At 37.2% G+C, this 144,179-nt stretch overlaps 4 protein-coding genes and 2 pseudogenes across 5 annotated transcripts; 3 read left to right on the top strand and 3 right to left on the bottom strand.

Moving 5' to 3' along the window:
- Window positions 1–32,162: 32,162 nt before the first annotated feature.
- Window positions 32,163–76,762, bottom strand: LOC141508590 (heterogeneous nuclear ribonucleoprotein F-like). 2 transcript variants are annotated; one of them, XM_074217373.1, is made up of 3 exons: window positions 76,633–76,762; window positions 71,197–71,324; window positions 32,163–33,790 (listed from the first exon to the last, which is right to left on the bottom strand). In XM_074217373.1, the coding sequence occupies exon 3, from the start codon at window positions 33,719–33,721 to the stop codon at window positions 32,330–32,332; it is 1,392 nt and encodes a 463-aa protein (XP_074073474.1). In that variant the 5' UTR covers window positions 33,722–33,790; window positions 71,197–71,324; window positions 76,633–76,762; the 3' UTR covers window positions 32,163–32,329. The 2 variants fall into 2 exon arrangements, with proteins under 2 accessions (XP_074073474.1, XP_074073475.1); XM_074217374.1 differs by lacking the exon at window positions 71,197–71,324.
- On the top strand, window positions 48,637–49,730 carry LOC141507498 (olfactory receptor 52M1-like). The gene has a single exon (XM_074215196.1). It carries the CDS (start codon window positions 48,768–48,770, stop codon window positions 49,728–49,730), a length of 963 nt encoding a protein of 320 aa, XP_074071297.1. The 5' UTR covers window positions 48,637–48,767.
- LOC141508591 (olfactory receptor 52M1-like) lies at window positions 67,462–68,415 on the top strand. The gene has a single exon (XM_074217375.1). It carries the CDS (start codon window positions 67,462–67,464, stop codon window positions 68,413–68,415), a length of 954 nt encoding a protein of 317 aa, XP_074073476.1.
- A 15,950-nt stretch (window positions 76,763–92,712) lies between the features above and the next one.
- On the bottom strand, window positions 92,713–93,659 carry LOC141507495 (small ribosomal subunit protein uS2 pseudogene; annotated as a pseudogene).
- A 23,833-nt stretch (window positions 93,660–117,492) lies between these two features.
- On the bottom strand, window positions 117,493–118,543 carry LOC141507485 (olfactory receptor 9G19-like). Its single transcript, XM_074215171.1, has one exon. The coding sequence runs from the start codon at window positions 118,423–118,425 to the stop codon at window positions 117,493–117,495; it is 933 nt and encodes a 310-aa protein (XP_074071272.1). The 5' UTR covers window positions 118,426–118,543.
- Window positions 118,544–142,339: 23,796 nt separating this feature from the next.
- Window positions 142,340–144,179, top strand: part of LOC141507478 (cyclic AMP-dependent transcription factor ATF-4-like) — a 4,145-nt pseudogene continuing 2,305 nt past the window's right edge.

Here is a 144,179-nt window from a genome sequence, read left to right as displayed (position 1 = left end):
ATGAAAATCAATACAGATTTCACTACAGAAGTGAATTCAGTAAAGATTGCCAAATATAGTCATATAAATAAGGACTGTTCATGTGTGTGGGGAAAACTTACAATTCTAGGACCAGAAGTATTGATGTATTTGTTTCTTCATGAATATTCATTGCAACAAAAGTTACTTTTCTGCTAATGACTTTTCATTATTGTCCCTGCTGTTTTCTGATTGACAAATCAGTATTTTTTCTGCTCTCAAATTGATGAAACAGTGACAATTTCTTTTAACCTCACAATCACCCTTATACCAGTATTCAGTGTTTCACTATTAAAGTGAGAAGTGTTTCTCTTAAATCAAAGAACTGCCAGGTTCCTCAGGCTGCATCTCCATCTCCTGTTATCTCCTCTCTGGATTAGGTTCTGCCTCATCCATTTAGATCTTATCATCTTATTATTTGAAAAAGAGTTGATTGAATTTCTATATCTACTTCATTATCTTAGACCCACCATCTCAATTTTTAATTTTTAAATTAAATTTTAATTTAAAGTTTCACTTTATATGATATATGTAAAAGGAAATTCCAACATAATGAAAGGTTTAAATCAATGTCTCACAATTTAACATACACACCAAAACCAAAGTCCAACAATATCCATATTGTTTCTCAAAACTCTCTTCATTGGGGCAGACCTGAGTATAAATCCAATGTTAGTCACCTAAAACTTACTTTGCTGAAGTTGTGTTTGAGTGGAATTAGGAGGCAAGTCACTTAACTCTATTGCTTTACCCTGCCCTGCCTCTCACTCAAATTGTTCCATTGACCTAAAAAAATACAAAAGTAACTTCAATGTATCTTATAAGATGGCAAATGAAATAAGCTAGAACATGTCAAATTTTTTTTTGATTCACACAGTTCTTTTTTTTTTAATTCATGTCAACACTTGGAGGGAATTTGGAAATAGTGGAACTCTATTGCACTGTTGATAGACTTGTGCACTGATTCAAACATTCTGGGAGAAAATTTGGAATTATGCACAAAGAGCTATAAAACAGCACATCCTTTGCCCCAGCAATACTACTACTACTAGGTCTGTATTTCAAAGAGATCAAAGGAAAAGGAAGTCTCTTATCTTAATATTTGTTGTTGCTATTGCAAGGCTGACTAGATAGTGTTGATTCAGGTTGGACTTTGGTCAGATCTTTAATGGTTAAGGTCAGGTGTTAGTGGAAAGAGAGTCTGGCACTACTAATCACCAGCTCCAGAGCTGACAGGGTCTTAGACTAATCATTTAACTGTACAATGAGACAAATAGCATTACCAGAGTTGATAAGGAGGGAATTGAGTCTCAAAGGGCTTAAAACACTATCAACATCATAGAGTTGTTGTAAATTCATTTGTATGGCATCTTCAAATTGATTTGAATGCTTGAAAATAATGAATGAAGCTTAGAGTAAAGGCAGCTTCCTGGATCACTACATAGAATGATAGACCTGAAGTCAGGGAAACTAATCTTCCTGAATACAAATTCAGTCTAAGACACTTGATAATTTTTTAATTCTGAGCAGGTCATTTGATCCTGTTTGACTCAATTCTTCATCTGTAAAATGAGATGGGAAAGGAAATGGCAACTACACCATTATCTTTGCCAAGAAAACCCTAATGGGATCACAAAGAGTCAATCAGGACTAAAAATGACTAAGCACTGACAAAAAGATTAGGGTCATTAAGCATACATTCATGAGTAAGGGCATTGATCTCCAAATTTCTGTTTCATTCTATTATTAGAGTAATCACCTGTTATGAGCTCTTGCCTTCAGAAACTGGAGAAGCCTTTAATGTATTTCCTTAGAGAAGACATTATAAATAATGGGGTTTTGAGTGGAATGAGGAGATAGAAACTGGTCAGCAGGATATGAATATGGGAAGTAGGGATTAGATAAAGACCAAAGAGATGGATGAGGGAAGACACTATAATGGGAATGTTGATTAGTTCTTGTCCTCCATTATTGAAAAAGACCAAAATGACTTCACTATGACATCACTATGTTTGAAACAAATTATAGTGTGTCCTACTGTGGCTGATTTGACCAATACGAGCTCCAAAATAGTCCACATTTATACCTGGGGTGGGTACTCTAAACTCATGTTTCCATTGCGCTGTTTCAATTCTGTCTTCCTCAAAGAGTGCAGGACCTGAGGACACGCCATGTTGGGCAGTTCTGTGCCAATGTCTCTCATGGTGTACGAACAATTCTAAAATTTTTCAGTGAGACCTTTAGGGTGTTTTGATATTACTTCTTCTGACCCCCTTGTGAGCACTTGACTTATATGAGTTCTCCATAAAACAGTTTTTTTGGAAAGCATGAGTCTGGCATTCTAATGACACTAGCTGCCCTCTCTGTAGTAATGTTGGAATATTAGGCAGTTTGGCTTGAGAAAGGACCTCAGTGCTTGGTATCTTCTCCTTCCAGGTGATCTTCAGAATCTTCCAAAGACAATTTAAATGGAAGTGATTTAGTTTCCTAGCGTGACACTGGTAGACTGTATAGGTTTCATAGGTATATGGTAATGATGTCAGCAGAACAGCTCTGTAAGATCTTCAAGTTTGAAACTTATTTGCTTTAATTGATGGTTCCATATTGCCTGCAACAACTCAGGTGTGCATCTGAACACTGACTTGAGAGCCAGGTTGAAGAGATATCCCACAAACACTTAGATGTCATGAAGGCACCAACACTTAATGCCATGAAAACAATCTCTTGACTTTATTGTTGAATACCCAGTCTTTTATAACAAAGCTTATCTCAGACATGACAAGTCAGATGGAAACCAGATGCATAGCTTCCCTGATTAAATTTATGATATTTATCCTTCAAAATCTATAGACTTCCTTATCAAAAAGATTCCCATACACCTCTAGTGCCACAGATGTTTTAGGTCAGTTTACTAGTGAGCCAACAAACCCATTTAATGAGCAAGAATACATGCATATCTCTGGTGACAAAAGTCACCAAAGACATGTGTAAATCACTCTTAGGGACTGGCCCTAGACAGTTCCACCTATGGATGATGTAGTACTGACTGATGGATTTGTGTTTTCTTGGTGTTAATTATTAGACCAAAATTAGCACAAGCAGCAGAAAATCCATCCATGCTTTGTTGCATCTCACTTCAGAGGCTGCATTGAGTGCATAACATTTGCAAACAGAAGATCATGCACCAACACTCCCTCCATTTTGGTCTTAGCTTGTAGCTTTTTCAAGTTGAAGAATTTATCATCAGTGTAGTAGCTGACCTTGAGACCATATTCATCCTCAGTGAAAGTATTTGATAGCATGGTTGATAACATCATGTTAAAAAGTATAGGAGCAAGGAGACATCCTGTTTCACTCCACTGGTGACTGGGAAATCTCAAGAGCATTGTCCACTATCCAGACCCCAGGCAAGAATGCCATTATGAGACTGATGTACAATCCTGATGAACTTCTCTGGACAAACAAATTTAGACATAATTTTCCATAAACACTCATGAATAATTGTATCAAAGTCCTTGATCAGATCTACAAATATTGTATACAGACTTCTGTTCTGCTCCTGGCATTTTTCCTGGTGCTGTCAGTCAGCAAATATCATATTGACTGTTCCTCAACCCTCTCTGAAGTCACACTGACTCTCAGGGAAGGGACCATCTTCCAGGTGAAGGATCAGCCTATTAACAAGGACTTTGGCAAGATTCTTACCAGCAATAACTAAAAGAGAAACCCAGCCTCCGTGGGGTTCTTGGAACCTGACAGGAGGGATAGAGTTGGAGAAATGAGTTGAGTCAACAAGTGGGTATAGGCAGGAGCAGGTTGACTTGCTACTGTCTGCAAAATCATATGAAACAAGCAAACTAAAATCATTTCCTCGGTTACAAAAGTATACAATTTTCATCATTAATCATATAGTTCATATGGTTACAAGTTTGATCATGTAGTGGTTACAAATCTGATTATCAATCATGTAGTTAATTTTCTTGTTGCTGCTCAGACCGTGATGACCTCAACCTGCCTGTTGCCTAGTTTGTTGCTGTATAGTAAAGTTATTAATTAAACAGAACTTTCCTTATAATAATCTTTGATATAATTTGTTTAATGGAATGCTTTTATGTTTTTATGCTGCATATGTAATGTTTTTCGATATGCTCCCTTGACAACCTATATTGAGGGTAGTTATGTTTGTCTACCTGTCCGTTGACTCCTTCAATAACTAATTTTCCTTTCAGCCGTTGTTGGTAGATGCTACAGTTTCTATGACCTTTTATTCTTTCCCAATAAACTAAGGCTGTTAGAGTTCACATATTGGTTACCTATACTAACTATTCTCTCACCATCTTTATCATATATTCCTGTGTATAATAAGGGGGCCAAAACTGTTAATTTTCCTGGAATTCTATCTGACCCATCTTGTATCTGGTTTCCCTGTATATATTCTGACATCTCCCTGGAACTCCCAGTGCTGTATCTTCCAAAGATTTCATAATGTTGAAGCCTTTTGTATGTCTCAGGGAGAGGCAGTCCTGTTAAATTTGGACAGAGTTCACAATCTGTTTTATTCAAGGAATTTCTCTGAAATCCTTCCTTTATAGTCATTCCACTATTAGGATGAGTAAGTTTTGCAATCAATAATAGACCTATAAATATGGGTATACATGGAATCCCTATATATATATCGAAGAAGGAAATATTGTTCCATAAGGCAGTATGACTGCCCTGAGTCTTCTTGCCGCGACTGTGTCAAACAGCTTAGAGACCCTGGCTCCCAACACACCTATGATTGTCACAGGACAATCTGTTCCTTTACCTTTATAGAGATGGGCAATGGAGGCATCCTTGAATTCTTGAGGAATAACCTCTTCATTTTGTATAACCTGGAAAATTTCAGTCAGTTTTTGGATGAGCCATGGACCCCCCACCTTGTAGATCTCAGCTTTAATAGAATTAGCACCAGGTGCTTTGCCACTTGAAAGGAGACTAATGGCTTTCAAAATCTTTTCTTCACTTGGAACTTCAGCTCGGGACTGACTTACTTCAACTTGAGATAAATAGTCAGTGGTTTCTACATTGATTCAGGATCATCTGTTAAAAATACCATGGAAATGTTCAGTCCATTTCTCTAGGATCATGTCACTATCATTAATCAATGTGACTCCATCAATGATGAGTAGTTGAGTTATACCATATGTCTTTGGCCCATAAATAGCCTTCAGAGCATCATAAAAGCATTCTGGCTTGCTACTGTCTGCATAAAATTGAATTTCATCTTCCTTCTTACTAATCCAAGAATGCTGCATCTCTCTAAGCTTCCCCTGGACTTTACTTTTGATTGAATTAAAAGCTGCCTTCTTGGAAATAAATGAACTACCCTGCTGGTAAACCCTTTGGAGTTCTTATTTTTCATTTAGTAGCTTATGTATTTCCCCATCATTTTCATCAAACTAGTCTTGGTGTTTGTGAGTGTTCTGGTTCAGATGAGCAAATGAAGTCCTGTACACCAGATCTCTGAAAGTTGCCCACTCCTTTTTGGCTCCACTCTTGCTAACTGTGTGTTGGCTCAGTTTTCCTTCCAAATTAGCAACAAACTGTTGCTGATCAGAGAGACATTCTAATCTCTTGACATTAATTCTTCTAGAAGTCATTTTGCCTTGGGACCACTATTTTGGTTGAATGTGAATATTTAGCTTAGAAAATATGAATCTGTGATCAGTCTAGCACTCTGTACCACATATGGTCTTTGTCTCTCTCACAATCTCTCTCTTCTCCTTACAATCACATAGTCTAATAGATGCCAATATTTGCTATGAGAGTGCATCCAGGAAGTTTTATTACATTTAGGTAAATGGAAGACATTGTTTGTGATAAGATCATGAGATGCGCAAGTCCTCAGTAGAAGGTGAGCACTGATTTTGCTGTTTCCAATTTCATTTCTCCTACAGACTTCCTGCCACAGCTAGAAATCTGAGCCTATTCTACCCTTAAGGTTACCCAGAATTATAAATTTATCCTCTTTTGGTACATTGATGACAAGGGTCTCTAGGTCTTCATAAAATTTTCCTTTAACAGGGTGGCTAGATGGCTTAGTGGATAAAGCACCAGTCCTGGAGTCAGGAGTACCTGGGTTCAAATCCGGTCTGAGACACTTAATAATTACCTAGCTGTATGGCCTTGGGCGAGCCACTTAACCCCGTTTGCCTTGCAAAAACCTAAAAAAAAATTTCCTTTAACTTCCATCAGTGTTTGTCGTGGTGGGAGCACAGGCACTGATGATGGTGGCATGGCATTTTTCTGGAAGTGGAAATTTCATTGTCATGAGCCTGGCATCCACTCCTTTTGATAGGCCTTTAAGAATGTTGACTAGATTAGTTTGGGGTGGTTTTTTTTTTTAGGTTTTTTGCAAGGCAAACGGGCTTAAGTGGCTCGCCCAAGGCCACACAGCTAGGTAATTATTAAGTGTCTGAGACCGGATTTGAACCCAGGTACTCCTGACTCCAGGGCCCGTGCTTTATCCAATGCGTCACCTAGCCACCCCTACCTACTAGATTAGTTCTGATTGCAAAATCTACCCCAGCTTCATAGCATTCCATAAGTATCCAACTCTGATGTCAGTAAACTGGCCTTCATTTGCCAGCCTTGTTTCATTCAGGACTGCTATTTGAGTATTATATCCGCTGGGGTCTCTTGCAACAAGAGCTCTTCATCTTCCAGGTCTATTGGATTTTGTGTTGTCTATAAGTGTGTACACTTTCCATTGAATCTTCTTTGAAGAAGTTTTTATAGAATTTTTTATGTCTTGACCACATTGTAGGATTCCCCATCTGCTGTAATAATCAAGCCAGGGTTGAGTAAGTAGATAATTTTTAGGGCACCTTTTCTTGCCCTTTCCTCAGGTCAGGAGGTGAGCAGTGCAATCCTTAAAAGGGCTGCTCAGTCATCCAGGGGACTGATGAATCCCACTGCTGCTTTCAGTGGAGAAACAACTCTATGGTCTGGGCTGCCTATGTGTAGGATTGTGACTACAGCTCCCAGTGTATCCATACCTGCTGCTTCAACACTTGCCAGTTGCTAAAGGATTTGAGGAATAGTTATCAGTGATTTATTTTTTTGTGGGGTGCATGAATTTGATTTAAGTGAGGTAGAGCTGCATGAAATCAACCACTTCCCTCTCTCTTCCAAAAGCATCATGATCTGGCATAGCAAAACATGTGGTGATGGCTCTAGGTACAGTGGATGACCTTGATGTCTTCAATGTCTAACTAAGCTGTAAGCACTCCAACAGCACCTACTTCAGCTGGGTTCATGGCGTTTGGAATAAATTATTTCCACCACCAGTGGAAGACTTCACATGCTTGAGGTAGAAACCTCCCACTACTTATCAAGGAACTTAAGACTCTTTTTGTTATCCTCAAACTTGTTTAACCTGACTGCTATAATGGTTTATTGGGGTGTGGTCTCTATGCATGCAACAGTTTCTTGGAGCCACAGGTGAGTTAGGTGGCTCAGGTGGACATTAAAGGTGGAAAGCAGCCCTGCAGAGGGTTCTCACACCAAGGTAATAGACTTCCCTGAACACACACTACATCGAACATTCATAGGTATGTGACCCACATGTCTTCAGGGTCTTGAGCTTGCCCTCTGTGGGGGGCCAGGCCTAGCACAGTCTAGAAGATCACCACATGGAGGCTGCAATGACCAGAGAGTATAAGATGCAAGCAAGGAAGTCAATGCTCAACCATAAAGGGTGTTGACTTTTTTGTCACCACATTCCAGGGTCACTGTTGCCATAAGCTCACAGTAGAAATGGACAATGTTCAGGAACAAGTGAGTTTCAATGGATCATTAGAGGCAAGGTGGCTCACCATGACATGGGTGATCACTGTGGTATGGCACAACTGACCACATAGCAGTCAAAAAGTATGACCAGAATGATGCCTGACAAAATGGTAGCAAAGCAGTGAATTACAAATATCTGGGTCAGGTAAGCATCCAGTTCAATATCATAGGCATCAAATGAGAAGATACTTAGGAGCTTAGATGTAGTGGAGGTGAATAGGACCAGGTCAATGACAACCGACATGCACAGGAAGAGGTACATGGGTTGGTGTAGGTTGTGTTCAATTTTCAGCACTGTTAGGATGCTTATATTCTCCCCACAGCTAATACATGGAGCCAAAGGGGATGAAAGGTCAGAGATACAAGGACTTCAGCCTAGGAATGCCAGTCTGAAAGAAAGAAGGGGGGGGGTGAGGTAGGCATTTTGAGAGGGGAATATGAGGTATTGGGAGGGATCCACTCATCTGTGTCTCCCACCCCATTGAAATTTTGCTACTTGGAAACTACATATTGTTGAGTCTTACTTTCATACAGTGTAAGCTGACAGATGCTATAATAAAGAACAGGATGAAATCTTCTAACACAGAGAAAAAGTATGTATCTTTTCCTTACATAGAGACAAATATAAGGCAGAAATGATTTTCTTTTTTTCTGTAGCAATTTTAATTTACTTTTAATTACTTCCCTATATATCAATACTTCCAGGATTCAAAATTTAATCCATGTGCACTTTTGCTAATGCAAATGCCACCTGAAATACTTGTGTATTAGGCAACAGCCTTTGTGTCTCTCTTCCCTTTTCACCTTCCTTTTACATGTTAGTTTCTTCCTCTATAAGTTCCTTGAGTGCATCAGTCATCTTTCTTCTTATTTCTAATTTTATTCCTATATCCAGACCCATACTAAGTACTTAATACATTCTTCTTGTCTATTGACTGACTAGCTGTGTCTGGAAATATTCAATATCTGATGACCAAACTACTGATAAAAGTTTTTTCCAAACTCACATTTTTTAATAGACAAATGGAATACAGTCCCTCACCACACACCTACTTCATTCTCTGTAGGCATAACCTACAAGAGACCAATAGCCAAGAGGAGGCATCAAAAGAGACTTTTAAGGAAGGACTCTTCCTAAGTAAGTATGTGACAAAGGGAGAACCATGGGATTCAAAACCCTAGACAGATGCCAATAAAAGTTACCAACTCTCTTAATTTACATTTTGATTTCTGTGGAAACTTTTCTGAGCAATTGAGTTTCTTCTTGGCTTAAAGCCTGGATGTTGATCCTGAAAGATGTGTCTGAAACAAAGAAACAAATGAGTGATTTGGAGTCAATCTCTTCCTGTCAATTGCTGTTCTATAGCTTACTTCTTAGATGTTCCTCTCTAATTGATCAGTCTTCTAATTGATCTTCATTCTGATTATCCTGACTCCATTAAAAATGACCTTTCCTTTATTACCTATAAGCAAATGTGAATGATGAACCAATAAAAATAAAAGCAAAAGTGATGTGGTCATGAGAGTAAATCTAGAAATAATAACAGAAGGAAACAGAGAATTTACAAAACATCACAAATATGATGTGCAAATCAATGACATTATGAAGGATCTTGGTCCTCAATCTCACCTTTCATAGAATCATAGACCAGATAGGATGATCCTATATACACTAAAATATTTATAGTAACACTTTTTGTTGTAATAAAGAATTGGAAATAAAGTAGATGTCCATTGATTCCACAATAACTGAAAATGTGATGTAATGAGAATGAGAATATGATGGAACATCAATTTCTATACAATAAGAAATCTATCCATGGTTAGTGAAAACATTTATTACCAGATCAGGTAGGGAAAGGATCACGGAGAATAAAATGGATGATTTTTAGGATAGCTTGGTGGCAGAGTGGATAGAGTTCCAGTTCTGCAACCAGAAGATCTACATTGAAATCTGACCTCAAATAATTGTAAGCTACTATATTTCCCCCAAACAATACCAAGTGTTATATTAATATTAACTCCAACAGATGCATTATGGCTTATTTCCAATGTCAATAATATTTATTTATGTTTAATTATATATTGATATTATTTTTTATAATTCAGCATGTCTGTCATGTGTTGCAAGGCATATACTAAATGCTAATGTCTGGCTGAAGCTTATATTAAGAGCATCCTGAAAAAAATCATGCTAGAGCTTCTTTTCCAGTTTGATCTTTTTGGGGGAGGAGGGGAATACAGTGTGTGACCTGGGCAATTTACTAAACCTCTGTCTCAGTTTTTGCATCTGTGAAATGAAGATAATAATAATAACCTTCCAGAGTTCTTGCGAGGATCAAAGGACATAAGTGTAAAATGCTTAGCCCAATATAAAATGCTCAGCACAATAGTAAACACTGAATATATGTTGGGTTATTTTCATTATTAGATTCCATAAATTATATTTTAAAAGTTTCAAATAAAGAAATCCAATAGATCTAAGATTAAATTGGAAATAATCAATTGGAGGGAAAAAATTTTGCAGCAAGTTTCTCAGGTAAAGATTTCTTCCTAGACAAATAAGAACCTCTAGGGAGCGGAGACAAGATAGTAGTGTGGAGACAGGAATTCCTAGAAGCTCTTCCCCAGAACATCCCAAATGCTTTAAAATTATAACTTTATCCAAATTCTAGAGGTATAAAACCCAAAGAAAGAGTGAGTAAAACAATTTTCTTCCCAAGACAACTTAAAAGACCTGAAGGAAGGGTCTGTTCCACCACGGTCAAAAAGGACTGCAGCTCAGCCCAGACTGGGTCTCAATAGAGTGAAACAGCTCCAGCTCCAGCTCCAGCCTTTCAATGACGGTCTGTGGGGTGCTTGGGTCAGTGGCAGTAGAAGCAGTGTCCAACCTCTCAGCCCAGGGATTATCAAAGACAACTTGGAATGTCAGCACCAGAGTGAATGCAGAGCCCAGTGCAACTCAAGCCTCAGCTCAAACTTGACCCTGGAAACTAGAAGAAGGTCTGCAGGAACCACTCAGCAGCTGATTTCAGAGCACTCAGTCTATGACAGTGAAGAGATAGGGGTAGACTATAGAGATCTTTCCACTATCCCTGGGGCAGGACTCTGTTGCTTTGCCCATATTCAGATATAGGTCTGAGACCTAAAGTCTGGGGCCCCATAAAGCCATAGTTGAGCAGGGCCCCTCTTCACCAGCTCCAAGGCAGAGGGGAATGCTTGTGATCATCCACAGACCAGAGCACAGGCAGGAGAGCAGTCAGAGTCAGGAATTATTAGACCTATGAAGAAATCATAGGCTGGGGAAATGAGTAAACAAAAGAAGAAAAAGAATCTGACCACAGACAATTACTTTGGACCCTTGGAGGATCAAAATAAACACTCAGAAGATGACAAAGTCAAAATTTCTTTGTTCAAAGCCTCCAAAAAAAAGAGTAAGAATTGGTCTCAGGCTTTGAAAGAACTCAAAAAAAGATTTAGAAAATCAAGTAAAGGAGTTAGGAAAAAAAGTGGGAAGAGAAATAGAGCCATACAGGAAAATCATGAAAACAAAGACAACAGCTTGGTGAAGGAGCTACAAAAAAATATTGAAAAAAATAACATGTTGAAAACAAGTTTATGTCAAATGGAAAAAGAAATCCAGAAGGTCAATGAGAAGAATAGCTTAAAAAGCAGAATTGGTCAGATGGAAAAGGATCATCTTCTGAACAAAATAATACCTTCAAATGTAGAATGGAGCTAAGGGAAGCTCAAAATTTGTGAGAAATCAAGAAACAATAAGACAAAATTAAAAGAATGAAAAAATAGAAGAAAATGTGAAATATCTCATTGTAAAAACAACTGTCTAGAAAACAGATCCAGAGAGATAATTTAAAAAGTATTGGACTCCTTGAAAATCATGACCAGGAAAACAGTTTAGACTTCTTTTTTAAAGAAATTCCTGGGGTGGAGCTAAGATGGCGACAGGAGAAGAATGTCTCTTAGGTGCTCTCTCTCTCTCTAATATTTCAAAACCCATAAAATAAGGACTCTAACTAAATTTTCAAGAGATAGAACCCACAGAGGGATCCAGTGAGACAGTTCTCCAGCCCAAGGTAACCTGGAAAATAGTGGAAAGACTCCATTCCAGGGAGTTAGAGGGGTGGTCCACTAGAGTGAAGGAACTTCAGCCTCCTGGAGGCAACCCCAGGGTGCATGGAGATGCAGCTCAGGGCAGCGGGGGCAGTTTCCTGACCTACACCCCAGGAAGCACAGGGCACAACTTGGAAGATCAGTGGGGGAACTCTGCCAGAGCTAGTGGTGAAGCCCAGTCCTCAGGGCACTCAGCAAGCAGCGTAGCCCCAGCAGCCCAGATCAAGGAACTGGAAGCAGGCAGAGCCAGTAAGCAGGAGCCCCCAGGCAACAGAGCCTTGAGTATTTAGCCTAGGTAGAGGAGTGGAGTGAGACTTCTGAGGTCCTTCCTCTGTACCTGGAACAGAACTCTGGGACACTGACCACATTCAGATCTGGATCACAGTCTAGGCCTCCCATGGAACAGCAGGGCCCCCCACCACCTCAGCTCAATGGCAGAGGGGTGCGCTTGTGGTCATACACAGACCAGGAGGATAGTCAGAGCTTCACACACTGAGATCCTTGTGGGGGGGAGTGTCTCAATAATACTCAAAAGCTCAGGAAGCACCCCAAGACCAAGCATAGGCTGGGGAAATGAGTAAACAGGAAAAAAAAAAGGGGAACGCCATTGAGAAATACATTGTCTATGATCCCAAGAAGGATCAAAAAACTCAATCTGAAGATGAGGAAGTACAAGCTTATGTATCTAACGACTGCAAGAAAAATGGAAATTGGGCTCAGGCTATGACAGAGCTCAAAAAATATTTTGAAAATCAAGTAAGGATGGGAGTGGCTTTGGATTTTTCATCTTTTCTACATCTTCCCCCTTCCCCCAACTTCCAGTTTCCAGCTACCTGACCTTACTCACTGATGCTGGAAATGACACATTGAATTTAGAGGTCATGCATCTTGGGACAAGGACTAGTACATAGCTTGCCTATTGGAAGAATACCTGAGCTAGGTGCCAGACCATTCCCCAAGCACCACTTTTTGTCCAACCTACTACAGAAGTGCATTTAAGAAGTGCCACCCCTCATCTGGCTCTCTCCTTTGGACTCTACCTGCAAGTATGACTAACTCTCTTTCTTAGGCCATATGCTCCCAACTTAGACCTCTATGCTATGTGGTCAGACTAAACTAGCCCTAATGGCTGTTTGTCATTTTTTCTCTCTCTCTTTCTCTTTCTTTCTCTTTCTCATTGTCATTTTCACTCAAACTTCACCCAGCCTGTCCTCAAAGTGCTCACTGCTTTTCCAGGAGTTTTCACCTGTATACTTTGCAGCACTCCATAATAAATCCTGGGCAGTTTTTTTTAAATTCCAGGGCTTATGTGAATTCATTCACTATTCAAAGAAACTCTCAATCTTCATCTCTCATCTTTAATTGGCGAATCCAATTGTCATTCATTACAATATGGTTTCCATAGGGATTGAGAGTCATTTGGGATCTCCATGAAGTTTGAGAGTTGTTTAGAGTCCTAGATATTAATAGGACAGGACAACGGGTCAAATATTTAAAAAAAGTGAAATTTAGGAAATAAGGAATATAAAAGTTTTAAATTTTTATTACCTAATCATGCCTTCTACATCCTGTATACATGTATTAATATTTTTAAAAATATTTTAAGAGAGGGGCCACTTGGTGGCATAGCAGATAAAGCACTGCCTGGGAGTCAGGAGTAGCTGGGTTCAAATCCAGTCTCAGACACTTATTAATTACCTAGCTGTGTGGCCTTGGGCAAGCCACTTAACCCCATTTGCCTTGCAAAAACCTAATTATATATATATATATATATACACACACACACAAACACACATATTTTAGGAGAGAAAGATTCAGAGAATTTTGGTGAATGGAAAGGTCAGACATCACAGGAGAGGATAGAATCAATTGGGCTCAAAATCTGACTATGTATGACAGGGCAAATGCAAGTTTAAATTGCATTTGAAAGGTAAAATGTCTAGAATACAAAAAGTGAAAAATCTTTCTAAGTTGTGTCTGTGTCAGATCATATACTTGGGTGAAAAGGAGGATTTGAACCCAAGTTCTTCAACTTCCAAAGCAGTGATCTTTTAACTAAAGCACCCTGTTTTTATTAATTAGGCTTATCCTAATACATATTTTTATGAATATAAATATATTTTAATATAATATAAATATAATTTAATGTAATTTAAATACAATATAAAATATTTTATGAATTCTCAGAAAAGTCAGACAAGACTGAACAACAACAACAAATTCTTATTTTTAACTCACCATCCCAATGACTCAGGACCCCAGGTCAGAGTTATATAGCTAGCAATTATCTGAAGTCTTGGTTGGGAGGATTCTTTCTCCTTCTGAGGTTGATACTGCAAATTAATTATGTGACTGCAACTGTCAATCAATTGTACAGGTACATTCAAAACAGGTTTATAAAAATCACAATTTAAATGCTCTTTCTTTCTAGACATAGCTTCACTTTATTCCTAATTTTACCCTAGCATTCAGTTCAGCAGAACTGGCATAGATTTGAATGACCACTCAAATTTTAAAATATAATCTGTCATTTACAGAGAAAATGAAAAAAATATTTACAACAATAGTACTCTCTTCAAAGCAAATTTTATTGATTATTGATGTCCTTTGGGGAGGGGAGAAGAAGGAAGAAAAAATGTGGAACTCAAACTCTTATAATAAATGATTGTTGAAAATCTTCTACATTTAATACATTTAATAGTGTCTTCTTATATTTCTTCTTTGCATCTATGTTTGTTTAAATGAAATTGGCAATGGTATCTTTTTTTTTTAAGATTTTATTTATTTTGAGTTTTACAGGGGCAGTTAGGTGGCATAGTGGATAGAGCACCAGCCTTGGAGTCAGGAGTCCCTAAGTTCAAATCTGGCCTCAGACACTTAATAATTACCTAGCTGTGTGACCTTGGGCAAGCCACTTAACCCCATTGCCTTGCCAAAAAAAAAAAGAGTTTTACAATTTTTCCTCTAATCTTATTCCCTCCCCCTATCACCAACAGAAGGCAATTTGCCAGTCTTTACATTATTTCCATGGTATACATTGATACAACTTGAATGTGATGAAAGAGGAAATCATATCCTTAAGGAAAAAACATAAAGTATAAGAGATAGCAAGATCAGACAATAAGATATCAGGTTTTTTTTCCCCCTAAATTAAAGTTAACAGTCCTTGGTCTTTGTTCAAACTCCACAGTTCTTTCTCTGGATACAGATGGTATTCTCCATTGAAGACAGCCCCAAATTGTCCCTGATTGATGCACTGATGGAATGAGCAAATTCATCAAGATCGATCATCACCCCCATATTGTTGTTAGGGTATACAATGCTTTTCTGGTTCTGCTCATCTAGCTCAGCATCAGTTTATGCAAATCCCTCCAGGTTTCTCTGAATTCCCATCCCTCCTGGTTTCTAATAGAATAATAGTGTTCCATGACATACATATACCACAGTTTTGGCAATGGTATCTTGAAAAATTTCTCTTCCAGGAAGAGGACAGTGAAGATAGTAATAGATAGGAGGAGCTGCTTCAGGTTTCTCCAGACTTGACAGAAAAATAGATCTGGAGATATTCTTTACAAGTCACAGTCAAAACTTCTCAAAGCCTTGGTAAATCTGAGTTGATCATGCAGGAAATTGTTATTGGAAAATGAAACCATGTACCTTGCAGCAGGTGGGAAACATGGCAGCACAGTGAGTGATTGGAGCTACTCTAGTTGCTGGTAGCATTAGTAGTTAGAAGTAGGAACAGAGTGCAGAAGGCATTCATCAGTCTATAATTTGTACAAATTTTTGGATAAATGTATGGATTTTGTGGGGGTGTTTATGCTATTAAGTAAATGCTTTGAGGAGTAGCCATTGAATCACGAAAATGAGATGCACCAAGAGAACCAAGATAGCACAGGGGAAGAACAGAGATGCAAAAAAATGAGGTGGCAATGTCTGGGTTGCGTTTCTGGTAGTGACGGGGTTAAATTCATGATCACAGAGGAGGCCAATGGTTGTTTTCTTCATATGTCAATGCCAGAGTCCAAAAGTCTTCTGTTTATGACTGAAGGGTATCCATTGTAATGAAGTAAGTTTGTATTTTTCTTGTAAAAATCCCCAAATTGATGTGCCTGGTACTGAGGAAATGATTTCTATTTTACTTGCTATTCCTGTAGAAAGAAGGGTTAATGTCAAAGAAGTTTTGATCGGTCAAAATAGCAATATGAGCAAGTTGTTGCTCATCCCAGAGAGTTATTTTGACTGTGGAATTAACTTTCCTGTCCTAACAAGGGGTTCCACATTAATGAGTTCCTAAAATGAGTTCCAGACTCTTTGCTTTACCTCTATCTTTGATGTCAATCACAGAGAGGATTATTTTTCCCTTGGTTTTTCTAATCCAGGTTTTTCCTGTGGATTAGCTTAAAAAATAGACTATAGGTAAGAAAAGAAGACAATCACTATATGTTTCTTTTTCTGGGAATGGACTGTGAAAGAGAAGAAATCAAGCATGTAGCATTACAAGAGAGGGTAGAATAAATTGGTCTCAAAATGTGAACAAAGTAAACGTGAAAAGGAACAAAAATCATTATCATCAGTTTTTTTTACATTAAGAAAACCTATCATAATATTTTCCTTGTGCTTTGCTCTGGAACCCCTCTCGTATAGCCCATAGGTCTGGGTCTCATTTTATTGATGGAGATGAATGTTCTGCTGTATGTGCAGGTCTCTGTGAGGTTGGCAAGATTAAAAAGAATTTCAGATTCTTTTGAACTCTTTTGAAACTTTTGAGTCACTTTGGGAACATCTAGCTTCCAGCTTCAAGAGGAAACAAGGATGAAACCAACCCCATTTCAAATTTCTGAAGGACAAGATTGAAAAAGCAGAGATGAATTCATAGGGTTACTAGTGGTGCAGTGGAAAGATCTTGGGACCTGGAGTCAGTACTATGCTCAAATTCAGCCTCAGATACTTACTAGCTCTAGGATCCTGGGAAAATTACTTAATCTTGTTTGCCTCAGCTTTCTCATATTTAAAATAAGTTGTAGAAGGAAAGAAGAAACCACTCCTGAACAACCACACTAGTCTCAGTCATGTCCCTATCCCCATCTTGCCATACTAGAGACTTCATGAACTTCCCCTTGGGTAAGATCTAAGATTGTCTTAACTGAGTTGATACCTCACTGCCATTTGGAAGAGATTTTCTACTTTGTATGATCTGTTATCTATAAACGCCTACATTAACTTTCCTGGATTTCCATTTGGATAATTATCTGAATAAATGAATTTTCTTGTGCTATGTATGTCCATTTTGGAATGGGGGGTGGGGAAAGAGTCAAATGTTGTCTGTAATACTTGGAGTCCTTCCCCTGATTCTAATGAGAAGTTAGAAGGAATCTTTGTATCCCCAGCACTTTTAACTCACTGCCTAGCAGATAGGAAGTATTTAATAGATGCTTCCTGACTATATTGCCTGTTGAATATATAGTAGAACCTCCTTAGGAAAGCAAGAGTATTAAGACCAATATATCACTGAATCAGAATCAGGACATCTCCACTTCTCAGTGGGTCTGATCTGACTTTATTTGTTTATTTATTTTAGTTTTTGCAAGACAATGGGGGTTAAGTGACTTCCCTAAGATCACACAGCTAGTAAGTGTCAAGTGTCTGAGCTGCCCCTGTCTCATCTGAGTTTAACATCAGGCCAACCTAATGACCTATTCCCAGTCTCCATATATGATCACATATGATCTTGATAGCCTGCCTAAGTTAGGATCTTACAGGTATTAAGATGCTTGAAATTTACAAATGAGAAAATTGAAATTTAGGCAGAGTAAGAAATTTGATCATGGTCAGGAAGGTATGACCACATCACAGGCACTGATGCAAACCCTACTTGTGAAGTGACTCAAAGTCACTGGTCTCAAAAGACCAGCTCTCAATTTTCACAGATCTGTAAGAAAAGGGGCATTTCCCCAGGAGAAAAACCTACCTAGGTGTCCTACTAGTAGACTTTTAGTTTAGGAACATAGGTTCAGCTGGAGTCTTGTCTGAGCAGAGACTTCTCAAACTTAGTCAATACTTGCCTTTGATATTCCTTTTCCTCTCAGGGTTCTCCTCCCTTTTATTTATATAAAGATGATGTGAATTCCAATCTCAGTTTGTGTGGTATTACAGTAAAAAATATCCTTTAGTTTCCCCTCACCAATCTCTATTTCTCAATACTTAGTTATCTTCTCAGCTCTCCATTTAATACACATTTAATTCCAATTTTATGGCTTTATCATTCCACATTACTCCATAGAAACAAAGTAAGAGGGAGTTTACATTTTTGGTGAATTAACCAAATCAGTTTTCTAAGCACCTTCTAAGTATATGTTACTTAAACAAAAAGAGGCTTCAGTCTTCTTGGCAGTGAAGAGAGTTTAGTAGCAGTGGCTCTGGTCAAGTCACTTAGCTGTTGTTTTCTTCAGATTCCTCAAATTCCTTTTTCTTTTTAAAAATTTTCTATTGGGGTAGTTAGGTGGTACAGTGGATAGAGCACCAGCCCTGGAGTCAGGAGTACTTGAGTTGAAATCTGGCCTCAGACATTTAATAATTACCTAGCTGTGTGAGTTTGGGCAAGCCACTTAACCTCATTGCCTTGTAAAAACCTAAAAAAAGAAAAATTCTATTTATTTATTTTTTTAATTACATACAAAGATAGTTTTCAACAATTCATAATTTTTTTTTAGGTTTTTGTGAGGCAAATGGGGTTAAGTGGCTTGCCCAAGGTCACACAGTTAGGTAATTATTAAGTGTCTGAGGTCAGATTTGAACTCAGTTTCTCCTGACTGCTGGAGCTCTATTCACTGCTCCACTCAGCTGCCCCCACAATAAGGTTTTGAGTTTCATATTTTTCTCCTTTCCCTTCCTCCTCCCCCTGATATAAAGCAATCTAATATAAGTTACACATTTTCTTTTTCAAAGATATCCACCTTAACCATGCTATGAAAAAGAAAATGAAAAAATAAAAAAAAACCACCATGGGGGGGGAAACCCATAATATGGAAAACAAATTTTAAAAAATTGAAAATAGTAAACTTTGGTCAGCATTTATCCATATTTCCTTCTCTGGATGTGACTAGTAGTTTCCATTACATGGTCTACTGAATTGTCTTTGAGTTTATAGCTAGGGGAATGCAATGGATAAAACCTCATCCCTGGAGTCAGAAGGACCTGAATTTAAATCTGGTCTTGATACTTAACAGCTGTGTGATTTTGGACAAGTCACTTAGCCTCATTACCTCACAAAAATAAAAAAAAAGGAAAAGAAAAAAAGAATTGTCTTTTTTTTACTGCTGAGAGCAAGTCCATGATGTTGATCATAACACAATGTTGCTGTTAGTGTGTATAATGTTCATCTGGTTCTGTTCACTTCACTCAGCATCAGTTCATGCAAGACTTTCCAAGCTTATCTGAAGTTCTGCTTCTTGTGATTTCTTTTTTTTTAAATTTAATTTAAATTATCCAAATGAAAGCAAACATAATTTTCAATATTCATCCATTTACAAGTCTATGAGTTCCACATTTTTCTACTACCCTTCCTTTCTTCCTTTTTCCTACATTGGTGAACAAACTGGAAAGAGGTATACATAGGCATTCATATTTAACATATTTCCATATTAGTCATGTTGTAAAAAAGGAATTAGAACCATGGAGGGGGAAAGATGAGAATGAAAGGAAAAAAACATCCCATTCACATTTACAGTTATGGTTACTAACTCTGTATTTCCCTCTATTTATACTTTTCCCCCTTTCCTTTTTCCTTATCCCTCCACACCAATGTTTTGATTCTGATCACTGCCTTTTGATCAGCCTTTCTTTCTCTGTCATTTTCCTTTCCTTTCTCCCTTTTTTCCTTTTCCTTTTCCTTTTTATCTTTGACTTTAACTTCAGCTTTACTTTTACTTTCCCTCTTCCTTTTATCAGTCCCTTCTATCCTTTTCTTCTTTCTTCCCTCTCCCTCTCCATTTCCCTGTAGGGTGGGATACATTTTTAAATGCAATTAGGAATTTATGGTATTCCCTTTTAAAGTCAAATTTGTTGAAAGATTTTCACAGCACTCACACCTTCTCTTTTTATTCCTCTACTTTAATAGTTCATTGTATCTCTTCATGTGTTGCTATTTATCCCCTAATGCCTCACCTCCTAGTATAATCCTTCTTTTCATATCTTGATTGTTTTAAACCTCTCTTGTACCCGTCAACTCTAACAAGATATATTCCTTTTATCTGTCCTGATTGGTAGAAGTACAATTGTCAAAGATTGATTCACTTATTTATTTGGAACAGTACCTTATGGTCACTTCATACTCACAACCTCTGTCTAAGTATACTGTCTTCAACTATCCCATTAGAAATACAATTCTTTAGAGCCAAAAATATCATTAAATTATAATCAGTTTATACCATACCATCTTTCTAAGTACCCTCTATAGAAATGCAGTCCTTATGAGCCAAAGTATCATGTAAAACAAAATCACTCAAGAGCTAAAAATTTGATTCCATCACAGTCAATTTATACCCATACCCTTTGTCTAAATGTGTTCCTTTCAATTGTCTGAAGAGAAATACAGTTCTCAAGAGTTAACTAATATTTTCTATTCTTCCATTTATTTACCTTTTTAGGCACCTCTTAAGTATTTTATTTGAAGATACAATTTTCTGTTTATTTCTGTTCTTTTTTTTTAAAGTCCTCTATTTTATTGAAAATTCATCTTTTCCTCTGAAGGAATATGCTGAATTTTGTAGGGTAGTTAACTCTACAGGGTAGTAATTTAAACTCCATTGCCCTCCAGAATATCATTTTCCAGGCCCTCTGATCCTGTAATGTTGAAGTTGACAAGCCCTGTCTAATGCTAACTGTAGTTCCCTGGTATTTGAGTTGCTTCTTTTTGGTTCCTTGCAGTATTTTTTCCTTTAGCTGACAATTCTGAAATTTGGCTATAATATTTCTTGCAGTTTTTATTTCAAGATCCCTTTTCTGGGAGTATGATTGATACTCTTTCAAAGACTATGTTATCTTCTTGTTCTAGGATATTCAGACAGTTTTCCAGTTATTCTAATAACTTCCAATTATTAGGATAATTTTCTGCATGAAATTTTCCAGGTTGCTTTCTGATTGTGTCTTTCAGGTAGAGGGAATAAGTTGTAAATTATCTCTCCTGCATCTATTTTTCTGGTCAGGTATTTTACATTTTTTTCCTATTTTTTCAACCTTTTACTTTTGTTTGATGGAATATTGGTGTCTCACAGTCACTTATGTCCATTTATTCAATTCTACTTTTTTAAGATTTTATTTTCTTCAGCTAGTATTTTTGTTTCCTTTTCCCATTGGTTAATTTTCAATTGGTTAATTTTTCATAATTCTTCTGAATGACTCATTTTTCTCTCCATCCTCTCTTCTTTGGCTTTAAAAATCATTTTTGCTCTCTTCCAAGAGGTCTTTTTGGAATTGAGACCAGTTCATAAACCCTGAAAACTCACATAAAGGCATTTATCACCCCTTTCAGAATAGCAGCTGTCAGTGGTTAGTACTTGTTTTGTTTTTCTGGTCATTTTGTCAGTTGAGCTCTGTTTCTGGCTAAAGGGTGTATACTCCCTGGCTGGGCCCTGGGGTTCTGGTTCCTGGATTTCCTTACTGGCATTTCTGATATTCTCAGTTGCTGTTTGCACTAGGGTAGCCCAACACCCAACACTGCACCAGCTTCCCAGGACTGGAATCCTTGCTCTTCAAGATGGCAGAACTATGAGGAATCTGAACTATTCTGTGACTAAAAGCCTCTGCTGGGCTTCCCAGCTATCCTGCCTATACTGGGTTATAATTCCCTTTTTTCTCACACAACACATATCTTCCTGAAGTTCCTCCAGGTTATCTCACTGTAAAGTTGCTTCATTGTCTTTTCTTTTTTGATCAGTTCTCTCATTTTAAGATCTGTTTAGAGGTTTCATTCAAAGTTGCTTCAGGAAAAGCTCCAGGAGCTTCCTAGCTTCATGCCAGCATTTTGGTTCAACTAGTTTTGACTCTACCACAGAACCCCCCCCCTCAATTTTTAAGTGGGAATAATAATAGAACCTCTTTTTAGCAGAGTTCTTATGAAAATCAAATAGGGTCATTATTTTAAAGTACATTATTTTAAATGCACAGTGCCTGACATGTGTGTAATAGATGCCAAATAAATGCTTATTTCCTTCTCTTTCTTCCATTCTCTAGAGAAGACAGAAGGTAGATGTTGGACTTCCTCTCTTATTTCCTAGAAGATGTACATACCAGGAAATTTAGTCTCAGCTTTGATCAATGACTCATGATCTAAGGGAGGCATTGCAGCATGGTCTGACCTGGTTTATTCCCAGCCCCACCTCCACCAGGTGGGTCAGCAACCACAGTAGGGATGGAAAAAAGCAGTCTTATTGAATGAACCTTGAAAGTGGGAGGGAGGTCAGGTAGTTGAATCCTTTAAGATTATGTGCATTTGGGGAAAGTGAGTTGGTCTTCAAGTGTAACTGATCATAGAAATTTAATGTCTCACCCAAGATCAAAGCATGTTGAATGGAGTCAGGTCATGATTTCAAACTTCCTTCTGTTTTGGTAGATAATTGTTCATAAGAAGAGCAACTCAATCCTGAAAGGTGCATATTTCCAAAAGGAGATGTCCTTGTGTAAGCTCAGGGATGAGTTTAAAGTCACATTTATAAAGGTGGATCAAACCATATGCTGCTTCCCTTTCCTACACTCTGGTTGGTATGTACAAAGGCTTCCAAGTATTGGATTTGAAATTTTTTCTTGGCTGCTTCTTATTAGCAGGATGTCACATACAACTAGAAAAAGGAATCTGAAGTCTTGGGTTCATTCAATGTAACTTGGAAATAGGGACAGATCCTTTACACTAGTACATTATTTATTGCAGGATTCTGTCCTATGATTAGGATTGCCCCATGGAACTTATCACTTGTCTATATCCTCCCTTATTTACCAATTTTTCCCTCATGTGCCTCAAAGTCTTCTCCCTTTGTTCATGATTTCCCACTCTTTCAGATGCTACTTTCACCTGGTACTCCAACTTTCCCCTCCAAATATAGACTAAGTAGATTTTTTCAACCATTAAATCTCCCAGTGTAAGGGATTGTCTTTTGCCCAATGTAAAACCCTCATTAGAACAGTTAGGTGGTGTAATAATTAAAGCTTTGTATCTGGAGTCAAGAAGACAACTTCTTGAGTTCAAATTTGGACTCAGACCTTATGAGCTAAGTGACCCAGGAGAAGTTCCTTAACCCTGTTTATCTCAATTTCTTCACCTGTAAAATTTGCCGAGGAAGGAAATGACAAAATCCTTCAGTATCCAAATGAGATCATGAAGAATCATATTGCAAAAACAAAAACAACTCCTAAAAAGAGAAAAGAAATGAGGACAAGGAGGGTGGGCTGAGAGCTGTCAATTCCTGTTTTTCCATCATTGGTTGGTTGGGGGTCGAGGGAAGTGAAGGAATGAAAAAGGACAGAAAAATGATTCAACAAGATTTTTATCTCTAGCTATACCTTTCCTCTAATCTTATTCTTCTCTTAGTATCAGTTAAGTCAAATATTTTTGGTCTCTTCAGGAAGGAAGAATAAATAATAGCAACAATATCCTACTATTCAAATAAGCAGAATTGGCAAAAATTTACAAGAACATACTTTCCATATTATCTGATATATACAGAAAAATATTAAATAGTGCTATGTATAGATAGTTTTCTTTTTTAAAATAAAATTTCATATATATATAGCTTTTATTTTTTCCATCATTAGAATTTCTTGGGACAACTAGGTGCAGTGGATAGAGCATTGACCCTGGAGTCAAGAGGACCTGAGTTCAAATGTGTCCTTAGACACTCAATGCCTCACAATTTAATAAATACCAACATCAAAGTCCTATAATATCTATATTATTTCTCAAAATTGTCCTTATTGACTTAAAAACAAGCAAACAGATTGTTTTTATTGGATGGTAAATTAAATAAGTTAGAACATGTCATATGTTTACTTTTTGAATCATGCAGTTAGTTCTTGAAGGGGATGTGGAAAAATTGGGACTCTAATGTACTGTTGGTAGAGCTGTAAACAGATTCAAATATTCTTGAGAAAAATTTGGAATTATGCTTAAAGGGCAATAAAACTGCTTATCTTTTGTAATACCATTAATAGTAATGGTAGTTTTGATCTCAAAGAGATCAAAGAAACAGGAAAAGGACCTAAATGTACAAAAATATACCAGCATTTTTTATGGTGGCAAAGAGTTAGAAAATTTAAGGGATGCCCATTAATTGGAAAATGGTTGAACACGGCATTTGACTTTGATGGAATATTTTTGTGTTTTAAGAAATGAGAAGCAGAATGATTTAAAAAGGAAAACCTGGGAAGACATATGAAGTGAAGCAGAGTGAAAGGAGAAGAACCAAGGAAACATTCCACATAGTTATAGCAATATTATATGCTGATTTTCCAAAGATTTTATCAGTAAGCCAATGAGTGCAGACAGTTCTAAACATCTTATGATGAAAATTGCTATTCACCTCCAGAGAATGAACTGATGATCCCAAATGCAGATCAAAGCATGATTGTTTACTTTATTTTGCTTTTTTGGTTCTATTTTGTTGTTATTGTTGTTTAGTCAGTCATGTCTGACTTTTCATTACCCCATTTTCTTTTACAGCTAGCTAATATATTCTCCATGACATCGTGTGAATAATCTCTAGGAAATTAGTTGTCTTTTCAGTGAGGGAAGTCATAGGCTCAAAAAATGAACAAACAACAGAAAAAATATCTGACCATTGAAAGCTACAAGGAAGATCAAAACACACACTCAGAAGAAGACAATAAAGTTAAAACTCCTACATTCAAAGTCTCCAAGAAAAAAAATGAATTTGTCTCAGACCATGGAATACCTCAAAAAGGATTCTGAAAATCAAGCTAGAGTAGTAGAGGGAAAATTGGGAAGAGAACTGAGAGTGACACAAGTCAACAGCTTGGTAAAGAACACACACACACACACACACACACACACACACACACACACAGACACATACACATACAACTGAAGAAAATAACACAAAAAACAAATTAGGGAAGGACTTCAAGGGCAGAGCCAAGATGGCAGCATGAAGCTAACACGCTACTGGAGCTTTTCCCTACCAAAGATAAATGAAGCCTCTATTCGGACATTCAAACAATACATCCCACCAAGAAAAAGAGAAGATACAAAGAAGTTTTCAATAGTAGACATCATGGAGGATCTTCAGTGAAGGTCTGCCTCTTTGGGGGAAAAGGGGAAGTAAAATCCAGGAGGTGGGAAAGAGAGAAAGCCAGCAGGAGGCTTTTAGCCACAGTGCAATCCACATGCTGACAGCTTAACACTAGCAGAGGACCAAGCATCTACATCACAAGCCAGCAGGATGGATCCTAACCCCAACAAAGTCTGAACACTTAGAACACTGGGGCAAAAGACAGGCCTGGGGTGGGAACAAACCACTGCTAAGTCAGAATCTGGACATAAAAGAGTAAACAAACCTCTGCAAAGGCAAGGCTTGGACTGCATAGTCAACATCATGGCCAACAAAAAGCCAGGGATCAGACCCCCATCTGAGCAAAAAAAAAAAAAAAAAAAAAAAAAAGCTTGAATCTATACTCCCTATATCCTAGGAACAGAGCTAAAATAACAAAGATGAGTAAAAACAAAAGCTAAAAGAGCTCTCACTATAGACAACTGTACAGACAAAAATGATAACAATGCCATGTATGAAGAAGAAATCAGTGGAAGTATCAAAATAGCCCATAAATTAGACTCAAATACAAAAGTTCATAAAAGAACTCAAAAGAATTTAAAAAGCAAAGAAGAGAGGAAGAAGAAAAACAGAAAAATGAAATGAGTCATGCAGGAAAATTATGAAAAAATTGACCAGAGAATTCAACGCCTTTAAAAAATGAAACACAAGAGGAGTGAAAAAAATAAAACCTTAAAAATTAGAATTGAACAAATAGAAACCTATACATCTACAAGACTACAAGATTCCATCAAAGTAAAAAGGCTGAAAAAATTGAAGAAAATATCAAGTAACTTTTAGGGAAAACAAATGACATGGAAAATAGATCCAGGAGAGATAATCTAGGAATCATTGGATAGAAAGCACAGATCAAAAAAAGAACCTGGAAAAAATCATGCAGGAAATTATAAGGGGAAACTGTCCAAACTGCTAGAACCAGAAAACTATAACCATACACACAGAATCCCTCTAGAAAGAGACTCCAGGAGAAAAACTCCAAGGGCTGTTACAGCCAAATTCCATAATTTTCAAATGAAGGAGAGAATATTGCAAGCAGCAAAAAGAAAACAATTAAATACAAAGGAAACACAATCAGACTCACACAGGAGCTATCACCCTAAACAATGAAGGATCTGAAGACCTGGAATACCATATATTGGAGAGCAAAGGACCTGGGATTAATTAAATAATTGCAAATTGTCAAATGCTCATGGTTGGGTTGAGCTAATATATAAAAAAATGACAATTCTACCCAAACTAAATTACTTATTCAGTAATATAGTAATTTAGTAATTCAGCAATTTAGTGCCATACCAATCAAACTACCAAACAATTATTTTACTGAGCTAAAAAATTAGTAACAAAATTCATCTAGAGCAACAAAAGGACAAGAATATCAAGGGAACTGATAAAAAAAAAAAAGGTGATTTGTCTCTACCAAATCTAAAACCATACTAAAAATACTATTAAATTATACTATAACACAAAACTGGCTGGTATTGATTAAGAAATAGTATAATGGATCAGTGAATTTGCGGGTGTCCAGCCTCCGCCAGGTTCTTGGAACCTGACAGGAGAGACAGAGTGGGCGAAATGAGTTGAGTCAACAAGTGGGTATAGGCAGGAGCAGGTTGACTGACTGTCAGCTTCTTGGATTTATTTTTATAGTTTCAGAATCATGTATGTTTCAAGAAAGCAAACAAGCTGAGATCAATTCCTTGGTTACAAAAGTGTATAATTTTCATCAACAATCATATGGTTACAAGTTTTAATCATGTGATTACAAGTTTAAGTAATACTCATATAATTAATTGATTTCTTATCCCTACTCAGACCACGATGACCATAACCTGTCTGTTACCCTATTTATTACTACATTGTATAATTGTTAATTCATTTAAAGTTATTAATTAAGCAATTCTTTTAATGGAAAGTTTTTTATTTTTTTTGTCTAAGTAATGTTTTTCAATACACTCCCTTAACAATCTATAGTGAGGGTCTTTGTGCTTGTCCACCCATCCATTAACTCTTACAATAACCAATTTTTCTTTCAGGCTTTGTTGGTAGAAACCATGGTTTCTGTGACTTTTTTATTCTTTCCTACGAAACTAAGGCTGTTAGAATTCACATATTGGTCACCTACACTAACTATTTTCTCACCATCTTTTTCATATATTCCTGTGTATGGTAAGGGGGGCAAAACTATTAATTTCCCTGGAATTCTATCTGACCCATCTTGTATCTGTTTTCCCTGTATATATTCTGACATCTCCTTGGAATTCCCAATGTTGGATTTTCCAGAGATTTCATAATGTTGAAGCCTTTTGTATGCCTCAGGGAGAGGCAGTCCTGTTAAATTTGGACAGAGTTTACAATCTGTTTTATTCAAGGAATTTTTCTGAAATCCTTCCTTTATAGTCATTCCAGTATTAGGGTGAGTAAATATTGCAATCAATAATAAGGTCAAAATGGGTATAGAATTTAAATAGAGAATGTGAAACCATAGAACAATTAGAAATAGACCAAGAAATATTCTACCTGACAGATCTATGGACATGGGAGGAATTTATGACCAAGCAAGAAATAGAATATGTTATAAATAGCAAAATGGATGATTTTTGACTGTTAAATTAAAAATGTTTTGCACTAATAAAAATCAATGCTGCCAAAATTAGAAGGAAAACAGAAAGATGGGAAACAATTTTCACATCACAGTGTTCTACTAAAGGTCTCATTTCTTTTTTTTTTAGGTTTTTGCAAGGCAAACAGGGTTAAGTGGCTTGCCCAAGGCCACACAGCTAGGTAATTATTAAGTGTCTGAGACTGGATTTGAACCCAGGTACTCCTGACTCCAGGGCCGGTGCTTTATCCACTATGCCACCTAGCCACCCCCATAAAGGGCTCATTTCTAAAACACATGGAATATTGTAACAAAATTATAAAGTTATAAATCATTCCCCAATTGATAACTGGTCAACAAATATGAATAAATTTTTCAAATGAAGAAAAATGCTCCAAATCATTATTGATTAGAGAAATGCAAATTAAAACAACTATAAAGTATCACCTCACACCTATCAGATTGTCTAAGATGACAAAAAATTAAAGATGATAAAAGTTAGAGAGGTTATGGGAGAATTGGGACCTTAATGTGTTGTTGGTGGAGCTGTGAACTGATCCAACCATCCTGGAGAGCAATATGGAACTATGTCCAAAGAGCAATAAAACTGATCATACTTTGACCCAGCAATTCCATTGCTAGGCCTATATTCAGAAAATATCATACAAAATGGAAAAAAGTCCCACATGTTTCAAAATATTCATAGCACTTCTTTTTTGTAGTGGCAAAGAATTGGAAATTGAGGGGATGCCCATCATTTGGGGAATGGTTGAATAAGATATGGTATTTGAATGTGATGGAATACTATTGTTTTATAAGAAACCATGAATCATCAGATTCTAGAGAAGCATGGAATGAATTACAGAATCTGATGCTGAGAGAAGGGAGCAGAACCAAGAGAATATTCTACATATTAACAACATTATGAGTTGATAAACCTTGATGGATATAGTTCCTCTCAGTAGTGCAAAGAGCTAGGACAACTTTATTAGACTGACTGTGGACAATGCTATCCCCAAAGGAAGAAAAATGAAGGAAAACATAGCCAAACAAGCAAACAAAAAAACCCTTCAGATTCTGATGAACACTATATTCACTTTTTAAAAAATTTTCTCTTATTCATTTCTTTCCTATTCCGTGTTTAACAGAAATGTGTATGTACAACATTCACATTAATGTTCATTGTTTGGGGTGGGTGGGAAGGGAGAGTGAAAGAAAATTCTGAAACTTAAAAATATGCATATGGATGAATGTTGAAAAACTTTCATAATATATCTGGAAAAATAAAATACCAATGAAAAAACCAGATTAGGCCAAATGGTAGAAGAGATACAAAAAGCCAGTGAGTAGAATGCCTTAAAAAGTAAAATTGGACAACTGGAAAAAAGAGACACAAAAATTCACTGAAGGGGAAAAAAAGTTCCTTAAAAAGTAGAATTGGGGGGTGGCTAGGTGACGTAGTGGGTAAAGCATGGGCCCTGGAGTCAGGAGTACCTGGGTTCAAATCCAGTCTCAGACACTTAATAATTACCTAGCTGTGTGGCCTTGGGCAAGCCACTTAACCCCTTTTGCCTTGCAAAAAACCTAAAAGAAAAAAAAAGTAGAATTGGCAAAAATGGGAAAGGAGATTTCAAAGTTCGCTGAAGAATACAATTTCTTTAAAATTACAGTTGAAGAAATGAAAGTTAATGACTTCATGAGAAATCAAGAAACAACCAAACAAGGGGGGGGGGGCTGTGGATAGAGCACCCGCCCTGAAGTCAAGAGTACCTGAGTTCAAATGCAGCCTCAGACACTTAATAATTACCTAGGTGTGTGGCCTTGGGCAAGTCACTTAATCCCATTTGCCTTGCAAAAAAACCTAAAAGATTAAAAAGAAAAAAATAAACAACCAAACAAAACCAAAAGACTGAAATGAAAAATTAAAAGACTGTGAAATAATTCATTGGAAAATAGATCCTAGGAGAGCTAATTTAAAATATTACTGGACTGCTTTAAAGTCATGATCAAGAAAAGGGCTTAGATATCATCATTCAAGAAATTCTCAAGGAAAACTGCCCTGATAGTCTAGAACCACAAGGTAAAATAGAACTTGGAAAAATTCACTGAACACCTTCTGAAAGCAATTCCAAAAGTAAAACTCCCAGGAATATAGCCAAACTCCAGAGCTCCCAGGTCAAGGAAACAATATTGCAAACAGCTCCAAAAGAAACAATTCAAGTTTGTGGAGCCAAAGTCAAGATAACACAAGATTTAGCAACTTCCACAATAAAATATTAAAGGGCTTGAAACAGGATATTCTAGAGGGTAAAAGAACTTAGATTACTCCAAGAATCAACTACACAGCAAAATTGAACATACTCATTTGGGGGAAAAAATGGGCATTCAATGTAATATCGGCCTTTCAAAGTTTTCTAATGAAAAGACTAGAGCTGAATAGAAAATTTGATCTTCAAATACAAGACAAGAGAAGTTTAAAGGCAAACAGGAAAGGAAATCATAAAGGATTTAATAATGTTGAGTTGTTTATATTCCTACATGGGAAGATATTGATAACTCATATGAACTTTCTCATTATTTAGGGCAGTTAAAAGATATATATATATAGACAAGGAATTGGTATGAGTTGAAAATGAAGGGCTGAAATCTAAAAAAAAATAAAATTAAAGGGTGAGAAAGGAATATAGTGGGGAAAAAGGGAAAGAGGAAGGCAGAATGGAATAAATTATATCACAGAAAAGGGGCAAGCACAATTTTTACAGTGGAATGAAAGAGCAAGTAGCTGAGGGGGAGTGAGTAAACATTACTCTCATCAGAATCTGCTTAAAGAGGGAATAACATACACACTGAATTGTATATAGTTATTGTTCTTACCACACTAAGTAGAAGGGGAAAGTGATAAAAGAAAAGGATGGTGGTAATGGAAGGGTAGATTGAAGGAGGAGATAGAAGTAACACTTTTTAGGAGGGAAAGGGTGAAAGAATAGAGAGAACAGAATGAACAGAATGGGATGAGGGGATATGAATAGAGGGAAATATAGTTAGCAACAGCAACTGTGAAAAAAAAATTTGAAATAAACTTCTCTTATTAAGATCTCATTTTTCATACATAGAACCGAATCAAATGAATGAAAATAAGAATCATAAATAATAAAAATTTATGAACCATTTTCAGATGAGGTTATCAATGCTACCGATTGTCATATTAAAAATGTTCTAACTCATTTTGATTGGAGAAATAGTTGCATTAAAAATAATTCTGTGGCTCTCTTATAACTATTAGCTTGACTAATAGGACAGAGAAAGAAAATGGCAAATGTTGGAGGAAATGTAAGGAAAATGAGAATGTATTGGTGGAGTTGTGGACTGATTTAACTATTTCTATGCAGATACACTTTTGGCCTTGCCACTGGGCAGTTAGGTGGAACAATGGATACAACAGGGGCCTTGGATTCAGGAGGACAAGAGTTTCAATCCAGACTCAGACAATTGCCACTGACTAGCTGCGTAACCTTGGGCAAGTCATACAACTCCAACTGCCTCGCATCCAGTCATCCTGATTCATAACTGGCCACTGGACCTAGCTGACTCTGGAGGAGAAAGTAAGGCTGGTGACTTACCACAGCATCTCCTCACTCAAATCCAAGTCATGTGCTTCTCATGACATCACCTCCTTGATGTCATAATCTTCTTTGAAAACAAACATTATTATCATACTAGTCTAGTATCCCCAAACATGAAAAACAAAGAAAAAGAAAGACCTATATGTACAAAGATATCTATTGCCAACTCTTTTCAGATAGCAAAGAATTGGAAATTGAGTGGTTGCCCATCAATTGGGGAATGGTTGAACAAATTGTAGTATGTGATAATTCTGAGGGTGTCCTGCTCATTTCTTATAGCAGACATCATGAGAACAGGATGCTCTCAGAAAAACCTGAAAGGACTTACTTTCACAACATGACTATTATGGAAATGTTTTTGCATGACTACATATTTAAAGCTTATATTGAATTGCTTGCTTTCTCAATGGGGGATAGAGTGGGGAGGAAAGAAGGGAGAGAATTTGGAGCTCAAAATTTTTAAAAAAACTACTATTAAGGATTCTTTTTTATTTGCAACTGGGGAAAATAAAATATTAAATTAAAAAAATAAAAAAGCAGAGCTGAGATTTTGCTTTAAATCTAAAAATTTAAATGTACTCCTACAACAAAATTAACTTGAGAAAGTTTTTAGTAGCCATAATCTTTATTCAACTTGCTTATTACATTACAAATGAATGTTTTATGTTCAAAAACATCATACTTGAAATGTTAAAAAAAATTCTGATTTCAGTAACAGTAAAACATCAAAAATAAATCTGTCTTGCAAAACATCATTTTTGCTTTTTTTTTAACTTGACAAAGAATCAGTAGTCAGGATAGATTACTGATTTACTTCCCATACTGGACACGCCTGGTATATCTTCTATTCTATTCATTTCCATGGATGCAGAGCTCTTCCAGTTGTCGGAAATAAGTATATTGTTGAAACTGCTGTTCACCTCTCCCTGATTATTTATGCAATGTGTGGCTGAAAAATTGCCGACATTTTCCTGTAAAATTTGGTTGTCTATCTGACCATCATTATTTTCTCCATAAACCTCATTCCTCTCCTGACTATATTGGCTGCTATGACTAGACTGGTTTGAAAAGTTCATGCCTTCCATCCTTTGGGGACCATAAACATCATACTCTTCTGCTGCAGAATTCAAGAAGAGCTCTATATACCTGTGTTGCATATATTGTTTGTCTTTTGACATAGCTGCCACAGCATCCTCATGAGTAGCAAATTCAACATTTGCTTCTCCAGTCACTTTGCCATCAGGTCCAATTTCAATGTATGCTCCCACAGGTTTAAGTGGTGAGAAAAATTCATAGATATCATTTTCAGTAGCTTTATAAGGCAGTCCTCTCATGTGCACAAAATGACCTGCAGAACTCTGGAAGTCAGACCAATTGTCTCCATAGCTATGACCAGACATTCCTAAATAGTAGCTAAGGTCTCTTCCAAAGTAATATTCATTACTGTAGTCATTATAGCCTCTATACTCAATTTCATAGGCATTACCATACCTCATTCCTTCAAACCCAGCTCCTTTATCAAGATTTTGATAGAATCTGCCATTCTGAGGCCTATCATAAGGACCTGGACGTTGCCTAGCCCTTGGCTTTTGGGGAGGATTGTAAGTATGAACTTCTGCCTCGCTGCTCTTGAAGATCTCAATGTACCTGTGCCCTATTCTTTCCTTGTGCTTCTTTAGAGCATTTTCAGCTATTTCCTGTGAAGCAAATTGCACGAAGGCTTCCCCACTATTCTTCCCTTGAAAGTCTACTGGCAATATTATCCCATTTGGCATGATTTCTAGCCCTGAAAAAAACTGAACAATATCTTCCTTGTTGCAGTTAAATGGGAGTCCTCTAAGACGTACATAGCCATTGTTGACAGTGTCCAGACTACTTGCAGCAGTATGCTTCAGTGCCCAATCCATTTCAAGATGATTTGATTTGAATACTTCAACATATCTGTGTGCCATAGTCTCTCTATCTTTCTTCAGTGCCAATTTGACTTCATCTTCAGATTCAAGTTCAACAAATGCTTCTCCACTTGGTCTCCCCTCTCTGGTATAGATGAAATGAATGCCTGATACCCCATTTTGAATTTTACATTCTGAGAAGAAGTCTTGGACATCACTGGCTGAACATGACCAAGGCAAGCCACGGACCTTCACCACGAATCCCTCTCCTTCGATGTCCAGCATTATCTTGTCTAATTAGCAGCAGCTGTAGTTGTTTGAAATGTGACTGTCTTTGATATTTGACTTGAGTCTCTGCAAAAAAAAAAAGCCAATTAATTTTGTCAGTTAACTCTCTTGCATTTTCTAAATAAATCATTATATTAGCTCTGAAAAGAGGTCTCTATATAAAACATTTCATTCTCTTTAAAAGTTTACTTTTTCAACTTCTTTTTCTTACATTATTTGTCTAGAATTTCTAGCACTATAACATAGTTGTGATGATAACACACAAGTTTGTTTTTCCCTTGATCTTATTTTTCTCCATATATTGATATAATTATATATTTTGGTTGTTCTTATTATGAATATAGACTCTTATGTTAGTAGTTTTCCTAATTTTGAGCCAATTCTGAATTTCAATTTAAGTCCAATATGGATATGGTTTATAATCATTGTGATAAATTGCTATAGACCTTTTACCATACTGTATTTTTTAAAAATTTCTTTTAATGTCCATAGTTTAGGTATCAAGATCACATTTATATTATACAAGAAATTTGTAGGACCTTTAATATTCTACTTTCTTAAAATAATTTGTTAAAATAGGGGCAGCTAGGTGGTGTAGTGGATAAAGCACCTGCCCTGGAGTCAGGAGTACCTGGGTTCAAATCTGGTCTCAGACACTTAATAATTACCTAGCTGTGTGGCCTTGGGCAAGCCACTTAATCCCATTTGCCTTGCAAAAAACCTAAAAAAAAAAGTTGGTCTTCGAAAATTGGGCAAAAATTATTTAAAATGCATCAGATCCTTGAATTTTTTTTAAGAGGGAAATTTATTTGTAGTTTGTTCAATTTGTTTCTCTGAGATTGGGTTATTAAGATTATTTCTTGTTCTATTAATCTGAATATTTTATATTTTTAAAGCATATAATTCAAGTTATTGATTTTATTGTAATATAAAAAGTTGTTTCTAATTATTTATGTTGCAAATTCTCTTTAACTTTTGATAAAATTAATTGTTTTCCTTTTTAGATATCAAATTGCCAAATGTTAATCTATTTTATTTCCTCTTATACTAAAAAATCAGTTCCTAGTTTTAATTATTAATCAAACATTCTTTTAATTTTATTTCTTTTTAAGTTTCAAAATTTCTATTTTGATGGTTAATTTTTTTAGTTTTTTGTTAGGCAATGGGGTTAAGTGATTTGCCCAAGGCCACACAGCTACATCATTATTGTGTCTGAGACCAAATTTGAACTCAGGTACTCCTGACTGCAGGGCTGGTGTTCTATTCAGTGCACCACCTAGCAGCTCCAGTGGTTAATTTTTTTTTAAAAAAAATTTATTTCCAATTCATTGAACTATTATTGCCTTTTATTAATCAAAGTACTTAAAGATATTTCTCCCTAAGAGCTGTGTTAGTTGCATTAGAAAACTTGCTATACTACCTCTTTGTTGTTATTATGTTCAGTGAAATTATCTAATATTTTTATTGTAATTTGAACCACTAATTTTAAGGATTTTTTGTTGTTTTAGTCTTAATTTTTTTAAATCCTTTCTTCAGTGAACCCTTTGAATATAATTTTTTCCATTTTGGTCTGAAAATATGTTTAATATTTGATTTTCTGCATTGGTAAGGTTTTTAATGCCCTAATAAATGGACTTCAATTTTTTTTTATAAAATTACATGCACAATTGGTAAAATGTACACTCTCCTATTCCCAATCACCACTGAGGGTCAGCTGGGAAGCATAGTTGATAGAGCACTGGCTAGGGCACCAGCTCTGGAGTCAGGAGGACCTAAGTTCAAATCTGGCCTCTGACACTTAAAAATTGCCTGTGTGACCTTGGGCAAATCACTTAACCCCACTGCCTTAAATAAATTTTTTTAAAAAGTTAAAAATAATCACCAGTGAGCTATCATAACCAACATCTATATAATTCTGTTTATCATCTTTAATTTTTTCTTTCTTTTTAAAGTTACCTATGTTTAACTCTTAAAGGTACATATTAAGTTTCCACAATATAGTTTTAATGTATATTTCTTGTACTCTTTTGTACTTTTGACAGTATTTTTCTTTTACTTGGAAGCTCTAAACATTAACTGTGATATTCCCCTTTTTTTAAAATTAAGACTTTCTTTTGGAAGGCAAATGATATCTTCTCTCTAGTTTGCTCTTTTGCTTTTAAGTGATCTAAACACCTGAACATAATGATGGCCCCCCTCCACCCCCCCCCAAAAAAAAGATAAAAGAAAATCATGCTGTAGTAGCTAGGGGAAAAATCTTGATTCTACTATTTCCTTCTACTCTGCCAACTTCCAACTTTGCTGATTTCTCTTAGTATGTTTTAGAAGACAGACACCATTCCCCATACATAACTGTTTTCTAAAATCCACAATATCTCTGAAGCTAGAGGTAGTTGTGCTTTTATGTGCAGATACTGGTTCAGGATCACAAGTAATAGAGGCTGTTAAGGTCATTTTCAAGACTATCTTCCCGAGTGAGACATAGTTTGAATTTCTGGAGAAAGCAATTGTGTGTGTTTGTGTATCTTTGTGCATGTCAAACTTCAGGTCTGATATTTCCGAAATTGATATCAGTCCAAGGAGAAAGAGAAATTAACCCACTTCTATCACTTACCACTTACCTCACCCTTTTTTCCCCCTACTCATCTGTAACCTCAGTGTGGTCAACTTCTAAGACTAAGTTTTTTGGCAAAAAAAAATAATTATTTGTCGAAATAGATAGTTTTCTGAACCTATCTCAGTATATTATAGCTTTGCTACCACGGATGTAATAATGCTAAAAGGAAAGAGAGAAATAAACAACAAGGGAAGAAGGAAGGACTAAAGGAAGGAAGGGAAGAAGAAAAAAGAAAAGAAAGAGGGTCCCTGAAGTCCCTGTAGCTAAAATCTTTATCTTACAAGTCAAAGGAAAAATAGTACAAGTGGTTGGAAAGAAAGAATGCAAGTACCATGGACCTACAAATAGGATCATGGAATAATATATTGCCACTGATTGGATGCCTGTATAAATCTTTCCTTGCCTCTGAACTCTGGGGGCTCCATTCAAAGTTCAAACATCCTACTTTCTGGAGCAGGCTCTTGACATCACCTCTTGCCCCATTCCCCCTTAGATTACCCATCATTTATACACCATAATATTTTCTACATAAATAACTGTTTGCATGCTGTGTCCTCCATGAGAATGTATCTCATAGAGGGCAGGGACCATGTTTTTTCCCTTTCTTTATTCCCCCAGAATTTAGCACAATACCTAGCAGATGGTAAGAGCTTAATAAATGCATAGGTAGGACTGCCAAGGAAAGCAATTTATTCTAGAATCCATCTCATGACCTCCCCATGAATTCAGTTGCAGCCAATCTCTCCATACCAACATGGATCAGAATCAAGACATTGCTCCCTTTGTGAGTGAGCATAATCTAATGATAATATAAGGAAAACCCCATGACAAACAACCCATCTTTGTTTTATCCCATTTGATACAGCTTTGTGTGTTCAAATATTATAAGTATTTAAAATCTTTGCTCAACAGATTAATAAAAACTAAGGATTAGGCAGAGTTGGCCATGGTCATGAAACTATAGTCATTTCATAAGCAGTGATTCGAACCACGTATGTCCAATTGACTACAAGTACAAACCGGCAAACTCTTAATTTTTAGATTAAGACATCTCCCTAGAAAGAACCATTCTTACCTTTGCTATCCTGCTAGGAGGCTTCTTGGTCAGGAAACAAGGATCTAAATAGAGTCAAGAACTGAGCAGAGATCTCTCAAACTGAGTTAAATCAAAGCTTTCATATACTTTCCTCAAGTGTCTCCTCCTCTTTTCTATTCACATTAAAAAAAATGCAAATTGACAATCTCAGTGAGTGGTACAGTAGAAAAATTGCTTTGTCCCCCTACACAAGGACCACCCCTCAGTACTTGACTGCTCTAGGCTCCAATCTCATTTAGTTACATTGATCACATTTGCCACTTTCTAAATGGAGCATAGTGTTCACACCTCAGAAACAATGAAGAGGAAATTCATTCCATTGATTACATCAGCCTCCTAAGCATTTACTAAGTGTAAACACAGAAGGAAGTACCAGTCTCTAGCTTAGTTAAGATATTTTTACTAAAAAGTCACATGTTTCTGAAAAACTTGAGCCCAGAATCCAAGCATCAAAGTAAACCAACCAGGGTCCAAGTTTCATTCTTTTCTGATCTCTGCAGTAGACAATTACTATCTACTTGGCAGGAGTCAAAGCTGCCTCAGTGACCACAATCTTTGGAGCAGGGAAGTCACAAAAGTCATTCAGTTCAATCAAGACCTCTAGATAAGAAGGTACTAAAGGAGACAAACTAAAGGAGAGTGGCTTCCCCAACCTCAGGAGTAGTCCAGGAAAGGGCTACTAAAGAAGAAAGCTGAATTTCTGGGGTAGGCTACAAAATTTAAACTAAGGAAAGAAAGCACTGTAAAAAATGGACATTTAGGAAAATAACAAAAAATAATGTGAATGGGTATGAAGTTGTATTCTAATGAGTGTAATGACCATGTAAAATCTGAATACATAGCAGTGGCTCACATTTGCCCTGTATTCCCCAGACATGTTCAAAAGTATAATGTCTACATTTATATGTCATTTTAAGATTTGACAAAAGCCCTTTACATTTATGATTTCATTTGAGCCTAAAAACCCCCATGTAACAGGTATAATTTTACTCATTTTAAGGTTGGGAAAATTGAGCTGAAGGAAATTAATTAATTTCAGTACTATGGTTTTCACAAGTCATGATTGTCTGAAGCAGAAATAGAATTCAGGTGTTCCTGAGATCTGCACTCCATCACCACCTGCCTCAAATATCCTCTGCTTTCTTTTATTTCTTTATTTTAAAAATGTTATTCATATATTTATAATTTTTAAAAATGTATTATTTATTTTTAACATTTTTTTAAAATTTAAACTTTAAATTCCAAAATCTCTCCTTCCCACACTTCCTCCATTCATTCAGAAAGCAAGCAATATATCAATTATACATGTACAAATGGCACTTCCAATTTGGTCATATTTTTTAAAAAATCAAGAAAAAAAGTTATTATTCAGTTGGCACTTGAAGCTTATAGATGCTCCTGGAGTTGGATATCATCATTTCATGAGTTCTTTGGAATTGTATTGGGTCATTGTACTGATTGGAGTTGACAAGTCTTTCATAGTTGATCATCATTAAAGTACCTTATACATTGCTCTCCTGTTTCCATTCACTTCATTTTGCATCAGGTTTTAAGCCTTCCTTGGTTTTTCCTGACACCTTACTGCTTGTTATTTCTTATAGCACAATAGTACTCCATCATAATTATATGCCACAATCTGTTCAGCCATTTCCAAATTGATGAGCATTCCCTTGATTTCTAGTTCTTTCCCACCATAAAAGTTTTATTATAAATACATTTGTACATATAGGTCTTTTTCCTTTTTCTTTGATCTCTTTAGGATATATATCAAGTAGTGATATTACAAATTCAAAGGCTATGCACAATTTTATAGACCTTTGGGGCAATATTCCAAAATGTTTTCCAGGATGTTTAGACCAATTTGCAGCTCTAGCAACAGTTCATTAGTCTATTTATTTTCCCCTTATCCTCACTAGTATTTCTCATTTCTGATGATGTTAGGTGGCACCTCAGAATTGTTTTAAATTGGATTGCTCCAATTTGATTTAGAGAACATTTTTAGGTGTTTAAGTGAATTAGAACTTTTTTATATGACTAGAGATAGCTTTGGTTTGTTCTTCTGAAAACTATTCATATTTACTTATCAATCTGGGAATGCCTCTCATTTCTTTAAACTTGACTCAGTTCTATACTTGGTATATATTTGAGAAATAATGTCTTTATCAGAGAAACTTGCTGTAAAAGTTTTGATGTTCTTTCATTATTCATAGTGCCTTGTAGCAAAATGTTGTTTCTCTGATTATGTCTTTTAATTAGATGAATTTTTGCTTTGACTTTTACTGAAATCATGATTGCTATTTCTGATTATTTGGAAGTTTTAAATATTTACTATTTTATTTTCCCCACTTACATGTAAAAATAGTTTTAATACCCCCCCAATTGAGAAGGTAAGTCCTAAGGGGCGGCTAGGTGGTGTAATGGATAAAGTACCGGCCTTGGAGTCAGGAGTACCTGGGTTCAAATCTGGCCTCAGACACTTAATAATTACCTAGCTGTGTGGCCTTGGGCAAGCCACTTAACCCTGTTTGCCTTGCAAAATCCTAAAAAAAAAAAAAAAAAATATATATATATATATATAGACAACCCCCCCCAAAAAATAAAGTAAAGAAAGCCCCTGTGATCGACATTAATTCTCCCTCAGTTCTTTTTCTGGAGGGAGACAAAACCTTTCATTCTAAGACCTTCAGAAATATTCTTGTATTGTATTATTGAAAATAGTGAAGTCAGTCAACAAATTATCATACAGTATTGCTGCTATTGCAGACAGTATTCTGATTCTGTTCATTTTATTTTGCGACAGTTCATGTAAGTATTTAAAGGTTTTTCTGAGAAAATCCTATTAAATATTTCTTATAGCTAAATAGTATTCCATTACAATCATATTCAACAATTTGTTCAACTATTTCCCAATTGATGGACATCCCCTCAATTCTGAGTTCTTTGTCACTACTAAAAGAGCTGCTATACATATTTTGTACATAGTTTTTATTTTTTATCTCTTTGGGATACAGACTTAGCGGTAATATTGCTGGGTCAAAGGGTATACATGGTTTTATAACAATTTATTTTCAATTTCTTTCTGGAATGATTGAATCTACATACAACTTCGCCAGCAGTGCATTAGTGCTTTAATTTTCCCCACCTCTTTTCCAACATTTATCATTTTTTCCTTTTTTGGACTTATTAGTCAATTTTTTAATTATGTAGTGGAGCCTCAGAGTTGTTTTAATTAGCATTTCTCTGATTTAGAGCATTTCTTCATATGACTATAGAAAGTTTTAATTACATTATCTGAAAACTTCCTGTTCACATGCCTTTACTATCAATTGAAGAATGGTTCTTATTTCTGTAGATTTGACTCTATATATTTGAGAAATAAAGTCTTTCTGGTCAAGCAATGACCAGAGTCTACTACAATTCAGAGTCTGCTAGCACCAACCCTTCAGTGCCTGCTTATGTTGGCATTGGCAGAGACTGCTTTCTCCAGTTGGGTTTCAGCCCCTAGCAGTCTCTTGTTAATGAAGTGTTTCAGCCAAGCTGGTTGTCAGCTCCAAAGAAACTTCTATAGTCTACAGCCAGGGGCGGGGGTCTGAAAAGAACGAGGGAAACTGAGGTGTAGGGGTAAGTTTTGATGCAAGTTTGTGTCATACCCTTGGGTCTACTAGTGTGGTGAAGTGGTGGGACAGGAATTCTGAGTGAGCTTAGGATCAGTGAGTAACAGTTCCTAGTATTTTTAAAAACCATTTCTTTGAAGTCTGAGAGTCCTAAACCATGAAAACAGCTGAAGTCACTTTATCTTTGATGAATAATTTTTGTTTTGAGGAGATCTGAGAGATCTGAGAGGTCACGGAGTATTGGAGGAAATGTCTATTCTGCCCTTTTGCTGCTCACATGACCCAGAAGTCTGTCAAAACCCTTTTGGATCTGACCCTCCTCATCCAGTGTGGCAGTTTTCCCTTTTAACTTTGTGTCATTTGCCAATTTGAAAAGCATGCTATCTATGACTTTAACCAGTCACTGATAAAAATGTTAAACAGCACAGGTAAACACAGATGCTTAGTTCCTCCTTCCATTGTGAGATGAAGTTGTTAATGATGATTTTTTTTGAATTTGGACATTTGATAAGTTCCAAATGCAACAATTTGAACTATTGTCCAGCATAGTCTTTGAGATATTATCAAAATAATAAGACTTACTCTGCTTGACTCAAGAGGGCAGATTTAGAAGCCCAGGGTTCCAGGGGTATGAAGAAACAAATTTAGGTTTGGTCCTTGAGAAAATTCCCATCAATTATGCTGTGGTGGATTCCTATTTACCAGAAGTCCTTGAACAAGGATATTGTCAAAGGGATTCTTATTCAAATGGATTACATGTGCTAGAGAAATTAGGTGGAGTGGAGAGAATATGATACTTGAAGTTAGAAAGACTTGCCTTAGACCCTTGTTATCCTGTGACCCCAGAGAAGTCACTTGACCTCTTTGGTCCTCAGTTTCCTGATATATAAAATGTAACAGTGGCATCTAACAAAGCATCAAGAGAGAATCAAATTAGCTAATATATATGTAGAGTGCTTTGCAAACCTTAAAGTATTTATATAAGTACTAGTTATTATTATTATGATATCTAAAGTGTTTTCCAACATAGATTCAGAGATTCCTATTAAGCCTCATATCTCTAGCCACCTACTTAGGGCCACAGATGTTAAAATCTGACCCCCTTTCCACTATATCACATTGTTTTAATTCGGGGGGGAAGGGGAGAGAAATCAGGCCCTTTGTATATGGAATCATGAGGAAGAAATAAAATGGTTCTTATTTCTAGGCAAACTAGGCTAATTCTAGAGAAATTCAGGGAACATCTAAGACTCAACAATATTTTAAATGTTTCCCCTTCAGCTTTCTCTTCTTGGTCCTTGCTGGATTCCCATATGCTTCTTCAGCCAACAGGGAGGCTAAGCATAGACCTGGGAATGAAGGAAGTCAAGATGGTTGGGCAAGTCCCTGGGGAAGAACACAGAGTTCTGGCCCCCTCCCTTAATAACTTAATCTCATTCTGGATTAGCCCCAATCCTCCAGGGTTTTCCACGGACCAATTTAGGCTACAACCGCCTCCTACTGGGACATTTTGGTTATTTTGTACACTGGGAGGAAAGAGACCTAGCTTTCCCCAAGTTCAATACTTATAAATTCCTTGCTTATAGTGTCTGTAAAATCCTGAACCCTAAATATGACTTAATGAGGGTGTGGGAATAGAGTGATACCATCCAAGATAGCCTACCTTCAAGCAGGACTTTAATTACACTTCTGTTCTTTTCTAAGAGAAAACATCTCAAAAGGTTTGGAAGTGTCCCAGGAAGGAACCTATTGCCCACACTAGGTGTCCTGGTCAGATTCTCAGGAATTAAAAAAAGTCAAGGAAGTACCCCAGAAAGTCAAGAGGCATCTACATGCCTGTAAAGTCTGGGAGCTGGGCAGAAGCCCATTTAAAGGCTGCGACCCTGGGCATTTTTCCAGCTGAGAAAGCAACATGAAGAACAGGTATGAGAGAAAGAGGATTAGATTTGGGGGAAAGGAATGGTAATGGGATGTACAAATTTATGATTTTAGTAGATTGAGTGAAGCAGTTGTGGCTCAGATTTGATATAATTCTTGGTTTCCCCCACAAAGATGTGGTTCCATATAAGTAATGGGATGAAGAAAGGAAGAGATTCAGTGGTAGAAGGGGATACTTTAGATGAAGAATGAAAAAAACCTATTTTTAGAGCCCTTTAAAGATCTACAAAACTGCTTTCTTCCCAAATAAACTGTGAGGAAGGGAGTGCAAGGATTATTATTCTCATTTACAGATGAGAAAATGAAAGAAAAGATTCAGATAGGTTAGTAAGGATTGGAGTCAGGAGAGAACTGAGTTCCAAGTCCAGGATTTCTTTACTATATCGAACTGCCGATTCTTTCTCCATGTCCAGTTATATCTGGTCAAGGTAACACTTTGGACTGGGGTGACTCTTTTCTAAATTGGGGGGATGGAGTTATACCATCAGATGATGGAATCTGTGTCTCAGGATTTAGACCTAAAAGCACAATTTAGAACTCTCCAGGTTGGTTGACATGTGTCTGTGAAGGCAAAGTGATAAAAGGGCCTAGTTATTAGGGAACTCTATATCTGAGTTCACTTACAGTAGGGGTGGGGAACCTCCAGTCACATATATCTGGCTGTTGCCAAGGCAACTTATAGTCAGGACTTGAAATTCAATAAATCTAGTAGATATTTAGGGATGCATTAATGAAATGTTTGACCAAATATAGCCCTTGAATGATAATTTAAATATCCAAATGACCCTTGACAGAAAAAAAAGGTTACCCATTCCTGCCTTATAGAATCAAATAAGATAATATTTGTAAAGTGCTTAGTATAGTGCCTGGAACACAACAGACAAGAAATTCTCCTTCCCTTCTCCTTTTATTCCAGATATTTCTAGTTTCAGAGGCAGCTTAGTGTAAGAGAAAGCACATTTAATTTGGAGTTATAAGACCTGGGTTTGATGTCTGAATTTAGAACTATTGGGCAAATGATTCAACATTGTTGAACCTCAGGTTTCTCACCTGTAAAATGGGGTTGATAATCCCAAACTTCCTACCTAAAAGAGTTTTTCAAAAGCTCAAATGAAATGATAATGGTTAGTATTTATATAATGCTTTGAAGTTTACAAGGTGCTTTCCTTGATTAAAATGAACTATAATAGCATTTTTATAACTATTATTTATAGGTTCCTGTGTGCTTAGCATCACTTTTTGCCCTAAAACAATGGGGGGAAGAGACATGAGTGTAGACCACAAATGAAAAGCATATCTATTACCTTAAGCAGACCCTCAGATCATTACCTTTAGGTCTTCTCTAGGGGATAATAATAATAAGTAGTCTAGGATCTTGCATCATAGTGCAATACATGGTCATAACTCCATTTCTCTCCCGTACCCTCCTAACAGATAGAGGAAGCTGACCATACATGGGACTTGGGGGAGAGGGAGAGTTGGCTGACTGGAATAGAATTGGAGGAGATTTGACTCCAATACTATAAGATCAGGCAAGGAAACTGCTTCTTGACAGACATTACAAGAGTATGATTAATGTCAAGGTCTTCAAGAGGGTAAATCTCATTGGTAGCTATGCCTCATTAATTTGTAGTTTCCAATCAGTTTTTCTATTTAACATTGAGGACAAAGTGATGAAACTTTCCTCAGGATCCTTATCTCTAATAGAGATATTATTCTGTGAGTTAGTTCCTTCACAAGATATGGGGGGGGGGGCAGTGGCTAAGTGGCACAGTGGATAGAGCACCAGCCCTGGAGTCAGGAGTACCTGAGTTCAAATCTGGCCTCAGACACTTAATGATTACCTAGCTGTGTGTAAGCCACTTAACCCCATTGCCTTGCAAAAAAAAATTAAAAAGACAACTAAAAAAAAGATATTGGGGGGGAAGTTCTAAACCCTAAAGTGTGATAGAAATGAGAAATTTTACTGTCTTCACTCTTGTCAACGTATTGACTGGTGAAATTACCCCTGGGTCATCTTGCTATTCAAGAGAGATATGCATTATACCATTGTATATGAAATCAGAGTTGATCCACAAATATTCCTTTATCTTCTCAGCTTCTGAGAAGGGTGATTTGGGTGATTAAAAGTCCTATGCTCAGAATATCTGGACATAGTACTTAGACTTATAGAACGTCAGAATTAGAAGGGACCTATAAGAGTATATGTAAAATGAAAAGGGTTGAGAAACATAGGGAAAATTGAGGAAACAGAGGCCTAAAGAGGAGAAAAGTTTTATATTGCATAACTGAGATATGAATATATGACTTGTCTCCCAAAGTTAGCATCCTTCAGATTATATGATGATAATGTATCACCTATATGAAGTTTTTCCCGATTTTTTTTTACCCTCTGTTCTTATTCCCTTCTACCACCCCCCCCCACCCTAATTCACAGGATTGTTTTTGGAGTTGGAAGGTGGGAGAGATTCTAACTATAGAGAAAAATAAATAACTGCATAACAGTATTTACTACACAGAGTCTGTTTAGGCTACTCATTGATTTTTCCCATTGCCTATAGATAAGGCTTTAGATAAAGACTCATCTTTCAGGTCTTTATAATCTAGCAATGCTTATAAATAGGAGAAAAACAGGAGATGAGTCTGGCTACTATGTAAAGACCCCCTCTACAATAACATCCCAACCTTAAGTTTATGGACAAGGTAGAGGTGTTACCCTGTTAGTATGTCCAGAATGTTTTGGAAGAGAGAGATACTAGAAGCATGAGACTTGTTAGGAGACTTGTTAGGAGAAGTAATCCAGAGACATGAAAATGGACATGAAAAGGAAGAGATAGTTAGGAGACCCAAGAGAAGGAATATCCACATTATCAAGTCCTATTGACTTTGCCTCTTTAGTATTATTTCAACTCTTAACAACTGTTTTAAAACTATTTAAAACTTATTCTTCTCCATGTGTCCTGCCAAAACACATGTAGTTTTGAAAACAGAGGAAATAAATGAAAATGACCTTCCCTAGTCTCTAATGCCTCAAGATATACAAATGAAAAATGACTTGCCCACAATCACTTGGCTAGTCCTGTCTTATCCCACAAATGGTTTCACACAGTAGTTATAGAAAAGTGTGCTATTATAAGAATGAAAATACCTTCATTGTGACCTGACTTTGAGCTGATTTCTGGCTTGTGGTTACCAGCAACCTTTCAGGGAGATCTTTAAATATTGAGAACTTCTACACAGATAATATTAAAGTCAATACCCAGCATGATAAGTACAAGCATGTAACATGTTAGAATCTAGTATTCTTGTATCTGACTCATTTTGATGTGAAAAGGCAAGTGTTCATTTTAATCTCAGGACTCAAACATCACAGTAGTCAATTTGCTTTATTTGTCCCTACAAAGATCTTGTATATGTTCTCATAAAACCCCAAACTCTGAAGAACAAAGTCCTTTGAGAGATAAATTGGGAATAATAAGAATTCAACTACAAGAAATTACTTCCAAGATGAACCCTCAAGAGTTTTCCTGCTCTTCCAATCCAGAGTGTATCCCTAAATAAATAATAATTTAAAACTTCTCTCCTTTATCTCTCTCATGACCCTGGACTAATGTTAAGCATTCTATCTTTTGATGTTTTCAAAATAGACAGAGGCTTCAGTTAAGATAACCTGGTATGGTCTTATGACATATTGTAAAGGGTGGATTGGTTAGAATGGGCACAATAAGGGGAGAACATCACTCATGTCCTATCAACATGAGTACGGGTAGTGGCAGTGAGCATGTTTTCATAAGGGTACATGGGATTTTGTTCCTAAGTCCAGTTGTTAATCACAACCAAGAATGTCTCAAACATTTTTGCCTTGCTTCTTTTCATTCAAAATCACCATTGTGATCCCATCCTTTGAACCCTGCCTTGCTATACTGCATCATGCCTCTGTTCAATAATGTCTGGGCATCCAAATGGATTACAGGAAGCAAAATGAAGGTGTAACCAAGTGAAAGAGGGCAAAAGAAACTGGTCTACCTATTCCCAATTGTCCTGCAGAGCCTCATTCTATTAATAGAGGCACCAGTTTGGAAACTATGGCATTTGTCTCTATGACCACCACTCTAGTTCAGGTTTTCATCTCTAGGTTATCGGGGCAGCTAGGTGGTACAGAGGGTAGAGCACCAGCCCTGGAGTCAGGAGGACCTGAGTTCAAATCTGTATTCAGACACTTAATAACTGCCTAGCTGTGTGACCTTGGGCTAGTCACTTAACCCCACTGCCTTAAAAGAAATTTTTTTAAATTAAAAAACTAGGTTATTGAAGGAGATTGAACCCTTGAGATCCATCAAGATTTAAAAATAAAATAAAATACATAACGTGAAAGATTCAAAACAACCAAGTCATCTGGTAGAAAGAGTATTGATTTTTAAGATATTACTTGAGGGCAGGAATTGTTTTTTGTTTCATTTTCATAATTCTATTGTCTAGTCCATGATCTTATACGTCGTAATACCTCTGTAAAATCAGACCCATATTCTTTCATTCCACGTTCTTTCTCATATACTTACATCTGATTACTTTGCATAAGCTACTTCTCATCTTACAGTGAGGCCCAGAGATATGAATAAGATTTGTACTTACTACCTTAGACTATTGAGAAGAAAATGCTAAAAATACAAGTTGCTTATTATTATTATTATCATCATCATCATCTTCAAAATTAGTTTTCCTGATGGTAACTGATGATTGACCTGGATGATTGTACATGGGCTATTAAGTCATTGCCTACTCCTCACCACCATAAGATATTTTTAATCATGATGAAGGAAAAAGGCTAAGTAGGGGACAAATCAGTACAATAATAACTAACATAAATACAATACTTTAAGGTTTGCAAATATTCAATGAAAATCCATTTGAAAATATCCACTGTAAGCAAAGGTTTACAAATATCTCATTTTATCCTCATATCAACCCTGGAAGGAAGGTATTATGATGGCTTTCATTTTACAGATGAGGAAACTGAGGCAGGCAGGGGTAAGTGACTTGCTCAAGTCACAAAACTGGTAAGTGTCTAACATCATATGTGGAACTCAGGTCTTCCTCACTTCAAGTCCAGTTCTCTATTCACTTTGACACCCAGCTGCCTCTTATTTGTAGCTTCAAAAATAAACCATCCTTATAACATAAATCTGTAACCCTAAAATCATGTCACTTTGAAAGGAAAGAATATTGGATAATGAAAAATACCTGATTATATCGCCAGTGCCTTTGCATTTATTAGGAACCTAATAAAAGCTTATTGAATGGAACAGACAACAGGGAAATATATCCTACCCTCATTGTACTTGAAGGAAATAATAAGTTTACAAATAAGTAAATGAAAAATAAAATAAAATGCATGCACAGTTTGGGGAAGCACTAAAACTTTAAGAACTCTCAAAAATCTTCTGTTAAAGAAGGAAGCTGAGCTGAGCCTTAAAGAAAGCTGAGGATTCAAAGACTCAAGTGTGAGGAAGGAGAGAACAACAGGTTTTATGGAAACCAAATTGACAAAAGAGGTGGGTCCTTTAATGAGAAAAGGAGGAATCAGTGAATGAAATAACCATTTTTGCATCCAAACAGTAGAAACTTGTTTTTTGAATGAGTACTTAATCATCTTTCTTTTGATGATAGATTCTTCCAGTCTTCTCTGTATGGAAGTCAGACTCAACAATCTGTAGTTTCCAGAAGGGAAAATTCCACTGGGGTGGGGGCCACAGGTAAGTGGGTCGCCCCACCCCTACCATGTTTCCCTATCAAAATGCCTGCTCCACCCCCTCCTCTTTCCTGTTGACTGGTATTCCTGGGCTGGAGCCCTTGCACATCTGGCTCTCCATCCCCTTTGGCTCCATGTATTTGATAGCTGTGGTGGGGAATATCACTATCCTGGCAGTAGTGAAAGTGGAACGCAGCCTGCACCAACCCATGTACCTCTTCTTGTGTATGTTGGCTGTCATTGATCTGGTTCTATCCACTTCCACCATGCCCAAGCTGCTGGGTATCTTCTGGTTTGATGCCCGTGACATTGGATTGGATGCTTGCCTGGCCCAGATGTTTACCATTCACTGCTTTGCCACTGTTGAATCTGGCATTTTCCTGGCCATGGCTTTTGACCGCTATGTGGCCATCTGTGATCCACTGCACCATACCACAGTGCTTACCCATAGCATGGTGGGTCGCATGGGACTGGCTGCCCTTTTGCGGGGGGTGCTCTACATCAGCCCCTTGCCTCTGATGATCCGTCTGAGACTGTCTCATTACCGAACCCAGATCATTGCCCATTCCTACTGTGAGCATATGGCAGTGGTGACCCTGGCATGTGATAACACAAAAGTTAACAATCTTTATGGCATGGGCATTGGTTTCCTTGTTTTGATCCTGGACTCACTGGCCATTGCAGCCTCTTATGTAATGATCTTCAGGACTGTGCTAGGACTGGCCACCCCAGAGGCCAGACTAAAAACCCTGGGGACATGTGGGTCTCATATCTGTGCCATCTTAGTTTTTTATATCCCTATTGCTGTTTCCTCCCTCACCCACCGATTTGGACACCAGGTGCCCCCCCACATCCACATCCTATTGGCAAATTTCTATATGCTTATCCCACCCATCCTCAATCCTGTTGTCTATGCTGTTCGTACCAAGCAGATCCGAGAGAGGCTTCTCCGAATCCTGAAAGCAGGAGCTCAGCTCAGGGGACTACCCTAATGGTAGTACCCATGGAAATCAGACTTCTTATAAAAAACAAGGATCTTCCACTCTTCATGTTTCCCTTAGGACCAAAAATACTTTTGAAATGCAGTACATACAATTAAAGGACTTTCTGATTTTGAGAATCAGATAAGCTAAGACTTGCATTCCTTTTATCACAGGGTTGGTAGCTTAAGTTTCCTTATATGAAAAATGGCTCTTTGTGTGACCTTGGGCATGACAACTATAACTCAAAGGCTCAGTCTAAATACAGAACTAGAAGAACTTGGTCCAGGTCCCTTACCCCAGACTATTTGAATGCTTTCTTATATATAAAAAAACCTCAATACAACGTGCACTTGACTAGTCTGGGGGTAGGGGGATGTCCTTCAAAGTGGAAATACTAGATTATATTTTGTTAGCAAGAATGACTGATATCCTCTGCAGTCAGAAAGCAAGGGAAATTATTCTTAAGAGTTTTCAGAATAGTAAGCTAGAATGAATAGCTAGGAGTGTGAAGTGTATTCTGTCCTGGAATAATTATACTCTCCTCATCCATCCTCATTACTTTTGGACAATTATTAACAACTATATATCTTCCCCTCTTAAGAGAGTGTTGGAAAAGAAGAGTCAAAGTCTTAAAAATCTTTGGCTAAAGCTACTTTCCACCTTGCATAGACAAACAGGAAAGAGGCAGAGAAGAAAAGGTCATACAGTAGCCAGATTTATTAATCCCTGTATACTGGAGTTACAGTAAAGAAGAGTAAAAACAATTCTTACACTCAAGGAGTTCACAGCATACAAACAACTATGTACATACAAGTCATAAACAATGAATATGGAAGGTATACTCCAAAGGAAGGCACTAATATTAAGGAGGTCCAGAAAAGGCTTCTTGTGAAAGGTGGGGTTTGAGTTGAGACTTGAAGGAAGAATAAAAATACTTTCTCCCTTATGAATTTGAAGGCCCTCATATTGATACTTCATTCTTTTTTTAATAATATAATAATTTCATTCTATCACCAAAGTCGATGCCTTTCTTTCTGATATTAAGTCATTAGGCAGGGATCAATATGTGACCAAAGAATGAAATGAAACACAGGAAATGGAACTCACCCATCATGATTCTGAAACTCAAATCTTTTTTTTTTTAGTTTTTTTTGCAAGGCGATGGGGTTAAGTGGCTTGCCCAAGGCCACACAGCTAGGTAATTATTAAGTATCTAAGGTCTGATTTGACCTCAGGTACTCCTGACTCCAGGGCCGGTACTCTATCCACTGCACCACCTAGCCACCCTGAAACTCAAATCTTAAACACCTTTGCCTCCTCATTTTCTTTCTCCATAGAATCATCTGGTTTATAACTCTTTAATCCTGGAATTAGTGGCAGAGTTGGGATTAGGAATTATGTCACTTTGGTGGTCCTATATCCTCAGGGCCATTTAAGTTAATGCTAAATTAAATAAATGCTAAATTAAATTCATATAGAAAAAGGGCCCGTTAAATATGAATCCCTGCTGGTATAAAATTGACATTCAAAATTTCATATTATTGTTATCTAGATCTATTTTTTTAATTTGTTTTGCTGAATCATCTTCAATTACATCTTAATCTAGTTCAGCACTGGGACTAATAGTGGTCATGTGTTTGATACCTATGATCTAAGTCAAGCTGAACCTGAACTGGATTCCTTTTTACATTATTCCTGATACTTGATCATTTAGTTGTCCACTTGAAGTCCTCCAAAAATGGTGACTACTTTAAAGGAGCACCAATTCTTCTGACACCAAACTCAGTGCTTAAGTTACCATATCCCACTGTCTTCTTTGGAGTGTTTCTTAAGAACTCTAGATGTTCATAAAGGTTGACAAAAATTGCTTGTTTGTATAAAAGACAAACATAAACATACAGTAAGTGCTTATTATATGTCAAACATTATGCTAAGTAGTGGGGATATAAATGCAAACAAAAGGAATGACAGACTCTTCCCTGAACTTCCATGCCATCCCTTCAGTCTATCACATCTCTTCTTCAATCCAGTCCCTAACTAACATTCATTGAGGTATACAATAGTTTGTCTTCACTTGGAATTATTCAACATTGCTTTATCCTTGCTACTTCATTCACAGGTTCTGGAGTCAAGTGCCAAAGCATCCTCATCCTTTATGGGTGGGTGGGTGAGCATGATTTATTATGTCAGTGCCAAACAGAGTTGGTGTCCATAGTCTACCTGTACTTTCGTTGGATGGAGGGTCTAGATTAAGAATAATGCATACCAGTAATCTTTGTTGTTACTCTTCATTTATTTCGATTGTGTCTTGACCCCATTTGGTATTTTCTTTGCAATACTGGTTTGGTTTGTCATTTCCTTCTCCAGTAATAACCTTAATTAAGTCCTTAATTCTCACTGGTTCCAACTTTTCCTCATTGCCTTCACCTGAAAAGACTACCTCTTAATCAAAAGGAGGTCATAATCCTTAGAATAAAGGATTCATGATTTCCTTAGAAGTTTTCTCATCAGTGTTAGATGATCCCATGTGTAGAGTTCATATTGTTAATCATTTTATTTACTCCATTGCTGCCACCTCATTGTCCTAGAAACTAATCTTTAGAGAGGGCATTGCCTTAATAGTTCCTATCCTTAAAGTGACCTCTGAAATTTCTACCTACTCCTCTCAGACTCCTTCCACTACAGAATATGCATCACTGGTACTTAAAAACCTGAAAGTCAGTTGGGTAAATGTATCTTTATGGGATATAGTTGTGACTTTGCTCTAGATGATGGATAGTACCAACCGTGTAGTCATAGAAATAGTACTGGGTTGTTTCCATGATTGATATATTCTGTCTTCTGTGAGTTACTGGTTCACAAAACTTTAAATGACTCATACAAGGTCAGGAGCTTTATATGTTCAATATAGCCCTCTTCTCAGGGATCAGTTGGGGCTCCAATACTGATAGCACCTAAACAACCCAAACTCAGTCTTAGGCAGGGTCACATCTCTGCCCCTTCTACTCTTATCCCATCTGAGTGAATACTCTTTGCCTCAACCCTAAATAAATTCATTATGGCTATTCTGAGTTAGATGTTTTGTTTTGTGTCTCCAGTGCCATGTTGAGTTATTTAGGTTCATATCAAGGTGAAATAGGACCCTATTTTCAGGAAATTTACAGTTTATACAATATCAGACAATTAAAGGAAAAAAAGAAGAGTGATAACAATAATAACCATTTAAAGAGTTCTTTAGAGTGCTATAGAGATTTGCAAAGCACTCCTCATATAGTTTTCATTGGATTCTGAAAACAATCCTGGAAGATCATTGCTACCATTGTTTCCATTTTATAGACAAGACTCAGCTATAATTGAGACATCACCACATTGTTAGGAAGTGTGTAAGGCCGGATCTGAACTCAGGTCATATTAAGTACAAGTTCATTAGCCTTTTCACTGCTGGGCATGCATATAGTTGGCATGCCCAGAAAAGTTTCTAAGAAAAGGAGAACTATGTTTCATATGTAGTATGGGTGAACTGATCAGTGGGGGTCATTATTACTTAGTGGTATTGTGTGATGACAGATAGTTCTCTAATTGACTGCTGAAGTCAGAACTGATGGCTCAGAGGTTTCTGAAAAGAGCTGGAAGGCATCTCACTGCAAGCTTCTGTGTGATCACCTGGACTGGAATCAGACAGGGAATAACTGCTCATGTTCAAAGAACTCCCTAAGCAAGATAATAGCCTATGCAAATATATAGAAGAACACCTACTATGATATCCAGACACCAACTAATGAACAAACATGACTGAACAGATAATTTAAACTAAATTTTTAATGGGACTTATTTATAGTCTAAATATTTTTAATTTTCTAGGCAATAGAGAAGTTTTTGAGTAGAGGAGTGAGGGGTTCAGAGTTGTACCTTTTGAGGACAATATTGACAGCTGTTTTGGAGAACAGATTAGACAAGACAGAGATTGGAGGCAGGTGGAATATTTAGCAAGGGATAGTACATTAGTCTGGGCAAGGTGAGATGAAGAACTGAACCATAGTGTTAGGAATGGAGAGGTGTAAACATGTGTGAGAGAAATAAAGAAGTGGAATTGACAAGACTTGCCAAATGATTGATAGTTCCCTTCCTCTTACTTTCCACAAACAAACAAACAAAAAAACCCTTTAATGAAAACCCTCAGTCTCCCATTCTGAATGACTTCTGGAAGTCAAACTGAAATCAGTTTCTTACTTGACCATCTTCTCAAAGAGGAACTTTGACACCAAAGACTGGCTCAGCTAAAAAAAGTGTAAAGGATAGGACTAATGTTCCTGAATGTCCCTCCTCCAGAAATCACTATATGAAGAAAGCATGAATTCATTCCACATGTATTTATAATACTATGACTTTGTGCAGAGTCCTGTCCCAATAGTGAGAGAGTATCTCAACAAAGTTGAGATAAGCCAGGGTTCCTGTCCACATGAAGCTCACAATATAGAATGGGAATAAAACACAAACAAAAACTATTTGATACATCTCTATTTCTATGCAAATCTGCCTACACTTGGGCCATCATTTTGTTTCCTCCTCTTCCATCATAAATCCTATACTTAAGTTGTCTGACATTGAGAGCTGTTCCTTCACCATGGAGATGATGGCTGCCAATATTTGAATCATCACGCTTATTCTTTCCTCCTCTTCATCCCCATTTCCTATAACCTTTTGACTCTGTTCCCTAGTTTCAATAGGCAAATTGTTGCCAAATCTTGTCTAGAAAAAGGTCTTTCCTTCACTTTCCAACCATTTTCTCACCATAAATACACACCCACACTTGAACTTCATTCATCTACTGGGGAATGGCTGAACAAATTGTGGTACATATAATGGAATATTACTGTGCCATAAGACATGTTGAATATGAAGAATACAGAGGAACATGGAAAATGCTACATGAAGTGAAGCCAAGTAAAATAAACAGAGCCAAGAAAACAATATATACAATGATGAAAATGATATAAATGGAAAGAACTGCAAGATAATTAAAAGTAAACAGTATAAAATTATAAGAAAAGATACTTGAAGACACCTTTATTAATTTCTTTTTGAGAGGACCTCAGGTTTTGTACATTGCATATATTTTCACATTATTTCAACATTTTGATCAGTTTTGTTGATTTAATATTTTTCTTCAAAAATTCTTTGTGGGAGGTTTCTCTGGGAGGCTGAAGGAGAAGAAAAATGTAGGAGGCATTGTAAACTCAAAAGACATAAATAAAAACATTTTAACAAAATGAGAGGATAAAGTGGAGGTCAGTAATGTAGATGGTTTCTCAAGGATTTTTTTTTGTCAGAAAGGAAGGATAAAATTGGGAGGCTGGGAGTGCTAGAGCCATCTCTCAGTAGAAGGAATAAATTAACTTTGAAATGTGAGCAATTATACTTGGGAAATTAGTAAATAGTATAAATCAGGGCTTAACTGATTGTTTTGTTTATTGTCTAAACTTGAGTAAATGAAGAGAATGTTAATAAAGCACATTAACTTGATTACATTATTTCTCTCTGGGGAATCATTTATCAGCACAATTCTTCTAGGAAACAGATAACAGGATTATCAGAATTGAAGGGTTTGTTAAGATTAGAGGGCATTTGAGTATGTTTGTAGGTAGCAGGATTAGATTTAGAAAATTAGGGGGGAGGGGTAGGTGGCACAGTGGTGCTCTCACTGGCCCTGGAGTCAGGAAGATCTGAGTTCAAACCTGGCCTCAGACACCTCTAAAAATTGCCTTAGTTGTGTGACCTTGGATAAGTCACTTAACCCCATTGTCATAAATAACATTTTAAAAATAAGAAAATTAGGAGGGGGGGGGGAATAAGAATACAGTGACAACAATCTGCTTCAATTCTGCCTTCCTCATAGAGTGCAGACTCCTCACTAATTAGGGAATGCCATGCTGGGTAGTCCTATACCAGTATCTCCCACGCTGTACAATCAATTCCAAAGTTCTTTAGAGAGTTCTCTAGGGTGTCTCAGTATTGCTTCATCTGACCCCCTTGTGAGCATTTGTCTTATGTGAGGTGTCCATAAAATAGTTTTTTGGCAAATGTACTTTAGCAAGTTACTTAAGGACAGACTGAATATCAGAAGCCTAGTTGAAAGTGTCTGAGGGAAAGACGCTGGGCTTAGACTCAAATGATTGACTCCAGCCTAGGGGAGAAAGTGGGCCAAACTTTTATAGTCTTGTCCATTTCTGTGCAGGGAAGAGTCAAGGAAAAAGGGGGATAAAGGGACATCCACCCCCTCTATGTGACTGGGGTCAGGTATCCACTTTGTAAGACTAAGAGGCAGGAAGCTTGAGGAAGGGTAAAAGGATGGGCTGAGATTGTTCTTGTTGAATTTACATCTAACAGTGGAGTTACATTGAACAATTAGAGGGAATTTACATCTGAGAGTGACTTATGCTGAACAATTTGGATCAGAGGAAGACCTCAGAAAATCCAGACATAAATAATATTTTCTTAATATTATAAAAAACTCAGAAAGATATTTCTTCTCTGACAACAGGAGGGGATGAGTTTATCCAGCTACATGTGTGACCCAGTCATAGACATTACATATATTCTTTGATCACACATATTTCTTGCATGTACTCTACCACAGTAGCGATGATGTAATTTGTGAGAATGTGTATGCAGATGACTTTAGACTGAGGGTATTATTCCAGTCAATTTCCTTGAGTTTCCTAGTACTAAAGATTTTCAGAAGGTTCTTAGAAGTCAATTTTTTAGATTTCAGTTGTACACAAATGAATATATAGGACAAATAAGTAGACGTTACTGAGACAGAGTAACAGTTTTCTTCATAATCTGTTATCTCCATAATCATTCTCTTCTGACATTTGGAGAATTATCATGTTTCATGCTCCCACTCCCATCTGCACCTTAGCCTCACACCAATCTTCTTTCCTCATAGGTTAAATGTCTCCATTTCCTTCAATCATTTTACTTTGACATGGTTTTGAGTCTCTTTCCTATTATGATTATTCTTTTCTGGCCATGCTCTAGCTTATAAAGGTCTTACCTGAAGTATACCCTTCAGAACTGAAAATAATACTGTGATCTGATGAGGACAAAGGAAAGCAGAACACTCAGTTCTCTATGACTAGTGACCCAGACACTAGACCTCCACCAATGTAATCTTAGAGTATGTTAGTTTACTTGACTGCCATTTGGATCAACAGTTGTTCCTTTGGCTTATTTTGTGACAGCTGATGACCAACTTTCTTTAACTTAAGGGAAAATTAAAAGTTTATGACCAAGAGCCAAGTCTTAGTTGTGGGAGGCAGTATGCTTTATGGAATAAACAAAGTCAGAAGTTGAAGGAAACTTGAGCCCTGAGTCATTCAAGGCCATATGGTAAAACATGAAAGTACGTTGGAATTTAGTTTCTTTTTCTTTCAAATGAGGGGAATGGACTAGTTAATCTCCAAGGTCCTTGATGGTACCAACATGTTATATACTAAGGTCATTTCCAGATCCATTATTCTACAATTTGTAATTAATTAAGTTCATGAGATTTCCCAGTATATCCTTTGTTAACCTTAATTTCCTTAGTTAAAAATGAAATAAGAAAGGTTAGACTATCCATGAAGTTTTATTCTCTAGGATCTTACCTAGAAACCTATAGATGGAAGATATCATTAAAGATAATAGCAACCAATGAGGGAAAAGTATTTATAGAAATCACACAAAGAGGCATAAATTTTTTGTGGCCAATCAGGTTACACATTAATACAAAAGGTGTCATTGATAATATAATGTTTCTCTAATCTATCCTTAATGTCTATTCTATGTCAGAACTGACAAAGATACAATTAGCAACAGGACTGATTTCTATTCTTACTTGATATTTTTATGAAATATGATAGACATATAAAACATTGGGATTTCTCCCTTTCCAAAATGTCATAAGCATAAAAATTTATTTAGTCTCTTATAGAGATAACCAGACCAGTTTCCTTCTTTGTCAGGATGGTCTTTACTCTGTTTATTTACACAACTGGGAAAGCCTAACTTGTAGATGCAATTAGACATAGGCCAGGCTGCTTCCCACAAACAGAATCTGCATTCAGATTTATAGCTGGAGAGACACAGACTTTGAGGAAGGCAAAGATTAACTTTCAGACTTGCAAATTCCAATTAGAGGCTGAAAAACTAATTTTTGATCAGAAATGAGGTTAATGAAATTAAACTTTGACACTTTGAAGATAACCAGTATTCTAAATATATTATACCTGTAGTAATATAATATATTTTCTCTTAGCTCTCTGCCAAGCTTCCTGAAGGAGCCCCCATTAAGGGAGATGTGGAGGAATCAGACCACTGGGAATGAGAAAAGAGATTGACTCTCACAACAGAATAACTAATAGTCACATTCCCCGGGGACCATTGTGTATCAATTTTGATGTGAGCCATCTCCCTGGAGATCAAAGCTGCTATTTCCTACCTACCTAAGGGGAGGAGGAAAGACTGGGTCTTGCCCTGTCCCTGCCCCATCTTCATCCCTTGAGTCAAACACCTATAAGCTGGTGGCCTAAAAAGCATTTACAGAGCACCAGATTCCCTTTCCTGGAGGCTGTCACCTCATTCCATGCCTCCACGTAGGTAACGTCCTGGGCTGGTATGGGAGGAGAGGGCAAGGAACCCTTCAGAGGGAGGTTCAGGGCATCTAAGTCAGCAGAGGAAGAGACTGCACAAATCATCTATTCCAGGTCCTTCCACATATCTGAAGAGTGTTTATCCAACCTCTTCTTTGCTAGTGATGGGGAACCTATTGTTTTCACTTGAGGCAACCCAACCTCCTCCGGGAAATTTTGTTTAAAAAAATCTCCAGGGAGGTGGATTTTGGCTCAGTGGAAAGAAAATCTTGTTTCTGTTTGCTCCTTGGTCTGCCCCTTAGGAACATGCAAAATCCACTGAATTCCACGAACTCTGACAAATTTTCAGCTATGAAAAAACAGTATTCTTTGAATCTTCTCTAAGTGTTTATACAATAAATAACTACTCTATGATAGGTACTGTGGCAAGCCCTGGGTATTCAAAGAAAGGCAAAAAGGAGTCTATTTCTCAAGTAGTTGATGCTCTAATGGGGAAGGAATGTAAACAACTCTATACAAAGAAGATATATACAGTATAAATCAGGGATGATAACTGAGAAAAGTTACCAGCATTAAGGAGGATCTGGAAAAGACCTTTGGATTCCATGGGCAGAGTTTAGATTTCTGTGAATGGGAATGAGAAAAATTGTCTTTGTTTTCATTAATCTGAATTTCTTGGTAATCATATATTTTCATTTTTCATATTTTATCCATGATTCCAAGATGGGCTAAAAAGACTTTTCCAGAAACTCATTCAGAAATGGAAAGTCTTTTAGACTGCTCTAGAGTCTGTTCACCTGAGTTTTCCAATCAAGAGGCTAAAGGAATAGAAGTGGCAAATAGATATGGGAGAAGAAATGAGGTCAGATCTGGACCTGGCTCATTACCTAAGTGCACTTTGGAAGACAGGTAACTGTGACTATCCCAGGCCAGGATTGCTCTCTCCTCTGGAGTCCAGCAAGGTAACTTGGTCATTTAAACAGCTCTAGCCAGACCCAATTTTGGGATTTAAGAGTTTACTCCAGCACAATCAGAGAGCATTCCAGCAATATTTCTGTCTAGAGGGAATCATGTCCAATGCCCAGGTTGAATCTGAGCTAGAAAGTGCTTTGTTTTTCTGTAGTATCTGTGGATCCCTGTGCAAAACCTACAATCCTACCCAATACCATTAACTATTTTCTTATGGACAATTTAAATAGAAGTGATTTTCCTGAAAGACTGAATATTAATAATAATGATGTTTCTATGATATTTTAAGTTTCATAAAGTCCTTTTCACAATTAGGGATATACACAGTTAAATATTAATTTTCAACATAGTGTTTGATACATAAGGACTTAATATCTTTATATTCATTCATTCATTAGTTCTCTGCATTAGAGACATTACTTTAATATTCTGTGATCTTATACTCCTAAAATGGTAATCAAGTCAAGTCAGCAAGCATTTATTAAGCATTTACTCTGTTCCAGATAGCATGAATAAGATAGTCTAAGAAGGAAGGTACTAAGATTGATTAAGGAGAACAGAGAAAGGTTTTTGCAGAAGGTGAGATATTGAGATTTGAAGGAATCCAGGGATGTTTGGAAGTTGATATGAAGAGGAGAAAGTTCCAGACAAGAGGGACAGCCATTACATTTGCCCTGAGTCAGGAGATGGAATATCATTTGTGATTGCAAGGAAGTCAATGTCAAAGCCAAGTTATGTGATATATGCAACTGAGGAAGGGAGTAAGTACTAAAAGTTATCTAAAATTTATTATTAGGAATACACAGTAAACTACATAATAAATAAGAGGCTTCACCAGGGTTAGTGCACTCATAGGAAAACCTTCATTCTTTCGTGTATCAGCCTTCTAGCCTAGGTTTACCTCTAGCATGTATTACAATTGCCTTTAGATAGAAACCTCTGTACATACCTAATACATAATTCCTAGATGAGATGTCCCTTAAAGGGTGATCAAGCCCTGATACCAGAGAAAAGAGGATCATATTCAGAGTACTTAGAAGATTCTATTGTACTTACAATGAATCCTCCTCCTACCTCTTGCCAATATCACAAAGAGGCTCAATTCCTTGAATTTATTCATACTATAATGTCTCATTGGTCATTGTTCTAGTCTGGAATATTTTCTCTACCTTAATCTCTCTCTTCCCTGGATTTATTTGAAGTTTTTATGATTTCTATGAAATATCTATGATATGTTACTTTTAGTTTGAGTCTCTCTTGTGGCAGGGTGAAAGGGGTGTCTTAGATTTTAGTAGAAGTCCCACCCCACAAAATGTAATCATACTTGAATACTTAAGGTATGAAGAATAATCTGGATTCTAGAAAGCTATACCAGTAGAAGTCAAACTCTGGTTTAGGCATGGTGAGCATGCATATATTCCTTGCTACTAGGAGATGAATGCTGATGTTGTTGGATGGATTCATTCCTGCAATTCTGAGTTGCTATTGGGCTTAAACTAATTGGATGTTCACAACAACTCTGGCACTAGCATGGTAAGCTTTTGGAAATAGAGTCACTAGGAAGAGTAAGTGAGTTTGAACTTCTCAAGTGGGAAATGAACAGATCCATGCTTCCATGTAATCAACAGTGGAATTGGTTGGTTAGTGGCTGATGAACACTCTATTTTGAACTCCAATCTCCTATCCTGGGACTTGAGACTGGAGAGAATTCATTATATCTAGCCCAGATCTAGATCTATTACATTTCTTCTTGATTATGCTGTACTCCAATTTAAACCTCTAATCCAATAATTTAAGCTACTATCTTGTGACTCTGGGTCATTTTTAGGCCATCGTAGCACAAGATTTGCTTTACTCTCTTTCCAACTCTGCCTTTGAAAACAGTAATTGGATCAAAATACTCATCTTTGGTCACCATCCACTAAATATGTTATCTTTTCCTATAAGAATGCAAACTCTTTGAGGGAAGATATTAACATACTAGCTTGTATTTGAGTCTGTAGACCTTAGTATAGTGCCTGATACATTGTAAGTACTTAAGATAGAATTTTTCATTTCACTCATTTTTTTTTTGGTCAGTCAAGAACTATTTATTAAGTTCCAGGTACTGTGCTAGGGTGTGATTTGAATTCTTTTTTTTACTTCCCCCCCCCCTCAATTACATGATAAGATAGTTTTCAACATTCATTTTTTTTTAAAAAAAATTATTTATTTAAGGCAATGGGATTAAGTGATTTGCCCAAGGTCACAGAGATAGGCAATTATTAAGTGTCTGAGGCTGGATTTGAACTCAGATCCTCCTGACTACAGGGCTGGTGCTATATCCACTATGCCACCTAGCTGCCCCAACATCCATTTTTTGTAAGGCTTTTGAGTTCCACATTTTTCTGCCTCCCTTTCCCCTTATCCATTCATTCATCTTGCCCAGCAAAGTATGAAAAGGCTTATTATCAAAAAAGCTGGACACAGAGGAAGAGTGTTTCTTTGTTTTGGTCACTGTAACTCATAAGCAGGATCATTAAGATATGTAGGGATTTCTACATAGTAGGAATAATGTAGGAATCTATTAAAATAAGAAGGATCTGCATCTATAGGACAAAGGCCTACATGAAATAGTGAATTCCTGAAGTGCTTCAAAAAAACTCCAGGAATCAAACTTTGACTTGCTCCACTAATTAAAAATATTGTTTCAAATTGAAAGATCACTTAAAGAAAGCCTCTGTAGTAAACTTTGTTACTGACATTTTGTCTTTTTAAATATTTTTATTTTATTTTTTTATTTTTTAACATTTTATTTGTTTTCCAATTATATACAATAGTAATATGTACCCACTATTTTTTGCAAGGTGCTGGATTCTACAATCCCCTCCCCCCCCACAGAAGGCTGTCTGACAGTCTTTGCTTTGTTTCCATGCCATACATTGATGTAAATTGAATGTTATAAGAGTAAACACCCCCCCCCCCCCGAAGATGGGAAACCTCAAGAAGAGAGAAAAAAAAATGTACTTCAGTCCGTGTTCAGATTTCAATGGCTCTGTCTCTGGGGTGAGTTGCTTTCTTAATCGTAAGTCCACAAGAGAAGTTGCTTCAATATTTTTCCCTTAGTTGCTATTACTAGCTGTAGATCCACTCTATATCTCCCCACTCTCATTTATTCTATTCTCTCAATCCTTTCATCCTGGCCCTGTCCAAAAGTGTGTTGCATCTGAATACCCTCTCCCTTAATCTTCCCTCTCTTCTATCACCTATTTCCCCCTCCCCTCCCCGAATTCCGTCTCATCCTGTCCCTTTCCTCCCATCCTTCTCCAGGGCCAGACAGATTTCTTCACCCTATTAAGTGTGTATGTCATTTCCTCCCTGAGCCATTTCCAGTGAGAATGAAGGTTCACTCATTCCCCCTTGCCTTCTCCCCCTCCACTCCATTGAAAAAGCTTTTTCTTGACTCTTATGTGAAATCTCTCAGTTTCTTTTTTATTTCCTTTTCCTTCCTCCCAGTACTTTCCCTCATCACCCACTGACTCCATCCCTTTACCACATCATACCATTATATTCCACTCCTTACTATGTCCTATCTATATATGTTCCTTCTAACAGCTCTTATAAATGAGAAAGTTCATATGAGTTATCAATATCTTCTTGCCATGCAGGAATAAAAACAGTTCAACATCATCAAGTTCCTCATAGCTGGTCCCTCTCTTTCACTCCCTCTATGGTTTACCAGTGTCCTGTACTTCGAGATCAAACTTTTTGTTCAGCTCTGGTCATCTTGATAGGAAAGTTTGCAAGTCCCATTTCATTGAAAGTCCATCTTTTCCCCTAAGAGGATGTTCAGTTTTACTGGGTAGTTGATTCTTGGTTGTAAACCAAGATCTTTTGCCTTCTGGAATATCATATTCCAGTCCCTACGAGCCCTTAATGTAGATGTTGCCAGATCCTGTGTAATCCTGACTATGGACCCTTGGTAGTTGAAATGTCTGTTTCTGGTAGCTTTTAGAACTTTCTCTTTGACTTGGGAGTTTTGGAATTTGACTATAATATTCCTGGAAGTTTTTCTTTTGGGATCTCTTTCAGGGGTTGAGCAGTGAATTCTCTCGATTTCTATTTTACCCTCATCTTCTAGGATCTCAGGGCAATTTTGCTGTATTATTTTCTTGAAAAATGAAGTCTAGGCTCTTCTCCTGGTCGTGGCTTTCAGATAGTCTAATAATTTTTAAATTATTTCTTCTAGTCTGTTTCAAGGTCAGTTGTTTTTCAAATGAGATATTTCACATGTTCTTCTAATTTTTGGCTTTTTTGGAAGAGTTTTATTTCTTCCTGATTTCTTGCAAAGTCATCAGCTTCTTTTTAGTTCCATTTTGCATTTGAAGGAGTTATTTTCTCCAGAGAAATTTTTTATCTCCTTCTCCAGCTGGCCAATTCTGCGTTTTAAGGCATTCTTCTCCTCATTTGCCTTTTGTTTTGCTTTTTTCCATTAAGCCTGAACTGGTTTTTAACACATTATTTTCTTCAGTATTTTTTTGTATATCTTTCACCAAGCTTTTGATTTGGTTTACATGATTTTTCTGCATCACTCTCATTTCTCCTCCCAATTTTTCCTCCACCTCCCTTAATTGCTTTTCAGTCTTTTTTGAGCCCATCCATAGTCTGAGCCCATTTTCGCCCATTTTCTATTTCTCTTGGAAGTTTTGGATACAGAAGCTTTGATTTTGTCATCATCTGAGTATGTGTTTTGATCTTCCATGGGACTAAAGTAATTCTCTATTGTCAGATTCTACTTTTTCTGTTGTTTACTCATTTCCTCAGCCCAAGACTAATTTACAGCATTTCCAAGGCTTTAGAGGGGTTTTTTTTTGGGGGGGGACACCCCACTGGAACCTTTATTCCTCCAAGATGTTATGCTGTCTAGCCCATGCTTTGTTATGTAGATGATCACAGCACTACCATCTGCCCTAGGGCTATAAGGACAGATCCAGCTTATTTAGTATGGAAGCCCAAACTGCAGTATGTGAGTGTAGGCAAACAGCAGAGTCCTATCCCAGGGAGAGCAGAGAAATCCCTGCAGACTCCCCTTACCATCTCTGGGGGTGCAGGCTGCTTTCACCAGATTCTCACTGCAGGCAGGTGCTCCTCACCCCCCACTCACTCAGGTGAAGCAGGGTTCTTTCACCACCTCTTCAAGCTGTTGCAGGTGATTTCTGGGCTGGGCTGGGCTGCACCATGGCTTTTTTCCCAAACCCCAGTCCTAGTGAAGCACACCTTTCCTGTGGAAGTTCTAAGTTATCTTGGACTGGTATCACTCAGTCCTTCTGTGGGTTCTGCCCCACTAAATTTTGACTAGAGCCATCCTTTGTTTTTTTGGGAGTTTGGAGTTCACAGGAAATGCTGCCTTCACACTGCCATCTTGGCTCTGTCCCCCTACTGATATTTTGTCTTCCTCCATTAATATAAGCAGTTGTTTCAGTTATATAAGGCAACTATGATACTTCTTCCTTGGGTTACTAGTAAAGAAATAATCTAGTCAGAGATTTCAATGCAAAGATGGACAAAGGGGAAGGAATATGAAAAAATGTTTAAAAAATAGCTCAAGATCATGAAAGGAAGGAGGCCAAAAGTTTACAGTCTTCTTCTTCTACTTCTTTTCTACTCCTCTCTGTCTACCTCTTCTTCTCTCTTCCCACTCGTTCCCACTCTTTCCTTTTTCCTCTTTATCTCCCTCTCCCCTTTCTCTCTCCTTCTCCTTGACAATTTGATAGACATGACACCTATACTTTTAAATAAGGTATTACCATTTTAATCAAAGAGATCCTCACAAGAAATTCTGGAAGATAAAAATCTTCATTTAAGAGATACAAAAACTGAGACAGGCAGAGGCTAAGTAACTTTCTATCTTGTTCAAAAATCCCCCTTCAATGGGATATTAAGGTTCCTCGAAACAAGGGTTTCAACTAAAGAAAGAGGTCAGGAAACTCCAATTTGATTATATAAATAGTTCAATAATCAAAATGGCTTACTCACATTGAGACAGGCAGCCAGACAACAAGCTTGAGTCCCCTCAAAGAACTACCAACATCTCCATGGTAATTATAGAAAACAGAAAAAAGAAGGATGACATCTGGGTGCAAGAGCAGTGCTGTTTGGGTTGGAGTGTCAGATATGTGAGACCTTGTACTGGTCACTGTAGTCATGTCCCATGGCTTACATTAATTTGACTTTCATGCTAGAGACTTTTGCTAGAAAATCCACATTATTCAAGTTTTTATTGCTTATGGAATGATATTATGGCTTTCACTGATAGAGATCCCACACTTACTCAGAGTCAAACAAATAATTGTTTGAAGTCAAATTTGAACTCAAGTCTTCTGACTCCAAACCTGGCACTCTATCTACTCTGCCACCTAGCTACCCTAAAAATTATCTATTATATCCTGTAAGATCCCTTCTATACCTTGACTAGCAATGAATTTTTCCTCTAACCATAGATTTCATATTACAGTCCATTACATTCATGTACAATAGCATGTTTGACTATTCCTGAATCAATGGACACATGTTTCCAATTCTTTGCTCCAATAAAAAGTGCAGTTATAAATATTTTGGTATATTTAGAATCACTCATTCTATCTGACCTATAGGCAAGGTGGAATTTGGGGTTAATGTCCCCCATAATATTATTAGGCTGCACATTATGTTTGTGATGTTTTGTAAATTCCTTGTCTTTTTGTTATTACTTCTAATATTACTCCCATGATCACATCACTTTTGTTTGTTTTCCCCTTATTGAATGCTCCCTTACATTTGTATACAGGTGATAAAAGAAATATCATTTTTATGGGACCAGTATACTCAGGATGAATATTAATTAGGAGACTGATGTAATAATTCAAGTATGAAATTGACTTTAAAGAAGGGAACATCTAAGAAGTAAGCTATAGTAATGGGCATTAATGGGCAGGAAGTAATTGACTTCAAATCAGTTTAAGAGGTTTTGTTTGGTTTTTTTTTTTTCAAACACCCATCTTCATGAGAATTTGATCAGTTTTCAGGTTCAAAATCTTGGTTCAAAACATAAAAACAACTTAACTGCTCAGGAAATTTTTCACAGTAAAAGTCATGTAAATAAGAGTTGGTACTTTTTATTGGAGTCCAGCTAAGTTTTGCATAGTTTGGTTCATCTTTTGCCACATACTTAGGAACAATCCTGCATTAAATGCCTCTGGATACCTCTTTTTGACATGAAAATCAACTAGTCTCTTGAAGAAAAAAAAATGCTCATCCTTTTTTCTTGAAGAACATGACATCAGGGAGGAGATGCCATGACAAGCACATGAATTGGATTTGAGTGAGGGGATTGTTGAGCTAAGTCACCAGCATCACTTTCTCCTCCATGGCCATCTGGATGCTGTGGCCAGATATGAATCAGGACGACTGGAGATGACCCCAGATGTGAGGCAAACAGGGTTAAGTGACTTGCCCAGGGTCACACAGCTAGTGGCAGATTAGAACTCCTGTCCTCCTGACTCCAGGGTGAGTGCTCTATCCACTGTGCCACCCAACAGCCTGTGCCATTTGAGAATAAGCCAGGGGCATGGTGAAAGACTGGATGCCATTATTCCATACAAAAATGTAGGTGAATTAGGAAAAAACCTATTTTCTGAAGGTTATGTTCCTAGTTCATAATAAGATAACCTTCAGAAAATAGGGGTTTTTTTAGCTACTTCCTCCATGGGAATATAAGCTTCTGAGAACACAGCTCTTTTTCTTCATACCTAAGTAGCTAACACATAAAAGGAATGTGAAAGGGGGAGATACAAAAGTTGACTCCTAATGCTTAAATGTTTTGTCTGACATTTGCCTTAGAGTAAGGAGTACACATAGATTAAATTTTGAATCTTAAAAATATTGCTGTATAGGAAGTAATTAATAGACTTGCTATAGAACATTTAAGAAAATCATGTCTATCATTTATTTTTCTCTTCTCTCATTTATTGTTCTCTGTGTTAAATGATTCATTCTATTCTTTATTATAGCATCTCCCAGTCTACCCTTTATGAAAGCAAGAATCAACAATTTGTAGTTTCCAGAGGGGAAAACTCCACTGGGGTGGGGGGCACAGGTGAGTGGGTCCCCCCACCCCCATCATGTTCCCTTCTCAAAATGCCTGCTCCACTCCCTCCTCTTTTCTGCTGACTGGCATCCCTGGGCTGGAGCCCTTGCACATCTGGCTCTCCATCCCCTTTGGCTCCATGTATTTGATAGCTGTAGTGGGGAACATCACCATCCTGGCAGTAGTGAAAGTGGAACGCAGCCTGCACCAACCTATGTACCTCTTCTTGTGCATGCTGGCTATTATTGATCTGGTCCTGTCCACTTCCACCATGCCCAAGCTGCTGGGTATCTTCTGGTTTGATGCCCGTGACATTGGATTGGATGCTTGCCTGGCCCAGATGTTTACCATTCACTGCTTTGCCACTGTTGAATCTGGCATCTTCCTGGCCATGGCTTTTGACCGCTATGTGGCCATCTGTGATCCACTGCACCATACCACAGTGCTTACCCATAGCATGGTGGGTCGCATGGGACTGGCTGCCCTTTTGCGGGGGGTGCTTTACATCAGCCCCTTGCCTCTGATGATCCGGCTGAGACTGTTTCATTACCGAGACCGGATTATTGCCCATTCCTACTGTGAACATATGGCAGTAGTGACCTTAGCATGTGGAGACACAAAAGTTAACAACCTTTATGGCTTGAGTATTGGCTTCCTTGTTCTTACCTTGGATTCAATGGCCATCGCAGCTTCCTATGTGATGATCTTCCGGGCTGTGCTAGGACTGGCCACTCCAGAGGCCAGGCTCAAAACTCTGGGGACATGTGGGTCCCATATATGTGCCATTTTGATTTTCTATATCCCCATTGTAGTCTCTTCCCTCATCCATCGCTTTGGTCATCATGTACCCCCCCATATTCACATCTTGCTGGCCAGTTTTTACCTCCTCATCCCTCCCATTCTCAACCCCATTGTCTATGCTGTTCGTACTAAACAAATCCGTGAGAGACTTCTTCAAATACTGAAGGCAAGAGCTCATTCCAGATGATAATAGAATGCATGGAAATAAGACCATATTTTGAGTACAATCTCCAACAAGAAAAACAGAGATATGATTCTTTTTCTTTTGACAATATGCCTATTTACCCTAATCTTTTTTTGTCATTTATGTGTTTCAGTTGTGTCTGACTCTTCATGAACCCATTTGAGGTTTTCTTGGCAAAGATATAGGAGTAGTTTGCAATTGTCTTCTCCAGATTATTTTACAGATGAGGAACTGGAACAAAGAGGGAGGAGTGTATTGTTCAGGGTCATAAAACTAATCAGTATCTAAGGCTAGATTTGTATTCATGAAGATAAGTCTTCCTTACTTCAGGTCTAGTACTCTTTTCAGTGAACCACTGAACTGCCTTTACTCTAAGCTACATGCATCATTTTCCAGCATTCTACGCATTTTTGAAGGTGCTGTACAAATGAACTTGCAACATCTCTATGATGTAGATAGTGAGAGATTCAATTTCCTCATTATCATCTCTGTTAATGCTATTTTCCTATTGTACAGTTAAATGATTTACCCAAAACTAATAAGCTCTGGAGCTATTGATCAATGGTACCAGATCTCAGACCCACATCTTTAGACTTCATGTCCCATGCACTTCCATTAACCAACTGACCGTAACCCATTAAAGAGTCAACCAAAAGTAAAATGAGTTTTTGCATACAAGGCAGTGGGACATCACTGAAGACCTTCAGTGGAGACTGGATATTGATTTGTTGGATATGCTAAAGCGAATTTATATTCAGATACAGGTTGGACTAGATGTTCTCTGAGATTCCTTTCTGTTCTTGAGTCTCTGAAATATTGGAAAGCATATTTGGTTAGGTAATATGGACTCAGCTTTACTGCCCAAGTATCACTTTCCCTATTTACTATTTTCAGGCCAGAGTCTTGTATTTTAGATATCTTAAAACTTGGAATTCCTATGTCTCTCTATAATTAATATATTATAACCCTATCTTTAAAAAGTAATTCCTTAGTTTGTAGATTAATATTAAATATTTTGCATTTTCAGTACATTGTTTCACCATTTTTGTTGAATCTATTCAGTCCTATATAGTCAGCAGTGGCATAGTGGATGGATAGTTGGGTCCAGAACCAGGAAGACCTGAGGCCCATTGCTTACCTCAAACAGAAGTTTTGAGGTCTTAGACAAAATACTTAAGACCCTATGTACCACAAGCAACTCTCTATGATTTACTTATTAAATCAAAATGGATTTTGATATATATTTGCAGAAAGAGTTCTTAGAATAGTAGTTTCCCATAGTGAAAAAAGCAAGAGCAAGGGTCCTTTAATTATTATATAACATACAAATACACACACACACACACACACACACACACACACACACACACACTAAACTAGGATGAAATCACATATAGTGCCATAACATTAAGACTATTTACATTTTTATATTTTAGAATATCAAGGATTCAGGATTTTATCAAAGTGAGTACATCCATCCTTCCCCAATACAATGAATAGGATATGTCTGGAAATAGATAAATCAGTTAATAAGCATGGAATAAACTCAGAGCCAGAAGCTGAACCCAGAGACAAAATGAAACAATTCCTGCCTTTGAGAACTTATATTCTAAAGAAGGGAGAAACATGCATACATAGATTAAAAAAAAAATCAAACAATTAGAGGCCAGAGGCATTGGTAGCCTGAGGGATCAGAAAGGAATCTTTGTCTTAGATGTCTTTTAGTCCTACCCCTAGAGAGGTTGAGTGGTTTCACTAGTGTCACAAAGATAGTAAATGGCATATAAACTAAGGTCCTCTGACTCCAACATCTTTGACCTTTTCACCATACAACAGATATTGTCTTCAAGAGTTTCTGAGACTGAGAAAAGGAAAAGTTCCTGCTCTGATAGTCAATCTTGTGGCAAGGAGATTTTCCACACTTAGCAAGCTATGCATTGGGTAACTGGACTTGAACCCAAATCCTTTCCAGTTCCATCAAGACTTGCCAGAGTTTATGCTCCACTGTCATAGACTTGGAAAACTCAATCACCCATAGATCACAATGAGGCAACTTGTTAAGCAGAAAATACAGTGTTTTACATATGAACAGAGAATTAGCATCAAAGTCAAGAAGACCTGTGTTCATATCTCATCACAGACACACCCCTGGAAGGTCATTTAATAGTTCAGTGTTCTATGCAACTTTCTAAGATTTGCTAAGAGGTGCTGACCTAGAGGAAGTTTTCACATCTGAGAATTTCCCATATCAATGAAACCTGTGATTTCATTGATATAATCATTTCTAGGCCTTATCACTGTTTTTGCATAAACTTTAAATAAAATGTAACAAAAATTTTGTTGCTTTCATCTATTTAAAGGAGTTAAATTTCTGTGATATTAAATGTGTTAGTCTACATATACAGGGACTGCAATTACATATAAATATGAAAAAAACCCAGCAATATATCTTGTCTTCCATCTCTATTCTTTTCATCGCACATTCCACTTAGCTTTACCATTTCTTAAATATTCATTGACTCTTGGCCTTCCCCCCCCTAGTTTTAGCATTGACCCTAGAGTAATCAAAGTAGTGGGGAGAAGGAGAAAATAATCTGCTCCTCTCCAAATGCCAACTCAATCTCACCATAATGTTATGTGTGTTCACACTCACATCTACATGCACATGTATCCATTTGTGCATCAAACCTTTTTCCATATTGGGATTCTATTTTACAGAGTCAAGGCCTAAAGGAACCCTAGAGTGTAGCTGGGGTAGGAAGCCAGAGGAAAAAGTGTACTCACCAGGTTTGGGGCTTATTCTGAGTATATTGACTGTTTTCTAAGGAATCTTCCAGAGGACTAAGATCCTGGAGAATGATGGAGTTGAACTTTAGAGTAAATGTCTCATCCAGTTCCAATGCTTGGGAAACCTTGATGGAAAGAGTATGATGTTCAAACAGACACTATAGAACAAAGGACTCTTGCTGAGAGTGAACAATTCATAGGTACATAAATCTCACTTTGCATCTGAGTATTTTTTCACCATCCATATAAGAGACTGCCTACAACTCTCACCAAAGACCCCTACTCTGAGACATCTTTGACTTAATCATCATGTCCCATTATTGGGAAAACCTCACCATCCTACAAGATCTCATTTACCTTGGTACTCCACTTCATCACTATTCCCTTGCCTTTGTGATCGCAGAGTAAATTCATGAACTCCAAAACCTACATTTAAGGAAGTAGCTCAGTTCAGAGCAGCTCCCCACTTCTCACCTGACTTCACTATTTGGTGACATCTCTGACTTTCACAGAGTACTTTACTCATCTACCCCCTCCCAACATACTATTTTCAGCTTCCTTTTGTGTGTTATCCTATCCTATTAGATTATAAACTCCTTGAGGGCAAGGACTGTCTTTGTTTTTTTCATTCCCATATTTGTATCTGTGTGATTAATGATTTTAGTTCAAATTCACACCTACAATAAGACACATTCCAGAAGGGGAAAAACACTAAGTAGTTTATTATTATTAAAACAAAAGTAAAGTCAAAGAAAGCTTGCAACAAAAATAACTAATGATTCCTGAGAGGAGGGTAAGAATAACAGTTACAATTAAGATAATGAAAGAGATAGGAAACACTACCAAAGATAATCAAAAGAGAAAGTTTTATCAAAGATAATCAATCAAATTGCCAGTCAGACAATCAAATAAGGCAATCCTGAAGCTCTGACCCATGGGGCACCTTGGGCTGGGGGACCCCAGTTTTCAACAGCCCCTTTCATAGTCCAGATCAAAAGGGTCCCAGGAAAAGCACCCTGTACATGGGTGATATTCCAAAGGGGTCAGAGCAAGGCTTGTATAATTATAGGATTCTAAACAAAGAAGGCATGGTGCCAAGTATCTACATGACTCTGGACTCAGAAGATACATCCTGAAACAGGCCAAGTTCTAGGAGGGATGTTTTTTTCTCCAGGTAACTGGGGAATGGGTGGATGTACAGGACTGGCCAAGTTCCTAGTAAACACTCCCCTCCTTATCAGAGACTGGCTAGGTTCCCAATTATATGATTTTTTTTTTGTACTACAAGATCACCATGCCCCTGACCTGTTTTACTATTTTTATTCAAGTTATTCTAATCATTCAGTAACCCTAATCCTTAGCAGAAAACTTTCAATATAAAACATTTTTTGAACCTATAACCCATTAAATTTAGGACTATTCAGATAAATTATGTGGTTTTTGCATACTCCAGAATATTGATGGTCAATTGTAAGAACATAGTGGCACAAACATCTATATACATTAGGGTTGTGAATTGATGAATTCTGCTGTTTTGTGATTCCTCATCCAGAATCAGATAATGAGGAATTCTAGGTTTGTTTGTTTGGTTTTTTTGCAAGGCAAATGGGGTTAAGTGGCTTGCCCAAGGCCACACAGCTAGGTAATTATTAAGTATCCCAGACTGGATTTGAACCCAGGTACTCCTGACTCCAAGGCCAGTGCTTTATCCACTACGCCACCTAGCCTCCCCAATGAGGAATTCTAGATCTAAAAAATTACTTTTCATTGGTGGTCCCCAATGCCTTCTCACTTTTGCCTAATGGTTTCCCAGACTACCTTAAGGAAAAGGTCAGATCTTAACTTTTAGAGACCTTTCCTGGTTCCCAATCCCCTTCCTTCTCTTAATATCTTCCAGCTGAGGTTACCTTCTATTTGCACTGTAGTTATATGCGTGCATGTCCATATGTGTATATACAAAACAATAAACAACATAATTATGAAAATATATAAAACAAACAATAATTATATATAGGTAAATTTGCAAGTATGTGTGTTAGAAACAAAGACATAGACACGTGAAAATGATACTACTTGAACATGTTTGTGTTTTGACATGTAAGACACTGAAGGAAAAGGCGGCACTTGAGTTTCCAAATGAATAAAACTTAGAATCCATTTTCTAACTCCAAATCCAATGAAGAGCCTCAGCATCTATCTACCTCTCTAGTTATATAGTAATTTGTATGTTGTCCCCCCCACCCCAGCTGCTCTGGCTGCCCCAACTCTCTCCTTAGAATGTGAGCTTCTAGAGCACTGGGAAAGTGCTTTGACTTTATTTGTATTCCCATTGTTTAGCAGTGTCTGGCATATAGTAAGGGCTTAAAAAATGCTTGTTGACTGACTCAGTATTTATTCTTTGTCTTTCTTTTGTTCCTCTCTATTGACCTATTTGCCTCTTGTGTTAATTACTGATAAATTTAGGAAATTAGATATTTATCATTTATATTTGATGACATATTTTCTATGTATTTTTTCTCACTTTTTATTTTGATAGATAAATTAAGATTTGATTAAATGGTCTGAATTGTGCTAAGTGCAAGAAATACAAGTAAAAACACTGGTTTCTTTCCTTCAAAGATCTTATATTTTTATATGGGAAGATAATACAGAAAAGAGAGATGGATTCCTTAGGTAGAGATGAATGAAAAGCATTCTGTAGGACTGGGAAAAAAATCAAAATAAGCTCAAAGCTGGACTATCAAAGTAAAAGAGAAATCCCAAAATAGAATCCAAATTTCCCTAGGGCTCCATAGGATAGAGTAAAAGTGAACTAGGTGGTCAGTATTGTCTGTTTTATATTTTATGATCTTTTCTCCTTTAAGAAATTTCCCATACTCATAATTATGAAGGGTGCCTTATTGTTCTTTTCTAATTATTTTTATAGTGTGAATTTTTAGATTAAGTTCACTAAGCAGTGGGGTAGCTAAGTGGCACAGAGGAAAGAGTACAAACCCTGGAGTCAGGAGGACCTGAGTTCAAATCCAGCTTCAAGCACTCAATATTATCTAGTTATGTGACCTTGGGCAAATCACTTAATCCCACTGCCTTTTCAAAGGGGGAAAAAAAGCTTCACCTAACCAATTTGGAGATATTTATGGTATATGGTATGAGAATCAAAATTGAATTTCTAGCAAACTGCTTTGCAATTTTCATGACTGGACTTGTTGAAAAGGGAATCCCTCTCCTTGTAAATTATATTCTAGGGAAGGTCTGTCTCATTATGATAAAAGGGGAACACTGCCCAGAGCATTAGGGCATAGGCAAGCTAGTGGTTGGTACTTTGTCATGGCAAAGATCAGCAACTGAGGTCCCTTATTCCTGACTGAGAGAGAGAGAGAGAGAGAGAGACTTGGAAAAGGAAGCACAAAAATTGAAGAAAATGACTTCATGGCAAAAAAAAAAAATCACAGAAAAAACAAATTCCTCCAAAAGTAGAATTGACTAAATGGAAAAGGAAGTATAAAAGCTAACTGAAGATAATAATTCCTTAGAAACTAGAATTGGGCAAATGGAAGCAATGACTCTATGAGACATCAAGAATCAGTCAACAAAATCAGGGACTAGTCTGAGTAAAAGAAAGTTCTTATTTGCTTTTTTTTTTTAGGTTTTTGCAAGGCAAATGGGGTTAAGTGGCTTGCCCAAGGCCACACAACTAGGTAATTATTAAGTGTCTGAGACCTGATTTGAACCCACTACGCCACCTAGCTGCCCCTTATTTGCTTTTCTTGAGAGAAGGGCACACTCACAAAGGCAGTGAAGATCAAGGAGCTGCATCTAAGGTACAGTCAAGCAAAATTATATGGCCTAATGGGATCCCCTCCTCCTCCCCCCTTTTGTCTCTCTCACTGTCAACTCTTTGGTTAGTCTTCAGAGTTACATTCTACTCCTGAAAATCTACCCCAGCAACAAAAGAAAAGAATGAAAAGTTTTCATAAAATATTATCTCATTATCCAGGTGGTGAGAACAAGCTTCAGGATCATACTGAAGTAATGTAACTTGTCTGGGAAGGCAAAGTCTAGGAACAGTCCAGTCAGTGCTTATCATCAAACAAGAGGAGACTTAAGAGCTTCTTTGTAATGCAAGGTTTTTCCATGGGAATAATCTACAGTTCTCTTAGTTAGTAAGAATAGTTTTATCATAAGATAGGTAGAGCTAACTTAGAATGCAAGGTCTTTCTAGGAGTAGTCTAAGAATAATAGTCTGTTCTTGTGTTAATGTTTCTTAACCCAGGAGAGGATTTCACTAGGAATATTAACCTTAAAAAGGTTTTATTGGGAAGAACAAAATAAAAATCTTCAATTAAATACAATATTAGAAATTTTAAAAAATCATTAAAATTGAAAGAAAAGTATTGAACTAATAAACTATGAACTAGTTTTATGAAAAAATAAATAAACTGTTGGTTAATACGATTAAAAAAAGAAATCAGAAACTAAATCACCAGTATCAAAAATGAAAAGGGTAAATTCACTACCAATGAAGAGGAAATTAAAACAATAATTCAGAGTCATTTTGTCCAACTGTGGTCAATGAATTTGGCAATCTAAGTGAAATGGATAATGGGACCCCATTAATAGACAATATAGGGGGCAACTAGGTGGTGCAGTGAATAGAGCACTGGCCCTGGAGTCAGGAGAATCTGAGTTCAAATTTGACCTCAGACACTTAATCATTACCTCGCTGTGTGACCTTGGGCAAATCACTTAATCCCACTGCCTTTCAAAAATAACAAAAAAAAACCCCGTGAAGACTAGGCTGACAGATAGAAGAAAAATAATTGCCCAAAGATATATATATTAACAGTGGTTACTGATCTGAGGAGGTTAGAAGAGCTGGAGCAGGAACTAATCAAAAACCATCCGTAGGAAAGAAAAGCATTAGATAAAGAAGGAACTATCTGTAGTATAAATAGATAGTAAACTGGAAGACAGCATTAATGAGCAGATTTCACCTGGAGCCTTACGGAGTTGGAATAAAGTGTGCTAGTCAGCACTACAAACTACAAATAAAGGCTTATGGACTGATACAAACACAATAATAACCTTTGTAAGGTTAACTATAGGAGAGGGTGAATCAATTCATCAACAAACATTTATGAAACTCCATGTTCCAGGTATTTCCATACTAAAGTCAGGAGAAGGAAGATCTCTGCAGACTGGCGGGTTACACAAGACTTCTTGAAGGAAGTGGGTAGTTCTAGGTTTCAAGGGATTGGGAAAAATCTTCTGTATTGCCCAGGTGGAGGAGATAGGAGATAGCTCCTCCAAGCAGCCCCAGAGGAGGAAGTCCACTAGGTACAGCAGCTTGAATTTCTTCCTCTCCCCACCGCTCCTCAGACGTCAAGTGCTCCAAGTACCCAAATGTTCGGGGCTTCAACCCTGGATACATACCTTTCCTCGGTCTTCGGACGTCACGGACCCTCCTTGGGGACGGAGGGAAACAAACTGGACACAGCACCGGTTGCAGTTTAACAAGCAGGTCTGAAGTGGTTACATTGCAGGGGAAAATGGCCTCGGCTTCCCCAGTCCCGTCCCTCTTATAGCCCCGAGCTCCTTCCTCTTTCCTCCCTCATGGGCGGAGCCGTCCCTGTTAACCGGGCGTTCCCAGCACCCAGATGGGCGGGTCTGCACCCCCAGTCCTCTCCTAGCCCATAGGTGGCCAAGGTCCAGAGCTGGGTCCCTTCCAGCCACCCAGCAGGCGGAGGACACTGGGTCATCGTGGTTCCCTCTATAGTCCTGCCTCCAGTCTGAGTCTAGAGTTAAAAGAAAGTGCAAAAAGTGGTCCCGGGCTGCCAGTCTCAGTAGTTTTAGTCCACTCCTCTAAAATTTAGAGGCCAGGCACCTTGGAACAGGAAGGACCAGTATGTAATTTGCCATTGGAGCATACTTGGCCTGGATGCTAGAGCACCCCCACGTGCCATCCCACTACAGAAGTGCATTAAAGAAGAAACACTGCCCCTTTTTGCTTCTTCTGGACTCTACCTTCCACCTTGCAAGGACAGCCTTCTCTCAGCTCCCAGCTGAGGCTCTCTGGAGCACCATGCATGTGGTCACACTAAGCTACACCTCATGGCTGCCTGTCATTTCTCTCTTTCTGTGTGTCTCTGTCTCTGTCTCTGTCTCTGTCTCTCTCTCTCTCTCTCTCTCTCTCTCCTCTCCCTCTGTCTCTCTCTGTCTCTCTCTCTCTCTCTCTTTCTCCTATCTCCCCCTCCCTCTCCCTCTCAAACTTCACCTAGCCTGTCCTCAAAGTGCTTGCTGCTTTTCTGGGGGTTTTAACCTGTATACTTTGCAATAATTTATAATAAAATCCTGAGAAAAATTGGCACTTAAATTCCTTCATTTTTTAGTAATCCTCCTTGTCTATTTTTAATTGGTGACTCTAAAATCTAATCTACAACACAGCTGCAGCTCAAACAGCACCCATTCTCTCTCTCCCTTCCCTCTCTGAAAAAATCGCAACCCATGAAGGTACTATTTATATCACCTTAGGCAAGTCACTTAACCTCCATAGGCTTCAATTTCCTCTTTTGTAAAATAGGAATTAGGACAGGACAGGAATTAGACTAAGGTAGATAAATGCCCACCTGTTCACGCATAATAATTGTAAAGCATTATTACAAAGTCTACCATAAAATAGAGGCTTAATAAAGTTCACTGAATTAAATTTCAAGATGCTTACTAAACAGTTGTTTTCTCATCCATCCTTTCAGGTCTGCATCTATGATTCAATGATCTGTTAGTTCTTTCCTGATCACCCTGTCTCCTCTCTGATATTGGGTATTCTAATATTTTATCCTTCCCTTATTACTATAACTAACTTTTCTAGAACTAAGTAGGAGGGAACCTTTGAGCTGAGCATTGAAGGAAACTGTATCCTCAGTATTTTCAGTGTTTCAAAATTCATTAACCAACAACAGCCAATTTCAGCTTCTGCCTTACAATAGGGAAACTGGTCTTTTTTTTTCTTTACTTTTTCCTGTGCACAGAAGATCTCTAGCCTCATTTCCCATTCCCCAGGATTGTTAATCTTGCTATTAGCCACTTGTGTGGGAAAATATGCTGAAAATTTGGGGTCACACACTCCGAAATGACCAGAAAGTTCTGTGAGAGGTCAAAGTTCTTCTAGAGTGTGGTGGGAGGGATTCTTGTGATTTTGTGGTGATACACTCCTGTATTAAGGAGAATGAGAGAATCTCAGATCAGTCAGTCCTCAGTACTTCCTATTCTTAACCAAAGAACAGATTATTAGACATTGAACAAGCCACCAATCAACAGTGAACAAAATAAGAAACCTATAACTTTTGCCAGTTTGTAGATTCTGAACTGAGAGTATGGTGGTTGTGGAATTGCCAGAAGAGCTGGGAACATTTAAGCTGCTGCTCCCTGACTGGACCAGTAGTCTATGGTGGTCTGTTTCCCAGTTCTACTAGTCAACACTAAGAAGAGCATCAGGAAATCAGCCAAGAGAGCACAAGCAGTCTGGTGTGCCTAGAGTTGCTTTCAGTCCCACACTGGATCACTTCTAGAGCTATTAAGGAAGGATTTATATGTGCAGGGTCTAAGGTCACTGTGAACAGCATAAATGAATATACATGAACATGCACCAAACCTCTTATATTGTTAAAAAAAAAAAGTCTAGATTAGTGATTCTAAGGATCACTAAAACATAGGGCAGTTCAGTTCCCCAAGAATTTAAACTGTCCCTGGGCTTTCTTGAGGTGACCCAAGATGATATCTATCCTTTGTCCTTGAAGAAGACCAAGACATCAGGGAGGTGATATCATGACAAGCTTGTGAATTGGATTTGAGTGTATGTATGTGGGGAGGGAGGGGGTACTGTGCTAAGTCAAGAGCCTCACTTTCTCCTCCAGCGCCATCCTGATCTAGAGGCTAGATATGAATCAGAACAAGTGGAGATAGCTTAGGATGTAAGGCAATCAAGGTGAAGTGACTTGCCCAAGGTTACAAAGCTAGTAAGTGTATGAAGCTGGAATAAAACTCATGTCTTCCTGACTCTATGGTCAGTACTCTATCCACTATGCCACCTAGATGTCTGGCAAGTTGATTGATGAGAAGAGGTCCTGGGTCCAATGCTTATTTCTTAAATAGTGTCAGGATCCAAGTCTAAATGAACTTTTGAACCTTGGGGGGCGGGGGGATGTTATTTCACAACATTTCAGGCACAATGCTGTTTTATTTTATCATAATCTTTTTTCAAGTCACTTTAAAAAAATTCTTATTTAGTATTTTATTTTTCCCCAATTACAAATGAAAACAATTTTTAACATACATTTTTAAAATTTTGAGTTCCCCCATACCAAAATCGGGTCAACATGGGTAGAGGATTTAGACATAAAGAATGATATCATAGATACATTAATAGATCAAAAAATACACTATCTGATCTATGGAAAAGGGATAAATTTATGTCCAAACAAGAATTAGAGCACATTATAAATTGCAAAATGAATGATTTTGACTATGTTAAATTAAAAAGTTTTTACACTAATAAAATCAATGCTGCCAAAATTAGAAAGAAAGCAGAAACCTAGGAGACAATCTTCACAACCAGGAGTTCTGATAAAGGTCTCATTTCTAAGATATATATAGAGAATTGCATCAAATTTATAAGATCAAAAATCATTCCCAATTGATGGTCAAAAGATATAACAGGGACAGCTAGGTGACGCAGTGGATAGAGCACCGGCCCTGGAGTCAGGAGGACCTGAGTTCAAATCCAGCCTCAGACACAATAATTACCTAGCTGTGTGGCCTTGGGCAAGTCACTTAACTCCATTGCCTTGCAAAAAAAAAAACCCTAAAAACAAAAGATATAACAGACAGTTTTCAAATGAAGAATTTAAAGCCATAAAAATCATTTGAAAAAATACTCTAAATCACTCTTTTTTAATACATTTTATTTGTTTTCCAATTATATACAATAGTAATATGTACCCATCATTTTTTGCAAGACTCTGAATTCTACAATTTCCTCCCCTTCCCCCCACCCCAGAGAAGGCTGTCTGTCAGTCTCTACTTTGTTTCCATGCCATACATTGATGTAAATTGAATGTTATAAGAGTAAACATAAGAGTAAACACCCCCCCCCCCCAGAAGATGGGAAACCTCAAGGAGAGAGAGAGAGAGAGAGAGAGAGAGAGAGAATGTATTTCAGTCTGTGTTCAGATTTCAATGGCTCTGTCTCTAGGGTGAGTTGCTTTCTTTATCATAAGTCCACCAGAGAAGTTGCTTCAATATTTTTCCCTCAGTTGCTATTACTAGCTGTACCTCCACTCTATTTCTCCCCACTCTCATTTATTCTATTCTTTCTCTCCTTTCATCCTGGCCCTGTCCAAAAGTGTGTTGCATCTGAATACCCTCTCTCTTGATCTTCCCTCTCTTCTATCATCTATTCCCCCCACTTCCCTCCCCCCATTCCCCCTCATCCCATCCTTTTCCTCCCATCCTTCTCCACGGCAAGACAGATTTCCTCACCCTATTAAGTGTGTATGTCATTTCCTTCCTGAGATATTTCTGAGGAGAACGAAGGCTCACTCATTCCCATTTGCCTTCTCCCCCTTCACTCCATTGAAAAAGCTTTTTCTTGACTCTTATGTGAAATCTCTCAGTTTCTTCTTCATCTCCTTTTCCTTATTCCCAGTACTTTCCCCCATTGCCCATTGACTCCATCCCTTCACCACACCATACCATTATATTCTGCTCCTTCCTATGTCCTGTCTATATATGTTCCTTCTAGCATTGAAAGTCCATCTTTTTCCCTGAAAGAGGATGTTCAGTTTTGCTGGGTAGTTGAGTCTCAGTTGTAAACCAAGATCTTTTGCCTTCTGGAATATTATATTCCAATCCCTATGAGCCCTTAATGTAGATATTGCCAGATCCTGTGTAATCCTGACTATGGAGCCTTGGTGGTTGAATTGTCTGTTTCTGGTAGCTTTTAGAATTTTCTTTTTTGATTTAGGAGTTTTAGAATTTGGCTATAATATTCCTGGAAGTTTTTCTTTTGCGATCCCTTTCAGGGGGTGACCAGTGAATTCTCTCGATTTCTATTTTACCCTCACCTTCTAGGATCTCAAGGCAATTTTGCTGTATTATTTCTTGAAAAAATGCAGTCTAGGCTCTTCTCCTGCTCATGGCTTTCAGATAGTCCAATAATTTTAAAATTATTTCTTCTAGTCTGTTTTCAAGGTCAGTTGTTTTTCCAATGAGATATTTCACATGTCCTTCTAATTTTTTGCATTTTGGGAAGAGTTTTATTTCTTCCTTATTTCTTGCAAAGTCATTAGCTTCTTTTAGTTCCATTTTGTATTTGAAGGAGTTATTTTCTCCAGAGAACTTTTTTATCTCCTTCTCCATCTGGCCAATTCTGCTTTTTAGGGCATTCTTCTGCTCATTTGCCTTTTGTTTTGCTTTTTTCCATTAGGCCTGAACTGGTTTTTAACACATTATTTTTTTCAGTATTTTTTTGTATATCTTTTTACGAAGCTTTTGATTTGGTTTTCATGATTTTTCTGCATCACTCTCATTTCTCCTCCCAATTTTCCCCCCACCTTCCTTAATTGCTTTTCAAAGTCTTTTTTGAGCTCATCCATAGTCTGAGCCCATTTTCTATTTCTCTTGGAAGTTTTGGACACAGAAGTTTTGATTTTCTCATCATCTGAGTATGTGTTTTGATCTTCCATGGGACTAAAGTAATTCTCTATGGTCAGATTCTACTTTTTCTGTTGTTTACTCATTTCCTCAGCCCAAGACTAATTTACAGCACTTCCAAGGCTTTAGAGTTGTTTTTTTTTGGGGGGGGCACCCCACTGAGACCTTTATTCCTCCAAGATATTATGCTCTCTAGCCCATGCTTTATTATATAGATGATCACAGCGCTGCCATCAGCCCTAGGGCTATAAGGAGAGATCCAGCTTGGTTATTTAGTATGGAGGCCCAAACTGCAATATGTGAGTGCAGGCAAACAGGAGAGTCCTACCCTAAGACGACCAGAGAAATCTGGAGAAAACTTAATGGGGATAGAAAAGAATATACCTTTTTCTCGGCAGTACATGACACCTTTGCCAAAATTGACTATGTACTAGGGCACAAAAACCTTGATGCAATAAAAATTACATGTAATAAATGGTCAGGGAAAGATAAACCAATAATCAAAGTGAGATTGATGATACTGATTAATAATATTAGAGCAATAAATAATACCAAGGGAAGAGACACAAAGAACTAATTGGAAATTAAATAACTTTATCTTAAATAATGGGTGGAACAAATAGTAAATAATAGAAATAATCAATAATTATATCCAAGAAAATAATAATAATGAGACATCATACCAAAATTTATGGAATGCAGCCAAGGCAGTTTTGAGGAGAAACTTTATATCTCTAAAAGCCTATGTGAATAAAATAGAGAAAGAGAGGATCAATGAATTGGGTATACAACAAAAAAAGCTAGGAAAAAGAACAAATTAAACACCCTCAATTAAATGCTAAATTAGAAATTCTGAAAATTAAGAGAGAGATTACATGGAAAGCAAAAAACCATTGCTCTCATAAATAAAACTGAGTTGGTTTTATGAAAAAGCCAATAAAATAGACAAGCTTCTGGTTAATCTGATTTTTAGAAAGAGAGAAGATAACCAAATTACCAGTAACAAAAATGAAAAGGGTGTATGAGAGAGACAGAGGGAGGGTGTATGAGAAAGAAGGAGGGAGGGATAGAATTTGCAACTCAACGTTAACAAAAAAGAATATTAAAATTGTTTTATATGTAATCAGGGGAAAGTAAAATATTATTAAAATTAATTAGCATTGACTCCCTTTCATTTAACTATCTGTGCTGTAATATTGTTACATTGATATATTCAAAAAATTTAAATATCAATTAAAAATCTAAAGCTAAATACTTTAAAGTATCACAGAAGACAACTTTGGAGGACCTTTGAAATCTCTGGGTTTGTTTTTAAAAAAAAATATTAATTTATTTATTTCTTTTGAATTTTACAATTTTCCCCCCTAGTCTTGCTCCCCTCTCCCTACCCCCTACAGAAGGCAGTCTGTTAGTCTTTATGTTGTTTCCATGCTATACACTGATCTAAGTTGAATGTGTTGAGAGAGATATCATATCCTTTAAAAAAAATGAAATATAAGAGATAGCAAAATTGCACAAGATAACATTTTTAAAAAATTAAAGATAATACTCTTTGGTCTTTGTTCAAACTCCATAATTCTTTCTCTGGATACAGATGGTATTCTCCATCGCAGATACCCCAAAATTGTCCCTGATTGTTTCACTGATGGAATGAGCAAGTCCATTAAGATTGATCATCAACCCCATGCTGCTGTTCTGGTGTACAATATTCTTCTTGTTCTGCTCATCTCTCTCAGCATCAGTTCATGCAACTCCTTCCAGGCTTCTCTGAATTCCCATCCCTCCTGGTTTCTAATAGGTCAATAGTTTTCCATGACATACATATACCACAATTTGATAAGCCATTCCCCAATTGATAGACATTCACTCAGTTTCCAATTCCTTGCCACCACAAACAGGGCTGCTATGAATATTTTTGTTACAAGTGACGTTTTTACCCCTTTTCATGATCTTTTCAGGGTATAAACTCAGTAGTGGTATTGCTGGATCAAAGGGTATGTACATTTTTATTTCCCTTTGGACATAATTCCAAATTGCCCTCCAGAGAGGTTGGATGAGTTTACTGTTCCACCAACAATGTACTAATGTCCCAGATTTCCCAATCCCTTTCAACATTAGTCATTGTCCTTTCTTGTCATATTGGCCAGTCTAAGAGGTGTGAGGTTGTACCTCAGGGATGCTTTCATTTGTATTTCTCTAATCAGTAATGATTTAGAACAAGTTTTGATATAACTAAGGATTTTTTTTTTGATTTCCTCATCTGTAAAGTGCCTCCACATATCCTTTGACTATTTGTCAATTAGGGAATGGCTTTTTTTTAAATAAATTTGGCTCAGTTCTCTATATGAAATCCCTGAGTCTTTTAAAGTTTATACATAATTAACAGATCTTGTTGAATTTTCAAAAAAAATTCAAAATTTTCCACTTTAATTATGTAGACCTCTCTTTCATTTATGTAAAATTCAAATTCATTCCAATTTCTTTCTCAAAAGGATTAGATATTGACAAGGACCTAATTATTGTATGAAAACATAGTAGATGTTTTATATATAGTAGATGTAAGTAGATGACACAGAAAAGAATTTATTTGAAAGTTGCTAATTATACTTCAAATGTTACAAAACATCCTGGGATGTATAAATATTCCAAGTAAATAGTTCCATATTTTATACAGAAAACAATGTATATCAAATGAGTTGTCTATAGTAAAATGTTTGCATTTCAGGGCTTGTTTCATGCAGGTGTTAATTCTTTTTTTTCCATTTTTTAAAAGTTTTATTTATCTATGAAGCAGATTATATTACCTCTAGCACCAATACATTGAGGTCTGGACATTTAGTCCTCTTACCAAAATAGGGCACTGCCAGTATTATTCCATCTTGCTTTCTAAGAGGTCTATTAAGACAAATGGAATTATGATTTTCATATTGTTTAATATGATTTATATTGAATATAATAATGATTTCATTTTTATAGATCCTTTTCATAGGGAGAGATTCTGGCCCTGGTAAACAGTGAAACTAAAGTAGCTAGATTTTTTTTTATCCTGACAAGTCCTGTATTCTCTTGTCTGTCTTACATGAAGTGAATCAGTTTAACCTGATTTGCACACAAGCAGAATAAGGGGATAACCTCAAGACTGTACAATCAACTTAGTGATCATTATTGGACTGAGAATATCTGTGATGTCCTATTTAGATGGTCATAGCTGATGTGATAATTGTATTGTCCTGAATGGTGAGTTTGTCCTGAGAAGATCACTCAAGCCCCAAAACTGATTGTTCTCTGAACCACTGACTTTCTCCCTCTCTTTCCAGTTATGATCATGTATGTAATATCTGGATCCACTAGAGCAAGGTGGGGCTCCTATCAGGAGAAATACCATGATTTGCAGATCAATTCCTTGAAACAAAAGGAATTAATAAAACTGCTATTTGATGACTGGCATTTTGTCTCTGGCCTGTGCTGTCATGCCCAGGTAGAAACCGACTCAGCAAAATTTGATTAACATTAATTGGTGGCAGCAGTTCTCTGAGGGGATGGGGGTGGAGGAGAGAGAGAACCTTGAGTTTTCTAGTATCTGAATTGAAACTGGACCCACTGGAAAACTTGTTCCACAGGGACAATTCACCTATTTGATAAGTTCACTACTTCCCACTCCTGCTCCAACCAGCCTTTCATTGAAACTGCCTTTCATTGTGAGGAACTGTCCAGGGTCACTTTTGGTGACCAAAATCACTCTGGGTAAGATATTAATTTTTCCTGGTGTTTGGTAACTAAATTTGCAAAGAATTTTGTAATTGTTTTTGTTCACTGCATGTAAAGTTTTTTAACTTACAATTGCTTATTCATTTTTTTGTGTGTTTTCAGTTTAAATATTGCAGTTAGAACTCATGCAGGGGAAGTGCTCACAAGGCGGTCCAGAAGAAGTGATACTGGGACACTTTGAACTTCTCTCAACTTTAGATTCGATTATGCAGCTGGTAGACACTGGTACAAGACCACCCAGCATGGCATATCCTCATCAGAGAGGGTGCTGAGTTCTATGAGCAACTGAAGCAGCTCAAAGGAAACTTGAGATACATAAGTTTAGAGTAAACACCTCAGGTGCTCACATGAACTATTTATGCCTAAAAGGTGGTAGAACATTTCAACTTGTATTGGTTTCTTCAGTTGAACACACTGTAATTTGGCTCTAACAGAGTGATGTCATTTTATTCTTCTTCACTAATGAAGGATAAAAAACAAATTATTAGGAAATACCTTATTTTCCAAGTCTAAATCTCAGCATATAAACTGCCACAAGCTTGGCATAATAACAATACTTTGCACTCATGCTCTGGATGAACTATACTGCCCCTATCACGGAATGGTTTCCACACCAGCCCCAGGTGGTCCCTGAGTTCAGCCAACCATATGCAGGAACCATGTTCTGATCATGAAACTTTACTATAAATAAAACTTGCCTCAATGTTGCTGTGTCAGTACTATGTGTATCAAGATTTAGCCTCACTGTAGGGGTTTCAACGTAGAGGAAACTTCTGTGTAGTTTCCCTATTCTAATGGAATAAAGAAGACTTTTTTGCCTATTATCTCTGAGCTTTTTTGGTCATATATTTTCATAGGGAGTTTAAGCCCAAACTTTTTATGCTAGGGCTGAGATTTGATCCCAACTTGTCATTAGCCAAGATGTTGTCTATGCAGTCTAGGCGTTGCCTTCTAGAGGTTTATTTCCTCTTTTATGTCCAGGTTCTGCCTCTGCAGTGGTTTGTTCCCATCCTAATCCTGTCTTTTGTCCCAGTGTTCCCAGTTCAGACTTTGTTTGGGGTTGGGATGCTCCCCTGTTGGCTTGATAAATAGCCACCAGGACCTCTATTGTTGTCAAGCTGATGTGGCTAAAAGTCTTCCACAGGCTTTCTTGCTCTCCTGCCTAGCTGGGCTTTACTTCCCCATTCAAAGAGACACTTTCACTGAAGATCCTCAGTGTCTACAGATGAAAACTTCTTTGGATCTTGTCTTTTGTTTGGTTGGTTCTGTAGTTTTAATGTCCATGCTTCATTTAGCTTTGTGTAGGGAAATGTTCTGGGAGCATGTTAACTTCTTACCACTATCTTGGCTTCACCCCAGAAGTCCTGGTCATTTATTTTCAGAGTTTGGGAATACACCCCCCCCCAAAATCCTATAATCTGTTGCCTATCAGAAAAAAGGGGAAAAATCATCTAAAAAATTAAAATGAGAGATTGGAACAAAATCTAATGGGTATCAAATGAATCTAAGAAAGCAACAAGTTGCAACCCTGTTATGAAGCAAAGCAAGAAAAGAAAACTTTACATCAGGATAAAGAAGAAAATTACACTATGTTTAAAGGAACCATAGATGGTGAACCAATATTATTACTAAACCAATATGAACCAAATGGCACAACATCTAAATTCATAATGAAAAAATTAACAATTGTAAAACACTTAGAGAGCAATCCAATAATATTTGGAGACTTTAATGTTCTGCTCTCAGAGCTATAAATATTAACAGAAAGAAAAGTAAAAAGGAAACTAGAGAATATCACAACTTAGAGGACCCTAATGAATATGACCTTTAATATACATACATCTATATTGTAAACCCTAAAAATTTAGGGTTCAAATTAAATAACAGAATAATAAATTAGACTTGAAGTTTATTTTCTAGGAAACTATTGAAACTATTGGTGGAAAGCATCTTTTTAAAATGACTACCTCCGGGAGTCAGGAAGCCCAGAGTTCAAATCTGACCTCAGACACTTAATGATTACCTAGTTGTGTGATCTTGAGCAAGTCATTTAACCCCATTGCCTTGCAAAAAAAAACTGTGACCCTGAGCAACCCACTTAACCCCTTGCAATAAATAAACAAAAAAAAAAAAAGGGGTTCATCATTATACAATGCTATCTTGCCTAAAGGGAGGACACATCCTTTTCTCCATTAAAGTACAAGGAGGGAGGGCCAGCATTGCTTTCTAAATCATTATAGATAACATTCTATTCTTCACAATAACTAAGAAATCAACCTTTGGTTAGGAATATAGTTCTGACAAGCTTATTATATTTTGACATAACTATTTTGATCAAAGATGATGTCATTATGTCATCTACAGATTACCTAAGGACAAGGAAAAATGAGGGGCATCTTGGAGGGGGGAAATAGCATATCTAGTGGCAAATTCTTTAATTTGAAAAGGCTACAAACCAAGACCACAGTGGAGGGAATGGTGATACATGATTTTCTGTTTGCAGATGGTTGTGCATTCAATGTAGCCTCTGAAGCAGAGATACACCAAAGTTTGGATTTTATTCTCTGTTGCTTGTGCTAATTTTGGTCTAACAATTAACACCAAGAAAATACAGGTGCTCCATAAACCAGTTCCATATGTAGAACCATGGATTACAGCATATCAAAAAATTTAGAATACTATGGACAAGTTCACTTAGTTTGATAGTGTCCTATCCAAGGAGGTACACATTGACAATGAGGTTGACACTGGCATTGCCAGACTTAGCTCAGTATTTGGGAGGTTCCAAAAGTATGGGAGAGAAATGGTATTAGACTGACTACCAAATTGAAGGACTACAGAGTAGTTGTGCTGACATCATTGCTATATCCTGTGAAACCTGGACAGTCTACCAGCACCATGTCAGGAAACTGAATAAATTGTCTTAAGAAGATTCTGAAGATCACCTGGCAGAAGATACCAGACATTGACATCCCTTCTCAAGTTAAACTGCCTAGCATTCCAACATTATTTCAGAGAGTGCAGCTACAATGGACTAGACACATTGTTAGGATGCCTGAAGTATGCTTGCCAAAAAAAATAAAACTATTTTATGGAGAATTCACACAGGAAAAGCACTCACAAGGGCATCAGAAGAAGCAATACAGAGACACTCTAAAGGTCTCATTGAAGAATTTCAGAATTGATTCTACAGCTTGGAAGACACTGGCACAGGATCACTCAGGATGGTGAGCCCTTATCTGTGAGGGTGTTGCACTCTATGAGGAAGGCAGATTTGTAGCAGCTCAAAGGAAACTTCTTCTAAATCTGAAAGTTTCAAGTACCCATCCCACATGTTCACATGGATTATTTGTGCCCAATCTGTTGTAGAGCATTCTGAGCTCATATTGGTCTGATCACCCATAGTGGGACACACTGTAATTTGTCCCAAACATAGTGATGTCATTTTGGTCTTCTATAATGAAGGACAAGAACTAGAATATCAAATATATGGACAATCAACATAAGGTCCATGAGGGGCACAAAGATGGATGGCACATTTACAGAAACAAAGGGACAATCGAGATTAAATAACCCATACAAAAAAGAAGTACAAAAAGAAGAAAGTAAACCATAACATAAATATTTCTGGGTTCCAAGCTATTCCATGTAAAATTCAGGTTGCTTGAAGATATCTTTCTTTCTGGTAAAGAAATATCTGAACACAAATTTTTAAAAGATCAAAACTTATTTTTCCATTAAAGAAACATGAAATTTGGAACTTCTTAGATCATGGAAATAAGAATTTGATTTGTCAATTGTTGCACAGAAAACTTAGTTACAAATAGAAAATTTAAAAAACAAACCAGTTTTATACAATTGTTAAAGTCCAGTTTTATACTTGGCATTATTCATTTATTTCCCTGATTTGGTTGATGATTTTTCCACTCACAGAACTATTTCTCTATGAATAAGGATTCTAATGCAAAAGTGAATTCATTAAAGATAACCAAATTAACTTGAGTTTGTGACATATAAATTCAATAATTATTTTAGAAGTGTGCATCTGGTAGGTGATTTACTAATATAACAATTTTAACCTTTTTCCAATGTTTAAAAATAATCAAAACCTCTTTTATAGAAATGTATTTCTCTTTAAAGAAAAAATAGACCATGAGTCACAGAACTTTGACCAGGGTCATAAGAAGGAAAAATTTCCTTATTTATGTCAGTTTCTAAACAGAGGTTATATAGGTGACCAAGTGCTTTGAACTAGGTGAGACATTTCAAATGTTATGTTCTTGAAAAGTGACTTAAGGGGGCAGCTAGGTGGCACAGTGGATAGAGCACCGGCCTTGGAGTCAGGAGTACCTGGGTTCAAATTCGACCTCAGACACTTAATAATTACCTAGCCGTGTGGCCTTGGGCAAGCCACTTAATCCCATTGCCTTGAAAAATCTAAAAAAAAGTGACTTAGGAAACTCTAAACCCAAAAGTTGTTGAACAGTTGCTTTCCCAGTCTTCCCACAATATCCATGTCTGAAGTTGGCCTCATTGGTCCAAGTTAAATTTGAATACCCAGACTCAAACCCAGATAGAAGGCCAATTTTCAAACTCACAGGGTCTTTAATTGTAATTTCCTACAATCAGACAGAAATTTGATTCTAAAGGATCAAAATATGCCATGTGGTGACTATAATCTTACAATGACAATAATAATAATAATAATAATAATAATAATAATAATAATAATAAATTATCATAGATAATTCTATCAATGTTGCACATAAGAACTCTATTTAAAGATGAAATAATAAAACTTGGAATGTAAAGAAAAATACAATAATCCCATGTTGTATCTAGAGTCAAGTTTTATTAAAACAGAATTTATTTAAAAAGTGTTCAACAATTAATTATGTTTAAAATAGACCTAAACACAAACCTTTGTTTTAGAAATCCTTTTAAATAGTAAAAATATCTTAGGTGACTAAATAATTTTTTTTTTTAGTTTTTGCAAGGCAATGGGGTTAAAGTGGCTTACCCAAGGCCACACCGCTAGGTAATTATTAAGTGTCTGAGGCGAGATTTGAACCCAGGTACTCCTGACTCTAGGGCCAGTGCTCTATCCAATGACTAAATAATTTCAACAGGTATTTTTAATTCCAAATGAAACAAAACAGTCATAAGAAAAATCAGATTTCCAAATAAGGTGACACATGAATTCCATTAAACATAATGTTTTCATAGTAAAATCTTATTTTTCAGATCAACACAGCAAAAACAACATTTAACCTCATGAACATTACATGGAATTTACATATTTTGTTTTATAAGTTTATTAACTTCTAACCAAATATACTCATATCATTCTAAAAAAGAAAATAAAATTCTTCAAGAATTGAATTATGTACATACACATGATAGCATATTAATATAATTCTTACCCATGCCATGGAAATGGAAACAAATTCAGATTAAAACAGCAAGGTCCTTTCTCTTGACAATAATTTAGATGCAAAATGTTTCAATATTGCAAATGGTAATTTTCCACATTTACTATCTTGAAAAGTAGAAATTTTTTTTAATGAAAACTATATATTATTGCATAGCTAATTAGGTGGACAAGATCTAGAAAAATGAAAAATTCAGTTTCATTTCATTACAGTAGCTTGGATCAGAATTCTAAGTTGTTTTGAGTCATAATATTCATGGAGAGTAGGATGGCTTTCAACAATTAACTTCAGCTGAGACCCTCTTCCCTTTTGACCTAGGCAGTTTACCAGTTATGCTAAAAGCATTAACAATGGGAAACTTCAAATAATCAAGGGCCTCAAGAACTCAGTAATTTAAAAAGTTGGACAAAAAAGTTGTTAATATCAGATTACTGTACTGAATTAGCTTACAGGTTGAAAAATTAAAATCATATATAAGACAAACTAGTTGGGAAAAATTTCTTGTTCTTATTCAACCTTTAAGTAAGTAAAATTTCTCCTGGCTTTTCTTTCTGGGTTTTGTTGATCAGATTTCTGTTAAGAGGTTTGTTTCACACCAGCCCTGGAGTCAGGAGTACCTGGGTTCAAATCTGGTCTCAAACACTTAATAATTACTTAGCCGTGTGGCCTTGGGCAAGCCACTTAACCCCATTTGCCTTGCAAAAACCTAAAAAAAAAAAGAGGTTTGTTTCGTATCATAGATGGGAAAAGATCAGGAGACTTTTAGAACTGTGCCTGTCTTCTCTCCACTTTCTTGGCCAGAAGTCCATGCTGCTTCTCTTAATACTGGTGTTTCTATTATTAACTAATACTAGAATTTAGAATGAGAGCTCTGTATCACCATGTACACCTCTCCTAGTTGGAAAATGGTCAGGGATGGACAAATAGGGATTGGATCCTGCAAATCTCCATTGTAGAACCCCTAAGATTATAGGGAAGGGCTATTTGTTCCTTTATTTATTTTTCCAATGCCTTTGCAAGACTTCTTGCAATAAGTACCAATTCCTGGAAATTTTTACTTAAACTGTCAATGAGTGTCTGTGTGTGTGTGTGTCTGTGTGTGTGTGTGTGTGTGTGTGTGTGTGTATGTGTGGTGGAGGGGTTTGGAGATGGAACTGTCAAGCTGTATGTTAAGCTCCATTTCTTGACAAGAACACTCAGTATATTTGACATTTTGCCACTGCAACCACTGAGCCAGGCTGTACATACTCATGTAATTCTTTTTATTTCGAAAATTTCCCATTGATGCTCCTTGTTTTTACAAAATATTCATTTATATATATGTATATATATATATACATATATATATGCATTCATTGTTTTCCTTAACTTTTTTTTGCATTAATTCAGTTAATTCTTCCCATTCTTTTATGTAGTCTCTATAATCAGAAGCTGGAAGGGGCTGGAGGACTGCCTGGGCCATGACGAGGGAATCCAGAGTAACTGCTTTTATGTTCTAGCTTGGCAACTTCCTCAACCATATTATTATTATTATTATTTTAAGAAACCAATGTTTATTTTCCATCCGCATTTTTCCAACACTATTAGAGCATCTGGGTAAAACTTAGGACCACTCTGTGGTAGTTCCTACCCATTCAGTGGTCTGAGCAGTAGGAGCTGCAGACCAGTCCTCAGTGGCCAGCTGAGCACTCCAATCTTCAGTAGGGAACTGCTGGATGGGCACAGATGGCACCTGGATGCCCTCAGACCAATCAGCCACTTCTGGCTGAGCAGCAGTGAATTCTGGGGCAGGTACAGTCCATTCACCCTGAAATTCCTCCTTTGTCACTGCCTTCTCAGCTGCGGCCTGCTCTTCCTTTTCAATCTCCTCTGGATCTTTGTAGAAGTAAAGATCAGGCATGACCTTCCATGGGTGCTCACGGGAGATGGTACCACGCATCCACAGGACTTTTTGGGCCAGCGTCCACCACATCAGACCCACTGAGTGAGCTCCCTTGTTGTTACATGGAATGGAAATGTCCACATAGTGAAGTGGGGAGTCTGTGTTGCACAGTGCAATGGTTGGAAGGTTAACAAATGATGCTTCAGTCAAAGGCTGATGATCTGCACGAGGATCAGTGACCACCAAGAGGTGAGGCTCCCTGAAAGCTGCCTGGATCTGGTTAGTGAAGGTGCTCGGGGTGAAGCATCCAGCAATAGGTATGGCGCCAGTGGCAGCAGCAAATTTCAGAATAGCTCTCTGGCCAGTGTTCCTGGATGAGATGACACTAACATCAGCTGGATTTTCAATGGCAACAATGGCACAAGCTGCCAGCAGAAGCTTTTCCCAAGTTCTCTTCAAATTAATGATATAGATGCCGTCACTCTTCCTTTTGTAGATATACTGTTCCATCTGGAAGTCCAAATTGGTGCCACCCAAATGGGTGCCTGCAGCGAGGAATTTGAGGACATCCTCCTCCTTCATCTGCAAGACATCCAGGGCTCCAGACATTGTGAAAGTTTCCCTTGAAAGTTATGACGGAAACCATGAACAACGCCGTATGGACCCCTCTTCTGGGCAGCACGGGAAAAAACCCCACCAAATTATTCTTTTAACCCATCTTGGAGTATCTGTACACATGATCGGGGTACAGAAACACTTAATTGGAACTTGTGGTCAAAAGTCAAAAAATGAAGTCATTCTATTTTCATTGTTTTTGGTTGAAACTTTGAAAGTTCTCATTGGATGAGGCTTTCCTTGCTCTCATTCTGTAAAACCCTCAGAATCAAGTGCTTGGTGGATATTTAGTGACTGAATCTCTTTTCTAAGGTGGATGTAATTTACATCTGACTCTTGGAAGTATTCTCATTTGAAGTTCTTGCAATCACTGATGCCTATCACTGGCTCAATCCAAATCCAAGGCATGAATTTCCTTTGAAAGATGGAAATTTCATCCTTGGAAGCTGGTCCTCTTTTTGAAGAGACCAAGCTAAGTCTGACTTATAAGCATAAAAAGTAACCTATTCCATTTGAGGATTTCTTTAAAGGCTAAGAAGTTTTTCTTTATTTTGGACACAAAAAATCTCAAAACTTTATATTTTTTTAAGATTAAAAAATTATCTTGCCTCCCTTTCCATAAAATAATTTATGTAGATAATATTCTTAGTTCAGGCTTTATTCAAACAAAGCTAAAGATTTGTTACAATTTTTATAACTGTATATCTTAAACATATTAAGTAATATATACAAGTTTTAATTGATAAAATCTATCTTTATTTCCATATTTGTAACTTGTAAAAAATGAAAGCTATAATATGGTGATTAATGTAAATGGTAGGTTTGTTTCTTACTGCAAAACTTTGCAGGCTCTCATTACCGTGGGGCCCTGTGGCTGCTGCCCACCACCCACACACCCACCCAAGGAGAGCAGCAGGCTCTCAGGTTATTTGGGATTCCATAAGCTCCCTCAGGGTCAATGTGGGTGCTGAATCCTTGGAGTGTGGGACACCGGGACTGTTGCTCCCTAGTTTTCCTCAAGAAAGTCCCTTCCTGAATCCTTGGATGACAACCGTCTCTTCTTGGTTGACCCAGTATTGAATGAGGCCACTGTGACTTGGTCAGATAGTTCGACTTTTCCCTGTTTATCCATTGCTCATCTTGGGCTTCCGGGTGCTATTCCCTAGGCTTTAGGTGTTCTGATGGGAGCCAGGCTTCATTGCTTGTCTGTCAGGTGTCAGAGAGGACCATGGGGGCCACCACTAGTGAGACTATGGGTTCTGGTGTGGAGTTAAAAGACATGGTAGGTGGAGAAGCAGAAGGTAGGGCGCCTGGGTTCATGGCAATATGGCTGGGGGGCACAATGCTCCTACTGCTCCAGCCAGGAGTGGAGGTACAGTTCTGCTGCAAGGGGGGTCTGTGGGATGGGGCTCAGATGGGAAGGACTAGGGGAAAACCCTGTCCTTGTCTTGGGCAGCATCCTCCTTGCCTCCGAGGGCATGGCCCCCGACAGAGAAGCAGCTTCCAGAGAGGTACTGGCACTAGCTTCTCCAAGGGGGAGGGGGGCCGTTGTTCAAGATCCCTGGGCCCAGGGGGCCTTTTCGAAAGGCCCTAGCAAAGGGACTGGTGTTGATTTTGAGGCGAATGACGTCCACATTGTTATATGCAGTGACGGCAATAAACTCTGTTTCTGGGAAGGTGAAGATGTGGCCAGAGGACGAGGAGGAAGAGCCGGAAGGCGGGGAGGCCTGGTGTCCAGCCTTCACTTCTTCAAGGTGAAGCCTGGGCTGGTATTTGTGCAGAGACTTGAGTACGATGGGCTGGATGGCATTCCCGGAAGGGGTCTTGTCGTTTGTCCGTTTGAGTTTCTTGAAGGAGATGGCCTTCTTCATCCAGTGTGGCCCGGTGTTGGGCGAGTCAGGGTGGATGTAGAACTGACCCCCTGGCAGCGAGGCCTCTTCCACTTGATCGGGAGCCCATTGGCCCTTCTGGAAACGCCAGTGATGGGGATCGCTGTGTTGGAAGTCTACCTGGATCTGGTAGTGGGCCGCGCCTCCCAGGCCCTGCACTTGGTATGTTAGGATGGGGAACATGGCCCGCCCCATCCTGGTGCCATCATTTCATTCTGCTGAGCATGAAACTGGGGCCTGAGGTCAGGGTGAGAGAGGGCGACTTTCAGGTCTGCGGAGCAAGCAGCGTCGGGGTGCCGGGTCAGGCTTTGGCCTGGCTGCTAGGGCCGACCTGGCTGCAGCCGCGGGAAGTGGCAGGAGGCGGCACGGGCGACTCGGCTGGGATCTAACTGGGAGCACCTGGGGTGGGTGGCAGAAGAGACGCCCCGGGGCCCGTCTTTTGTCTATCTGGGCTCCGGCTGCATTCTGCAGAAGCTGGGAGAAAAAGGGGTCTTGGCCCTGCCTCCCCCGGCCCCCGGCCTTCCTCTCCTTGGGCATCCGCGCCTGCCGAATCAGACTAAGAGGGCGCCTGCTGAAAGATCAGACACCTAAGGCTTGGACCCGGGCCGGTGGCTGCACCCGGGAAACTTCTCCTGAACAGAGACGCCCCCAGGCAACCTCGCCTCTTGCTTCTTGAAGGGGGTACAACACGCGACCCCCCACCTCGGGGATTCCTGTAGAAAAACGCTCAGGTCCAAAGGACTCCGAGCTGGAGCTGCGAACCGCCAGGCGCTAGCCCAACACTCCTCCAGGCTCTGCAGGATGAATGCCTCTGCCTCAGGTTCTCCCCTGTTAGAGCCCGACTGCTGCCGCGTCACAGCCAAGGAAGCCCCTTCCTTCCTGCCTTCCAAGAGAAGCTTCGGCACGTGCCGAAGACCCTGAAGCCCACCTCCTCCCCCTTAATAAACTGGATAAAGCTCCACACCCCCTCCTCTTCCATTGAGTGACTTCGCCAGGCAAGGCTGTGCCCTTCTCTGACGCTTTCCATTCTCAACTTTCTGTCTTTGTTTCTGTTACTTGGTGAGCCACTGTTTGTTCATCCTTGGCTCTCTTTCTTTGTGTCTTGGTCTGTTTGTGTGTTTCTTTGTCTTTGTGTGTGTGTGCGTGTGTGTGTGTGTGTGTGTGTGTGTGTGCTCGCGCGCGCGCGCCCTTTTCTCCAGATGACTACGTAGGTATTCCAGCTGAGGTGGGGTAAGAGATACAAGTCGAAGCTGCATTCAGATTCCCCAGAGCCAAAGGCATCTCTCCTTGTGTTTGTAAAGACATTCGGAACGAGGTCTAAACAGATTTGCCCAGAGATAAACAGACATCTAGGTACCTATAGGATCGCCACTGCCCAAGACAACATGAGGCACATGACCTTTCCAGCATTATCGGTATTCAACCAACAATCAGAGAAATCATAGCCCTAAGGGTGAGATTGGATGAAGCAGCCCAGGCAGTGATTGGGGTCTTTGGCGGATGGAATGGGAAATCCAGAAAAAGCCCGAGGCAGCTGAGAGTGCCACCAAGAAATTTATGGGGCCTGACCTACCTGAAAAGTCTTCACCATAAACTGACATCTCTCACCACTTGGGGACAATGAGAAGTCAGTGTTACCTGCAGCGGTTGTTGAGTTTAAGTTTATTTTTCAAATTACATCCTCTAGAGGTTTTTCAACATTCAGCCACCTGCATTTTTAGAAATGTCAAATATTGCAATAGATCGGCGTCGAATACTCTGGTCAAAGCTGGACACATATTCATCTGTGTTTAACATCTTTTCAAATGAATCATTTTGTCTTTGAGGAATCAGGGATTAGTGAAAAGAAAGGAAAACATGGGGTGGCAAGGGAAAACAGAAGTGAAGCTTTGTAACAACGTGAAGATATTATTCATTCCCGTTTTCCCGGGTGTTTTTCGTTTTTCGGGTTTTTTTTTTATTTTGACTTTCATCATGCTGAGGATGCCTTAATGGCGAATGCATCCTCCAGGATTTTTCTAGATCCCTTTACTGCTGAGAGCACCTGCATTATCATAGCTGCTCAACTCATCATGATCTTGTTACGTTTGTAAATGGTCTCTTGGTTCTGCTGCCTTCACTCAGCATCAGATCCCATAATTCCTTCCATGCTTATCTAAAGTCTGTCTTAGCTATGCGACTTCAGCCAAGGTACTTGACCTCTTTTTCCTTCCCATTCCTACGCTATAAACAGGATGGAGTTTCGGATCAAGGTCCAGTAAGTTGCTGTTTATGGCTCCAAGTGATTTTGGCTTTGGGTGGCATGAGGAGTAGAAGGCAGAGGATTCGAAAGTAAGAGTTGGATGTTTGGCTTAGAGTGGGACGGGGCAAGTTAGGGTTCACGCGGAGCTTTTGAATAGGTTGAGAGCTGGGCAGAGCTTCAGTGTGAGACTTTTTGTTGAAGTCATTAAGATTTGGCTAGAGGCTTTTCTTTGTATTCGGAGGAGATGGAGATTTCAAAGAGAACTGGGAGAGGATTAGATGGAGAGAAGAAAGGTTCGGAATCAGGTTCACTTTGGCTGCTGAGTAAGAGGTTGTAAGTGTCAGGCGCTGTGGCTTTGTCAGAGTCAGATCCTTAGGCAGTCCTAATTGAGAGAGGGAGGCAGAAGTTTCTAGTGCAAGAGTCAGAAACTTCAGGCAGTTTTCGGCTGAAGGTTTGTGTCGCCCACCTGGAGGCCCGGTTCGAGGGAACTTCTTCCCGTCAGCTTTGGACTGGGAGGACCCTAAGGTTTGGGTTAGGTGATGTATGAATTCCTATTGGCAATAGGGGCAGCCACGTACTTAGGTGTGCCTTTGCATGGAGAGGGAAAGCTTTCCAGGTGAAAGGTCAGAAGATAAGGTTTAAGGTGGAAGGCTTCGAGATGGGATTTCTGTGTTAGCATTTGTGTCAATGCTTCTTAGGTTTTGTTTGAAGTGTTTGTTAGGCTTATTTTGGAAGGGGGAGGAAGAAAATAAGGCGAAGCAAAGGTCAGGGAAGAAGGGTACAAAGAAGGAGAAAAAGAGAAAGAAGCAGAAGCAGCTTAAAGGTTTCATGAGTCTTTGTCAAAGTCATTGTCCTCATGGGGTTGTACTCGTAGCGGCAGTAGTAGATTGAGGAGAAGTGACAGAAGTAGAAGGTCCAAGAGACGACGATAAGGAAGAAAAGGAAAGGGACAGAACTGAATAGAGAGAATCCAATAGTTTGTGCTCTTTTTTGTCATATTGTGTGTCTTGTGTGTGTTTGTGTGTGTGTGTGTGTGTGTGTGTGTGTGTGTGTGTGTGTGTCTGTAAAGAGTGCACGCGATTATTCTTCCCTGGAAGTGGAATTCCTGGAGGGATTTGAGAGACAAACCTGGGCCAAAGGGTGAGATTGGATGAAGCACCCCCAGGCAGTGATTGGGGTCTTTGGCTGATGGAATGGGAAATCCAGAAAAAGCCCGAGGGAGCTGAGAGTGCACCAGGAAATTTATGGAACCTGACCTACCTGAAATGTCTTCGCCATAAATTGACAGCTATCACCACTTGGGGACAATGAGAAGTCAGTGTTACCAGGAGTGGTTGTTGAATTTAAGTTTATTTTTCAAATTACATACTCTAGAGGTTTTTCAACATTCAGCCACGATAAGGAAGAAAGGAAAATGACAGAATTGAATAGAGATAGATGCAGAGAGAAACCGATTGATTGAGTCCTTTTTGGTCATTATCCGTGTGTTTGTGATTATGTGCGTGTGCGACTGTGCGTTTGTTTGTGCGTGTGTGTCTATAAGGAGTACAAGAGATTATTCCTCCCTAGAAGGGGAATTCCTGGAGGTATTCTGGGAAAGTCACGGGGGGAGTCCAAGTTGCTGGCATCCTCAGGAGACAAACATGTCTTCTTGGAAATGGTTTCAGCTAGCGTGCAACCATGAGATTCTGAGTTTATGAGAGTGGTGCCTATTTTGTCTTGAAAACATTCCAATTTGGGGGTCCAGATAGAAGATATTCCATAGCATTCCCTTCTGCCATTCCATGGAGGAAATTGGGCCCATCCCAGTGTGAGCCCTCAGCATCTTGTCTGACATCACAAGGCAGGGCTGCTGGAGAAGTGGAGGGAAGGAAGGCTGGATAGATGGAACTCAGATCCAAATGGGTGCTGCTGGTACTGGAGATGCTGCTCTGAATAGAGTCCAAAGTTGCCAGCAGAGGTGACACTGGGTTCCAGATATCCTGCCAGAGAATGGAGAGCTCATTTCTCTTGTCTTGGGCCACAGTCTGTCTTGGCCACAGTCAGTGACTTGAGATTGCAGAAGCTCCCTCAGGGGTAATGTGGGTGCTGAATCCTTGGAGTGTGGGACACTGGGCCTATTGCTCCCTAATTTCCCTCCAGAATGTCCCTACCTGAATCCTTGGGAGACAACTGTCTCTTCTTGGTTGACCCACTATTGAATGTGCCCACTGTGACTTGGTCAGATAGTTCGACTTTTCCCTGTTTACCCATTGCTCATCTTGGGCTTCTGGGTGGTATTCCCTAGGCTTTAGATGCCCAGATCGGAGCCAGTCTATATTGCTTGTCTGGGAGGGGTCAGAGAGGACTATGGGGGCCTCCCCTAGTGAGACTATGTGTTCTGGTGTGGAGTTAAAAGACATGGCAGGTAGAGAAGCAGAAGGTATGGTGCCTGAGTTCATGGCAACATGGCTTGGAGGCACAATGCTCCTACTGCTTCAGCCAGGAGTGGAGGTACAGTTCTGCTGCAAGGGGTCTGTAGGATGGGGCTCAGATGGGAAGGACTAGGGGAAAACCCTGTCCTTGTCTTGGGGAGTATCCTCCTTGCCTCCGAGGGCATGGCCACCGACCCGAGAAGCAGCTTCCAGAGAGGTCCTGGCACTAGCTTCTCCAAGGGGGCGGGGCATTGTTCAAGATCCCTTGGCCCAGGGGGCCTTTTTGAAAGGCCATAGCAAAGAGACTGTTGTTGATTTTGAGGTGAATGATCTCCACATTTTTATATGCAGTCACATGCTGAAATGGAGAGCCACATCTGGCATTCCTGCAGTGTCTACCCATCTCCCTGACCTTCAGGACAGGACCTAGACTTCTTTCACAGTAGCCTGTGCATGTCCAGATGATAAAAGGAAATAGGTATAAGTTGCCTAATACCTTTTAGGGCATAATTCCAGATTGTCTCCAAAATGTTTGAATGATTTTACAATTTCACAGACAATGCATTATATCCCAATTTTACAATATACTCACTAACATTGGTCACTTTCCCACTCTATCATATTGGTCAGTTTCAAGATTGTGTTAAACTGAATTTTCCATTCAATACTGATTTAGAGTATTTCTATGATTTCTAATTGCTGAAATTTCATTACCAGTAAATGGCCTTTTCAAATCTTTTGAACACTGATGATCAGGCAATAAGGGCTTCAGATTCTCAGGGACTAGAGCAAGGATGACACTTAAGCTGTAAACTTTGACCTTTGAGCCACACTAGACCACATTTTTATATGCTACACAGACACACACACACACACACACACACACACACACACACACACACACACACACTTAAGCATACAGTCCCAGTAAGCAATATTCTCTATGTGTCTAGATGATTTCTTCATGAGGATTATCACTCTGGGAATGTTTTCCTAAGGGAAGAATGAGACATCTGGATCAGAACCCTTGAAAACATCAAAGACTGGCTTGGTGAAAATGCTGAGGAAAAACCCAAGCTGTTAAATGAAAAAAAAAAAACTCCGAAAGGTTCTCCCTTTGGTACCCTTTAACTCTTTCAAGTTATGAGCATAAAGTCAAGGAGAAGGGAAAGAAACATTTTAGAAGAAATGAATAAGTAGAAAATGGAAGAAAGAAGCCACTCTTTCATTTTCTACATACTTTAAGGTGGGGAGGATTTTATAAATTTTGGAAAAGCATCCAAGAGCCACTGGCAGCATCTTCTATATTGAGAGTCAAGGATAGAATGAAAGAAACAAGAAATATAAATGCAAAGTTCTACAAGGATTCTACAAGTTTATCTCTTCTTTCATGCAATCATGAGGACTCCAAGAAAAAGACTTCCAAACACTTTCAAGCAAATAAAATTTTTTTGGGGGGGGAGTCAAGATGGCAGCATGAACCTAGGAAACTCTGGGAGTTTTTCTTAAAACAGCTTTAAATGTAGCCTCCAAAGAGATCCTAAAACCCACAAAAAAAAATAGGGAAGCAAGTTTGCAACTCAAGATATAATAGAACTTCAATGAAGGGCTGTTTCTTGTGAATAAAAGGGGATTATAGCTCAGCAGTGTGAGAGCTGGAAAGTCAGAAGGAATTCTTAGCCTCAGCAAAGTTCAGTTCTAGCTCATCAAGCCAGAGGTACAGCAGACCAGCAATGAGTGTCCCAACCCCAGGTTGGAGGACAAATTTTGAATCCCAGGATCACTAGTGCAACAGGCAGGAATAGATTGGAATATCCTAGTACTGGGAGCAAACAGTGAGCACCTGAAACATTATAAGCAAGTAATAAGACAGGACCCTGACCCATGGTCCCAGTATAGATATGGAAAATACAATAGTGGCCATTGGATGAGAAACTAATCTTAAAGAAGTGAATGCCAAGGCATGTCCAAATTACCAAGCAATTTCACTCATGTCACATGCCAGAACATTGTGCCTCAATTTTTCAAGCTGGGCTTCAGAACTATGTGGACTGAGAATGACCAGAAGAAGAAGCTGGCTTCAGAATTGGTAGAGAAGTGGAGATCAAATTGCCAACATTTCCTGGAGTATCAAGAAAGCAAAAGAGGTTCAGAAACATGTCCTTCTCTTTACCTAATACACTAAAGTCTTTGACTGTGGAGATTCCAACCATCTTTGCCTACTCCTGAATGACATGGATGGACCAGATCATCTTACTTATCTCCTGAGGGATACTGGGTAAGAAGCAACAAGCAGAACTAGATAGTGAGAACTAAACATGGAACAACCAATTATCTTAAGATTGGGAAAGGATAAGGGGCAGCTAGGTGGTGTAGTATATAAAGCACCGGCCCTGGAGTCAGGAGTACCTGGGTTCAAATCCAGTCTCAGACACTTAATAATTACCTAGCTGTGTGTCCTTGGGCAAGCCACTTAACCCCATTTGCCTTGAAAAAAAAAGAAAAACTAAGATTGGGAAAGGATTAAGGCAACATGAGATTTATTTATTTGAACTTGACTTTAGTGAACTTATATGCAGAGTATATAATTTGAAATACCAGACCTGGTGAATGTAAAGGAATAATTAAGGTTGCTGGGAGAAATATCAACAATCTCAGATATGCAGATGATTCTAGAGGTGGCAGAAAGGAAAAAGGACCTAAGATAACTATTTTTTAAAATTTAATTTCCTTTATTTCAAATTACATGCAAAGATGTTTTACCATGGATTGTTATTAACATTTTATTTGTTTTCCAATTATATACAATAGTAGTATCTACCTATCATTTTTGCAAGATTTTGAATTTTACGATTTCCCCCTTTCCTTCCACCCCCCCAATGCTGTATGATAGGCTTTACAGTGTTTCCATGCTATACATTGATTTAAATTGAATGTGTTATAAGAGTAAAGTAAAAATGAGTAAACATAACATAAATCTCCCTTCCCCAAAGAAGATGGGAAACCTCAAGAATAGATTGAGAGAAACACAATGTACTTCAGTCTGTATTCAGATTTCAATTGTCCTGTCTCTGGGTGAGTTGCTTTCTTTATCGTAAGTCCACCAGAGAAGTTGCTTCAATATTTTCCCCACAATTTCTATTACTAGCTGTACCTCCACTCTATTTCTCCCCACTCTCATTTATTCTAATCTCTCTCTCTCTCTCTCTCTCTCTCTCTCTCTCTCTCTCTCTCTCTCTCTCTCTCTTTCTCTCCTTTCATCCTGGCCCTGTCCAAAAGTGTGTTGCATCTGAGTACCCTCTCATTTGATCTTCCCTCTCTTCTATCATCTATTCCCCCTTCCCTCCCCCACTTCCCCCTTATCCCATCCATTCTTCTCATTTTTCTCTAGGGTAAGATAGATTTCCTCACCCTATTAAGTGTGCATGTTATTTCCTCTCTGAGCCATCTCTGGTGAGAAGGAAGGCTCACTCATTTCCCCTTTCCTTCCCCACCTCCACTCCATGGAAAAAGCTTTTCCTTGACTCTTATTTGAAATCTCTTAACTTCTTCTTCATCTCCTTTCCCATCCTCCCAGTACTTTCCTTTATCACCCATTGGAACCATCTTTTTACTATATCATACCACTATATTCCACTCCTTCCTATGTCCTATCTATATATGCTCCTTCTAACAGCTCTTATAAATGAGAACATTCATATAAGTTATCAATATCTTCTTCCCATGCAAGAATACAAACAATTCAATATTATTAAATTCCTCATAGTTAGTCCTTCTCTTCCACCCCCTCTATGGTTCACCAGAGTCCTGTACTTGGAGATCAAAATTTCTGTTCAATAGGAAAGTTTGAAAGTTCCCCGTTTCATTGAGAGTTCAACTTTTCCCCTGAAAGAGGATGTTCAGGTTTGCTGAGTAGTTGATTCTCGATTGTAAACCAAGATCTTTTGCCTTCCAGAATATCATATTTCAATCCCTACAAGCCCTTAATGTAGATGCTGTCAGATCCTGTGTAATCCTGACTATGGATCCTTGGCAGTTGAATTGTTTGTTTTTGGTAGTTTTTAGTACTTTCTCTTTTATTTGGGAGTTTTGGAATTTAGCTATAATATTACTGGAAGTTTTTCTTTTGGGAATCTCTTTCAGGAGGTGACCAGTGAATTCCCTCAATTTCTATTTTACCCTCTCCTTCTAGGATCTCAGGGAAATTTTGATGTATCATTTCTTGAAAGATGAAGTCTAGGCTCTTCTCCTGGTCATGACTTTCAGGAAGTCCAATAATTTTTAAATTATTTCTTCTGCATCTCTTTTCAAGGTCAGTTGTTTTTCCAATGAGATATTTCACATTTTATTCTAATTTTTTACTTTGTTTGGAAGGGTTTTATTTCTTCCTTTTTTTCTTGCAAAGTCATCAGCTTCCTTTAGTTCCATTCTGCATTTGAAGGAGTTATTTTCTTCAGAGAAATTTTTTTATCTCCTTTTCCAGCTGGCCAATTCTGCTTTTTTGGCTAGGTAAATGGAATGAAGTGGATTGCCTAAGGCCACACAGCTAGGTAATTATTAAGTGTCTGAGGCCGGATTTGAACTCAGGTATTCCTGATTCCAGGGCCAGTACTCTATCCACTATGCCACCCAGCTGCCCCCCCCCCCCAATTCTACTTTTTAAGACATTCTTCTTCTCATTTGCCTTTTGTTTTGCTTTTACCATTAGGCCTAACCTGTTTTTTTAACATTATTTTCTAAAGTATTTTTTGTATATCTTTCACCAAACTGTTGATTTGGTTTTCATGATTTTTCTGCATCACTCTCATTTCTCCTCATAATTTTTCCTTCATCCCCCTTAATTGCTTTTCAAAGGCTTTTTTTGAGCTCATCCATAGTCGGAGCCTATTTTCTATTTCTCTTGGAGGTTTTGGATATGGAAGCTTGTCGTCATCTGTGTATGTGTTTTGATCTTCCATGGGACTAAAGTAATTCTCTGTGGTCATCTTCTTTTTCTGTTGTTTACTCAGTTCTTCAGCCCAAGACAGCACTTCCAAGGCTTTGGGTATTTGCTTCTTTTTTTGAGGGGGGACATCCCACTGGGACCTTTATTCTTCCAAGGTCTTATGCTCTTTTGCCTGTGCTTTGATAAGTAAATGGTCCCTGTATTTCCCTCTACCCTGGAGCTATAAAGAGGGATCCAGCTTGGCTACTTTGTATGGAAACCCAGACTGCATCCTTGATCTGCCTGTAGGCTAGCAGCAGAGTCCTACCCTGAAGGGAGAGCAGAGAATCTCTGCAGACTTCCCTAACCATCTCTAGGGGTGCAGGCTGCTTTCTCCAGATTCTCTCTGAAGATTCTTCTGCCGGTGTTCCTCACTCCAGATTCATTCTGGTGTAGCAGAGTTCTCTTCCCACCCCTTCAAGCTGTTGTCTATTATCTCTGGGCTAGGCTGGGCTGAGCTGTGGCCAGGTCTTTTTTCCAACCCCTGGTGCTGGTGAAACATACCCCCACAGAACTAAGTTTTCTTGGATTGGGAAAACGTATCACTCAGACTTTCTGTGGGTTCTGTGCCTGTAAATTTTGACTAGAGTCATAATTTGGTGGCTTTTGGAGTTTTGGGGGAAAGCAGTTCCACGGAAATGCTGCCTTCACCTACCACGAATTCTTTTTTAAGCTTTTGAGTTTCACATTTTTCTCTCTCCTTCCCTTCCCTATGACAGTATATATACTGATACAGGTCAATCATGGTTAACACATTTCCATTTTGGTCATGATATGAAAGAAGAATCAGCAGGAAAAAGAATTTGAGAAAAAAATCAGTTTTACAAAGAGAAATTAGTATGATTTGTCCTACATTAAGACTATAGCTTTTCCTCTGGATGTCAGTGGAATTTTTTTAACCAAAAGTCTTTTAGAATTGTCCCTTTTCACTGTATTGCTGAGAAGGTTAGGTCTATCATAGTTCTTCTCAGTATGAGTTCATGGAAGTCTTTCCAGGATTTTCTGAAGTTCAGCTGCTCATGATTTAAGAAATCTCTTGATGAAGGTGAAAGAAGAGACTGTAAAAGTTTTGTTGAAGTTAAATATTCAAAGAATGAAGATCATGGCAACTGGTTCTATCCCTTCCTGGCAAACAGAGGGAGAGCAAAGTGCCAAGTTTTATATTCTTGTTCTCAAAGATCACTGAAGATCTTCATCCGGGAAGGTCTTCATCCAGGAAATTAAAAGATGCCTTCTCCTTGCAAGGAAAGCCATGGTTCATCTGGAGCAGCAGGCTAAAAAAGTAAAGCCACTGCCTGGACACAGGAACAAGGTTCAGATAGCCAGACCTATGGTATTTCCACTAGCAATGGGTGACTGTGATAGTTGGATTATAAAGGAAACTTAGTCACATAATGAATTCTTTTGAACTGTGGGTTAGAGAAGAAGTTTGAGGGTCCCTCAGACAGCAAAGACATCAAATCACTTAAAGAAATTAATTCAGACTATTCACTGTAAAGTGCACTATTAAATACTTTTGCAAATAATGAGAAGATGTGACTCATTGGAAATGACCCTGATGTTCAGAAAGATTGAAAGGGAACATGATGTATGTACCATCCCCCACACTATTTAATTAATTCTAGTAGGTCTCAGTTTCAGGATCAAATTGAAAATTCTCTGTTTAGCATTTAACTCATTTATTATCTGTCATAGAAGCCATGAACATGAACTGTCACAGCCTTCAAGGGATAATGGAGATAGAAGGAGCTGAGGGGAAAGTCAGACATGACAGAATGACAACAGGAAGAACCAAATTTCTCCACTTATTCTACCATCACTTAGCAGCAGACTGTAGAGCATCATCAACTCATACTTGAACTTATTACATATAGCAAGAACCTACTGGTGGGGTGGCCTGCCCCATGCCTCTCACTAGTCTAATGTATCCTGTATTTAGCCGCCAGAGAGATTTTACTAAAGGAAAGTATGACCAGATTTTCTCGAGATATGATACATGATGCCCTCCCCCCCACTCCATTCAATCAATTCCAGTGGTTCTCAGTTCCCATCAGAATCACATCCTCTGTTTAGAATTTTCATCCTTTCATGACTTTTGTTTAGTCTTCTGTCATCTAACATGCTACCCCATAGTTTTAGCTTGAGTGACATTGGTTTCTTTGTTATTCCTTTTCATGAGATTTTGCTTCTGAAGCCTTGAGGGCCTTTCTCAGCTGTCCTCCATGCCTGAAATGCTCTTCTTCCTCATCTCTGCTTCTTTCAAGTTCCATCTCAAAGTCCATTCTCTAGAGGTAGCTCTCTCCAGTTCTCTTGAACCCTGCTGCCTTCCTTCTGCTGATCATTTCCACTCCATCCTTTCTCTAATGTGTTTACAAGAGGTCTTTTCTTCTTGTCTCCCCCCTTGGACTATGAGTTGATGGAGAGCAGCCATTGGTTGCCTTTCTTTGTCTCCTTGGTGTCTATCATGTACTGAAGTGCTTCATAAATAATGCCTAAAATTTCCATGAAAGGGGGAGGGAGCAGCTAAGTATTTAGATACTCCTCTTCCACTCCCTCTACTAGGATCCTGGGGAACAAAATTGGATGTTATCTGTATGGTATGACAATTGACTACCAAGTGATGATCTTAAAAAGAAATCTTTAGAAGAAAGTATGAAAAAAAGCATGGAAGCAAGATGACATTCAGTGCTGCATGTCCTAACAGGTCCTGAAATGTTTCCAATGCCTTGAAAAAAGGAGACTGTATATGGTTACCTTGGTACTCAACTGACAGAGCTGCTTCTTATATTTTGGGATTTGTCCAAGGCATTTCCTAGTTAGATCATGAAGTGTCTATTCTTGGCTCTGCCCCAGATCATGTAGGGACCACAGCCACCTCTGGGTTAGTTGGTCAATATGAGGGTCAACTGGAACAGAACCTTAGTGGGATCGAGTCATAAGTGGCAAAACTTGTGACTCCATCAGCCAACTGATGTTGACTATACAGAATCCTTTTTATTTTGTTTTTCCCAATACAAGCTGTGTGGGTATTTCAACATCCATCCATTGGCAGATTTTTGTGTTAAAATAACATTAAAGGAAACCTAAAATATTAATTTAATTATTATGAAATGATAATTAAATATCATATAAATGAATAATATTGTATTTTATCCAAACCCCAGAGTCATTAATATAGTACTCTCTTCTCATTAGTGGAGATCAATATACATAATTAGTTATAATGACCAATCTTGGTCCTAAAGAAAAGAAGATGAAAAACGCCTTCATTCTCTTCAAAGAGTGGGATAGAAGACTACATAAAAAGAATGCTTTTTGGGGCGGCTAGGTGGCATAGTGCATAAAGCACCAGCCCTGGAGTCAGGGGTACCTGGGTTCAAATCTGGTCTCAGACACTTAATAATTACCCAGCTGTGTGGCCTTGGGTAAGCCACTTAACCCTGTTTGCCTTACCACCACCCCCCCCAAAAAGAATGCTTTTTACACAACCAATGGTTATATGGCAAGGCAGTCAATAGGTAACATTCACTATATCCTAACCAAACTGAAAAGAAGAATTGAGTCAAGCAGCCAACAAAAGAGATTTTCTTGTCCCCAGAGACATAGGTCACTAGGATGTTAGAAGTGTAAACTGATGATTTGGAAAATATAGGTTCCCAATGACCAAAAAATACATGGGAGTGTGCAGTTGAGAGTCTGTATATATTTATAGTATTAGAATCATATTTCCCACCAGTTTCACAAACTATACCATGAGGAAAAGGACAAAAAACACTACCTGCATCATAGGTTTCTGAGTTACCCCCACTAGGATGAATTGAGTTACAGTGTGATTAACTCTTTCCATAGTTTCTAAGGGTCTCATCTACCCTTCATTGAGGAGAGTGTCCATTGCAGAAATTATGTGGTCTATACCTTGGTAAAATTGTGGAGAAAGCAGTATTGCTCATTAGATAACCCAGAACAGTATAAAAAGACTTTGTAATTCTATACACTAATTATATCCTTTTATATGCTGATTCCATTGTTTTTTATTAAATGCATTAACCTACCACATCAGGGATGTATGTCTTTGTGTATATAGAAAGAAAATCAAAATTGCAATTAAGATAAGTGTTTTCTACTCTAGTATCTGCCTGTCCTTTCAATTAAGACTTTTCCTGTCTTAAGTGAAATCAATGCTCTACTAGAAATTCAACATTTTCATTCATTTAATAAATCCATCAGTACTTATTAATTAAATGTCTGGTTATGAGATAAACAATTTACTTGATGTTGAAGATACAAATATTTAAATGATAATCCTTACTTTTACATATTTGCATTCATAGATACATACTTATCTGTATATGTACATATCATATATAAATATATAAATATGAAAGAGCTACAACTGTGGAACAGGAATATTACCATAGTAGCTTCTATGAAGTATAGAGGCCACTTTTGCAATAGATAATAAGGGTGAGAATAAGGCATGAATGTTGATCTAAAGAGAGGAAAGAAAGGGTAGTTAAATTTTGTAGATATAGAATGAAGAAGATAATAGATGATTGGATTTTGGGGGTGAGAGAAAGAGAGGATTCAAGTATGATTTGAAACTTAATATCTTGTTATTCAAAAGAAGAATGATTGTGCCATGCACAGAAATGGGAGAATCCAGTGCAAACTTCTTTGGTGCTCCAGATTGCCTATATTCTGACAGTATTTACCTTTCCAACTTTATCTGTTAATATTCTCCTCTATATGATCTAAACCCAACCAGATCTTGGTTGACCAAACACTCATGGGTTTCATGATCTTGCTCATGGTCTTTTCTAAGTCTGGAATTTCTTTTCTTCTCTCCTGTTGAATTCCTACTGATCCAATATAAAGGCTACCTCCTTCAGAAAGTCTTCTAAGATTTTCCAGCTGGAGGAGTTCTTCCAACCTCACTCAACACCTTCTTTGGCAACTCTCTGATTCCCTTTATATCTAACTTTGCATATTTTGTTGATTACTCTGCTTTACCCTTGTCACTTGACATCAAACTTCTTGATTATTTCCTCATTGCTTCAGATTGGCACCTTTCATCGTGTAGTATCATAATAAATATTTACTCTATTATATTTGGGGGATTTAAATAAAAATGGTTCATTGAGACTTGGTGAGGCAATATGAAATAATGCATAAGAAAGCTGACCCTTCCCTCAGATGGACCCAAATTCCAGTGCTTCATCTGATACATACTATCTGCAGGAGTAAGCCACTTGAATTCTCTGTGACCCAAATTCTACAAGATTATAAAGTAGAAAGGAATTGCCATTCTGCAGCTAAAGTAGAAATTTCTTAACTATCTAAGGAAGCCAAGATCCCTAAACAGAAAACACCATGAAAAAAATATTATCCAATTCCTTGCTGAGCCAGAAAGAGAAGTTTTGGTTATCATCTCTTTCCCTGCTTATCTATACATTGTGTTCTAAATTCTAAAAGGTAGGCAACAAACAAAAGATTAGAAAGAAAGTCTAATTCTCCCCTGCTTTATTTGACCCTAGAGAATCCCCTTCCAGATTCTGCAGAGTCAGAAGGAAAGAGAAAACTTGGAATAATAAAGATATCTCTAATTGGGAATAGAGAAAGTAACAATTACTGCTTTTAGATATCAATCTTCAAATACAGGCTCTCTTTTCTCTCTTCAGTCTTCTTGAATTCAGTTGATAAATGGGACTATACAAATTGTGTGAGTCTTGAAGGGACATGGGTGACTGAGTGAGGCACAGAGTTTATGTCATTCTCATGGGGACCTCAGAATTTTTGAGGCCAAGTAAGATCAAGGCTTCTTGAATTAAAAATTTATTAGTCCCACCTGCTCTATGGATTTTTTTCTAGTCTTCCTTAAGTCTGGAATTTTCTCTTTCCTTCTCTGCTATTGGATTCCAACCCTTCTTTCAGCAGCTAATTAGATGCTACCTCCTTCATATAGTCTTCTCTGATACTCCTATTTGGACAAAAAAGTATAACTAAGCTCCAGTCCTTGGAGCAAACCATTCACTTTGATGCTGGGCAAAAGAGACTAGCAAGAGAGTGTGAAAAAAGAACAACAAAAACAGGACCTGGTTCTGCTATTAAATTGCTGTATGAACTTGGAAAAGTTCTTTCATATGAATTTCTTCAATAAGATTGAAGTTGATAGGCAAAAAAGTGCCTTTTCAATCTGGGTATTTTTGCTATATATTCTAAGTTCCCTTATTATTCCAATATTCTCTACTCTAAAAATCTGTTAGCTCTAGTTTTTATAAGTTCTCATTTCAGTAAACATTTTCTGTTCTAAGTTTCCTTGAAGTTCAACCATTATAATTTCTAGGTCTAAAATTGCTTCTAATTTTTGATATTCTATGTCCTTAGATTCATTCAATGTCAGACATTCTTTAATAGAGATTATTGACCTTGGTTTATGTATTTTTGGTTAATATTTTAATAATTATATTTCAATATATTTCATTTTCATTGTAATTTGTACACTTTATTTTGTGAACTTAAATACCTTATGAAAAAGAAAGTCCACAAACTTCCAAATTGAACCATTTCTCAACACATTTTAAAAATACTTTCTCTAGAGACATTTTCTTTTTTTTCTTTTATATACTTAGGGTTAAGTAAAGTGCCTGAAACATAGTAAGCATTAAATGTGCACTCTATTTTGTTATACTTCTTTCAACTTTACATTTCAAATTCATTTAAAAAACAAATTTGTTCATTTCTAATAAGATAAAATTCAAATTTCAGCACACCTGAGGTTTGCCTAGAGAATTGCATTTATCATAACTGTCAAAACACAGAAAGAAAAATTTTGTTCTTTTCTACTGTTTTCTTTCTCTTCCAATGTTACCTGTGCCTTTTCAGCACTATTATTACAAAGCAGAAGTTAATACTTCTTTTTTTTTTTTTTCTGTTTGGTCAGTGAGTTGAGGAACTAGATAATCAAACTAGGTAGCAATGTTATATCTAATACATAAATGAGGCTCTGTACTAGACAGTTCATAAATAGATTTTAAGATAGAAAGTATTTCATAGGATTTTTTATACCCTTTTGGTTTCATGATTATGTTTAAGAGAACCATGGGATCAAAAGCTCTGACCCTGGGAAAAGTAGCTAGCAACTGCAATCTTTGCATTTCAATGGAATCCTTTCTGGTTCTCTAGAAAGCATCCTGGGTTTGAAGTTAAAGGATCCAGATTTGGATTCCTCTTCTGCCACTTGATATCTGTGCAAGCTTGCACATGTGAACTAACCACTTGGGTCTCAGGACCCCCCATCTATAAAATGATATAACTAGAGAAGATGGCTTCTAAATTCCTTCCACCTTAAATCTACAATACTCCTGAATATAATTTCTTAACTTCCAAACCATTATTTTAATGGTGAAAATTCAGATACTGTAACAGGTAGGTACACAACACATCTGGGTTCTGAAAGACCTTTCTTGCCCCTTATATCACCCCATGTTAATGAATACTTCATCTAATATGGCCTTTAGCAATCCTGGTAAGAAAAGAAAAATGTTACTGTTCCAGAATCCCAAGATATACACCTTACCAACATCCACAGGAACACTGCTATCACAATGCCATTCAAATTTCCAAATATTGGAGTATTTTTTATTTTCTCTAGCTTCCCCAGATAATCAGAGCAGCTTAGGTTTCCTGGCCAAGAGGAATTATTTGCAGAGTAAAACGTGTACCACACCAGGGAGTGATGGTCTTCAAAGTTGATTTCACCATGTTTCCTTCTCTTAGAATTCAGAATAAAATCACTCAAACCATTTTATTCCACAATCCAATAGATTTTAAGATTCTGGGTGAGATAATAGATTCTGTGTCTGAATGGAATTGATGTAACTTTCCAAGATAGCTTAGGATCATGTCATCATACCTACTATCTCCAAAGTTACTTCTTTATTTAACAATGAGCAAATCATTTTCTGGGAGAAAACAAGTAAATATGGAAAGGCTTTCATCACATTTGAGATTTATTTGACCTCTCTCAGATACATTAAGAGCCCCACAGATGCTTAAACCAAGAGTCACTCTAACCAAAATCTTCATTTCTATAGTGCTGCAAAACAGCATGTATTATCTTGGAAGGAAAACTGAAGGACACAGAACCTAAGTCTAAATATCAGTTACCTTTTAACCAATCTGACTTTGGATCCTTTACTATTTTAGTGATTACTGTGGGAGTAACACAAGATCACAGCCTCAGTTTCCCCACCTGTAAAGTGAGAAGGTAAGGCAAGGTGCCATAAGGTACCTTCGAACACTCCATCTACTTTGTTACAATCTTTAAGTTTACAAAATGCTTCAATTCAATAAGAATTACATATTCAAGCTTGATTCTCAACAAAATCTATTCAAATGGAAAGTTTCAATATGTAATGTGCAAATTCAATGTGGCTACAAGTTAATATAAGATAATGAAATAGTTTCAAGAGGGAAAGGATACAAACCTTTGTAAATAGGGTCAGGGGGAGGGGTCAGGAAGGAAACTATGAGAGAAAGATGAAGAGGATAGGCAAGAGACAAGGAGAAGAAATGTTGAGCATGTGTGGGAAATACTTTCTCATATTCTTCTTCCAAGGAATATATATATGTATGGCAGATAGTACAGACCAGAGTTACAGAATACAAAACTTAAGGACAGATAGATGAATAGAATCCTGGCATACCCATCACCATTGTTTGAACTCTCCAACTTAAAAACTTATTGATTTGGATTAACAGAGACTTTTGATGGAGTTCGATATGGTATATATAAAACAATATGTAGGTAGAATGATCTAAAGTGAATATATAGAAACAATTGTTAGGTATTATGATTTAATGCGAAAACCATTAGATTAGCATTATTGGGAGACCTGATCTCATATTCTATATCTGACACTTGGGCGTCATTTACACTCTACAGTCTTTGGTTTCCTGTTCTGAAACAAGGAGTTGAACTTTGCACTTTTTGAAGACTTGCACAGTTCTCCTTCAATCCATCATCTGGATATACATAACTGCATTGAAAGAGTAAAGTGCAAACCAAAGATAGGACTCAGAAGAGCTATGGTTTGAGCCAGTCTTTGGATGCAAAAACTAGTGATTTGATTTCTAGGACACTGTCTCCCAGTGAGTCTCCTCACAACATTGTTTTTCCAATATACAACCGGACTTTGGGGGCAGATTGAACATGCTAGGATTTGATTCTGAAATGTAGAATGAAGAAAACAGAATCATTAGGAAAATTTCTCATTGGAAGACTTGAGTCATTGATTGTATTAAAATTCCACAACTCCATTCAGCAGTATTTTACTAAATCATGGTCATTCATAGAGGGAAATGCCAATGATATAGCATCATTCTAAAGAAATATCATCCTAGGGGCGGCTAGGTAGCATAAAGCACTGGCCTTGGAGTCAGGAGTGCCTGGGTTCAAATCCGGTCTCAGACATTTAATAATTACCTAGCTGTGTGGCCTTGAGCAAGCCACTTAACCCCATTTGCCTTGCAAAAACCTAAAAAAAAATCATCCTAGCTGTGTGATCTTGGGCAAGTCATTTAACCTCATTGCCTTGCAAAAACTAAAAAAAAAATACCACAAGACTCAGAGGGCTTGAGTAACAGGAGCACAATCATTAGTTTATTAATAGTATTTTTAATCATTTATTTGATTGATCATGTTATTTTAACATAGCCCATTAGTGAATTAGTAATAGTACATTTTAATCAAGTATTTGATCTATAGATTCTCCTATAATGATCAATTTGGGGATACAAAATCAAGAGAATTTACCTAGAAAAAAATAAAGGCAGCTAAGTGGCACAGTTATTGCTATTTAAATTTGGAGTCCCTACTTAATCCTAGTTAATAGTTAAACAAAAAATTATAAATAAAAAATTGAGTTAAAAATTGAGAAAATAATATAAACTGAATATATGCATAAAAATGCATACAAGAAATTTTAAAGGTTTCAAGTTTTGTCTTCTGTGGCATTTTATAATATTTAACTTTTTGACTTTTCAGATTGTGATTGAATTTCTTAAATAAGTCAGTGTAACAGTTTTTCAATTATTTCATAGAAAGTTAAAAAGATAATGAAGTCAATGCTAATTTTTAAAGTGATCCTAGCTCTTATTTTTATATCTTCTTCAATAAATAGTAAATCATTAACCAGGAGGACAACAGTTGGTTGATTTAATATGAATTCCATTAACATTGTTGTTGCTATTCTTTTGGAGCTTATTGTTTTTGTTACCTTTATGCAATGAGGACAGAGTAGTGTGTACTGGTTATTTTGGGGTTTTTTTTTCTTTTTTCATAGTCTTGCTTATCTACCTTCTCATTTTTATTTCTCAGACTCATATCTCAAATAGAAAGAAATGGCATCCAGGAATAAAGAGACATGGATGGGTTCTAGTGTCAGTACTATCATTTACTATTTGCAGAATCTTGAAAAACAATCCCCTCATCTTTCTCTGGATTTCATTTGCTTCCTCTTTAAAATTAAGGGATTTCATGAAGCTCAAAGGAAGTGAGAAACTAAGAGCAAAGTGGTTACCAATTGATTAAGAAAGGGCTAAATAAACTTTTGCATAGAAATGTAATGGAATATTATACTCAATACAGATGCTATGTGAAATTCAGAGAAACTTGAAAAGGATTTTATTATTGGAGAATTCAAAAACCAGAAAAAGGAAAGAATATACCTAAATAACTAAACTATTAATCAAACAATAAAGAAAATCCAGAATATTAATTTTATTGTGTGATTATAATTCATAATATGTATATATAATTAATATTATTATATTTTACTCAAGTCTCAAAATCATTGGCATGAAACTTTTTTCTTGGTCCTGAAAAAAAAGGTGAAAAACATCTTATTTCTCTTCAAAGAATGGGTTGGAAGACCACAAGTAAAAGATGCTTCATATCCTACAGAAGTGGTCACTGTAATGACTCGTTCTGTTAAATCATGTTTAAAAAATATATGTTTCATATTTTGTTTTTTTCAAGTTATATGCATATTAATTTTAATGGTCAATATTTTCTTCTGAAATAATTTTGTACTTGTTTATATACATATTATGACCCCTTCATATGCCCCCAACAATAAAGAAGAACATGAAGCACTGACATGTTATATTAATTGTTTGGCAAAATTTAAAAGTGATATGCTAGTCATGATTACTTAGAGCATGAACTTGACATTTTTCTTTGTGTATAAGCAATGACTATATAAAGGGAGTTCTCCTTAAGAGAAGGAGTTTCATACTTTTACCACTAAAAGCAAATTTTTCAAAGCTTGTCAATTTCAAATCGTCAAAGTTGGTTTTGAAAGTGATCATAGCGTATCTTTCTATACCAAGAATTCTTGAGAATTACAAAAATGAAGAAAAGTCATTCTATAACATCATCTATGGTTTAAATTATCATCATATTTACTAGAATACAAACTGAAAACTTATCTTGATTCAGAGCTAATTTTACTTATGGAATTTAAGTTAGCAAGTTTTTGTTGTAAAAATAAATAGATTATAAATATTAGCCTTTTGTAAAACAGAACAATCAAAAAAGTAGACTCTACCTCCCAGAGTTGTGAGGACATTATCTGCTATATTATTAATGTTAACTATTATTTTTAATTTAAATTTTATAATATAGATACATAGACTATTGACTACAAGAAAATGTAGTAAAACCTCTCCTTCCTTTTGATCTTCAGTCTTCTCATACTCAACATATCAAGGTATTTCATGGTAGCACACCATTATTTATATTGACAGGTCCCCTTTTTCCTCTGACTTTACCCTGAGGTTTGTGGTCCCAGAGATTTAATTTTTGGTGACCTACGTTACCACTGTAGTCCAAGATATCATCTTCTGCATGCTTCCATGGACTGTGTACAAAAATTTATAATTGATCATTATATCATCTCAGAGGAAGCAATAGGACATCATCTTTTACCAGATTCTACCCTTTTGAGTCAATATTTCCTCAATTTTATACTATTGTTTTGCTGAGTCATTTTAATGAATAAAGAATTTAAATGAGAAATGCTTGCTCTAAATATATGACATAAAACTTTTATTTTTAAATGTGTGTGAATAAGTAATAACTAAGGTCTTTCCTTTCTTAAAATAGTAAAGACCATAATAAACAGAGGAGGAAACACATTTAAAAGACAGTAAGTTAATTTAATATATAGTTTTAAATTATAATTGTAAAGTGACTTGTCTATCCTGAAAAATGATTTTTTAAATTTTTTGGAGAAAAGAATATAATGAGGAATACCGATACAATTTTTCCTTCCTTTTCTCCATTACAACTTCTATTTAGATGACTTGTATTTTATCTCGCATTTTCTTCAAGGCGTCTTTGACATCTTTGTTCCTGAAGCTATAGATCATTGGGTTCAACATGGGCATTGCCACGGTGTAGAACACAGAATCAATCTTATCCCTCTCCAGAGAGTAGCTACTACTAGGACGGGAATCAATGAAGAGAATAGATCCATAGTATAGGGTCACAGCAGTCAGGTGGGAGCCACATGTGGAGAAGGCTTTAAGTCTGCCCTGAGTAGATCGAATCCTCAAAATGGCAGCCATGATGAAGAGGTAGGAGGCCAAGATGAGCACAGTGGGAGTGATAACATTAGAGGCTAGGATGAAATAGAGTACCTCCTGGTAACTGGCTTTCACATCACACGCCAGCTTCACCAGTGGGGGCAGATCACAAAGGAAGTCATCAATAACGTTATCCCCACAAAAAGTCAGAGTGAATGTTTCACTTGTAATGATAATGGAGTTAATGAAACCTCCAGTATAAGAAGCTGCAACAAGACATGAGGATAATCTTGGGGACATAACCTGAGAATAGAGCAATGGCTTGGAGATGGCTACGTAACTGTCATATGCCATAGCGGCCAACAGGTAACATTCACTATAAGCTAGCCCAGCTGAGAAGAAGAACTGGGCTAGACAACCTGCAAAAGAAATACTCTTATCATCAGAGAAACATGTCAACATGATCTTAGGGGTATAAACAGTGGAATACCAGAGATCCAGAAAAGAAAGGTTCCCAATAAAGAAATACATGGCTGTGTAAAGTCGAGAGTCTGTACAAATTAAGGTAATCAGAGTAAAGTTCCCCAGCACAGTTAGGCAATACATTAGAAAGAATACCACAAAAAGAACCCGTTGCATCAGAGTGTCTGTGGTGAAACCCACAAGGATAAACTCATTTACAGTGTAATTAACTTTCTCCATGTATAATAGGAAAAAATGTCTAGGAATTAAAACTTTTTCAAAGGAGAATATTTGTTTATGGATATAATGAAATGCCTGGAAAAAGTCATTTTTTAGAAGTTTGAATGATCACTTATTGGGGTCCTTGGTCAAGTTGTATTTGATGTCTTCTAAGTTTGCAGTTGGGTTGCTGAGTAACTCCATCTATATATATCAAAGAGAAAAAAAAAGACTGGTTTAAAACAATTATATTTGTACTTTTAGAAAGGATACAACAAATTACTTCAGAAACTGAAATAGAAGATGAAGAAAGAAAAAAGATAGTTGGCAGGACAAAGTGAAGTAACATAAGGTAAATGGAACAAATAAAGAGTAAACTAAAATTGAGTGGATTGTTTGGTAAGTGGGAGGAAATTTGAAACTCTAGAGAATGATTTGTTACAGGCTAAAGAAGAGGTAAAGTGTAGCTACTGAGTTGTTTAGACTAATTAAAGGAAGGTGAGTGGGAATTTAAAGTAATTGAGGTTTATTAGGACTCCCATATAAATATCCCCAAATTGTTATTAAAAAGTTAAAAATGTCAGAATATGAGAGAAGAAAAATAATGCACAGAGGAGAGAAACATGTAAAAGATAGTTAAATACAGGAAAAAAAGTCTTGAGTTTAATTTGTTTATTTTTCCTAAAAAGGATAGGAAAGAATATTCAGAGGAGGAAAAGTTGTCTATGTTCTAAACAATGATAGTGTAAAGCCACAGGAGTAAATAGAATGGGTCAAGAGCGTTTGTTATAGAGAATGGAGTTAAACTTGTAGCGAACTGAGTCAAATTTATGAGATTAAAAGTCATTCCCCAATTGGCAAATTGTCAAAGGATATGAAAATGCATTCTCAAATGAAGAAATTAAAGCTTTCTATAATCATACAAAAAATGCTTTAAATCATTATTGATTAGAGATATGTAAATGCAAGCAACCGTGAGGTACCATGTCACACCTATCATATGGTCTAGAAAGGAGAATGATATGGGAAAACTGAAACACTAAGGCTTTATTGGTGGAATTGTGAACTGATCCAACATTTCTGGAGAGCAATTTGGAATTATGTTCATGGAGCAATAAAAATGTGCATTCCTTTTGATTCACTAATGACCCTATATCCTAAATAGATCATGAAAAGGGGGAACATACTCACATGTACAAAAATATTTATATCAGTTCTTTTCATAATGGCAAAGAATTGAAAATTGAAGGGAGGCCCATCAATTGGGAAATGGCTGGAAAAATTGTGATATATGAATGTGATAGAACTCTATTGTTCTTTAAGAAATCATGAGGGATGGGACTTCTAAATAGCAAGGAAAGATGTGCGTGAACTGATGATCAACTATGATGGATTTGATCATTTCTACAGTACAATCAATAATCAATGACAATGCTGAAAAACTTGTGATGGAAAATGACATTCATATCCAGAAGGGGAACTGTGAAATTTAAATGCAGAACAAAGTTTACAATCTTCAATTTAAAAGAAAAAGTTATCTTTTGAATTATGGCAGTTTTTTAATTTTTTTCCATTTGGATGTCATTCTTCCTTCACAACGTACATAATATGGATCTATGCTTAGCATGCTTATAGATGTAGAGCCTATATTACATTGCTTTCTGTCAAGGGAGAGGGGAAGGGAGAGAGGGAGAAGAATGTAAAAAATGATTCTTAAAAACTACCAATACATGTAGTTGGAAAATATAAATGAAGAAAGAAATGGAAAATAAAGAGTCTTTGTTGATTCATTCTCACAAATACTGATATGGCTATAATTGGTCTGATTAAAAACAATAGAAATGACTATTTTTATCAAAAACATAGAAAAGAATCTTTAAGACTTATTAAAATGGAAAAGAACTAGCTACTCTCAATGACTTATATGGGCACAAATGATGTTTCAATATGAAATTCTGAACAAAAACCTTGTGTCCATCCTGAAATATTATGTTTTCCTCATTCCTTTTTACTAAAAAAAGCCATAAAAGAAGAATTATCAGTTTGAAAAATGAAGAACTGGCTAAGAAATCTCTCTGGTTTACAACATAGATTGATCCTCATTTTCTCTTTCATGCCCCTAGATCTAATCTGTTACCCAGATCTGCTAATTTTACTTTTATATTTCACATAATTTCTTTTCTCCTCTGACACTGCTACCACTGACATAGGCCCTCATCAGCATCTTGAATTATAACAATAAGTTCAAATTGCTTGTTCAACTCAAACCCACTGAGCAATCAAAGATATTAATAAAGCGCATTTCTGACTATTTCATTCCTCTCAATAAACTCTTTAAATGTCATTGACTCCCTATCACCTAGGATATAATATAAAATCTTGTACTTGCCTCTCAAAGTCTTTCATAATCTGACTCCTTACTTGTCTATTCTTCTTACCTCTTTCTCAACTCCATGTACTCTATAATACAGTGACACTGACCTCCTTGCTGTTCTTCAAATGGAAAATTCTATTTCTTGATTTGACAAGTCATTATTCCTGGAATGTTCCCTTCCTTTTCTCAGATTTCAAGATTGAGACTGTCTTTTACTTTTTTTTTGAATTTCTAAGGTTTAGTTCTTGTTCAGTGTTTGGCACATGGTAGAGGCTTAATAATGGTTTTCTAATTGATTTATGTGAATGCAATTGGGATGGTGGCTTAAAATATAGTGAGAAAAATTCATGGCCAGCAATCGAGTATACATATTAAAGATGGATAAGAATAGATTTACCAAGACTCATACAAATCTAAGTAAAATGACTTCAAATGATAAAGATGGGGATGGGAGGAGAAATGTCTACTCATGTGTATCACTCAAGTTAGAAATGAGATAGTTACTACAAAGAAATGGTCCATTAGTAAAAATACATAGACTCAGATATCTATATTAAAATGTCCAAATCTGAAAAAAAAATAAGAAAAACTAAAGTTTATGACAAAACAAGGCAAAATTAAATACACACATATATATATTTAAGAATGTAGATGCATACACATGCATATATATGATTGAAAGTTGAGAATGAAGTTCATTGGAGAACAAATCAGAGAATCATTGATGCAGACTACAGAAAACTTGGATAAAGGGTAGAAATTTAGTAAATGTTTCTCTCCATCAAAAACAGAGAATCTAATGAATTCTTGACTTCCCTAAAGAATGACTTCATCATTTAAAAAATAGACAAACCAACAAGGGAGAATTCTATTCTGGATCTAATTCTCACTAACAGAGAAAAATTATATTGAGAACAAAACAATGTGATCCTTTTTTGGAAGAGATTTCTTCCTAGATTCTGTTACAAATAAAGTCAATCAAGGATTTGTACCCTAGATTTTAAGAAAGCAGATTTCAAAAGATTTAGAGGAAAGCTTGTGAGGATCATTTACAGAAAAGTTTGTAATGATTCATTGATTCATTGGACTAAAAATGTTGCCAAAGAAGTTAGGTCTCTAAAAACAAAAAAAAAAATATTAAGAATAAAATTCTGAAAGTGGAAAGGAAAACAATTCCAATTACGAGTTGGTCAGTCACCAAAATTGTATTAAATACCTACTAGTTGTTAGGTACTCTACTAAACTCTGGTCATTCAAAAAATGGCAAATGGCAATCCCCCTTCCTAACAATTTAATGGAAGATACCACAAATAAATATTACAAACAAGCTCTACACAGAATAAACCAAGAATAATTAAGAGAGGTTAGAAAATATTTCCTGAATAAAATGGAATTTTGCAGAAAAATAATTTTGAGGAACATTCTAATAGCCAGCCTTAAGTACTTTTTAGAAATAGTTATCACCAAAGTAGGACAGTAAGAAAAGGAGACTCTCTCTCTCTCTCTCTCTCTCTCTCTCTCTCTCTCTCTCTCTCTCTCTCTCTCTCTCTCTCTCTCTCTCCCCCCCCCCCCCATCTGTATGTGTGTCTCCAAACATATGCCTCTTTCACAAAGTTCAGGGAATTCTAGGCTCCTATTGTAATAATGCAGGTGACAAAAGGGACTTCAGTGCTCCTTGTTCCAGAATTTGTTTTTTTCTTCTCCCATTTGTGAGATGATAAAAAAACATCCCTTTCACCACAGTGAACTTGTGAGTCCTTTGACTTTGACTCCTCATGAAGACACTGTCTTCAACTGATCTAAGCAGCTTAAATCGTTGATGGAAAGATACTAAGTCCAAGATCTTAGAAACATTTGAAGTTTGCAAAGATCTTCTCCAGTCAAAGATATAAGGATAGAGAAAGAAACTAAGATCAGAGGTGGCATTAAGATTTCTCTTTTTTGTCCCCAAAGCAGTTTCCTAACAGGAGATTATGCCAAAACATTATGCTTGTTTCAACCTTTCAAATCACTTTAAATTTTTAGGTTGCTTATTTTAAATTAATATCTGGGCATGCCAAGTTCCCTTGACTTATCCACATAGTAATCTCATGCTATATTTGTTCAGTTTAAAGATTTGTTGTCCTTATTCTAATCCCTATGATCTTACCTAGCTACAATTTTAAGGTTAAAAACAAAGTAGAGTGGGGTGGTTTGGATCTCACCCCTACAGTGATAATTTGTATTTACATGTCTTCTTGCATGTTATGTCCATTCTGATGAATATAAACTATTTGAAGATAGGTTTTTTTTTAAATTTATATCCCCAGTACCTAGCATTCTATCTCTAGTGGCACAAAGTGAATAATTGGGGGCGGCTAGGTGGCGCAGTGGATAGAGCACCAGCCTTGGAGTCAGGAGTACCTGGATTCAAATCCAACCTCAGACACTTAATAATTACCTAGCTGTGTGGCCTTGGGCAAGCCACTTAACCCCATTGCCTTGAAAAATCTAAAAAAAAAAAAAACAAACAAAGTGAATAATTAATAAATGATTATTCACTCACCTTGCATATTATCAGCACTTAAAAATATATTTTGAATTTTCATTAGATTGATTATAATTCTTACACCAGTTGGCATACCCCAACAAAAGCAATCCCTCATATAGTGAGGTACTACAAACATCCATTTCATAACTGAGAAATGAAACTAGAACTCTACTCAATATCAGGAATTCACTAAGAAGCATCAATTCAACCAGATTTGGATTATACTATCTCCTTTCATCTATCTCCAAGTCTCATATTTCCAGATAATCAATAAGAAATTATCCATAGATAGAAAATAGATGTTCAACTCTGACCATGTCTGCATAAGTCATGAAAATTCATTTTACTCTATATCTAGAAATCCTTGTAGTTGCTAAATATGGTCCTTTTCCTCAGCACTAATCAATATTCCTCACACATTTCCTGTCCTTTATTTCTCCAGCTAAATGTTCTTTTCTGCCTTGAATGAAAAATGTATGTGAAATGAAATAGGAAAGATTTACTCATCTTTGAAGCTCTGAAAAGTGCTTTGATGAATCTTGCAGAACCTGAAACTTGAAAGAAGAATAAAACAGACAGTAAAGATGAAATTTCTGAATGGACTAAAAGAAAGAGTCCATTGATTCTGATTTCCAAATTATAAATTGTTACTCCTTTATCCATCAAATATACCAAGATTGGGAAGAATGGGATTCCAGGTCAATTTCAGAAATATAATAATATGAATGTGAGATTCAAAGTTTATTTTCATCTCTTGAAGATGTTTACTTTGTGCCTGCTCTCAAGTAGCTTCTTATATAAAAATTAGATTGGGAAATTTTAATCTGGTCACTAACCCATGTTGTCAATACTGGAAATGGTTAAAGGACATTGAAAGTCAGAGCTGTAAGGCCTCTTTAAATGGAATATCAGATTTGGAAAGGTCCTCAGAACATAAAATATAAGATTTGGAAGGCATCTAAATACAGAAAATATCAAAGCTTAGAAAAGAAGGTAGATCATAGAATGATCAAGTTAGAAGATAACTCAGAATATATAGACTATCAAACCTGAAAGTGACCTCAGAAATCACTGAGTCCAATTGATCATTTTATTCATAATACCAAAATAACACATTCACCAGGTCTGGTATTTCAAATTATATACTCTGCATATAAGTTCAGTAAAGTCAAGTTCAAATAAATAAATCTCATGTTGCCTTAATCCTTTCCCAATCTTAAGCTAATTGGTTGTTCCATGTTTAGTTCTCACTATCTAGACTTGCATGAAATAATGAAAAGTGAAATGATCAGAACCAAGAGAACATCATAACAGTAACAGCAATATTGTTCAAAGAATAATTGTGAACATCCAACTATAAAAGACATATATAAAAAGATGCTATACACTTCTAGAGAAAGAACTGATTAAAATGCATAATATATATATCTACAAATATAAATCTGTGTCAAATGGTGACCTCTGGTGTGGAGTGAAAAGGATGAGAAACAATTCAGAACTTAAAATGCAACAAAAATAAATGCATTTGATTTTTGAAAATAACAATACTATTGCATTTGCTTGCTTCTGAATGTTGTATTCTTAATCAGTTCTATTGATTCCCACATCTTTTTAAAATTCAATATAAAGGGGGCAGCTAGGTGGTGCAGTGGATAGAGCACTAGCCCTGGAGTCAGGAATACCCAAGTTCAAATCTGGCCTCAGACACTTATTAATTACCTAGCTGTGTGGGCAAGCCACTTAAGCCCATTGCCTTGCAAAAACTAAAAAAAAAAAAAAAAAAAAAAATTCAATATTAGCTGCTTTTGCTTTGGAGTACCAGTAGAGACCTAGTACTAATAAACTGTCTATCTTTCATATTTTTTTATTTCCCTTGTGATTTTTGATGTTTTGTTCCTCCAAACAAATTTCAATTTTTTCAAGCTTTTTTACATATATTTTAAGAGAGTCTGAGTGGTAGAACATTGAATAAATTAATGAAGCAATATCATTTGTAGTTTCTGTAATTATTGATGGGATTTCTTTTTTTTGAGCTCTTCTTTCTAGGTTTTATTATTTGTATATAGAATACTGATAATTCACATGGATCTAACTTATATCCTGAAACTTTTCTGATATTTTTAAATTTTTATTTGAATCTTCAGAGTTCTCTAAGTATACTCTCATATATCTACAGAAAATGAATATTTAGTTTTTTCTTTGCTTGTGATACTTCAATTTCTTTTTCTATTATGACTATAGGTAATTTCTGCACTATGTGAAATAGCAGTGATACTATAAATTCTTTTTTTAACCTTTCATCCTAATTAAAAAACTTCTAATTTTTATCCTTTACATATGGCATTTATTGTAGATTTTATATGGTCTAGGATTTAGATAACTATATCATGATTTAAATTAAGGTAAACAGAGGCAAAGGTTTGAGTATGTTCAATTTATTGATTGGACCTGCATCAACCAATAAAAGAGACCTTAGTACCTCAACAAGGCAAAGAACCCTGATTGGGTGTTGACAGATCCTCCTATATTAACACTTGGAACTTCTGATTATTTAGTCCACTGCAACAATAATTTAAGATATATATAAGAATGGTATATATAATAAAACATTTCCTCTAATTAGTCAATGACAACTATGGTATAGAGAAAATAAGTTTCTTTTTTTATCTTTACAGAGACAATTACACTTTTTAATTTTTTTATTATTTAAATAATATTTTATTTTTTCCAATACATATTGTGGAATTTTTGCATTCCTTTTACAAGTTGAGTTCCAATTTTTCTCCCTCCCTCCCTTTCCCTCTTCTGAAAATGGTAGAAAGTTTGATATAGTTTATATATGTGCTATCACACATAACATATTTCCATAGTAGTCTCAGTTGTAGAAGAAAGAGAACAAAAGGAAAAAATAAACATAAGAATAAAGTGATTGGAGAAAATATTCTTCAATCTGCATTCAGAATCCATCTTCTTTATTTGAATATGGATAACTTTTTCCTTTGTGAGGCCTTGGCACTTGTTTTGGAACAGATTTTCTTAATTAAAAGTTGTTTATATGAAAATTATACTTTTATACTCAGAAAGGAAAACTAAACTCCAGAACTTAATTCTTGCAAAGGCAAAGAAACTTGACTTCTACAGGGATTACCTGGAATAGGTAGTTGTGTTTCTGCTATAATTCTTTGAATGAAGTAAAATTAGCAAAATACAGTTATCATTTTGGAAACCTAAGTTGGGTAGAGAGTTTGGCTGGGTTCTGCCTGGAGCCCTCTGTATACATTGACTTAACCACATATGACTGGCTCAACTGCTGTTAAAGTATTCATAGATATATTGTTCAAGCATTGATAATTCACACTCCCAACATGAACTGAACCATGTAAACTGTTATAAACCACAGTATATATAATTCACACATCCAGAAAAATACTGCCTATGGCCAAATACATGATTGGATTATTTAATTATTTTTTAATGGGTATAATGGAAAATTATCATGATTCCTTGAGTAACTCTGGACAAATGAAAAAAAGGACATAAAAACTTCTGGATCCATTCTTCTTCATGGAATATATATATATATATATATATATATATATATATATATATATATATAGCTTTTCTGGAGAAATAAAAAAAAGTTGTAATAGTGTTCATGGAGATATTTATGGCTCAGTTAGGAAACCAGACTTTATATCTAGTCATGTGAACCTGTAAAATTGGGAAGTTATGGAATATTATCAGTGTTTCCTGTGATAGGCAGCATTCAAGATGTTCACATCTGCTAATGTTCCATCATTTGCTGAAACAGGTATGAACTTTTATGTCTATCAGGATCAGTAAAACTTTTGAGGAATTTATTGATGGACCTAATTCCCATAAGGTCCAAAAGCTTTTAGATGATACAGACCATGTCCCACTTCCCTCTGATATGGCTTAAACACATTGCTTCCCAATCTTCCTGTGAGGAGTGGACTAGAAAGGTAGAATCTAGAACACAACCCAGGAAAATGGTAATGATTAATGTGACCAGGACAAAGCCGGGGATCAAAAGAGGGTGATATAATGTCATGGCTCATACTAGGAACAGTGTATCCAGGAGCCCTTTCCCCCAATCTTGATTGCTGAGGAGGTGATCAGTAGTATCTGTAATAGTCCTTCCAAATGTACTGAGTTCCATTGGTCCACTGGAAGTTCTTGATCTAGAACTTATCTCCCTGATGTAAGTCATAGATGGGAAAATCCAAAGATCTAGTCTAACCTGCTGTTCCTGCATTGTGAAGTTCACATGGCTGGTTTGTAATTCCCATATTTAGAAAGCAATAGCAGCATCTCCTCCAAGTAAGGATGTATACACCAGGAGAAAAGATTTTTTTTTCTTGAATAGGAAAGTGACAAAAAAGCATTTCAAAATGAGATATATGGGGACAGTTAGGTGAACCTAGTTGTGTGACCTTGAGCAAGTCACTTAACCCCACTGCCTTGGCAAAAAAAACAAAAACAAAAACAGACAAAATGAGATATATGAAATTCTCCCTTAGTCTGTATCCTGGATAGATTAAGGTCAGAGGAAAGACATCTGGTCATTTCAGATGGTTCCATTACAAGGTGCAAATCATGGTTTTAAGCTCTTTATTCATGCATTAGACTTGGTCTAAGCTCTGGAGTGGTAAGGAGTGAAAAACTTTGGAATCACCCTTAGACAAAAGTAACTCTCAGAAAGAGTCAGTTAAGGGCGGGGGGGTCCTTGGCAGAGTCAATACATGCCAGGAGAACAAAGTGAGAGGCAATTTCCTTCAAGAGTGTTGTTACAGGGCCAGCTAGGTGGTTCAGTGAATAGGGCACCGACCCAGGAGTCAGGAGGACCTGGGTTAAAATCTAGCCTCAGACACTCAATAATTATCTAGTTGTGTGACCTTGGGCAAACTCCATTGCCTTGCAACCCCCCCCCCCCCAAAGTAAAAGAGTGTTATTATGACAAACCCAGCTGTGACCTGAGGGTTAAGATAGACCATCACCCACCATGTGAATCAGTCAATAATAAGGAGTTATAGTTTATAGTAGCCAGAGTTAGATGAAATCAATTTGTACCTGTGCTAAAGGTGAATAAGGTATGGAGCAGCCTCCATAGGCAACTGCATGGAAGACATACTGGTTAAATTTTGACAGGTAGGGCAACTATAGAATTGATAACTACAGCATTCCAAACCCTCCTCTTCAAATCCACAATTCTCTGAATGTCTATTATGCCCCAGCTTTATGAACAGACAGAAATACCGGAGGTAGAAACTCCAAGGGAGGAGTGGTTCACCCTCTGCAGTCACCACCCAGATACCAGCAGCCTATTTAGTCTTACACCAAAGGTTTTACTTCTCATTTCAGAGCCATTTTAGGAAAGAGATATTGTTGTCATCAGAAGGAAAGAGTTTAAAAATATGTGCAGTGCCTTTCAGAGCAACGCCATGACAGACATCAAAGACATACCAACAGTCCGTGCTTTTACTTTGGCTAGATGACATGCCTGGGTAAAATCTAAAAGCTCAGCAGTTTGGGCTCTGAGACTAGAGGGTAGTGTAGCAAGCAGCATCTCTCATAAAAAAGTACCTGACAGATACAAAACATAATCAGAATTTTGCAAAGGAAATCAGCAGCATCATCTTGGGGTGTTAAGCCATGCCTCCTAATGAAGCACAGTCATGCAGTGGCTTTTCAGAGACTGGTAGATCAAGGAGCAATGGGGCAGGACTGAGAGTGGTATGGAACTTGGAAGGCGATAGTTTTGTTACCAAGCAAAGTCACTTCTTATTTGACAAATCTCTAATCTGACAAAGCTTAAGTTCTGTAATGAAGTAAGAGGGCCTCAACAACATGTGGATGCTGAACTAACAATGGAGAAGCCCAAGATCAAAACGAGAGCATTCTCTACCAAAGGTTGTTGGCCACGCATATATCCACAGGTAATACTTATGGAAGTGCTCCAACAGCCACAGCATCAAATAGAGCTGAATAAATTACTTGGCACATGGCGAGCCCAACTGTTTGGGTCAGGACATTGGAAATAATTCTCTTTTGCTCATCTCTAAAAATAAGAAGGACTTAGTGTAATTTGGAAGTCCCAGTATAGATGCTGATATCAAAGCTTTTTTGAAGTCTGTCAGAGTGGATAGGTAATGATCAAGCAGCAACAATTTCAGAACAAAATCTTTAGTCAGAAGAAGACATTTTAGTTATCTTGTTAAGGGATGGAATCTACTGTCAACAACATCCAGATGCTCTGAGCATAGCATGCAACTGTCTTTCAGCTGTGGGAATAGAGAGATTTTACAGAGCCTTCACATATTGAGTGACAACAGACAAAATGAAACCAAGATACTTGAGTTAGGGAATACCACTGAATTTTCAATTTGGAGACTTTGTGACCCCCATTCTGAAGATGTAGCAGAAGTTGTTAACTGTCCTTTTGAGAAATTTCAGTATTTGGGGCAGTTAACAAGGGGTCATCATCATGCTGAATCAGAGATTAGAGAAGTGACTATTAATAGCTAATTGTTATTAATGGGGGGACATAAGATTTACCCATATTTGAAACTAAATTGATATAAATTATCTTTAAAATCATAAATAAATCTCCAAAGTATCATAAAAACAGCTAAATGGTACAGTGGATAGAGCACTGGCATTGGAATCAGGAGACAGGAGTTCAAATTTAACCTCTGACACTTACTAGCTATGTGACTCTGGGCAAGCCACATAGCCCTGATTTCCTCTCATTCAGGACCATCTCCAGTCATCCTGATTCATATCTGACCACTGGACCCAGATGGCTCTGCAGGAGAAAGTGAAACTGGTGACTTAGCAAGCACCCCTTCACTCAAATCCAATTCATGTTCTTGTCATGGCATCACCTCCCTGATGTTGTGGTCTTCTTTGAAAATGAAGGACAAATATAATAATCATAAAAACAAAATGAATTCCTTTTGCCACAAATTCCTTATTACTACTCCCTCCCAAGCATAAAGTGTTTGAATTGGAAGGAAATTCAGTTTTTCTAAGTGAAAAGCAATGTAAAAAAAGTCAATTAAATTGGCCTTATCACAAAGTTAACCAGGTCTTTAAGAATTTATTCAATATCCCCTTTAAAATACTATATAAATACTTAATAGGTTTTTGATATTATGGCAATGACTAAATAACTTGATTAACAGTCTCATAATTTTCATAAGGAATAGCCAAGTAATATTGGTTGAAACTTTCTCTTAAATTTAGGCAAACCTGGAAGTTTATAGGTTCTAAATTTCTGTACTTCAGAATACTACAACATATTGTCAACAGGGTTAATAAAATAATGTAACAATTTTCAAACATATTTTTTACCATCTTTTAAGAAGCTGTTAACATCATCTAGATTATAAGAGAAGTTGTTTTTAAATAACATATTATATATGATTATTTGCCATATTTCACATTATAGGAATATTGAAAAACCATAATAATACCATACAATATGTATATATATTCTGTTTGTATATATTTATATATTTTTAATTATATATATATATATATTTGAAACTTGAAACCAGTCTAGTATGGTCAATTTAGTTGAATGCATTTCTAAACATCTTACAATAAAAATCATTCATCTCATCACCATTGGAAGTATATATCGATCACATCCAAATTTCCATATAAAATTATCAAGTATAGGGGGTGACTAGGTGGTACAGTGGATAGAGCACCGTCCCTGGAGTCAGGAGTACCTGAGTTCAAATCCAGCCTCAGACACTTAATAATTACCTACCTGTGTGGCCTTGGGCAAGCCACTTAACCCCATTTACCTTGCAAAAAAAAATATCAAGTATGAAAAAACCATGTCTAATTAAAGAAACAATAAATACAGTTATCATTAACACTGCATTTATCCAATCAGGTACTGTGCTGAACACTTTCTAATCATATAATCTCTACAATGACCCCTGGGAATTGGATGATATTATTATCTTGTTACAACATAGTAACCTGAGTTAAACAGACATAAGGCAACTTGTTTGGGGTCATACAGCTAATATAATTCTTTTAGCCAAATGTCAGATGTCTTTTTATAGTAGATTCTGATTTGTCATAATTATTCTGATAAGAAAACACTCAGACCACATCCTGGTTAGCATAGGACAGATTTTGAACCAGATCAAAAGAAATCAAAATATATGATCTGGATGTTTCTAGTGGCGACAGTTTAATTTCCATGATCCAGTGCTCTTAGCACTTCAAATGAAAAAAAGATTATTATCCAAAAATTCATAATTTTCTTTTTCTGAAAGACAAATATTGACCTTTTACCCTAATTCTTCAAAGAGATCAATTTTCAATCCCCTACCTACATTACCAATCTTTAAAACTTTTCATATACTTAGAAATACACATAAAGTTTTGAAATAAAATTTGAATTCATTTCTGTTATCCTTAGATTAACTTAAAATGTGCTAGACTAAAATCTTAAGAGATTCTGAGACCTAAAGTATCTGACAATGCCAGAGGGGTATGATCTTTTTTGCCAGAGCTTTCGCAGCAGTCAATTAAATACTTTTCAATTTAAATACAAGGAAACATAACACCCATAGGTGAATAGAATCAAAAATGATGCCAAGGAAGAAAGAAAAAATATGAATGAGTTCAATATTTGCCAGGCTGCCCAAGGAGAACACTTTTCCACCTCCAATTCCCTTCCCCCGCCTTCTTCACTTCACAGCCTTATATCATCCTCCAATATTTCTGTGATCAGAGTTTAAAGGCACTATTAGCTTGACCTGGATTTTTCTTTGTTGCTCCTACACAGAATTTCAAGGTCTAACTCCAATTGTACAAATATGGAAACTTAACATTCCTGCTCAATCTTCTGCTTTGAGTCCTCTAATGATGGGTCCTCAGGAAGTAGAGTCTGTAGACATCTCTACATATTGAGGGGGAGGAGGATGGGGAAAAGCACAGGAATGAGAACCTTACAAATACCTCAAAACAGAGACATTATGTGTGTGTTCTGCTTAGTCTCAGAGGGCAAGACCTGGAAGCTGTAGAATAACCTTTTCCATATATTGGGCAAAAATCTATCTAAGTCACTATCTCATCCTCAATTTGGTTTAGAAATCAGAGCACAGGGGCCGCTAGGTGGCGTAGTGGACACACTTAATAATTACCTAGCTGGGTGGCCTTGGGCAAGCTACTGAACCCCATTTGCCTTGAAAAAAAGAAAGAAAGAAAGAAAGAAAGAAAGAAAGAAAGAAAGAAAGAAAGAAAGAAAGAAAGAAAGAAAGAAAGAAAGAAAGAAAGAAAGAAAGAAAGAAGGAAAGAAAGAAAGAAGAAAGGAAGAAAGAAAGAAAGAAAGAAGGAAAGAAAGAAAGAAGGAAAGAAAGAAAGAAAGAAAGAAGGAAAGAAAGAAAGAAAGAAAGAAAGAAAGAAAGAAAGAAAGAAAAAGAAAGAAAGAAATCAGAGCAGAGAAATAGCAAATGTATGTTATTACCCTTGTCAAGGGGAAGGAAGATGGTGAGACTATGCCCATGTCCCATTGTCTTCTAGAGGGTATGAACTGTGTCTACTAGATCCTCAGTGAGATAGCTTTAACATAACAAACCCAAGAGGAATAAAATTACCAGACTCTGTGACTCCAGTTGTGCTTTTGTCCTCTGAAGACTACCACACCCCAAGCTCAGGTTGAATCCTATAACCTGTCTGCACCACATCAATAGGGAAAGATTGAATGAAAGTCCTTTAAAAAGATGAAATAGCGGTGAGGTGGGGTAGTGGAAAGAGTACGGGGTTTGAAGTCAGGAAATTTTATATTCCTGGGTCCAATTCTGGACTCAGGTACCTACTAGCTGTATAGCTCTCAGGAAGACATTTAAACCTGTTTGCCTCTATTTCCTCATCCAAAATGAGCTAGAGAATGAAATGGCAAACTGCTCTAGTATGTTGGGAGCCAGGGTCTCTAAGCTGTTTGACATAGTCAAGGCAAGAAGACTCAAGGCAGTCACACTGTCTGATGGAACAGCATTTCCTTCATATATATATATATATATATATGGATTCCATGCACACCAATATTTATAGGTCTATTATTGATTGCAATACTTACTCATCCTAATAGTGGAATGACTATAAAGGAAGGATTTCAGAAAAATTTCTTGAATAAAACAGATTGTAAACTCTGTCCAAATTTAACAGGACTGCCTCTCCCTGAGGCATACAAAAGGCTTCAACATTATGAAATCTCTGGAAAATCCAACACTAGGAATTCCAAGGAGATGTCAGAATATATACAGGGAAAACAGATACAAGATGGGTCAGATAGAATTCCAGGGAAATTAATAGTTTTGCCCCCCTTACCATACACAGGAATATATGAAAAAGATGGTGAGAAAATAGTTAGTGTAGGTGACCAATATGTGAATTCTAACAGCCTTAGTTTCATAGGAAAGAATAAAAAAGTCACAGAAACCGTGGTTTCTACCAACAAGGCCTGAAAGAAAAATTGGTTATTTTAAGAATTAATGGATGGGTGGACAAGCATAAAGACCCTCACTATAGATTGTTAAGGGAGTGTATCAAAAAACATTACTTACACAGAAAATATAAAAAACTTTCCATTAAAAGAATTGCTTAATTAATAACTTTAAATGAATTAACAATTATACAATGTAGTAATAAACAAGGTAACAGATAGGTTGAGGTCATCATGGTCTGAGTAGGGATAAAAAAAATCAATTAACTATATGATTATCAATTAAACTTGTAATCACATGATTAAAACTTGTAACCACATGAATTATATGATTGATGATGAAAATTATACACTTTTGTAACCAAGGAAATGATCTTAGCTTGCTTGCTTGATGCATACATGATTCTGAGACTATAAAAATAAATCCAAGCAGCTGACAGTCAGTCAACCTGCTCCTGCCTTTACCCCTGTGTTGACTCAACTCATTTCACCGACTCTATCCCTTCTGCGAGGTTCCAAGGACCCCGCAGAGGCTGGAACCCCGCACTAGTATCTTTACCAAGAAAACTCTGATGGGAGGCAGCTGGGTGGCACAGTGAATAAAGCACCGGCCCTGGAGTCAGGAGGACCTGAGTTCAAATCTGGCCTCAGACACTAATTACCTAGCTGAATGACCTTGGGCTAGTCACTTAATCCCATTGCCTTGCACAAACCTAAAAAAAAACTCAAATGATGAGGGCCAACAAGAACTTCTAAAGATCATTGTTTCTTACTCCTGAGTGGCCTGACATTTGGCCTTTCCCTGGCAAGAACAAGTCAATCTTGATTGGCAGACATTTTAGTGAAGAGATAGGTTAAAAGTTCTCAGCTCCTCCCTATTACTTCATTATAAGGAATTTAACTGAGAAGACTATGAGTCAGGTATTAAACTCTTAGAGAAAAGAGGAAGAATAATTTAGAGGCTTGATTGTCAGAATCCAGGTGGCATGCTAGACAAATGGGATGAACCTCAAAAGAGGAGAGACTTTTGAGGGATAGTTTGAAAAGTAGTAACTCTGGGTATTACAGGGTCTGAGAGAAGAATCATTCAGCATTGGAGATGATGTAGAGGGATGAAAAGTCTTTAGGGAGAAGTCCAGATTCCTACTATTGCCAGAAAATGGAGAGTATGAATGGAAGACATCCAAGACAGAAGGGAATTTGGTAACAAAAATTCTAGAGGGTGAAGCATAGAGTGAAGGGCAGAGGTGGATAGAAACTGAGTGGGGGCAGGACTAGGATGCGAAAGGCAAAGAATAAAGTTTCCCCTGGGAAGGATTCCAACTCAGAATAATGAATGTGAATCACAGGGATAAGGGGAGTGGCAAGTAGGAGTATGCTGCCTTAGGATGAGAGGTTTATATTGATCAGAGAATTATATGGATCAGAGCAGTTGCAGGAAGGTCCTTGGTTATGGTCCTCCTGAGAACCCAGGAATATAAACTTCTAATCTCAGACAACTTGTGACCTTCTTCAGTTTTCAGTGGTAGGAATGGTATTTTGTGGTTCTTCATTGTCTAACCAGGGAAAGGTGAGTAGAAGAGACTTTCTTGATATTAATGGCAGTAGGGAGGGCTCTGAAATGCAGGAGTTTTCTAATTCCAGGCAACCCATGAGATATGCAGTAGGGCTTCCTTAGATGTCTGCTAGATCAGACATCTTATATAATACATAAGAAAAATGATGACTGTAAAGCTAAAGTGACTTCTTCAAAGTCACCTAGTCAATGAGAAGGGCCAGGGCTAGATCTTATCTTCAGCATCCCAGTCAAAGAATTTTATCTTATTTTCATAGCTTTTCCAAATGATGTGAAAAGATTTTCTTGATTTTAGGCTAGTTAATGACCTAACTGATTCTTTCATTAACCAGATTTCACATAATCTGTGAAAACACAAAGACATTTCTTTCAATCTTTAACTGAGTTTCTTTTGTAGCCCTGATCCCTCTGCCTTCTATCATGGACTTTCTTCTTGGGGAACTACAGAAATAATCAAGATCTCCACAGGGTGTACCAGCAGAATAGTCTGTCCATTTCTAAGAAGGCATCATTTAATTCCATTAAGAGTAAAGTGCAAGTGAAGCTGAAAGAGAGGCAAGACTCTTGGACTAATAAGAAAGCAGAAAAAGTTCACTTTTATGCAGCTAGTAACAAACCAAAATGCTTTTATGATGCCCTAAAGGCTATTTATGGGCCAAAGATCTATGGTGCATCCCAACTATTCAGTGGTGACAAATCCACATTGTTTAACAATTGTGACATGATCCTAGAAAGATGGGCTGAACACTTCCATAGTGTTCTTAATAGATTATCATCAATCAATGCAAAAAGCCATTGATTAGAATACCCACCCCAGATGTTCACATGGAGTATTTGTGTTCAACCTGTGGTAGAGCATTCCGAGCTCAAATTGGGTTGATCAACCACAGTCAGACACACTAATTTGTCTCAAACATAGTGATGTCATTTTGGTCTTCTTTGATAACAAAATACAAGAACCAACCAGAAAAGCTGAACCTGGGACAGAACAGAAGATAATAACAATGATTAATGTGGTCAGAACAAACTCAGGGAACACAGGTGATACATTATGATTCCTACTGGGTTTCTCATGGAACAGCATATCCAGGAGTCCTTTTGCCTAATCTTGATTTTTATTGGAGTGATTAGTAGTACTTGGAATGGTTCTTCCCCAAGTGGTCTGAGTCCCATTGGTCCACTGTAAGGTCTTAATGTAGAACTTAACTCCCTAGTATTAACAGGAATACATACATATACATCTATAACATAACATACATATACACACATGTACATTTATTTATATAAATCATAGATTGTGATATATATACATACATATATATATATATATATATATATATATATATATATATATATATAATATATATATATTATGGACTGGAAAAGTCCAAAGATCTAGACTGCTGTTCCTTAATTGTGGAGCTCATGTGGCTGTTTTGTAATCCTGATTATAGAAAGCAACAGGAATATCTCCTCCCAGTAAGGATATATATACTCAAAGGAAAGAGGTAATTCCTCCTTGGTCTGTTTCATTGATAGAATAAGGTCAGAGGAAAGGCATTAGTCATTCAAGAGGTTTCCATAACAAGGTGCAAATCATGATTTAAGCTCCTTATTCATGTGTCGAACTTGGTCTGAGTTCTGGGGGAGGGAGATGGTGGTAAGCAGTAGAAACTTTGGAATCACCTTTAGACAAGAGTTGGTCTGAGAAGAGACAGAATCAGTAAAGTGGGGGTCCTTAGCTGAGTCAACACATGTCAGGAGGACAAAGCCAGAGTCAAAGCCTTCCTTCAAGAGGAAGGAATGTTATGACAAATTCAACTGTGACCTGAGAGCTAAGGTAGGCCACCACCCAACAAGTGAATTAGTTAATAATAATGAGTCATAATCTATAGAAGTTAGACATACAGATGAAATTAATTTGTATTTAGGGACAGCTAAGTGGCGTAGTGGATAAAGCACCAGCCCTGGAGTCAGAAGTACCTGGGTTCAAATCCGGTCTCAGACACTTAATAATTACCTAGCTGTGTGGCCTTGGGCAAGCCACTTAACCCCATTTGCCTTGCAAAAACCTTAAAAAAAAAAAAAAGGAAAAAAATTTGTATTTGTGCAGAAGGTGCATAAACTAAGGAGCAGTTTCCATTGGTAACTGCATGGAAGGCATGCAGATTAAATTTTGGCAGGTAGGGCAATAATGGAGTTGATACCAGGAGAGTCAAAACTCTCCTAATCAAATCCACAGTTTTCTGAATGTCGGTATAAACACCTTGATGAAAGACAGAAATAGCTGGTGATAGAAATTCCAAGGAAGGAATGATTAGCTCTCCACAGTCACCTACCTAGTCCTCAGCAACCTGGTTAGTTTTAAACTATTGCTTTTACTTCCCAGTTTCAGAATCATTATAGGAGAGAGATATTGTCATCACCAGAGTAGAAGAGTTTAAAAATATGTGCAGTGTCTTTCAGGGTAACAGGAAGACAGACACCAAATGCATACCACAAGTCAATTCTTACACTTTGGCTAGATGACATGCCAAGGTAAGGTCTACAAGTTCAGCAGCTTGGGTACAGTGTCATGGTCAACACCATGGCAGTACCAGGATAGCAAGCAGCATCTCTCATAAAAGAGCACCTGAAAGATACAAAATATTCGGAATTTTACAAAGGAATATCAATAAGATCATCTTGGTGATGTCCAGTCATGCCTCCTACTGAAGCACAGTCATTCAATGACTTTTCAGAGATTTGCAGATCAGGGAGCAATGGGGAAGGATTGAGTGTGGTATGGCACTTGAAGGTGATATTTTTGTCATCAAGCAAGGTCATTTTCTTTCAGGTCTCTGTAATTCAAAAGCTTGAATTCTGTGAACAAACAAGATCAAACAAAGAGCCTTTCCTGGCCAGAGATCATAGGTCTGGTAGTGCTCTTGCTGCCTCAGCATCAAATGGAGCTGAATAAGTTACTATGCACACAGTTCAAATGTTTGTGGAAATGACCCTCTTTTTGCTCATGTCTAAAAGGAGAGAAGGACTTATCATAATTTGGGAGTCCCATAGCAAAGGCTGACATAAAGTCTTTTGAGATCTGTGAAATCGATAGGTGATGTTCAAGATCCAAATGTTTTGGAACAAAATCTTTATTCAGAGAAACAATAGATTTGCTTATCTTATCAAGGGATGGAATCTATTGTCAACAATATCTGGCTAGTCTGAAAATGGCATGATTGTGGGAATAGAGAGATTCTGTACAGCCTACACATACTGAGTGACAGCCAAAATGAGGCATAGATATTTGAGCTAGAGAATTCATCCCTGAATTTTCAATTTCGAGTGCTTCTGGTCACTATTCTGAAGATGCATCAGAAGAAGATAACTGTTCTTTTGGGAAATCTCAGCATTTGGAGTAGCTAGCAAGGAGCCATCACTATGCTGGATCAAAGATTAGAGAAGTAACTAGTAAGAACTAATTGTTAATATTGAGGCATCATGGGATTTACCCCTCTCAAACTAAATTGGTCTAAATTGTCATTAAGTATAATTAACAAATCCCAAGATTACAAAAAAAATTTCTAATTACCATAAATTCCTAATTACCATTCACCCAATCACAAGTGTTTGAAATGGGGAAGAGATTCAATTTTTCTAAGTGAAGTAATGCCAACAAATATACCTAATTAAATTAGCCTTATCACAATAATAAAGTTAACCAGGACTTTAAAAGTTTATTTAATGACTTTTTTAAAATACCCATGTAAATACTTGATAGATTTTTGACATTATAACAATAATTCCAAATAACTTAGTTAACAATCTCACAATTTTCATAAGGAGTAGCAAAATAATGTCAGGTGAAACGACCTCAAAAATATGGGCAAACCTGGGAGTTTATAAGTTCTGAATTTCAGTACTTCAAAATATTACAACCTATTGTCAAAAGAGTTGATAAAATAATGCAACAATTTTCAAACTTTTTTCAAATTCAATTTAATAATATTTTTAATGTAACATTATTTAGATTATAAGAGAAGTTGATTTTTTTGTTAAATAGATTTTTTTTTTTGTATTTTATCTTATTTTTTCCTGGTTACATGCAAAAACAAGTTTCAACATTTGCTTTTAAAACCTTGAGGTCTGAATTCTCTCCCTTCCTCCCATCCCAATCCCCCTTATTGTGAAAGCAAGTGATTTGATAAAGGCTAAAAATGTTCAGTCATGCTAAACATTACCACAATACTTATGTTGTAAAAGTAAACATAACTTCTCCCTCAAAGAAAGAGAAAACTCAAGAAAAATAAAGTAAAAAAAAGTATGCTTCAATCTGTATTCAGACACTATCAGTTCTGTCTTTGCAATGGGTAGTATTTTTTTTTGTAGTCCTTCAGAGTTCTCTTGGGTTTCAGCATTTTTGAAAAGAGGTGATAATGATATTTGCCTTTCATTCTTAAAGAAGACAACAACATCAGGGAGGTGATGTCATGATAAACACATGAATTGGATTTGAGTGGGGGTGCTATGCTAAGTCACCATCCTCATTTTTCCCTTCAGAGCCATCTAGGTCCAGTGGCCAGACATGAATCAGGACAACTGGAGATGTCCCTGGATATGAGGCAATCAGTGTTAAATAACTTACACAGGGTCACACAACTAATAAGTGCAAATGTCTGAGGTCAGATTCGAACTGACTCCAAGGCCACTGCTATATCCATTGTGCCACCTAGCTGTCTTGAGAAAAAGTAAGTCCTTCAGATCATCCTAGAACATTACTGTTACTTTATATATATATATATAGTACATTTTCCCTTGAATCTGCTCATGTAAGTTTTTTACTGAGAGCATCCTGTTCATCATTTCTTATACAGAATAGCATTTCATCTTAATCACATACCACAATTTGTTCATCCATTCCCAACCAATGGGCATCCCCTCAATCTCCAGCTCCCTGCTACTATAAAAGAGTTGCTATAAATATACTTATACATATATGTCTTTTTCCTTTCTGTTTTTCATCTCTTCCAGAACATAGACCTAATAGTGGCACTGCTACATCAAAGAGCAGGTATGGTTTTGTAGCCATTTGGGCAAATTTCATATTTCTTTATAGAATTGTTAAATCATTTACAACTTCTTCAACAATGCATTAATGTCTCATTTAGTCTATATTCCTTCTAACATTTGTCATTTTCTCTTTGTCCTATTAGTGAACTCAACAGGTATAAGGTAATACTTTAGAATTGTTCCAATCTGTAGAAGTTGCTTTTTAACAGCTTATCTGTTCCTAAATTTCACAATATAAGAAAATTTAGAAACATAATGCTATGCTATATATATCTTATTTGTGTATTTATGTGTATTTACCTATATACATACATCACCTCATCACCACTGACAGTGTATAATAATAACATCTAAAACTTTAAAGTATCAAGTATATTTAGTTGAAGAAATAATAAAAGCCTTTATCATTAACAATCACATTTTCCCTATGTCAGGCATTGTGTTAATCCCTTTATTATCAAATGATCTCCACATGACTCTGGGATGTGGGTGCTGTTAGTATCCCCCTTATAGCATAGTAAACTGGGGCAAAAAGAAATAAAGTAACTTTCTTGGGGTTCACAGAATAATTATGATTAATCAAAACCTAAAATAAAAGCCATCTGCTATATGGCCTTATGAATTTTAATAGCTCTATTAGACACAGTCCATGCCCTCCAAAGCAATAGGACATGGGCACAGACTCACCATCTAGCTTCTCCTTGACTAGAACTATCACATATATCTTGATACTCCAGTTCTCTAACTCAGAATTAGGGAAAAATGAGATGGTGACTTAGACAGTCTTTGCCCAATATATGGAAAAGTTGACTCTCTACAGCTTCCAGATCTTCCCTCCTGAGACTAAGCAGAACATATATAATGTCTTTTTTCAGGCACTTGAAGTCCCCTACTTTTCCCCCTTCCTCCACCCTCTCAAACCTTAGAGACATATAAAGTGTGCCTCGGCTGTCTCAGAAGAACAATGGAGAACACTCCATCATAGGAGGACCCAAAGCAGAAATCGGATAGCCATTGAACAAGAATGTTGTAAAGGAGATTTCTGTATTTATGCAACTGGGGTTAGACACTATGAGATTCTGTGGAACTTGGACAAAAAAAAAGCCTGGGGCAAGTTAATATGACCTGTTACCTCTGACCCCAGAAAATAAGGGAAAAGATGAATATATATCTTTCACAGAAAAAGAAAAAGCATGAATTTAGGAATAATAATTTTTTAAAATTTTGAAGTGCTAAGTATATTGAGCTTTGGAAATTGAAATATTACCATTAATTACATCCAGATTAATAAATTCAGATTTGATTTAATTTGATCTCAAATCTGTTCTATGTTCATCAGATAGTGAATGGAAAATGGAACAAAAAATCATTAAGGCATAGTTTTTTAAAAACTACAAATTGGTTTTATATATTTAAAAATAAAATCAAGCAATACACATGAGTTCCAAATTTCAAAAATAATTCTTTTTTTCTTCTTATTATATGTAATAAAAGCCTATTCAATTTAATATTTGTTAAATTCAGAATTTTTAAAAAATAATTCATCAAGACAGAATAGAAATGGAAGGTTTTTTGTTTTTTTAAATTTGTTTTTAATAGCCTTTTCTAAAAAAGTTAATGACCGAAAAGGGATAGAGAGGATTATAATAGTTTACATGGAAATTTTTGATTACATGAAATTAAAGTGTTTGCTTAAACAATGCTGCTAAAATGGGGGGGGGGGAAGGACAATAAAATGGGGCAAAAAAATCTTTGGATCAAGTTTCTTTGAAAAAGGTCCAGTCAGAGAATAGTGTGCTTCCATTTTATCCCCTATCTCTCAACCCATTCTGACCTATACTGGGCTTGCTCCAGGATCAAAGCCTAATCCTCCCCCACCCCCCCACCCCCCCACCCCTCATTCAAGTCATGGTGTTCCTAAGGCAGCAGATCCTGGCTCTTCAATGGCAAACTCCACTAGCAAAACCGTGGTGTTTTGCAAGGTATCTATCTGCAGGATTGCTGTCACCTATGAAAAAGACCCTCGACACTTCTGCATTTCTCCAACTGATGAATCCCTATTACATAGCTCAGATTAGCTTCCTAAACAATGACTTGTGGGGGAAGTTACTGTCCTCCTTTAGTCAGTCAGATTTGGAAGTCTAGGAAAGGTTGAACCCCTTAGATGACTCCTGGGAGGAGACCAAACCCTTCAAATGCATGGGCTCTCCAGTGACATGGCTAAGGTAATTTCTTCAGATTGATTTGGCTGTGGATGGTTTGCTCTGTACCACAGACTGGCAAAGAGGATGCTTTCTCAGGCATGGATTGGATGGTGGAGAAAATGGATCTGAAGGAATTTGACTTTGATATCAGTTGGATATGGAAGACCCAGAATCCACCCACTCTGAATTTTTTGTCACATTGGGAGACTGATATAATCTGTTTAATCCTTTGTGCACTAATGATAAAGAGTCCCCTTCTGGGGTGGCTAGGTGGTGCAGTGGATAGAGCACCGGCCCTGGAGTCAGGAGTACCTGAGTTCAAATCTGGCCTTAGATACTTAATAATTACCTAGCTGTGTGGCCTTGGGCAAGCCACTTAACCCTATTGCCTTGCAAAAACTTAAAAAAAAAGAGTCCCCTTCAATTCAATTGACCAGTTCATGAAAACTCTGATTGAATTTAATGATGTCATCCCCTCACCTCCCATCAGTCTTTTCCCTTTTCTCTAAGGGCCTGACCTCCACACCAGACCCTTCTTTTAGTTTAGAACTAGGTAATGAAGTGGCTGTCTTGGAAGGAAATAAAAAATTAAAGCTCTTTGTGGGATGATGCCAAATGGCATCAAAGAGGAAGTTTTGATAATTATAGTGTAATTGGAATCAATACAAACCCTGAGTCCTACCTGGATTCTCTCCAGCTTATCCCCCTCCATTTCCATGGGTTTTCTGAATGAGAGCCAGATCTCATCTGACCCTATTTTTCTCACTGTCTGCCCCAAGTCTTATAACCATTCTCGTGCAGACAAGAAAGAGAAAAGGGTAGATTAAAAAGCTATGGAATATGGAAAACATAATAGGAAGACTGACATGTTACAGATAGAAAAAATGGTCAGAGCAGGAGGCATTATTTGGAGAATACAAAGAACTATAACAGAGGAATAAGGCTTTGAAGGAGAACGTAGATACCCTAAAGCAAAGAAATTCAGTATTTGAAGGATTTGATAGAAGAGGTCTTGAAGACCAAAGTAAAAAAGAAAAAGTCCATAAAATTGTTAGGTAGTCAGATACTTTGTATTGTGTGTATATAAAAGTTTTGTGCTATCTTGTTCAATAAATTATTTTATATTAAAAGTGCAAAAAAATTTATGTGTTCAAGTAATAATTGAAACATTTATATTTATAAGACAGTCATTCTTCAATTGACATATGATCAAAGGGCATCAACAAGCAATTTTAAAAAATTATTTTCTCCCAATTAAATACAAAAAAAATTTTTAATAATTTAATAATTTTTTTAAGTCTTAAGTTCAAAATTTTATCCTTCTCTCTGTTCTCTCTCACTTCCCTGGACTGGGAATCAATATGATATTGGTTATATGTGTGCAATCATGCAAAATATATTTATACTAGTCATTTTGTGCAATAAAAAGGAAGGAAGGAAGGAAGGAAGGAAGGAAGGAAGGAAGGAAGGAAGGAAGGAAGGAAGGAAGGAAGGAAGGAAGGAAGGAAGGAAGGGAGGGAGGGAGGGAGGGAGGGAGGGAGGAA

This window comes from Macrotis lagotis, chromosome 1, assembly GCF_037893015.1.
Source record: "Macrotis lagotis isolate mMagLag1 chromosome 1, bilby.v1.9.chrom.fasta, whole genome shotgun sequence".
Taxonomy (NCBI): domain Eukaryota; kingdom Metazoa; phylum Chordata; class Mammalia; order Peramelemorphia; family Peramelidae; genus Macrotis; species Macrotis lagotis.
Note: the sequence above shows the minus strand (reverse complement) of the source record. Positions and strands in the feature narration are given on the sequence as shown.

Coding starts and splice junctions, on each gene's coding strand:
- LOC141508591 (XM_074217375.1), top strand. CDS start 67,462: ATGTTCCCTTCTCAAAATGCCTGCTCCACTCCCTCCTCTTTTCTGCTG.
- LOC141507485 (XM_074215171.1), bottom strand. CDS start 118,425: ATGGAGAAAGTTAATTACACTGTAAATGAGTTTATCCTTGTGGGTTTC.
- LOC141507498 (XM_074215196.1), top strand. CDS start 48,768: ATGTTTCCCTATCAAAATGCCTGCTCCACCCCCTCCTCTTTCCTGTTG.
- LOC141508590 (XM_074217373.1), bottom strand. CDS start 33,721: ATGCTGGACATCGAAGGAGAGGGATTCGTGGTGAAGGTCCGTGGCTTG.